Source organism: Gobio gobio, assembly GCF_949357685.1.
Source record: "Gobio gobio genome assembly, chromosome: 15".
Lineage (NCBI taxonomy): Eukaryota > Metazoa > Chordata > Actinopteri > Cypriniformes > Gobionidae > Gobio > Gobio gobio.
In genome coordinates this window covers 38,352,545-38,471,655 of record NC_137108.1, presented here as the reverse complement: position 1 = coordinate 38,471,655, position 119,111 = coordinate 38,352,545, and the positions used below count along the sequence as shown (strand labels likewise).

At 39.0% G+C, this 119,111-nt stretch overlaps 3 protein-coding genes across 8 annotated transcripts; 2 read left to right on the top strand and 1 right to left on the bottom strand.

The window, feature by feature from the left end:
- Positions 1–50,279: 50,279 nt before the first annotated feature.
- On the top strand, positions 50,280–71,508 carry thrap3a (thyroid hormone receptor associated protein 3a). Of its 4 annotated transcripts, none has more exons than XM_079836081.1 (11): positions 50,280–50,648; positions 57,375–57,524; positions 61,295–62,134; positions 63,555–64,253; positions 64,407–64,576; positions 65,361–65,472; positions 65,615–65,699; positions 66,445–66,632; positions 67,804–67,966; positions 68,048–68,182; positions 69,802–71,508. In XM_079836081.1, exons 2-11 carry the CDS (start codon positions 57,403–57,405, stop codon positions 70,015–70,017), a joined length of 2,730 nt encoding a protein of 909 aa, XP_079692207.1. In that variant the 5' UTR covers positions 50,280–50,648; positions 57,375–57,402; the 3' UTR covers positions 70,018–71,508. The 4 variants fall into 4 exon arrangements, with proteins under 4 accessions (XP_079692207.1, XP_079692206.1, XP_079692209.1 ...); XM_079836080.1 differs by having other exon boundaries at positions 68,045–68,182; XM_079836083.1 differs by lacking the exons at positions 50,280–50,648; positions 57,375–57,524 and adding an exon at positions 60,216–60,329.
- Positions 71,509–71,857: 349 nt separating this feature from the next.
- On the top strand, positions 71,858–98,034 carry sh3d21 (SH3 domain containing 21). 2 transcript variants are annotated; one of them, XM_079836084.1, is made up of 17 exons: positions 71,900–72,062; positions 73,047–73,204; positions 73,311–73,368; positions 76,116–76,228; positions 76,896–76,986; positions 83,508–83,569; positions 83,836–83,878; positions 84,232–84,326; positions 85,129–85,227; positions 85,668–85,719; positions 89,378–89,440; positions 90,119–90,242; positions 90,880–91,093; positions 93,033–93,101; positions 93,943–94,100; positions 94,189–94,252; positions 97,357–98,034. In XM_079836084.1, exons 1-17 carry the CDS (start codon positions 72,059–72,061, stop codon positions 97,384–97,386), a joined length of 1,497 nt encoding a protein of 498 aa, XP_079692210.1. In that variant the 5' UTR covers positions 71,900–72,058; the 3' UTR covers positions 97,387–98,034. The 2 variants fall into 2 exon arrangements, with proteins under 2 accessions (XP_079692211.1, XP_079692210.1); XM_079836085.1 differs by lacking the exon at positions 93,033–93,101 and having other exon boundaries at positions 71,858–72,062.
- Positions 97,824–113,998, bottom strand: eva1ba (eva-1 homolog Ba (C. elegans)). Of its 2 annotated transcripts, none has more exons than XM_079836086.1 (4): positions 113,555–113,998; positions 103,299–103,402; positions 100,488–100,580; positions 97,824–100,390 (listed from the first exon to the last, which is right to left on the bottom strand). In XM_079836086.1, the coding sequence occupies exons 3-4, from the start codon at positions 100,552–100,554 to the stop codon at positions 99,963–99,965; spliced, it is 495 nt and encodes a 164-aa protein (XP_079692212.1). In that variant the 5' UTR covers positions 100,555–100,580; positions 103,299–103,402; positions 113,555–113,998; the 3' UTR covers positions 97,824–99,962. The 2 variants fall into 2 exon arrangements, with proteins under 2 accessions (XP_079692212.1, XP_079692213.1); XM_079836087.1 differs by lacking the exon at positions 113,555–113,998 and adding an exon at positions 110,249–110,443 and having other exon boundaries at positions 98,916–100,390.
- Between the last annotated feature and the right edge of the window lie 5,113 nt (positions 113,999–119,111).

Below are 119,111 nucleotides of genomic sequence, written 5' to 3'. Positions count from 1 at the left end.
CACATCGATTCGCTTCAGAAGGCCTTTATTAACACTCCAGAGCCGCGTGGAGCACGATATTTGACGGACAGATGCATTTTTTAAGGACTTCAAAAACAGAGCAACTATTACTGCTATTATAATGCTTGGATTAGCCAGAACATTTTTAATTTAACTCAGATTTTATTCGTCTGCAAGAAGAATGTCATATACACCTCGGATGACTTGAGGGTGAGTAAATCATGGGCTAATTTTCATTTTTGGGTGAACTATCCCTTTAAGTATACTTAATAAAATTAACTTGAAGTATAAGTATTTTTTTGTAAGGGTAGTGTGCATGGCTACATCATAAATGCGTACGTCCCCACAGTAATGCCACATAAATACTATTAAAATTAATTGTGGGAAAAATACTTTATATAAAAATCTTTATAGGAACTGACTTTTTATGAATGCAAATATGGTGAATAACAACAGTCTTTGATCTCCCTGTGGTTTTAAATTACATACAGTTTACCATTGATTAATAAAAAATAGAAAAATGCATTCATCTCTGAAATATTTTTGTCTTGCATTATATAATGAAATCGGATGAGCTCAGTGCTGATTAATTTTCCACTAATACTTTTTGTGTGAATTGGAATGTGTGCAAAGGATTGTGGGTGATTGGAGGATGCAAAGGATACACCTGATGCATCCTTCAGAATAAGCTGAATGAAGAACCGAAAGGAAGGCATCGAATTGGGAATCACCCAGTCACCTGTTTCATTTCTGAAAGAATCAGTGTTTTAGAATGAATTGGATGATTCAATGACTCAATCACACTGACCTTCACTGGTTTCGGTCAGGAATGAACAAATTGCTTGAGAGAATGATTCAAATCACTCGCTCATAAAGATAGTCACTTGTTGTCACCACATATTGGCGTAACAATGTAACCTGCTTAAAGTTTCACTGAAAAATCCTCACCACACTGACAATCAGAGTGATTCAAACAGTGACGCTGAAAACACAACCGCCATTGGAATTTGGTATTTGTTGCCGTTTATTGGGAAAATCAGTGTTGAACTAGTCATAAACATATAATAAATGTTGCTGAAAGGCAAACTGGCCATCTGTACTGCCACTTTTCATGAAGTATAAGGGTTATCGAGCGGTCAAGCTCTGTGGTGAGCGAACATCCATCGCTCCACACTGTGAGTTTCTACACCATCAAAGGACTTCAAACAAACTGCTATCCCCAGCCCTACTCGCTCTCACACACACTCACTCTCAGCTGTCTTATCTCCCAGGCAACAAGTCCCCTTCCCACAGCTGTTATCGTACGATGGCATATTGACGCGAGGGCGCACGGTGGCTGGTGCTCAAAATAAGCCCATTGGAAATTGTTATTGGCGTTTGAGTGCTGGGTACTTTCCAAACAGGACTGTTTTGCAGTTCTCCCAGTGAGAGATGGGTCTTTCACTACAGCTTTGGACTTTGTGGTGTTCTCACTCTGATTCACATGATCTTTTGAGGTGTTTGGCAAAAGGGCCACAAAAGTAGGAGGTCAAACTCATGGGGGAGGTGAAGTTTGTGGTTACCGAGCAGCTGGATGTAAATGGGCAGCAGCTGGATAATCTGTACTCTTGTTTTCTCCATGCATAGAGGCGTTGGTTGGTGCCTTTGATCGACACCATCGTGGCTTGCCCCTAGGAACTAGATCTAGTCTGCCTTTGGGAGTCCACATTCTTATTTTCATGAGTCATTGGGCCCTTTTCATGAGTAAAAGACATATTGTATGACTCATACATTTTATTTATTGGTTTTTGCCTTTTATCAAAGAGCATAATAAAAAGCAGACACGAAAGTGGAGAAACTGTAAAAATACTTTTTTTTTTATTTTAAAATGTAATTTATCCAGCAGCCATAACTCCGGTCTTCAGTGTCACGTGATCCTTCAGATATAATTATCTTATGCTGTTACATAAACTGTTTAATATTTTCATTGTTCATATTCATCTACATGTAGGCTACCTACATGTTCTGGGTATAATGATTATTCGTAACTTATTAATCAAAGAAAGCAAGAGTTAGGACGTAGAAACTGTGGGATTGTACCATGTGGTTTTCCTGCTCTCACATCCTGAATGATTTGCATGCAGTGCTGTGATTTGAATGTAGACGATCCGTGTCTTCAAATACATCAAATACATGAGTGTCTTCAACTCTGGATTCAGTGTTAACTAGGATTAAGGAGCAATCAGGACAGAGGATCCAGTTTAGCTAGCTGGCTAGAGTTTCTTTTATCACAGCAGGAGAACAACAGCTGTGTCTCTTATTTTATTTTCTTGAGTTGGGAACATTTGCCACGGCACCTCAAGTATATTAAAGGCTATGGCGAGTGAAAGATTCATGGGCAGATGTAAACCATCTTGACTGGCAGTGGATTGTTGTTACTGGCTGGCCTGGGGGACCTTTGACTCGTGACTCAGTACAGATCAACTCCACCGATCTGCTTTATTTGAGACCAAATCTTTCTATGACCACTTGGTCTCTCCTGAACAGTCTCTCGTCATGCCGTGCACATTTACTATTTATATTAAACAGCAAGATTAAACAAACAACATTATGTAGGTATTTTTGGATAACAGGTATATCACTAGGATTCTGTAGACATCTTCTGATGACTCATTCTTAAAGGGTTAGTTCACCCAAAAATGAAAATTCTGTCATTAATTACTCACCCTCACGTCGTTCGACACCCGTAAGACCTCTGTTCATATTCGGAACACAAATGAAGATATTTTTGTTGAAAGCTGATGGCTGAGAAAGGCTTCAGATAGGCCTCCATTGGCATTCAGTACACTTATACTCCCAAGACGGATAAAAGGCACTCAAAACATCGTTACAAAGTCCATCTCACCACAGTGACTCTACAATAATCTTACGATGCGACGACAATAGTTTTTGTGGGAAAAAAAAATCAAAATAACACCTTTTTCCAACTTGTTACTGCCTTCCGTGTGTGCCTCCACGACGCATGCGCGAGAATATGACGCAGATCCGGCGTTCGGACAAATGACCCAGAAGTGATTTGTTTACAATCAGAGGAAGACGCGCGTATCTCAGCTGTTGGATTCTACATTGATCGTGCTTTAGGTCTCGGCGTAGTGCTCAAAATGGGGTTAGAGTGTGCATTTCATGGATTCCCGAACCCCGGCGCTACGTCATATTCTCGCGCATGCGTCGTGGAGGCACACGCGGAAGGCAATAACAAGCTGGATAAAGGTGTTATTTTGATTTTTTTTTGCGCACAAAAACTATTGTCGTCGCATCGTAAGATTATTGTAGAGTCACTGTGGTGAGATGGACTTTGTAACGACATTTTAAGTGCCTTTTATCGGTCTTGGGAGTATAAGTGTACTGAATGCCAATGGAGGCCTATCTGAAGCCTTTCTCAGCATCAGCTTTCAACAAAAATATCTTCATTTGTGTTCCGAATATGAACGGAGGTCTTACGGGTCTCGAACGACATAAGGGTGAGTAATTAATGACAGAATTTTCATTTTTGGGTGAACTAACCCTTTAAGGGAAATTTTATTGGACACATCTATATCCGGGTCAATAACAAAAATCCAAGTGCCAAGTTATTTGAAATGTGACAATTATTTATGATTTATTTTGATTCAAAATCATGTAAAAAAAAAAAAAAAAAAAAATATATATATATATATATATATATATATATATATATATATATATATATATATATATATATATAAACAAATATATATTCGCAGGTGGACAGAGGTCAGTATGGGCACCCTGACCTTGTTGAATTTACTTAAAAAAACAGCGTATTGAGTAATTTTTACAAATAACAATTTATTTATATGAACAAAAGAAATTCAAGCAAAGCTGACTAAATGTATTTGAGTAAATACAAAACATTTGAATTTGTCATTGTTACATACTATTTATATGTTCAGTTTACTTAATATTATGTTAAATTTATAAAAGTTTATTATTTTAGGTGAACACATTTATCGATTTAATTTACCTTATTAAATTAACTATTTTCTCTACAAGTGTAAGTGGAAAACTATTAAATAACAACAAGCTTATTTTTAGAAACAAAATGCAAAAATAACTAATCTGAAAAAACTTAACTTACTTAAGGGCAAAAATTCCATCCAATTATTGAGTGTACACGAGTGCCCACAGCCTAAACACAGGCACCACTCTTCTGCATAATGGTAACCACAAAATTACAGAAACTCTAACTCTGTCCAACATAACTGAACAATAAACACTAACATATACTAACAACATCTTTCCCTTTACTGAAAAGCACATACAATAACACTTTGATCCCTAAATTTACTCTCCTAATGCAGTCCCTTGCAAAGCATGCTGGGAACTACAGATCCACTGCCCAGTTTGTTCGTTTCACTGAACAATGTTAAGTTGACCGAACAAATACTTATTAAGTAAAGCTGACAATACTCATTTTTAGTAGAAACAACTCAGTAAATTTAAGTTCATTTAGTTACATGAGTTTTTTAAGTAATGTGAACAAGGATGATTTGAGTGCAAATAACAACAGTGAAAGTAATTTTTTTTTTTGAGTGTGATACACTGTGTATTCTGACACCTTTCTGTCAGAACCAGCACTAACATCTTGAGCAATTTGAGATACAGAAGCTGTCTGTTCGGCAATCCGTGCATATTTTACGAGGTGGCTAATTCGTAATTTGTACGACCTCTCTCGTACAATTTTTGCTAAATCGCACGTATTTGACCAGTTGCCAAATTCGTATGAATTTGTACGAAGGAATGACCTACCTCAAACCCTGCACCTAAACCTACCCGTCACTGGAGTTTAGACAAAACATACAAATTCGTACGAGTGAGGTTGTACAAATTCGTACGAATTAGCCACCTCGTAAAATACGTACTAATTGGTCTGTTTGATCGAACCACACGGGCCAGCCTTTGCTCCCCACGTACACCAATGAGCCTTGGCCACCAATGCCCCTGTCGCTGGTTCAGTGTTATTCACTTCACCTATGTGAAGTAATAATGTTATGCCTGATTGGTGTATATATATATATATATATATATATATATATATATATATATATATATATATATATATATATATATATATATATATATATATGTATATGATGAATATGATCCTCCTTTTGAATAGAACTAACCTTGCATTTAATTAAAATTAAATCCTTTTCTACTACATTTCTTTTTTCAAATATATTCAAGCCTATAAATGTGATATTTCTTTATTAAAATTTCCAAACCATTACAGCACCAAACCATTTGTAAATAGATTTTTCACAAAAAAAATGTAATAGCTTAATATATCCAGAATTAAACGAGTGCCACATCATTGTTTCCACTAAATAAAAAGCTCAAAAGAAAATCTGTCATCAAAGGAATGGGGCAATGCTTTTATGGGGCAAATCGGTCAAGGGTTAACAAATCTCTGTGTGAGTATATGTGCATGTGCAAGTGCTTATACGAGAGACACTTGAGAACAGGCACTTGAAAACTGGACAGTGCGTTAAAAGGTTGGGAGTGTTTGTGAGGATCACCTAACAAACCGTAGCCGCAGCAGGGCTAACTCACAGCAGGGTGTCTGAGGCCTGCTACAATTTCTGTGGCTATATCTTACTCGTCCCTTTGTTATATTTTGTTTTCCATGTAAACTAATAATTCAAGTCAATAAAACCATTAAACCAATAAATTTGAGCAGCTGTCTAACCAATCTGGTCCTGCATGCTGTGGCAAATTTCAGATTTCCTTACCATAGCTGTTCTAAATCTGTCCCAGATTCACTCTGTCATATAAAAGATGATTTAGACCCGTGTGGACGATGGATACGATGTTGATATTTATCACACATTTTGGACATATACAGCAATATCCTTTTCAGTTGCACAGGCTCTGCAGCTGTGGACATTAGGGCTTGAATATAGGTCTCTGTTGTCCTTCATATACCTTTCTTTCTTAGTCTTTCTTATGACACTGAAAGTCATGACCAATGCAAACACTAGAAAAACGTTTTGCATGACAAAAAGGAACAAAACCATACGTCCAATCAAGTGCTTTCCCCCAAGATGCACTCATGTAAACACTTTTGCTTTCCATTCTGAACTGCTCTCAATTTATGAGTGGTAATGGCTACAAATTTAATGATCCCCCGTAGTACAAATGTTGAATAATCTATCACATATACACTCACCTAAAGGATTATTAGGAACACCATACTAATACTGTGTTTGACCCCCTTTCGCCTTCAGAAGTGCCTTAATTCTACGTGGCATTGATTCAACAAGGTGCTGAAAGCATTCTTTAGAAATGTTGGCCCATATTGATAGGATAGCATCTTGCAGTTGATGGAGATTTGTGGGATGCACATCCAGGGCACGAAGCTCCTGTTCCACCACATCCCAAAGATGCTCTATTGGGTTGAGATCTGGTGACTGTGGGGGCCATTTTAGTACAGTGAACTCATTGTCATGTTCAAGAAACAAATTGGAAATGATTCAAGCTTTGTGACATGGTGCATTATCCTGCTGGAAGTAGCCATCAGAGGATGGGTACATGGTGGCCATAAAGGGATGGACATGGTCAGAAACAATGCTCAGGTAGGCTGTGGCATTTAAACGATGCCCAATTGGCACTAAGGGGCCTAAAGTGTGCCAAGAAAACATCCCCCACACCATTACACCACCACCAGCCTGCACAGTGGTAACAAGGCATGATGGATCAATGTTCTCATTCTGTTTACGCCAAATTCTGACTCTACCATCTGAATGTCTCAACAGAAATCGAGACTCATCAGACCAGGCAACATTTTTCCAGTCTTCAACTGTCCAATTTTGGTGAGCTGGTGCAAATTGTAGCCTCTTTTTCCTATTTGTAGTGGAGATGAGTGGTACCCGGTGGGGTCTTCTGCTGTTGTAGCCAGTGATGCCAGTAACGCGTTACTTAGTAACGCGTTACTCTAATTTGTCCACTTTTTCCAGTAACGAATAATCTAACGCGTTACTATTTCCAAACCAGTAATCAGATTAAAGTAATTTATCCAAGTCACTGTGAGTTACTTTTTTTTGTCATTTTCCTTAGTAAAAATATATATTTTTGCTTTCTTGTTTAGTCTCAGCAGGGTTTTTCCTGCATAAAGAATTACGAGGCGGCCGCTCCGTCAAATTTCGTGCCGCCTCCGTCTTTCGACAAAACTCAAGACAGGCAGTCACTTGTTCAGATTAGGCATGTCGTGATAATTAAATAATCATCAGAAATATATATTGTCACATTATCCTTCAGCAATCATTATTAGTATATTATTATTTGCTAGTAGCCTACAAAGTCATCTAAAGCCATAGCTGAATGTCTTTCCTCCGCTGCTCTGTCATTCTCCGTTCAGCATTCAAACTGCGCGTCGTTCGGTTCCAGTCAGCAGCAGCACGGTAAAGCTCACTCCATATGATATATTCCCGTTATAATACTTGATATGTTGATAAAATAATTTATCTTCCAGGAGTTTATCTTGCGGTTTCTGAAAGATGTTGTGCTCGCTACTCAGGTGACAACACAATGACTATTAATTAGCATCACACGCACAATAACCAGAATTAAAAACTGTGAAGAAACAAATAATCAGTGAATGTTTGGACCGATAGGCTACATAGTAGACTAGGATTTGTGGGCTCAACGCTCATCTTCTCTTTTATGCCGTGAACTCTTCAATGTGCACTCGCGCTGCACTGCACAATCTGATTCCATGTTGCTTTAAGCGCATCATTCTGCACCCGGGATGCGCATAAGAGCTTTGTTGCCGCTCTGTTTTGAAGCGTTTCATATATTTTCATAGTTTTGTGCACTTAAATATTATTAAAAAATATATTGTTCTCACGGATCGATCATATATTTGTTGTCCCTTTACAGAGCTGCACATTACGTTTACAATAAAATATAAATCTTGTAATTTTATATTATTTGTGTAGGCCCATATAATTATTTACATTCATATATAAATATAAATTAAAAATTAAATATAAATTGTTTTTCATAAATGTATTTAATAAAAACACAAAGTAATTTGTACCTTTTCATTAACATGTTTAGGGTTTTATGTTTAGTGTTTTATGTTTAGTGTAGTGTAACATGTTTTATGTTTAGTGTTTGCAAAAACGGTTGTCATTTTTATGTTGAGGCTGCAGAGGTGTTGTCGGCAACTGATGAATGTAACTAATAAAGTAACTTGTAATCTAACTTAGTTACTTTTAAAATCAAGTAATCTGTAAAGTAACTTAGTTACTTTTAAAATCAAGTAATCTGTAAAGTAACTAAGTTACTTTTTCAAAGTAACTGTGGCAACACTGGTTGTAGCCCATCCGCCTCAAGGTTGTGCGTGTTGTGGTTTCACAAATGCTTTGCTGCATACCTCAGTTGTAACGAGTGGTTATTTCAGGCAAAGTTGCTCTTCTATCAGCTTAAATCAGTCGGCCCATTCTCCTCTGACCTCTAGCATCAACAAGGCATTTTGGCCCACAGGACTGCCGCATACTGGATGTTTTCCCTTTTCACACCATTCTTTGTAAACCCTAGAAATGGTTGTGCGTGAAAATCCCAGTAACTGAGCAGATTGTGAAATACTCAGACCGGCCCGTCTGGCACCAACAACCATGCCACGCTCAAAATTGCTTAAATCACCTTTCTTTCCCATTCTGACATTCAGTTTGGAGTTCAGGAGATTGTCTTGACCAGGACCACACCCCTAAATGCATTGAAGCAACTGCCATGTGATTGGTTGATTAGATAATTGCAATAATGAGAAACTGAACAGGTGTTCCTAATAATCCCTTAGGTGAGTGTACATCCACTCAGATTTTATATAGGCTAGTATTTGACAGAGATTGCAGTAAATTATGCTTCTAATGTTTGGAATGCTATACTCTGAAACTTTACTACACTAGCTACTAACTAAATCAGGCTCACTACACTCAAGCTTAAGGGGGCAATGTATTTTTAAAAAAATATAAAACTATATATTTACTAATGATTTATTAATTTGATCAGAGATTTGGGTTTTAGAATTAATTAGTTTACATGAAGTCTCAATTGACCGTTCACAAAGACACAAAGACCCTTTAGTTACTGTTGCTAATGCTATGTCCAACAAGCCATGGCGCTCTCACGGCCACCCACACATTCTCACGTAGAGAAAATACAATCCTGAGCAAAGAGGACACTGACAACACCCCGACAGACAGGACAGAGCAAGTTACTTTTGATATGAAACAAAGTCTCAACTTTGAAATTGTCATTTTTTAAAGAAGTGTAAACAATAAATAATGTTTTGTGGCTCTTTAAAGGTGAACTATGTAAGATTTTTGCAGTAAAATATCCAAAAACCACTAGGCCAGTGTTATATATTTTGTTCAGTTGAGTACTTAGAATATCCCAAATGTTTCCAACTATTTGTAAATCGTGAGAAATTGCTATTTTAACCAAGGAACCGGGACGTGTGAGCTATGCGTTTGAAGGAGTCGCCTGTCGATTGCGTCATATCTGCGTTTCCCTCGGTTTCCGGTTTTATTTAGCAAAAACGCTGTACTCTCACTGCAGTGTGAACAAGTGTCATAGCTGCCGCCGAGCGAACATCATAACTTCCTTTTTAACACACTCAGATGTGTCTAATACGATAAACAGTTGCGTTACCTCATACTCACGACTGGAAAAGAGGAAGTCTATGGCGACTATGCCATAACAACAGTCCCGCTCTTCAATCGCTCCTGCGGCCTTGCTCAGCTCTACAACACTTGGTCCTGCTCTGTTTCATACTACAGTAATGTTAATAATCGCATCCATGAACATGATTTCTGCCCGAGTCCTATCCTGACCCTTTTCCACCGGCTGTGAGGTGAAGACCACATGTCCCAAGATTCTGCGCTCAAACGTGGCGTCATCAATCTACGCCTTTGTTTTGAACAGGTTAGAAATGATTGTAAATGAGCATACACCCTGTACGGTCCGCCATGCTTTGTTTACATCTAACTACCACACAAATCACGACTTCTAAAGTGGGAATTAGGACATTTCTGATTGCACGTGAAGGCAGCATAATGCTGCCTTCACGTGCTGTCGGAATTATCGTAAATACGATTTTCCTAGGTAAAAACTGCACATGAAGGCCCTCCACTTTTGAAATTTAAATGGTAGAGCGACTTCAGAAGTGGGAATTATCAAATTTCCGATAGCACGTGAAGGCAGAATAACTCATCTGACTGCTTTGTTGGACAAACCGGCAGATTCGGCAATATGATTGATCTGATCACCTGTCAATCAAACTCGCGGCGAAGGGTGAATTATAAGTTGGCAGCATCACACTTGAAAAGATAAATGCACAATTAAAGGCACAATATGCAATTTTCACCGCTAGAGGTTGATTATTCAAAATAAAGGCGTAGCTTGATGATGCCTTGATTTCGCGGAATAATGGGAGTTGTTGTCTAACCTCTACAGCCGTTGGAAAAGGTTCCGACGAGCAGAAATAATTTTCATGGATGAGCTAATATATTAAAGATTTATTAAAGGGGGGGTCTAATGTTATGTCATGCATTCTGACTTATTTAAACTGTTAAAGACTTGGATTCTCATGCTAAACATGGCCAACATTTTAAAAAGCAAGTTATGACAGAGTATTTCTGTGCCAAATACACTCCTTCAGGATTCGAACAAGTTTCGGAAAGTTTTTTTTAGAGTATGGCCCTTTATGATGTCATAAAGGGCATAATTCCTTGTATGGGCACTTCTTCCGGATGAGCGCATGCACACATCAAACAGAGCGAGAAAAGGCATATAATGTAAACAATACAAACGTATAGTGAATTGAAAGTTATCCAGGAATAATGCCATGATGTATTTGTGTGTGTGTGTGTGTGTGTGTGTGTGTGTGTGTGTGTGTGTGTGTGTGTGTGTGTGTCTGCTTGTGGCTCTTTAGCTGTGCCCACTGCACGCCTCCACAAGTTTGTCTGTTTTCGGAAAGAGAAAACTCTCTTCAGAGATATGAAGGATGCAATACTACTCTATAGGTACTCAAGATTAACATGAGATTGGCAGAAACTGTGTGTGTTATGTACCCTTTAACATTACTGTAGTATAAAGCAGGGTGGGGCTGAAAGCCGTTGGAGCGGAACGAGGCCGCTGGAGCGATTGCTTATAAGAGACAAGAGCGGCACACGGCTCGAGAGCAGTGAACTATTGTGCTGCAGATGACTGCTTCCGGTCATGCCTATGTGGGGTAACACAGCACTGTTTTATCATATTAGATACATTTGAGTGTGTTGAAAGTTATGTTATAATGCTACTCTGTGCGTTGGCTCAGCGGCTATTATAAGACACTTGTTGCACAGCTGCAGTAAGCTAGATCGATATTAGGCATGATAAAACATGCTCCTGGCAGTAAATCAAGAAAACCAGATTTAAACAATAAGACTAACTGTGTTGAGCTATATAATAATGATTAGTTTTCTGTCTATGAATGTATTTAAACAGTTGCTCACCCATCTAATAAAACACATAATATATTAATCCTGGTTAAAATAGCTTATTTCTCTGGATTTAAACATTCTTGGAAACATGTGTGATAATGTAAGTACACAAGTCAACAAAATATATAAAAATGTTCTAGTGGTTTTTGGATATTTTAATTTAAAAATATTACATAGTGTGCCTTTAATACAACAAAAAAACTAGAATAAGTTCTTATTGCTGAATTGAAATGAACAGCAGCATAGTCTGCTACAAAGGGCCTAAAATCCCTCACAGGTATTGGAATCAAATCTGTAAACCACCACACCAGTCTGGCTGGCTGCCATGCACATTTTAAGCTTCTGTGCCTTTTCTGGTTTCTTTTCTTCTTCTTCTGATGGTTGAATGACATACTCAGGTCTTGTAATTCTCGGAACAAATAGGTAATATAAATGCATCCTTTAAAGGCTTCTTTTCCACAGGTTAGGAGTGGAAAAGTATCTTACCTAAATTTCAGAGGCTTTACAGAGAGCCGTTTATCGTGGTCGGAGCTGAAGGCATGATGAATCAGCATTCAAAGAAAGCTTCTTGTAAGCTCTTTGTCATGGAAATATTGACCTGCCAGCAAAGTCAAACTTTATTAAAAGTTATAAGATGAAAAGGGTAAGATTTTATTCACAGCCATCCAAATTTTTATTCTGTGCTTGAAAAGGGGAAATAGCAGATGGCTTTGTGTATGTATTTCTGGATATTATATCTCTATCTTCTCCATAGCCCAGAGCACTGTTTTGTTCTTGCCTACTCATTGCACTGGCATGCCACATCTTATTAAAATAAACTTTCATCTGGACACCCACCATGGCAACAAGGTCTTTAGCACCGAGTCAGATTTCTTTCAAGGACTGCTAGGATGACCTAACCACATTAGCCTTCAGCACGATGAGAGAAACCTTCGTTTATAATTGAGATGCCAACTATTCCAGATCTACAACTTAACATCCGCAGTGTCCTTGGTTCTCATATCCCTTCCCAACATCTTCTTGCCTGTATTCATGGCAGCTTCTTGCCCCTGGCAGGGATTAGAGTTAGTATTATTACAGCTTTAGTCCAGGCTCCTTTATGAGAGACATATAAACATATAGTAGTGTTCAAATGCTTGTAATCGCTATGAAATATTTATGTTTTTTCATTAAATTGAAAATTTATATGGATATATTATCCTAAAATATAGCCACGCAATTTAAGACTAGATCCACATCAGTGCAATATAGGATTGTGATTCAGACAAACGCAAGTTGTTTGTGAATGTGAACGCTCTGCAATGTTGAAAGTGCACCATAAATAAAGTTATTGTCTCCCAAAAGAAAGAATCGACACTGAACTGTCTATACGAGTAGTTTATATTTCAAATTCCACTGCGTTACGGTTCTACGTCACTAGAAAAGTAATTTGCATAATGCCCATCTATGTTGTACATTTTGACCAGCCCTCAAACATCATTTTACTGACGACTGCTTCTCAAATCAAAAGTATGAGTAATTATGGAGGTACAGTGAGGAAAATAAGTATTTGAACACCCTGCCATTTTGCAAGTTCTCCCACTTGGAAATCATGGAGGGGTCTGAAATTGTCATCGTAGGTGCATGTCCACTGTGAGAGACATAATCTAAAAAAAAAAAAAATCCAGGAATCACAATGTATGATTTTTGAACTATTTATTTGTATGATACAGCTGCAAATAAGAATTTGAACACCTGTCTATCAGCTAGAATTCTGACCCTCAAAGACCTGTTAGTCTGCCTTTAAAATGTCCACCTCCACTCCATTTATTATCCTAAATTAGATGCACCTGTTTGAGGTCGTTAGCTGCATAAAGACACCTGTCCACCCCATACAATCAGTAAGAATCCAACTATAACATGGCCAAGACCAAAGAGCTGTCCAAAGACACTAGAGACAAAATTGTACACCTCCACAAGGCTGGAAAGGGTGTTCAAATACTTATTTTCCTTGCTGTATATATTTTCTACCGGGTGTTCCAAATATGTAGCTTTATGTTCCCATTCAGTCGGTCACGTTCGACGTACGTCGGACGTACCGACGAATTGGGATCACTTCTGGGAGCCCCTATCAGCTTCGAGCTATCTAGAACCGGCCAATGAACAATTGGCGTGCGAGATTTGCATCTCGCGCTCCGCCCCGCACTGCGGGTATAAACAGGAAGCGAGAGCGAATGCACGCTGTCATTCACTTCGGAGCCAAACGGCAGAACGAAGACCGCTCAATATTGAGTTCGCTGCTATCAGCAAGACAACAAAAAAGAGTTTGAAAGAACCGGAGAAGAGGAGAAACGCGTGTTGGAGAGACGGCACATTCCAGCGGGACCGCGGAAGACTCATCAGCTGCCTCTGTGCTACAGAGAAAACTGCTGTTTTCACAGCAACAAATTTCTGTTGGTCTGGTTTGGGCGTTTTCCTGTATTGAGTACAGGCACGGGCTGCACTACAATCCCGTGCGCTGTCGCGTTTCCCCCTGAGTGCTTCAGCACAGAGCGTTTCCTCACAATAGAGTACACGGGTGACGCTGCGTCTTTTTCAAGATGGCATTCCACCCGTGCGTTTCTGGATGCGGTCGTTCCCTGGCGCCTACTGACGGTCACAATCGCTGTCTCACGTGTTTGGGCAAACAGCACGCTGAGGCGGCGTTTGTGGATGACTCATGTTCCCACTGCGGGAACATGACCATCGCGGAACTAAGATCGGAGGGGGAGTTTCAGTCCTCGGAGGATGAAGGGTCAGCTGTACTGCCTCCCTCTGGGAGAGTGGCAACGGCTGCCCCGGACCCCGAGATGACTGCTATGCTTGCCCGGGCCGCCGAAAGGGTTGGGCTCGTGTGGAACCCTCCACCGTGTCCCGAACCCTCTAGGTTGAATGATTGGTTCCTCGGGGCGGCTCGCGCTGGTTCTCAGCGTCCCGCCCCGACACCTTTCTTCCCGGAGGTGCATGAGGAGCTCACAAGGTCGTGGACGGCACCTTTTTCTGCCAGAAACCGACCGAGTGACTCCTCCCCCCTCACTACCCTCGACGGCGGGCCAGCCAAGGGTTACGTGGGGATCCCACCAGTGGAGCGCGCCGTCGCGATGCAACTATGTCCGGCGACCGCCTCTAACTGGCGCGGTGACCCACGTCTCCCGTCCCGGGCCTGTAAGTTCTCTTCCGGTCTGACCGGGAAGGCTTACAAGGCCTGCGGACAGGCTGCGTCCGCCTTGCATGGCATGGCGCTGCTTCAGGTCCACCAGGCCCAGGCGCTCCTTGACATGCACGAGGGTAGGCCTGACCCAGAGCTCCTCCGGGCGACGAAAGTCACCGCCCGTTCCATTGGTCAGGCGATGTCCACACTTGTGGTCCAGGAGCGGCATCTCTGGCTTAACCTGGCTGATATGAGGGAGACCGATAAATATCGGTTCCTGGACTCCCCCATCTCGTCAGCTGGGTTATTCGGCGACGCGGTCGAGAGCTTTGCCCAGCAGTTCTTGGCCGCCCAGAAGCAGACGGAGGCGATCAAGCACATCCTGCCCCGGCGGCCCGCTGCTGCCCCTACACCGCCGGCGGCGGCAGCGCCTCCGGCTACTCGTCGCCGAGGACGTCCACCCGCCGCCGCCGCCGCCCCCGCCAAAGCCCCGCAGCAGCCTAACACCGGCCGTCGGCGTGGGGCCGGCCGTGGGAAGGACGTCCAGCCCGCTCAGGCCGCTGCCAAGCCAGGTGGCAAGCGCCGTCGCAAGCGACCCTGAGACGGGCCGCCCAGAGATGGAGGAAACTGCTCTGAGGGAGATGGCTGCAGCACCGGGGGAGAATCTTTTGTTTTTCTGTTCCGTGTTTTTCTGTTCCCCAAAACTTCAATAAAAGAGCAGTTTCCAATATCTCTGGGTGCCAAGAGAGCGCGCTTGGCGGTGGTCGACGCTCCCATGCCTCGTCACCCTCAAGTACCTCTCCCTTCGCCAGCAGGGGACGCCGGCTATCGGGACGCACACAAGCGGCCTCCCCACACTCGCACGTCCCCTCCGTGGATGCAGGTAAGTGTTGCACAGCACACTCAGATCCCGCTTCGGGCTGCTCCCATGCCGTCCGAGCCGGATCCCTGCGTTCCGCCTCGCTGCCCCGCTGCGGGTACGTCTGATTGGTTTGCAGCGATCGACCTGAAGGACGTGTACTTTCATGTCTCGATTCTCCCTCGACACCGGCCCTTTCTGCGCTTCGCGTTCGAGGGACGGGCATATCAGTACCGCGTCTTACCCTTCGGCCTGTCCCTGTCGCCCCGCATCTTTACGAAGGTTGCGGAGGCGGCCATTGTTCCCATGAGAGAGCATGGCGTTCGCATCCTCAACTACCTCGACGACTGGCTGATTCTTGCCCAGTCGCGAGAGCAGTTGTGCGAACACAGGGACAAGGTGCTCAGTCACCTCAGCCAGTTGGGACTTCGGGTCAACTGGGAGAAGAGCAAACTCTGGAGGATCTCTTTTCTCGGTATGGAGATAGACTCGGTCGCCATGACAGCGCGCCTCACCGAGGAGCGCGTCCAGTCAGTGTTGAACTGCTTGAATTCGTTCAAAGGCAGGACAGCGGTACCACTGAAACATTTTCAGAGGCTCCTGGGGCATATGGCATCCGCAGCCGCAGTAACGCCGCTCGGATTGCTTCATATGAGACCGCTTCAACGCTGGCTACACGATCGAGTCCCGAGATGGGCGTGGCACAGCGGTTCCCTCCGTGTCCAAGTGACTCCGAGATGCCGCCAAACCTTCGGCCCGTGGTCGGACCCTTTGTTTCTCCGGGCGGGAGTTCCCCTAGAGCAAGTGTCCAGGCACTCCGTTGTCTCCACGGATGCCTCATCCACGGGTTGGGGTGCCACGTACAACGGGCTTGCAGTTTCGGGTCTGTGGACGGGGCCTCAACTGCAATGGCATATCAATTGCCTCGAGTTGTTAGCAGTTCGTCTTGCACTCAGCCGCTTCAAAGTGCCGCTCAGAGGCAAGCACGTTCTGGTCCGGACGGACAACACTGCGGCCGTAGCGTACATCAACAAACAAGGTGGTCTACGCTCCCGTCGCATGTCGCAACTCGCCCGCCATCTCCTCTTATGGAGTCAGAAGCATCTGAGGTCGCTTCGTGCTGTTCACATTCCGGGCCTGCTCAATCGTGCGGCCGACGAGCTGTCACGTCAGCAGGTACTTCCGGGAGAATGGCGACTCCATCCCCAGGCGGTCCAGCTAATCTGGAGTCGTTTCGGGGCCGCACAGGTAGACCTGTTTGCCTCCCCAGAGATGACCCACTGTCAGTGGTTTTATTCCTTGACCCAGGGGAACCTCGGTCGGATGTCCTGGCCCACAGCTGGCCCCGGGAAGAACGCAAGTATGCGTTTCCCCCAGTGAGCCTTCTTGCGCAGACACTGTGCAAAGTCAGGGAGGACAAGGAGCAGGTCCTGTTGGTTGCTCCGTATTGGCCCAACCGGACCTGGTTCCCGGAACTAGTGCTCCTTGCGACAGCACCTCCCTGGCCCATTCCTCTGAGACAGGACCTCCTGACTCAGAGACGGGGCACCCTATGGCACCCGCGTCCAGACCTCTGGAAACTCCATGTCTGGTCCCTGGACGGGACGCGGAGGTTCTAGGTGACCTGCCACAAACGGTAGTTGACACCATCACTTCCGCTAGAGCCCCCTCTACGAGGCGCCTCTATGCGTTGAAGTGGAACCTGTTCGTCGATTGGTGCTCTTCTCGCCGAGAAGACCCCCGAAGATGTACGATCGCATCTGTGCTTACCTTTCTACAAGATGGGTTGAAGCGAAGGCTGTCTCCCTCCACCCTCAAAGTCTATGTTGCCGCTATCGCCGCTAATCATGAGCTAGTAGATGGAAAATCTCTAGGTAATCACGATCTGATCGTCAGGTTCCTTAGGGGAGCGAGGAGATTAAATCCGCCTCGTCCTCCCTCTATACCCTCTTGGGACTTAGCTCTGGTGCTTACTGCACTACAGAGAGAACCCTTTGAGCCTCTGCAGTCAGCTGAGTTGAAAATCCTGACGTTAAAGACTATACTCCTGATTGCGTTGGCCTCCATCAAGAGGGTAGGGGACCTGCAGGCATTTTCGGTCGACGAATCGTGCCTGGAATTCGGGCCCGGTAACTCTCATGTGATCATGAGACCCCGGCCTGGATACGTGCCCAAGGTTCCCACTACTCCCTTCCGGGACCAAGTGGTGAGCCTGCAAGCGCTGCCTTCGGAGGAGGCAGACCCAGCCCTAGCTTTTCTCTGTCCCGTCCGTGCTCTCCGGACTTACGTGGACAGAACGCAAAGCTTCAGGACCTCAGAGCAGCTCTTCGTCTGTTACGGAGGACAGCAGAAGGGAAAGGCTGTCTCCAAGCAGAGGATGGCCCACTGGATAGTAGATGCCATCGTCTTGGCTTATCAGTCCCAAGACGTGCCCTGCCCGCTCGGGTTAAGAGCCCACTCCACTAGGGGTGTTGCCTCTTCCTGGGCGCTGGCTCGTGGCGCCTCGCTGACAGATATTTGTAGAGCTGCGGGCTGGGCGACACCTAACACGTTCGCTAGATTCTATAGCCTCCGTGTAGAGCCGGTATCTTCCTGTGTGCTCACTTCCCATAGTCAGTAACACCGAAATGCCTGTTCTAGTGTCGGCTTGCTGCGCCATTCCCTCCCCTATGGTAGACGGATGCGTGCGCTTATTCTGCTCCAGTCGAGTTCCCCGGAACTGCGAACCCTGTTGAGTCCTCCGCAACCCGTGGCAGTCGGACGTGGCGGAGCGTTCAACGCCAGGTCTAACACTCGTATGCATTGGTGGAACTTGTGTTAGGCTGGGTTCCATATGTAGTGACCCCCACGGCGGTCCCATATGTGTATTCTTCCACGGTACGGCTCCCTACGGCGAGCCCGTGTCTTTCCCTCGGCAGAGTGTCCTCTGCCGTTCCAGGTACGTGTTGTTCCCCCTCCACTAATTGGCCGGGGCCACCCCTGGGACTTCCGTATGTTGTGCTGTCCACGGTCAGCCCATACGTGTATTCTCCACATGTTAACTCCCTCTGGGCATGATGTGGCTTCCGCAGCTGCCTTCACAGGCACGCTTTCCCAGCGTTATCCAATACAGTCAGCTGAATGGGTCTTGCGGAACAGCAGCTTTGACTCTCCCTGCGTGAATTCCCGCCCGCATCAGATCGGGGTCTGAAGGGCTCATCGCTGGGCGCTGGAAGTGGTAGTAACTATGGCGTTTTCCATAAGGGATCCCAATTCGTCGGTACGTCCGACGTACGTTGAACGTGACCGACTGAATGGGAACGTCTCGGTTACGTATGGTAACCCTCGTTCCCTGAAGGAGGGAACGGAGACGTACGTCCCGTCGCCACAGTTGCTGTACCATCACTGCAGTTTGAGCCACTACGTTTGGCTCCTCAGTGAAAAACAGCGTGCATTCGCTCTCGCTTCCTGTTTATACCCGCAGTGCGGGGCGGAGCGCGAGATGCAAATCTCGCACGCCAATTGTTCATTGGCCGGTTCTAGATAGCTCGAAGCTGATAGGGGCTCCCAGAAGTGATCCCAATTCGTCGGTACGTCCGACGTACGTCTCCGTTCCCTCCTTCAGGGAACGAGAATTACCATACGTAACCGAGACGTTTTCTATTGTGTACGTTTCCGGCTAACTCATGTTATTACTGTCTTACTGAAATAGTTCTGCTAAGCAGCTGTGTCTATTAATGTGTCTATTAATGCAGATTGTCTGTCGCTCTTACTACGTTGAGTAAAGATAAAAGATGGAGCAAGATTTGTTTTTACAAATGTTTATGTTACATCAGTCATTCATGTCAGTGCTCAGGTTAAACATATGCACTATTATTGATACAGTTCCTGCATGTGCACCACAATACATTAGAAATATACATAACGGTTTGTTGATCGACATACACTTGTTAATGCGGATGGTGAGGAATTACAGTTGCAACATCTCATAATGTACCTCAAAATGTGTAGCGTTTTACTAACAAACGTCCTGTTCAAGGACGACTTCGGAGGTGGAGGTTCGGATTGAATTCCAATGTGTCATCATCGGACTCGCCCACAGATTACTATGGTAAAATCGACATCATCGTTACTGTTTTTACAGTGTGGACAATCGCTGAGCTTTAGGAAGTTCTACCAGAAAGACTCGGGAGGCCAGATGAAGTACAATGAAGTAACAAATTTATTAACAGACCAGCAAATATTATATTTAGAGTTTCTTTGTCGTAGGCCCCATCCGTAGCTCCCGTCTTGGGGGTAACGGACTCTGCATTTCCTGCCTGGAGATGAAGGCAGGGGCGCAGCCGACCCCGTGGGAGGTATAGACAGGGACCATCCTGGTGGTGTCTGCATACATGGAAGTACTGTTGGTGTCAGCATCTATGAGCTCAGACATCTGTGAGTACCGATCTTTTATACTCTGAGAATTAGAACATGATTGGTTAGGTCTGGATGTAATGAGTGACATAACATTGAATCTTCCTGGCAGAACTTGCGCTAGAGCTTCATTTCAGTTATGGTAATGGGCGTTTAGCTTCCGAAAGACCTAGCACAATAGACTGCGCCGTCTGGCCAATTTAAAGCAGATTAGGCTCTTGGAAAAGAAGGGATTTAGAGAGATTGATTCATTTGACGAGTTGTTTGAGAATCATTGAAAAATGTGGTGATGTGCAATGGCTATTATGAGAAAATGAAACTTTGATGCATGTAAACCTGTTGTAGGAGACCTCCAAAACAAGCTTTGAAGATAGCATAATATGGGCACTTTAACACTGTAATATGAACCTACTCAAAAAAAACTATTTTATATACAGTAACTGGCACAGAATACAGTAAAAGTAATAGTTGACGTGTACATGATGCTGTGCAAAAGTTTATTTTTCTGTAATGTATACTTTATTCAATCCAGGAGTGAGCCTGTCACATATCCAGAATGATTCTGCCATCTCCGAGGAGGTCTGAAACTGGATCAGTCTGTTCAAATGAAGTGATGTAATATCAATTCTGGACATCAGATCAGAGGGTCACTGCTGCAAATATTTACACTCATTTTTGTTCATAGGACTCACCATCCACAAACAAAACTAAATTTGCCTACCATACCAAACCGTCTAAAATATATACAGTAGATGAACCACATGAATGCAATGCAAGACTGTGACTCTGCAGGCTAATTCAAACCATTGCATGTGTGCGCATTACTAAAATATGATCAGCTTCTAATATAATTTATGACCGAGAGTTCAGTGGGGACTTCTCTGCTGCCTATGTGGTTCCTTTACGTGCAAGTAATTTGGTTTATTGATTCTCATCCAACTTGACTTTGGCAACCATGCCATGTTTTCAAAAGGGTATTTTTCTTTGCTTTAAACTTCCGCAGTAGGTTCTTTTGCAGTTCACCAAAGGACAATTATATAGAAAAGATATGAACGGCTCGATTCAAAGGTTCGGATTAAGAAAGGAAAGGAAGAAAAGGGGTGTAATGTGTTATGGGGGAAATTACTTTTGACCAAACCCAGGGTCAAACCTTCATGCAGGGTTTAACAACGTTTTATGTGAAAGAGCCTTATGATTTGACAATGGTGTCACTTGTCTGCCCAGCTGCTTTGGAAAGATGGGAGCTTTGCGCTCCATATTTTAGGGACGGCCACCATCCTCTCTCCGCTTGCCCCACTGTAAGCGGGTGCCAAGAGTCAAATGGAAATTAGGTGAATGCATTTGAAATCAGAGCCGTCAAATATGTTGCATGTTTGTGTATGCCGTGTGCATGTGTTTGCTGGGGGTTGTCTAGTGTGAATGTTTGTGATTCGTGTATGTAAGACGAGATGTGCGGGAGACAGAATGGTAGCACTTCATTTGCTTAACTTTGGAAGGCAACAAATAGCGAGAAGCGCAAATATGGAACTGGTGAAACGGAGACTAAAGCAGAACAGTGCACCCATTCAAACCAATAATTTGCCCTGGCACCATTTTTAAAGGGTAGAAAATGAGATCATTGAGTTGTGTTTGAGCGAAGATGAACAAAATATAAATACATTTTTTTTTTACTTGGTCAGTTTTAATTACATTTGAGCTCAAACATTTTTTACTTTTAATCATCATAGAGATTTAGCCAATTGAATCGGAAGCCTTTCTGTTTTGCAGTTGTTGCTGTACGGAAATTAAAGAGCCATGCCATGTTTTTTCTACTTAAGGAACGGGGATTTGAAGAAACACCTTGTGCGCTGAACCCTGCGTTGTTCCATGCACCTTTGGCCTGGTGAAGCCAAAAGCAACGGTGTGGAAAATGCTGGGTTCTAGCCTATAAACTTTCGTTTTTGGTCCAGGACTAACAAAATGTACCAGAAAGTACCACAGTATTTATGCATATTGGAGAAAGTTGCCGTGCATATTGCCTGACCAGCCTACCAGCCAGGTCTAGTTTAGGAGACCTGTGAATTTGCCATTTAGACTCAGGGTTCTTTCACTTATAGTTTATTCTTGGGAGAGCCCTGACACTCCTGTATTTGTCTTGTCGTTGTGTGAGCGTACAGTCTCGAGTGTGCTTGAGCCGTGCGCTGTCATGTCTCCATGTCATCTCCATATCATGTCATGTTTGTTTTGTGTTGAGCACATGGCCTGTAATTTGTCTTTGCTGGCCATGTGCTTGTGTTTGTCATGTTTGGTGTGAGCAAATGGCTTGTCATTTGTTTCCTTGTGCTCTCCTGTCTATTGTCTAACCCCATCCATCTTGTTTCCTGATTATTGGTTCATTTGCCCCACCTGTCTTCTCTCGTTACCCTCTTTTGTTTGCTTACCTATTTATTCTCCTTGTGTCCTGTGCTGGTCGTCTAAGGCATTGGTTCCCAACCTGGGGTCTGCGCCCCACTTAGGGGGGCACCACAGTTTGCAGGGGGTGCGTGAGTGTTTATATGCTTTGAAGTCAAACATAAATACGAAAAACCTTTCCGTATAATTTATAGGAATGCTCCAACTGATCAGCCACTTATCCGAAAATGTTGACAATTACTTCCTTTGACTCTATACGGGGTCTCTCGGCTTGCCGATCACATAAACCGATCACATTTTAATGATGCAAAAGATGCAAGCTTGCTCACACCAGCTGTGAGTGCTGTGGCAAAAATGGTTAAAACTACTTTATTTAAAAAAAATCCAGAATTCTTCCCCTCTCTTCTCAACTCTTTCCCTCACTCGGTAGCACCTCAGAGTTTCTTATATATATGGAGGGGGAGCTTCATGGACAAAAGGTTGAGAACTACTGGTCCAAGGCAGCGGTTTTCAAACTGGGGTCCTCCAGAATGTTCTAAGGGGTCCCCAGAAATTTTCAGAGAATAAAAAAAAACAGCAAAGTCTACTGAACATTCTAACTGTTTAATTTCTAAATGTTTCTCCTTTATTGCTGTATTCATACTTTCCAGAATTGTATATGTTTTTCTTTCACGTGAGTTTTTTTCACTATAGTGCCCTCTATCTTGCTCACTGGGGTTGTAAGGCAGTAAGTATTCTTAAAGCAGTACGTAAGCTGCTTACGTACATTTATTGTGAAAGTTGCTTATCCGCTTGTTAAGTCGTGACGTACGGAACGTCGTTTCTGGGTCCAAGCCTCAACTCGTTTCACTTGAGAATGCCATCGACAGCCATTTATGAGCGCTATTTATTCATTTTAAACATCAAACATTTAAAAAAGTTAAACATTTTAAATACTTACAGTCTACACAACAGGCTCTGTGCTCACAGCGTCACAGACATTAATATTTTATCGATTTATAAAAGATGAATCACTGTCTGGCCATCTGGAATTTTGGTATGGAGATAAAGGTTATGATTATATATTTTTTGTAGTATTACACCACATTGTGTGTGTATATTAGCACCGTTTGTTGTTTTTCTTGTGGTATGAGATGGAGCACTTGGACCCGGAAGTGTTGACGTCAAACTTAACAACCGGATAGAAATAATTTTTAATTGAAAATGTCTTCTTCAGGTTTTATACATCCAACATTAAGTTTAGCCAATTTAAGTTAACAATATGTAACAATATGTCACAATATTATTAACAATATGTCACTCTTACTATTTATCTAACAGTTTAAATGTTTTTTTTATACATAAAAATATATAGATGTTTTAGGTAGGGGGGTCCCTCATAAAAGATTCATCATATTTGGGGGTCCTTGGCATCATAAAGTTTGAAAACCCCTGGTCTAAGGTAACCTTCATGTGTTTTGTCCCTGCCAAATCTTGCTGCCTGTCTTTTTTTCTACCACGGGGTAGTTTTTGTTTGTTTTGTTTTATTTGTATAATTAATTAAAGACCCTTAAACTTCTGCATCTGATTCCTCTCTCCTTTCATCACCCAAACCTTGACACCCATGTCCCTCGATCAAATTTTCTATTAACCAATCAGATTCTAGGATTAGGCTTCAGCAAGGCAAGTTTATTTATATAGCACATTTCACACACAATGGCCATCCAAAGTGCTTTACACAGAAATTGAATTAAAATATTTAAATTAAAATAAGAAAATAATATATATATATATATATTATTTTCTTATTTTAATTTAAATATTTTAATTCAATTTCTGTGTAAAGCACTTTGGATTGCCATTGTGTGTGAAATGTGCTATATAAATAAACTTATATATATATATATATATATATATATATATATATATATATATATATATATATATATATATATATATATATATATATATATATATGCACTCACCTAAGGGATTATTAGGAACACCTGTTCAATTTCTCATTAATGCAATTATCTAATCAACCAATCACATGGCAGTTGCTTCAATGCATTTAGGGGTGTGGCCCTGGTCAAGACAATCTCCTGAATTCCAAACTGAATGTCAGAATGGGAAATAAAGGTAATTTAAGCAATTTTGAGCGTAGCATGGTTGTTGGTGCCAGACGGGCCGGTCTGGCCGGTAATATCATTGCGCCACTGCACCCATGGTACGGCAGCAAAGTTCCTTGATTATTATGCAGGAATGAGGGTATAGTTCCTAGCCATATCGGCCAAGAAAATCACAACTTTTCATTTTCTGTCGGCCTTATTACACGTAACTACAGAAGAGTCAAGTTTTAAATAGGAAAAATATTGAAACTCTTTGGTCATTTTTGAGCAAGATGCTAACGGTCTAATCAGATTCAATGATCTATGCTAAGCTATGCTAAAAGTGCTACCATTATTTGGATCATTATTCTAAATTGAAGCTCATGGTAACCCACTAGTAATTCCTTAAGTGTTACTATCCAAAACCTTACAAAAACCTCAAAAGTTCAGTAATTACTACAGAGTTATTGTGTTTTTCACTTTAGAATACTGATCCAAATAATTAGTAATTCCTTTAGAAGGATGTAGTAACACTTGACCCATTACTAGTGGGTTACCATCACCTTTACTTTAGAAATAATTATACATTATGCATTTTTCAAGTTAATTATGAACGTATAATTCTTAGTAGTCCTTTGGGTGTTATCAAAAAAGTAGTAGTTATCGATTGGCTAATAGTGAAGTACCACATTCGCCTGAGCGCTATTACTTACCAATTCATTAATCAGAGTTTATTGTTAGTTAATAGTAGTTACTAGATTGTTAATATTGCATTACTCATGTGTTTCTGTGTAGTTATTCATTAACGACGGAATAGTATTCTGAATTGTTACCCAGATGCTGTGTTACTTGCCTTAAATATTGTTAATTTGTTAAACGGAAAATAATTGCATGTTAACTGCCTTAACGTTGACAGCACTGTGAAAAAATAAGCCAGTTTCACACTTTCAAGAACACTTTGTCAGTGGTAAAACATAATGAAACTACTATACAATAGCATTATATAAGAGTGTATTTACTGAATGTAACCCTAATAGCAGGATGGAATCTACTACATAGTCTGAATAACAAGGTGTTAATTAACATGATTTTTCTTTTGTCAGCAGCGTGACGATAATGGCACATAATCTGATAAAAACCGTATGAGTTTTTTTGAGTTTTTGCCTGTTCTAGTGAGAGGGAAACCATTATTTTTGGTTAAGTAACCAAATGTGAACAGGAATAAAATCCAGATGGGCTTCTTGGACTTTGTTTCCATAGTTGGGTTTTGGCTAGCAGTGACAGCAAAGGGAGTGTGCGAGAAAGGAGAACATTTGTAGTTAAATCTCTGCTGTTACGTGACTGATCTGTCTGAAGATGTGCCTGTGAAAGTTGTGAGCATAGCTTGCATATCATTCTGATTATTATAAGAGTGATTTACCTCTTCATTCAAGTCACTGCCACCCTAATCTGCGGTTTATTGTCTCATTACTTATCTTGCATAAAGTCTGTATGCAACACATGTGATACTATCTAGATGGGCTCTCCACATAAAACATTAAGCTCATGTAAAACTGCTTTTACTTGTACATTTCATTCTCTTAATGTAATGGTAGTAAACCCATGGGGTGTTGTATTACCCCCAGAGTGATATATTCTAGGATCCAAAAGGAAATACTTTCTACAATAAGGTTCATTGTCTTTTTATGTTTTCAGTGTGGTTCACTATACACTGATTACTTGCAGAGTGTACAGTATATTAGTAGATGATTACCATGCTCTTCTACAATACATGGTTCTGATTGGTCAGTTGTGACTTTCTGTGGTCAACAATGTTTGTGTAATGATGTCTAAACTGTATAATTTACAGCTGTCTTTGGCAACCAGTCTCCTACACTGTACTGGTTTCATGTCTCTCATATCACTCAATCTTAAATCAATATTTCATGTCTATTTATTTTGGGAAGTATTTTGATCAATATTGCTAAACTGTCATAAAAGACCCTTCCTAATCACCCAATTAATTTTGCAATAGTGAACAGCTGACTGCACCTTAATATTTATCACAGAGACGGTCATTTTATGTTTATGTCATGGTAAAATTCATGCGATATTACATGCACTGATATTATAATTCTAGCTGATAATGATAAGACAAAAATAATTTTCATGTTATGGCTGCTAATTGATAAATAGGCCATATTAAAATTCTATACTGTTACAAGATATTAAACTATTAATTCATTATTAAAATGTATGTCACAACATTAAAATGTACAGTATAAATATATTGATTTTGAGATTTGCTGTTTTATTAAATGATTAGTGTTTTACTTTGTTAATTATCTTTAAGTGGGTGTTACATTATGGGAAAGGTAATGTCGTACAGTAGCTATATATGATAATATTGAAAGATTGAAGTTTTTTAAACTGGACTTTAAATTTTGTTTGTGCTTCTCAGCCAAAGCTTATTTGTCCAAATTTTTATTTTATTTTTATGTCAGCTGTAAACTACAGCAATCCGAATAGTATGTCTCCCGCTTCACAGCATGTTTGCTCATATATTCCTGCAATTATCAAGTGTGAACTTTAAATATATCGCCAAGCATCAGTCACACAACAAGCACAAACCCAGTCCATACAGAGCAGCTGCACACCCACAGAGCAAATATTGTGCACATGTGAATTCACAGTTGATGAGATTCTGAGAACCAAGAACCTCTAGTTTCTCTAGAGACCAAGTGAGGTATCTATATATATTCACCTGTTGACACAAATTGTGCAGCGTAGCTTACAAGTTAGTGATAAAAGTTATCCAAGCATATGTGCAAAACACACTCTAACCACTAACTAACTAATAAATTATACAAGCTAATTAATAATTGCCAATGTAATCATTTTATGATCATTAATTATTCTTTATATCATTACTTATATTCTTGAACTGCGCCTTGTCTTCTAATTGTTTTTTAATGGCTGAGAGTCATTGTGGTGAGCCGAGCAGCCACTTGTTATTAATGCAAAGCATCTGGGTTTACTTATCCCAATGGTATAGCCTACCAATTAAAATGTGCCCTAGAAACATCAATATTTGACTGGAAAAGGCAACCCTTTGAATGTTTACATTCACATGCATGGAGAGCTTGTCCCAGTGGTATAACAACCATGGTGCAGCCAACCCTGAACACTAAATTGTTCCGAATTCTGCAATATTCTGTGTGAAATGTCTAGCTGAACAGGAGTAGCGCTGCGCTGTGGTTATTTTCAGTTGTATTTATGTTGGAGAAATACAGTTGTTTATATTTGCATGCGGGCCGTGAAAATGAAAGTTTTGTTTTACATGCACTACTGCTAGAAAAACTGTTTGAGTGCTCCGGATTTTGTGTGTAATAACTTAAAATGGTATGAATGTAGGAAGGCTTGAGGTTTGCTTGTGATGTGAGCATGTTATGATATTCTGCATGCAAAAGTAGAATATACTGTAATTATTACCATGCTTTATACTACAGGGCTGTTGAATGCTTGAATCTGATTGGTTGACGAACGTTCTCAGGCGTGCAATTATTTTTAGGGAAAAGCACGGCTAAAGTAGCCTGGCAAGCCAAACTCACATCAAGATGTTGGGTCTGGGAACTCACCATTGGCAGGGCTCAATACGAGGGGCGGGATCAACGGTTGTCTTTCAAATTCCCTCTGCACGCAATAGGATAGCGCTACAACCGACCAGAGCGCTATCAGTGGTGAGACAACAATCACAAACGGGTTGTGGCCGAGTCCCATGCGTTTTCCCACCAGCGGAGCTAGTTGATAGATTCAACTTTTGCCGTATCCGGTTGGCAAAACTCCGAACACATCTTCATTTTTTTAAGAATGACTTTAGTGTCGTTCTTTGTCTTCCAGAGTTGCGGCCAAAGCCGTTTCAAAAGACCACTGTTCGCCAGCAGCAGCAGCTTTTATGTGAAGCCCGCCCACCGACTCTATACACGATGTGATTGGCCTGACTAGAGTTTGTTTTTTTCATGCTCGCAAGCTAACGGAGAGTTGCTAGATGACCCTGCCTGCAAATTACATTTGATATCGCGTTACCAAATGATTTCAGTTAGTTACGTATTTCAAAGGTCCTTACAGCCTAAAACAGCAAAAGAACCAAAACCCACAACGACACTGACCAAGCAAATTAGTAAACAATGGGATACATTTTTTGCCATAAAATTAAGTTTTATTATATACGGAAAGCACACACTCTCTCTCTCCTACTCAAACGCAAATACACATGTTGTCAGCGCTGCTCTGATGATTTTATCAGTAAAATAGTTACTTAATAGCAAATTAAAAGCTACATGACATTTCTCACTAGCGAGGTAATAACGGCACTGTTCTTGAAGCAGATAAACTTACAGTTTCACCATTAGAGTCGCTGCTGCCAAACACTGTGAGATGCACAGACTCAGGCAATTCAGTTGGGAGTGAGAAAGTGTTGCAACCAGACACGCTTAATCTCTGACAAATGTCTGGAAATACAACATCTGAACCATGTCGTGACTGGGTGTAGTAAGCGTATAAGCAGAATAATTGACTCCGGTCCGTTAGCTATTAGAAAATAATGCACCCGCTTTGCGTCGTGACCACGATATATATATATATATATATATATTCTACATGTATTCTATTGATACTCTTTTTAGGGGTATATATTATATTTATTTTCAGACACCTTTGATTTCATTTGATTGCATTTGATTTCCATTAAAAAGTTGATGAGCAATCATAAAAAGGTTCTGCATGAGTTCAGAGAAACCTTGTAGCCATGGGCGTAGATTACGTGTGGGACGGTGGGGACGTGTCCCCCGCACTTTTACTGGGTCTCACAGTCACCGGTCCTAGTCGGCTCGCTCTGAGCGGGATTCGAACCGGAGTCTCCTGCGTGGGAGGTGGGCACGTTAACAAGGACGCTAAAGACAGCAATCATTAACATCAGTCGATAGCACGCCTCTTGAGGTCAGGGGAGAGGAGGTTTACTCGCACCGCTCTTGCTGGCCTACGTCTGTTACACGGGCAAGTGTATTTACGTAGAAGCCAATGTGAATAAATCTAGATTTACATTCAAAGACACAAAATAATCTATGCATGACCAGTCATTTTATTCGTATCCAAAAATGAGGCCATCTGAACACTATAACACTCTCGTGCAACACTCTATTCATACTCAAAGCTGGAGGGCGCTCTCTCACAGAAAGTCCAAAACGGATTCATGAAAACCTTTTTAAAGGGTTAGTTCACCCAAAAATGAAAATTAGACCATGATTTACTCACCCTCAAGTCATCCTAGGTGTATATGACATTCTTCTTTCAGACGAATACAATCAGAGTTATATTAAAAGTGCCCTGGATCTTCCAAGCTTTATAAAGGCAGTGACTTGTTGGGTAATTTTTGAAGTCCATAAAAGTGCGTCTATCCATCATATAACTGCTCCACACAGCTCCGGGGGGTTAATAAAGGCCTTCTGAAGCGAAGTGGCGCATTTGTGTAAGAAAAATATAAAACTTTATAGACTAAAATAACTAGCTTCCGGCGGTCAGCGGTACGCAAGTCGACTTGCACTATAAAACCCACTTAATGCACAAATGTTTGTAGTACATAAACCAGTCATAAAATTGGCATAAAATATAGGGGAAAATATTATAGATATTAGTGGTTATTGTTCAGCAGTGTATTTGATATCTTACCGAATTAAAAGCAAGAGATGAGAGAAATTAAATCTGTCAATTAGACAAAGGTCAGGGGAAAAAAACTGGTATTACACCTGACATTTCTGTCTGAAAAGATGTCTACGCCCCTGCTAGCTGATGCTTAATTTTACTAGCATTTAGTAGCACTAGACTAGCATTTCACTCTTTCCTTGCCCCAAATCTACTATATGACTATGATTAAGAGATGGCAAGGAAACACAAGACAGGCATGTGTCGGCAGACATTGAATGCCTTCTTGGAGCTTTCAGTCTAACCATCCCGACTTTGCCAAATTTGGTGCTGGTTCACAGTTTCCATACTTGCTCTATGGCGGCAGACTCAATGATTGGGTCTCTCTGGCTCTAAAGGCCCGTCACAGCAGAGTCTGTCTACACAGGAAGTAGACTGTGCCCAGTTCCTCCCACTACACTCCATCACAGGGAACGAGTGTCAAGAACAGCCTGTTCCTTTAACCTACTAATGCTGCACCACAACTATGTCAGTTGCCTAAAGCATCAGCTGAAATGTCAGAGTTGGACATCAGTGTCACAACCCAAAAGTGATGACGGCCACCCACCACAACCTCGTTTCTTTGCATAGTAATTAAAATGATCGTCTTTCTCTCATCCGGCCTTTTAAATGCATAATTGTTGTTCTACATAACAGAACTGTTGTTTTATTTTCCTGTTGTTCCCACAGTTTTCTCCATCTCTCCAGCTCCAGATGTTTTTTTTGCACCAAAAGCATGTTAGTCGAGGTTGGGTTAGAGAACCAATCATGAGTGAGTCATTGTGGGTTGCAAAATGCATACCATCCTGCTCCTGAACCTCTCCTGAACATAAGCTCTTCAAGATCTCGTACTCATAAAGAAGATAATGATTCCATTTGATGCCATGACTTTATTTCTCTTCTTTATAGCTCTGTATCTGCCAGCAGTTGTTTCGGGACATCTGCGTTCTCTTATTGTTTTTGACAATCTAAATCTTTGAAGCATTTGTTGATTTAATTAATGGTGCCTCCTGCAAGGAGGGCTTGACATTTGGACATTATCCAGTTGTTTTCATCTGAATCTTGTTAATGATCACGAAACAAAAGATATTTGTTTCATTTCAGAATTTTTAAACGTGTGTATTAAGTTAATCATTCTTAAACATGCCTTCAAACCTTAAACTCCCCCCCCCCTTTTGTTATACTTTTTGATTTATGATTTATTGTATAATAAAAACTTAAAGGATTAGTTAATCCAAAAATGAAAATTCATAATTTTTCCACCCTTGTGTTCTTCTAAACCCGTAAGACTTTCATTCATCTTCAGAACAAAAATTAAGATTTTTTTTCATAAAATCTGAGCCAGTTCTGTACTCTCCACACTGAAAAATAAAATAAAAATAAAAAGTAAGTAACCTGGTTGCCTTAAAATTTAGAGCTCATTGAAATAAAAAAATGAGTTAATACTATGAACATTTGAGAATCGACATAACCCTTTTTTCAAATATTATTAAAAGATTTTGTAAGCATATTGCGTAATTGTGAGTTTTATTTGTAATAATGCAGTGAAGTAGCCAAATTGTGCTATTTTCATGATTTATTACATTTTTGTTTTAATTTATGTGGTTCAGATACAATAATATTTTGAGTTTCTATTTATTAAACCAATTTCCTTCATTGTATTTGTTTCACATTTTTAATTTCAATGAACTAAAATTTTTAAGGCAACCAGGTTACTTTCTTTTTTAAGTTAAGCCAACAATATTTTTTTACAGTGCATTGGCAGCTACATGTTGGCGCTTCAAAAAGTTCATAAAGAGACAGTACAAATAAACCATATGAATTTAACATGTTCTGAAGAGACACGGGGCCCTATCTTGCACCCAGCGCAATTGACTTTGTACACCGACGCATGTGTTATTCCTATTTTGCACCCGCGCAAAGCGCGCTTTTCCCTCCACAGAAGCACGTCGCTAAACTAGTGAATGAACTTGCGCTCCCTGGGCGGTTCAGCGCAAAAAAGGAGGCGTGTTCCGGCGCAAACAATCCCTGGTGCTATTTTGCTGTTCCATTAAACAATTGCGCCACTGACCAGAAAAAACCTAGTCTAAAGTCAGTGGCGCGTTGCGCGTTGTTCATTATGCTATTTTAAGGGCGCATGCTTGACCATAATGTATAGCGTGCACAACGCGCATACACTTTGCTTATGTAATCTACACAGATGCAACAGTTATTTTTGCAAATCATAAATTGTTACACTAAAAAAATATTAACACATGAGATGACGGAAATCATTGTGGTGTGCCACGAAGATGTGAAAAAATAGGCATAAATCTAGCTTACAAATGATTCAGGCTAATTGTAATAATTAAGGATAAGACCTGTTTGCCCAATAGTGGCAAGACATATATGTATATAAGGACATCTGACAAATTGGTTTGTCCGTCAAGAACCAGGAAAAAAAATCGACTGAAAAACTGAAAAAACTGAAAGACTGAAAAAAAAAAAAGACTGTGAAATCACCTTTACCATAATGTACAACATTACAACTTCACTTCTCTGTCTTTCACTGCTCTTACAAGAACATCAGTCTCCTCGGCTGTGAACCGCTCCTGGCGTGCGCCTGGTAAATACGCCATAATAATAGCAATCCATAATGGAACTTGCGCACCTGCTTTTAAAGGGAATGTTGGATGACGCTCGGATTGGTTTATTCACGTTACGCCCAAACCACACCTATGAATAATGAAGCTACTTCAGACCAACCCATTTTAGATTTGCGCCGGGCGCAAGAGCCATTTATCCCGCCGGGAAAATAGCAACAGTGCCGAGACCCGCCCACAAAGTTACTTGCGCTTCGCGCTTTGACACTTGCGTTTCAGATCGTTAAAATAGGGCCCTTGGTCACTTTATATGATGAACAGATTAAATACATTTTTTATTCACATATAAAAATTGATCATGTGAACATAAACAGAAGCTCAATCGAACCTGCTTGACACGTGAAAACAAACCTCATTGGTTCTTGCGGAAGTTCAAACATGCTGTGTAACATACACGAATTAACCTCATTGGTTCTCACATGCCAAGCAAACATGTTTTTGTCACAAGATGAAGACGGATGATGACAAAGGTAAACGGGTTCAAATACGAAGTGATAATACAAATATACACAGGAACAGACAGAAGGTTCAACAGTGGGTGCGTGAAACATGGGCAAACATACACAACACGCAAACATCAACTGACAAAGACTGAAGACAGTGGAACTAAATACACAGAGATAACGAACTAAATGATGAGCAGCTGTGGTGGAGGATTCATGTCCATGGGAACTGAGGAGTGGCGGGAAACAAAGACAAAGATACACGACTGATGAAAACAAACTGAAAGTCCATGAAAGTGAAACTAAAGAGTCCAGAGAACCGTGACAGCTTGAGCTTCCATTTATCATAACTGACGTGTGCGTTGATGAATGTTTATATAATAAAAGCCAAAATTAAATCTGCATAAAGCGATCGTTACTCTTCAGAAAATGTGGACTAACCTACTCAATTCATATGGATTAATTTTATGTTCTCGCTATGAACTTTTTGAAGCGTCAAAGTGGCAGTTGCCTAGCTGTCAATGGAGGGACGGAAATCACTCAGATTTTATTAACTATATTTTTATTTGTGTTTAACATTCTACTTTTTGTCAAAATGCCTACACTTTTCTGTTATTTTGTGTAAAGTTTATGTATGGCAAAAATTTATTTTAATTAGAGACTATTTAAAATATCTAAAAATAAATAAAAAAAACCATACTTCGTTGGTGCAATGTTAAAGAAATAGTTCATATCATTTACTCGCCTCATGCCATTCCAAACCTGTATTTTTTTCCATCTGTGAAGGAAGAGATGAATACGCGATGAGAGGATAGTGATTGTGAAAAGCACATAAAATATCCATAAACGTGGCACTTTTATGGCACTACTTTCATGGTGACACTCCACCCATTTAAATCTGGCACACACGTGAGAACATCTTTAGCGTAAAACATGCTCTATGTCAGTGCGTTGACCAACCACTCTGTTGTCTGCTTACTTGTGTAAAGTATGTTTCTGGCCTTACCTTTTGAGTAACAGTGGGTTGATGAGTCCAACATTTAAGAGAGTCTTACTGTCAAATACAATAATAAAAATTAAATACTCCAAAAATATGACCAACTGTCGTATGGTCTGTGTGGCATCCAGAAAAGTGTTTTAAGGCTTGTTAAGGCTTGCTTTTGTAAAGCTGATGGTTGGATAATACCGTGGTTTGTGTTTTGTGCAGAATTGTTTTTATAATAGACTCTAGGCGTCAGAGTTTATAAGAGTCACAGCTAATCTTTGCAGTGCAGGGTTTGACACCCTCTTTAACACCCTCAGTAACCTGAGCTGTAAATGGTCCCTGCAGTGGGACTGAAAGTGAGTTTACAAAGCCAAGGTCTAGAGTTCATGACACATATAAATAGCGTTCTTTGATTGCTGATATCAAGTTATGGTAAAGGAGATGATATTTGGAACAGTGGGGTTTTAAACGCAAAGAAAATATAGCTACATTATGTAACTTTTGGCTCTCTAGCGGTTCAAAAACATACTCATAATCGACATAACCCTTTTTTCAAATATTATTAAAAGATTTTGTAAGCATATTGCGTAATTGTGGGTTTTATTTGTAATAATGCAGTGAAGTAGCCAAATTGTGCTATTTTCATGATTTATTACATTTTTGTTTTAATTTATGTGGTTCAGATACAATAATATTTTGAGTTTCTATTTATTAAACCAATTTCCTTCATTGTATTTGTTTCAAATTTATTTTTAATTTCAATGAACTAAAATTTTTAAGGCAACCAGGTTACTTTCTTTTTTAAGTTAAGCCAACAATATTTTTTTACAGTGCATTGGCAGCTACATGTTGGCGCTTCAAAAAGTTCATAAAGAGACAGTACAAATAAACCATATGAATTTAACATGTTCTGAAGAGACACGGTCACTTTATATGATGAACAGATTAAATACAACTTTTGGCTCTCTAGCGGTTCAAAAACAAAACAAAACTGCATGCATTTTGTGGAAGAACATTGTTTTGGTTGTGCTTCGGCTCTGCGGGACTGTGCGGATGAATATAACCCATCACAATATTCAAATCTCTCATTTCTTGGAATCTCCGAAAGTCAAGCCAATGTTGATTCTTGTTTTATTACAAGCTCTGTTATGCTCTCCTTTTTCCAGCAGCAGACTCTCCTCTGTTCAGTGCTTTTTTTTTTTTAAAGGTGATACTCCAGAGGTTCGAGATTTTGCATGCTCCATGTCAACAACCTATGCCACTCCCACACCATAGATGCGTCCAAGTAGAGAACAACTTTTCCCTATTTACAGATTTGAGACATGCAGAGGCGAGTGATGCACAGGGGCGCGTGGAGATGTTTTAGGTTGGAAGTGATGTGTTTCTTTTCACCATATTTGAATAAGAAACAATATCGAGTCTATAAAACACGTCAACAAAGCACAACAAGCGTATCGGTGAGAACACTCGTTTAAACTCTAAACAGCATAAACCCCGGAACATTTGACTGCACATCACATTTTTAACATTATTGATACTGCTTGCAATCGTAATGCAATGGACTGGTCTATGGGACATAAATTAATCCTTTAAATAAAAGGTGAACACACACACACACACACACACACACAAAAATCATTTTACAAAAAAACCCTGCCTACCTTACACATCACTGAATGTGGACAATTTTTTTCTGTGCACACTTGGACACATGGGCGTCAGAAGCATTGTATGTGGGTGGGACAAGACCCTCACGCTTTTTACGATCAATGATATTGGACCCACTCACTTTTATCGTCTCTAATTCAGCACATGTCTGTTTACCTACCCCTAACCGATAAACACTTATTATTAAACACGTTAGACGCTTTATTTTCACTTTTCTAATATATTCTTCATTTTTATTGAAAATAAATGCCTTTCCGATCTGATATGTGATGGGAAAAGGGAATAGAGTGAGTTCGGCAAAAGTCAGATTCGAACCTCGGGTCGATTTGCGTCAAAACTATGCCTTGCGTCTTATACCCCTACACTATTTCCACTCTCAATGATATGGTGATTTTCGTCATTTTGTCTTGCCCAACCAGACGTTTAGCAAACAAGGCGGTATATGTACTTAATGTAAATGCCATCTACTCCAGTAACATTTTTCTGAGAGAGGACCCACCCACATTTTTTTTGCTTCCGACACCCATGGTTCAACATATAAATAACGCTTTTTTAATAGCCCACTTAAAGTGTTTATTAAAAATAAATGACTAAATGCTAAAAATGAATACATGTAAATGCCCCTGGTGATGTACATTATGTCTGCAATTTCCCACGAAAACCATCCCACTTATAATAGGCTTAATACCACAGTAAATCAGGGTAAGACAAAAACACGTTTTGGAAGCAGGATTGATGATTTAGTGACTTATTTAGTTAATTTTGAAGATTAAATAGATTAAAAAGTTACTTTTTATAGAAGAATCGTCTATTTGCATCAGTAAGAGTCACCCAATATGGGTCTTATATCACCCTGAAGGGGTTTATTTTGCGATTATGACCAGCTAACTTGTACATTATCCCACTAATTACTGAGCTAATAAACAAATAAATGACCATGTAATAGAGATGAAAAGATTGTATTATGTGAGAAACATAATATGACAGGCATGAAACTAGTACAGCTGTGAAGGAAGTAGTTTTAAGGGTCACACACAAAATATTTGACTTCAGAATGCTACGATTGACCGATCATGTGAACCTAATCAGCGCCAACCACCCTGTGGAATCATCACGGCTATGCTGGAAAGTTAACTGTAAGTGAGACTGTTAACAAGCTGTAAAAATTGACTGACAGTGCTAGGAAAATGGCATATGGTAGGGATGGATTAGCACAGGCGCTAAATTTACCCTTTCGTGTTGAGGGGGTTGGGACTGAGAAGGACGTTTGTGAAGATCTGAAATTTGTCTGCTTGCTTTCAACGAGTTGTTTTGCCTCGCTTGTGAAGAACTCTGTTTACTGCAGTGGCTCGAGAGGTCTTCCTTGTAACTTTCTTTATTGAAATAACAGATCACAAAACTCCCAGCGTGCATTAAGGCCGTAGGGTACATCGGCAGCCAGGTGGATTAACCTGCGCCTGGGGAGTTGGAGGCAGTTTTCTGCCTCAGCTGCTGTCTCGTCTCAAAAGCACTCACCATCTCTCTCTGGGAGTGCTCTTCAGAGAGGGTGGCAGCTGGCTTGGCCATGTTTTTCAACATGCTGTGCCTGTGGGCACACATTTATGAGTCAAATACTCTCTCCGTCAAAAGGAATAACAATAGCATGGTGGAGTTAGCGTAGCGAACTTCTTCACTAATGCAAGATTAATGAGCATTCCTGGTGCTCTTCCCAGATAACGTTGAGATATTTGCGGTGTCATTTTTCTACTGTTTATTTTGCGAAGTGCCAGATCATCCTTATGTGGAATGAAGCACACGTGGAGAGACAAAGCGCTAAGAATTTTGTCAATTGAAGTCATACGCCACATCTTCAATCAATCAGCAGTACCTGACTTTAACCAGGATCAGCTGTTTTTATTGGATTATTTGCAGAGCATAATCATATTTTTTGAGAAAACACAGAACATCAGGACAAAATATGATGCATCAGCTGCTGTATTTGCAAAATGCACATGTGCACACTATTATCTAAAAGTGGTTTGGCAGTGAACTCTTAAATACTTTGAATTTGCAATGAAATTGACAACTTCCAAGACTGTCCAACTTTACTTGTTCCATTTGACTATTGACTTTATTTCTCCATTTGTCGTGCAAATTCACTACATTTATACATAGTTTTACATGATTTGGTATTTGTTTTCAGCCAACATTTCGTTTTGAAGGAATTGTATCTGTCTGCAGACTGACTCTTAATGACTGTTGGTCAGTGGGGTCAAATTTTCAAAGACCCTGTTTTAGCTCAAGGCTTCCCCTGAAATCCCTTAGATACTGATTCATCAAAAATCCACTTGCAAAGCCCCCTCCCCCGTAGAGTCTATTCTTGACGCAAATGTTGCTCTTTACCAGTAACTCCAACTGACCCACCTGTTATGTGCGTCTCTGCGAGGGCTCTTCTTTTATGAGTGGGACGCATTGCATTATATTAGGAGTCTATTTAGGTCTGCATTTTTGGCAGGGAGCTGCAACTAGAGGCTTAAGACCCATACTTATAGGCAGAGATAGAAGCCTGTCTAGGGAGAGCTCACTCTCTTTCGTTCAGCTTCGTTTAGGTTGACAAAACAAGGCTGTTTGCCTCGGTGAAAAGGTGCTGGCTGACACAAAGCCCTTTTTCTTTTCTAATGCTGCGGTCCTTAACAGAAAGCAGTAAAATGTAACAAGACTTGCAAGATACTTGCCAAAAAAGTATTTTTCTTTTTGGTTTTCAGGACATTTACACAACAGTACTAAAATGATTCATTTCCAGATGTAATGTCTGTGGCTTTTTGATGTCATCTTCATGTCTTTGGACTTTGGAAAACGTTTATTACACAGATGCTTTAAACAGTTGCCCTAATAACAATGTGAATATGTCTTCAATGCCAAGAGTGCTGAAAACTGTTTACTGTCTGGAATCTGAAACAGTTGAATACTCTGCTTCGGGCTGATATCCACTCCCTTCTTACCTTGACTTAATGACTCACAATCATTCCTGTTCACGTCAATGTTTGAATACAAAAAGCTTTACAAGTAAAGCTGGTGAGGAATGTCAACTGTCTAGTATAGATTCATGAATACTTTCCAGTTCCTGGACAAGCAGAGTTGAAATACAGGCTGCTTGGCAGTCATTCTCTCTAATAGAACAAACAGGTGAAGCTTCCAATCAGGTAAGAACAAGGTAAAGCAAACAGTGATCCAAATATTTGTTTTGGTCTTTCCCAAGACTCCAATATAAAGATGCTGTGCTGCAGTTACAGGTATTCAAATATGAACAAGCAAATGGAGAGCTGTACTTCAAATATGAACTACACCCAGGACATGGAGGAACCAACATATTACACATTCTGCTTTGAGTTTTATACAGCTGGAAGAATTCCAGATTTTCTGCAGAAACAATGAAACACATAGAAAAGTCCTGGGCACAGTCGTAGCTTTCCTATTTCTTAAATAGCAAAACCTTTGGATTTAAAGAATTACATGTCTAGTATGCAACATTTTGTTTTATTTTTTCCAGCCTCAATACCGAGCATGTATGTGAGGGGTGTTTGCTTATTTGCTTATTGGCTTTGAATATTAAAGGAACATTTCACACACAATGAAAATTCTGTCCTCATTTACTCACTCTCAAGTTGTTCCAAACCTGTATAAATGTCTTTGTTCCGCTGAACACAAAGGAAGATATTTTGAAGAAAGTTTGTAACCCATGCCGCTTTGGGGCACATTCTTAAAAATATCTTCCTTTGTGTTCAACAAAACAAATGTATACAGGTTTGGAACAACTTGAGGGTGAGTAAATAATGATAGAATTTTAATTTTTGGGTGAACTATCCCTTTAAATAAAGCAGTAAAATATAGTATTTGCAATTATATTCATTGATACAGACATGTTTGATGAAGGTTTGTTAGCAACAGTGTATTTCCAGGTGAAATATTGCTTGTCTTGGCACACTTTGCAGTCTTACACGACACGCTGAATTTCAGCAATGAGCTGTGAACTTTCACAAATCTTGATTTCAAAAACATATGGTTTCCAGCACAGACTGATGATGAGAAATGTCTAACACTCATCTAACAGTACTTGCATTCCAATTTTCATCAAAAAACAAATACAATTTTACCCTCTCTGATTATAAAGGATCAGATATAACTAACGTGTATCGGTTTGATCTGTCCCATCATCACGCTGGCCCGATGACTCTAATTACACCATGATAATAAAAAGTCACGCTCTCAGATTTCTTTCATCAGTGCTGACACAAACCAGTGTGGACTGACATGTTTCATACCCTGTGGAAGTGACTTGAACGGGGTAATAGATTTAAAAAAAACTGTAGCTGTGTCACCTCCTCTAATGTCTTGTGCAAATAGTTGTTCCACAGTCTTTATCTTTTTCGGAGTGTCTATTTACACCTAGTGCAAATAGCTTGCCTTGTTGGCAAGTGCTATTCATACTAGCTCCACCTAACAATGCCTGGTTGGGCCAAAAAAGATGTGACGTGTACAAAAAAATCAAAACAACATGTGTATTTCAATGTCTTCAGTGCAGTCAGTAGCGCTTAAGGCTTAAGAATCTAGGTTTGACGCGATCGACCCGGGTTCAAATTTGCCTCTTGCCGAGCTCGCTCTTCTCCCTTTTCCCATCACATATCACATTGGAAAGGCATTTACTTTCAATAAAAATTAAGAAAATGTTCTAAAAGTGGAAATAAAATGCCTAACGAAAATATTATATAATAATAAAAAACATGTATTGGGTAGGGTTAGGGATAGGTGTAGGGAATGCTTTTATTGTCCCATTACGGCAGCATCGATTTAATAATTTTAATAAATATAATCCTTTACACTCTATGTTATTACTGCATCCTGTTAATGTACAACAATACTGAGGTGCAAATGGTATGTATCTGTAATTACAATTTACACATATTGCAAAGAATAGCTACTTTATATCACTATTTTCACTTAGTGCAAATAGCCACTGGCTTTTTTTGTCCATTACAATTGTCATGGATAAGAAACAAGATTATGAAATGAGATTGAGCAATCTTTCAGCTTTCATACTAGCAAAAACTACAGTATAAATTGTATGCGTGGAAAATGTGGTTTGCATAAAAAGAGAGATAGTAAAAGTATAAAAGTGTTTAATGGAGTAGCTAATGCATGATTAAGAAATCACCTTCAGTTGTTTAATCAAAGAAAGACATCAGTTTATATAAATGCAATAGCCCAATTTGACAAATATGTACACTCATTAAATATTTACTATATTGTTTGATTTGTATTGGCGAGCAGCTGAAATATTTAAACTGTACCAGCTTATGAGTTATACAGTATTTATAATTATTGGTGATACAGTTTAGTTGAATTGGGTCATTGAAATAATCATGAGCTTAGTTATATATCATGCTTTAAATAATTATTCCAATACAAATGCTTCATAAAATTATAATTCTAAATGTGATGAGTAGCATTTCCCATGATGCTTTGCAGACCTCGATAACATTAAGGCCGTTCATATCAAATGCTTGTCCTTTTATGATCCCCTCGTGTTAATCCATATAGCCCATTTAAAATTCCAAAGCCGACACTTTGAAGTTGACCTCCTCGATCTTGGAGGTTTTGGAAGCTTGCATGCACAGGCCTGTTATCGAGTATCGTTTCTTTAGCAAACAGGTGCTACAAAGGCTGAACACAATAGGCAGCAGTTACTGGGCAAGAGAGAACACTTAATGGTTACCATGATTGTCATGTGCTTTGATATGTCATGTGTCACTGAGGACACACGGTAAATACAACAGAACAGATAGGATAAGTATAATAAGACAAGTAGAAAATATGCTTTGAGTGTTTATTATTGGTAGTTTTATTATATGGTTTCCTTATGGTCACCTTTGACATCAACCATAAACACCTTTTTTGGGACGTCTGCCTTTACATGCACATGCACTTGAATGACATCCCATTCTTAATCCATAGGGTTTAATATGGAGTTGGCCCACCCTTTGCAGTTATACCAGCTTCAACTCTTCTGGTTCTTCTAGAAGCACATTTGTGAGGTCAGGCACTGATGTTGGAGGAGAAGGCCTGGCTCGCAGTCTCCGCTCTAACTCATTCCAAAGGTGTTCTATCGGGTTGAGGTCAGGACTCCATGCCAGTTCCTCCACACCAAATTCACTCATCCATGTCTTTATGGACCTTGCTTTGTGCACTGGTGCGCAGTCATGTTGGAACAGGAAGGGGCCATCCCCAAACTGTTGGGAGCATAATATTGTCCAAAATGTCTTGATATGCTGAAACCACTGGAACTAAGGGGCCAAGCCCAACCTCTGAAAAACAACTCTCACACCATAATCCCCCCTCCACCAAACTTTACACTTGGCACAATGCAGTCAGGGTAGTACCGTTCTTCTGGCAATCGCCAAACCCAGACTCGTCCATCGGATTGCCAGACAGAGAAGCTTGATTTGTCACTCCAGAGAACAGATCTCACTGCATCTGACGCTTTGCATTGCACTTGGTGATGTAAGGCTTGGATGCAGCTGCTCGGCCATGGAAACCCATTCCATGAAGCTCTCAACACACTGTTCTTGAGCTAATCTGAAGGCCACAAGAAGTTTGGAGGTCTGTAGTTATTGACTATGTAGAAAGTTGGTGACTTCTGCGCACTGTGCGCCTCAGCATGCACCCCCGCTCTGGGATTTTACGTGGCACACTTTGTGGCTGAGTTGCTGTTGTTCCCAATTGCTTCCACTTGACCATGGAAGATTTAGTAGTGAGGACATTTTCATGAATGCACGGATGGCAACCTACCATGGTACCAAGCTTGAATTCACTGAGCTTCTGAGAGTGACCCATTCTTTCACAAATGTTTGTAGACAAATGTTTACATGCCTAGGTGCTTGATTTTATACACCTGTGGCCATGGAAATGATTGGAACACCTGAATTCAATGATTTGGAGGGGTGTCCCAATACTTTTAGCAATATAGTGTACATTTATGTGGACCATTACTTGATACTTTTCTGGTGCTTTGGCTTCTTTTTTAACCCTCTGGTGCTCTTCGTTTAGGGGTTGCATTGGTTGTCTTCCCGGTCATAAGTGACCAGACACCTACAAATTCAACTTCCTCCACCCCAGTAAAACCATTGCAATTTATTTTTCTTCAATAATATTTTTTCTTTTTAATTTTGTATTTTGAGATGATTTGATTTTTGTAATTATTATTATTATTTTTTTAATTATTGCAGTATTTCAGGTTAAAATAGAGACTAGGCCTTCAAAATAAATTTTTTGAAGGCAGATTAGCGCCCTCTTTTGGAATTATTTAAGAAATCATGCAACCATGGGTGTAATTACTAGAGGTCTCTATGGAGAATTCCCTAGTTCTGTTTTGAACACATTTAATGATTTTTTTTGATGGATTTGAATATATATTTAAAAAATCTCAAAGACTATTTATTATAAAGTTTTAGATTTTTTTTTTTTTTTGTTAGAAATATAGATTTTTTTCTGTGAATTTGTGTTTTTGCAGATTTCCCATTCATTTCCTATGGTGTCATTTTTGACCGAAGAGCACAAGTGGGAGTATTTTTTTTACGACCACTAAGCATGCTCGAATCATGCCCTCAATTTTTTCTCAAAGTTTCATATCATTCTGATGAAGCTGTGATTTTTTAAAATTCCAAATGTGGTTCATAGGTTCAGTTTTTCATAGGTGTGTGTGTGTGTGAGTGGATGTGTCAATATCACATTCTTGATGTTTTAGAGTGTCACCCCTAGCCTGGATGCCAGCCGAACTTAGCCCCGCCCACAACATTTTTACTCGGGCAGTTCGGTCTGGAATTGATCGGTAGAGAAGTAATTATGCCCGAACAGAAAGTGTTCGGACCAATGAAATTGTCAGGGCGGGCTTTAGACGATGATGGACAGATGATCAACAGTAACGTAATCATCCACGTCATCAAAAGCCGCTTGGGTTGAATTTGTTCTAATCCTAAACGGAGAACTTGTTCGTATGTGCGTTCACCTTTACTATTTCTCTCAGAAATGATGATTGTGTTGGTAAGTACTCTGTGTATCCTTAAATTATTTTTTTACAACACCGGCAAAGATCGTTTACACTAATCTTGTTCTTCTAACGTTAGGCTACTTATTCCAGCGTGCGTGCAGACAGGGTTGCCAAGTTTTTACAACAAAACCCGCCCACTTGCTAACGTTCCTCAAAACTAGCCAAAAACAAGCCCAATAGCTTTCCAGGGGGGGTTCTCCGGGGAAAAAAAAGGCATTTGGGGGGTAAAATATGTGTCATTTTGGCAGGGCTGGCAGCTAAAAATCGCATTCCTGGGTTTGTATATCACATAATTGGGGTCGCTTCAACCCGTGGACTTGGCAACACAGTGCAGTTGAGTTCTGTTGACATTTGACAACTAACGTTATGCGTCGCTCCGTTGCTCTGATTGGTTGTAGGTCTATCCAATTGAGGTCTTTCCTGGTTCGGTTGAAACACGCCCCATAATCACAGCCCAACGGAGCGGTCTCAGACTCATATTCTGACTAGAATTGAGTATGACGACGTCAGGCTATGTCACCCCTTTACTGCTGTGTACTTTTTTCAGCATTGTGGCCGATTTGTAGATTGTACACATACAAATTCTGTGAATTTTTGTGTTTTTGCAGATTTCCCATTAATTTCCTATGGGGGTCATTTTTGACCAAAGAGCACAAGTGGGAGTAATTTTTTACGACCACTTAGCATGCTCGAATCATGCCCTCATTTTTTTTGTGTGTTAACATACCTAATGCTAAAAAAGTCACCAAGTTTCATATTTTTCCCGATGAAGCGGTGATTTAGAAAAGTTCAAAATGTGGTTCATAGGCTCAGTTTTTCATAGGTGTGTGTGAGTGGATGTGTCAATATCACACTCTTGATGTTTTAGAGTGTCACCCCTTTACTGCTGTGCACTTTTTTTCAGCAATGTGGCCGATTTGTAGATTGTACACACAAATATTCAGTGAATTTTTGTGTTTTTGCCGATTTCCCATTAATTTCCTATGGCCGGACCCCAATTTTTTTGTGTGTTTATATACCTAATGCAAGAAAAGTCACCAAGTTTCATATCATTCCGATGAAGCAGTGATTTTTAACATTTCAAAACAAAAAAAATTCCGGTCAGAAATTACCGTAGAGCACCCAGAGGGTTAAGCTTGACCGTTTCACTCCTTGTTTTGCAAACAGCATGCAAAATAGTTGGAGGTTGCAGTTTAGCTGATCTACCAAACAGTGAACTATATAAAACAGTGTTCAAATTATATGATTTTCATTAAGCAACCCATGAAAGCCCATATTTTCCATGGGTAAAACAAAATTCGCCTCCAAGAAATCTCTCTTCACAGTTTCATCTGGTTGGACTAAAACCAGAGGAACAGAAGAGGCCTATAATCCCGTTCCAGAACTCCCTGTTGGCATTATATCGATTGCCATAATATTCTGTGGTACATAACTGCTTGACATCCACCATTTTAATGTGGTAATATTTCTCTCTACATCTCTATACTGTGCGAAATGCCTTTCCCCCATACGTTAAGCCCAGTTAACTTCTTGTAGTGTTGCATAATAGCAGCTTGGATCATGCCAGTTTTCCCTTTCCAAAACTCTCTTTAAAGAAGTCTTATCCAAAGAAAGACAAAAGACACCTCTGAGACAGAGAATAACAGTACATCTTGTCAGATGCATGAAAAACTGTTCCAGTTTGTCCCTAGCATGCATCTTTATTCTGCATTGATATCATGATTTGATATCATAATGTATCTCTCAAGCAATTTCTCAATGTAAATGTAGACACGCAAACATTTAATTATTCACCAAAACCACAAGCCAATCAACAGTTGATGTGCACTGAAACTGATACTTCCACAGACACAGACACATTTTGTGCATTTGTGACTGAAGACGCATAACAAAAAACAATGGGACCTTGTGTATTTCTGTGTTGGCTATCACACCAACCTGATGTAACAGTTAACAGATGGTCAGAAATGCTATAAAAGCCACAATCTTGAAAACACTGGCGAAGGAAGACTGTAACAAATCAAAATGTGCTGGGAAAACAAAGCTGGCGCAAAAGCTCTCTTCCTACCAAAATGCTTTGTCCATTGAGGTGTTGTAAAATATCTCCGCTGATTATTGTTAAGGACAGTATTGAATCACACAGATTTAATAGTTATCATATGTCTCAGACAGCTGAACTACATTCTGAGTGGAAAGAAGGAAGGGAAATCAATTGGTTTTGACCTCTGCTGAGTCACAGGCAAAACCGTTCAGGTTTTAATAATATATTAGGCTACTTAAACCAATAAGTTTGGTCCTTAGGCTCAAAGATTCAGTAAAAACAGTGAAACTGACAGCTCAAAGTCTCCATTTGCGCCGTCACCACAACTGTCAAAACCACATGGACCTTCATGAACTTAGTCAAACACTATCAGTTTGCATAATAAGAAGCATTTGCATAATGTGATAATGTACAGTCATCTGTTTATATATACAAAGTAGGTGTCAGTGAGAGAGTATTCTCCATCCCATCTTAAATAAAGAGAGCTAATGTGCTTCATATGTTCAGTTCACACACACACAGCACATTCCCTTAAAATGTGGGAGGCTAAAGAGGTTTGAAAATGAGGAGAAAACTGGGCTAAGCACAAGTCAAATTAATATTAAGATTTATAAGGTTCGAAAATGAGGAGAAAACTGGGCTAAGCACAAGTCAAATTAATATTAAGATTTATAAGACATTGGACACTGGTAAATTCAGCCTATTTAAAGAATTATGCATACTTTTTTTTTTTTTTTTACACTTTCAGCATATGTATTCAGTGAAGGCAATATTTATTAACATACCGTAGTCTATTTGAAAGCTACTGCACACACTGTTTAAACTTTGGTCAGGTTGTTGATGTATGTCAGCTGTATGGATGGGTTTGGCAGACTTTCACTTTCCATTTGAAAAAAGAGAATTTGCAAGAGCAAATTCGCTGCTTTTGTTAAGGCTGATAATGTTTTTCAAGTTTAAGTCTTGAATCAATTCCTACTGTATAATGATATTCATGTTTCATTTTTGGGTTCATCATGGTGAAACATAAAACAGATTTGGTCATTCTCCTCCAAACCACAGAATATTGAACACGTTGGTATAACGCTGCTGTCAAAAAATATCACAATTTGTGCATCCATTGCTTTGAGTAGTCCATTCAGTATATCACGAACAAACAAATAACATTCTTTTTTTGTACTTTTCTCTTTTGATTGAATGTGATCATCTGTTGAAAATTAAGGACCACACATGATTTGATTTGATTTACTCCTCCAAACACACATGGCTAAATATTTCCTTTGCAAAAGTAAACGTAGGAGTAGGAGGATTTGGCAAAACCCTTGGGCCTCACATGTTTATTTTTCTGAATTTACAGGTCTATAGTGTCAAGGTGAATGACACCAAGAAAGTTAATAATAAGAATAAATAATGCACATGCATTGTTTTTTTAGCTGTTCAGTCATGACATCAATTCATCATGACTTCTCTCCTATTTAGGTGGGAGGGAATGTATAAACGGTAAGTAATTGGATTAATATTATGCTATAACTTTAGGTCATATGTTTAGAAATGGCAGGTCAACACACAAGCCATGGCCGACATTGACATGAGGCGAGATTATCTATAGTCAAATAATCGCTGTACCGCTCTGTCATAAAACCAAAATATTTTCATTTTTTTGAAAAAGTTTTTGCATTGCGTTTCAAGCACCCTAGTAAAATGTGTGCAACACTATTTTACTGTAAATTGTATAGGCAACTGAATTGGTAAACATTTAAAGGTGCTTTATGTAAGTTTTTCACTTTCCTAAAGCATAAAAATACCATCATATGTTTGCAGATATTTAGGAAACATGCTAAATTCACGTACTTGTTTCTCAGAAAACCAATAGCCAGTTATTCTACTTTGAAATGTACGTTACGTGTCGGAATGTCTGTTTTTATTTTGGTCTGTGTGATCCCGCTCACTGCCAGTTTACCCAATAATATTTCCACACCACAGGTTGACAGTTGGCGGAAAATATAGCAGCAGCCATTGAAGCCAGCGAACTAACTCGGTCAGAGATTGCAGATTCTACCCGACCTAAAACGCCTCGGCATCCATCTAAAAATCTCTATGAATGAGAGCATATTAAAACGCGGATAAATCAACTCATCAACGTACAGTCTCTTCGGCTTTCATTGTCAATTGCGCTCGCTCCTGTTGTGTATCCTCATGCTGGCAACCTGCGGGGGGGGGGGGGGGGGGGGGACGATCTCCAATACTTTGAATTTGAACTGCAGTACCCATTTCGACCAATAGCTGTCAATCCTACATACCACACCATTAATTTAGGTAATTCAATTTAAACAAGCATTTTTTCTGTTGATTTTGAATTACACAGCATTTCTTCATTGTCTAAATTTCTACATTAAAATGATGACATTCTCTGTCAAATATCTGGGTTTTTTGTAACATCACACCATGCCTGTGGTTAACCAGTGTCGTGCAGTGGTGTTCTGAAATGAGGAGGCAAAGTCCTCACAGTTTTTGTTTTTGTCTTGGTTTTTATAAATCAAATGTAATTTCACGTCCCAGTTACAATTAATGTTGTCACATTTTCCTGGTTAAATAACTATTAAATCAAAAAAGAGAAATGTATTCATTAACTAATATTCTTTTATTAAAAAGTATAAATCTAATCAAGCATGTTTACATTTATACCAAAATAATAACTAAAGGCAGTGACAATTTAAACAATGTATTTTATTTGTGAACTGATGTTCAGCTGTTCTTTTTAATACTCAACGTATTTTCATCAATCTCGGTAAACACTGGGCACAGACATGAAGATGTTGATTATACCTTTAATTTCACCAAGCTGATTGCTCACTTAAAGGAACACTCCTCTTTTTTTTTTAAATAGGCTCATTTTCCAACTCCCCTATTTTAGTTTCGATATTTTTCCTATTTAAAACTTGACACTTCTGTAATTGTGTACTAAGACCGATGGAAAATGAAAAGTTGTGATTTTCAAGACCGATATGGCTAGGAACTATACTCTCATTCCTGCGTAATAATCAAGGAACTTTGCTAACGTACCATGGGGGTGCAGCGGCGCAATGATAATACGCAGCGCCTGAAAGTTCGCTTATTTTCAGGTGCTGCGTTATTTCATTTTCCGTCTGTCTTAGTACACAATGTAACTACAGAAGAGTCAAGTTTTAAATAGGAAAAATATAGAAATTCTTTGGGGATTTTTTTTGAGCGAGATGCTAACGGTCTAATCAGATTCAATGATCTATGCTAAGCTATGCTTAAAGTGCTACCGCCAGATCCAGAGATCGGCTGAATGGATTCGAAAATGGTAAAACACAACTGTTTTACTCTAGGGTAGTTCGAAAATGAGCCTATTTTCAAAAAAAGTGGAGTGTTCCTTTAAAAAAAAAAAACACACACAGTCATCATGATTTCAGGCCATTTAAAGTTTGATTTTGACGTAACATAAAGTGGTGATATCTAATTGGCTGAGTTGTTTACTTACTTTTAAATGAGTTATTATTTTCCCATTAATGTCACAATTTTGTTAATTCATCGATTCGCAAAACAAGAGGCAGGATTTATCGCACAAACCAATCATAACCAATCCATAACCAATCATATCCTCCTCTCACATGACTTCCCCCCCATTCATTATCAATTATCCATGCTTTAAGAGAAACCATGAGCAAATTAATAAGTCAACACCATTGCTGAGTATTTTCTCCTTTAAACTGCAGTGAACCACAGTCTCAAAAACGCTGTTTGAAATCGCTGGTGTTTCTGACTACCTTGTAACAAATCACGTCAACGTCCAGGTGGGCTTTATCATTAACTATTCTCTGAAGCAGTGGAGAGAGAGAGCCCGGTTATCCCCGTATATTTTTCTGTTGATATGAAAAATGGGGTACATTTAGCAATATAGCGAGTGAATTATGTATATGATGTATGTTACGATGTTGTGATGATGAACTATAGGCCTTGCTTTTCTCCACTGACGTTCTAAGTTGGTCAAAGGATTTCTAAGGATACTGATAGAGGCAGCTGTCTGTCTCTGAGATGACGAGGGGGAACAGGGGCTGAATCCGAAATCGCCTGTGTGTGTGTGTGTGTGTGTGTTTTAAATAATGCTAACAATAACAAAAAGATCTTACTGTGTACATAATCTCAAAAAGAGCGCCTGTTCCTTTAACTCATTTAGGGCGTGGCTAGCTGTCAGCTCTTATTTGATTGACAGGAGAATGCAGGAGCGAAATTTGACCCTGTAGTATCCACGCTGCTTCGCACACACACCCCCAGACTGTGACTGAGCACATAAAGCTGCTTTACATCATTTGACTTGAATAGTTCACCGCATTCACGTGTGACGGTAGCCTACAGTTTGGTTACGACTTAAAATGACACGTTTGTCATTTGGAATTAAAATATAATCATAACGTTTGTTTGTAACTTACGAGTAAGAACGTTTTGAATGCGGATACTTCACATGACGCGAACTGGATATTGCCGTCTTTGTTGTCAGGATAATTAAAAAAGTTACTTACTGTACGCATAACGATTTTTTCCCCTAAAACGGAAGGAGACCATTTCACTGACCTGCAACATTCTGGACTAAATCGAATTCTAGGTAAGTGTTTTTAAAGAATATATAACTATAACTTGAATAGAATAGAAACTTGGGCGACAAAATTGACCCTGGTATTTGCTTTAACATGTTTGAGACAGTGTCTGTCATATTGTTTAATTAATGTTTTATGACTGGTTGATGATGCCAAGCTACCACAGTTTTATTGTTGTAAAAATGACTAGTGAAATGTAAAAGATTATCATGGTAATTTTTTTTAAATAATAGTTTTGTATCCTATTGAAATATAGGCTAAAGCTTGTATTGTTTATTAATAAACAGAAAAACCAAGCATGATATAAGAATTTAAAGAATTACTTATAATAAAAACAAAAGTTCCACACAGTATGTTCTAAATATTTACAGAATACAAATTGAAACCATCAGTTTACAATCAGCTTTGTCAGTATTTCATCTCTGGTGTTAATGGTTGTGATCCATTTGCCTTCTTTTTTTCCTTGTGCATGACTTTAATTATTGAACTGTTCTTTTTGTACCATACATGCTAATTGTTTTGAGTGTTTGACAGTTTATGTGTAAGATCCATCATTTGGCAAAGTTTAAAAGGGGAAATGGGTTTGTTTTAAATGAATGATGATTGACGTGTGACAAATAATTTTGTCTGTCAGATTTTATATTTTCGTGCCATACCATGTGTTACACATTTCTTTGACTAATCTCAAATCTATTCAGCCACAACTTGTGTTTGGGTTTGTACATTGTGTAAGACTATCCAGTTACAATTGGCTGCATGAAGCTTTCTCTTGGAACAATAACAGGCCAACCTTTTGCCTTTTCAGTAGCTCACTATATTTCATTTGGGAAGTTTGGTCAGGTTTGTCAAACATACTACAGGAAGATCTGTGTTATCATTAGACCTAGTTCTAGATATTTCACATCATTCTCATTAGACTAAAATAGAGAAGACCTTCAACTGATGAGTTCCCTCGTGAAATCAACAGATGCAGCGATGACAGCAAGATGAGACACAAGTCATCACAAAATGAGAGAGTATTAAAGGCTCAGCATTAATGAAAAACTAAAAAAAAATTCTTCTATATACATATACACATCACATACTCTCATAGCTTTGAATTATATGAAAAGTTTAGCAGAATGTTCACACTGCTCTTTTCTGTAGTATTTTTCACAACCAAAAGTCATTCCCGACACAAAGTTATCGTTTGACTTTACAGAGCACTCAAATTGTATTAACTAACTACTGTTATGATACTTTTATGGTGCTTTTAAAATTTTTGGAGCTTCTAGGTTGCTTTCTTTGAATGGAAAACAATATGATTTTCATTTTTGGAAAAAGTATAGAGCCTCTCAAGTCCGTATGATGTCATGCAACAGACCCGTATTTCATTTATTAATAGAGTTGCTGAAGAGATTGATTCGAAACTCCACAATCAATCAGACGTTTACCTCAGAAGCTGTAGGCTCCAAAAGTCATGCATCTGTAAACTTCAAAAGAGGTTTTCCACATATGTGGAGTCTCTGGAAGAATGTGGCATTTGCTGTGGCTATTGATAAGTGTCTCTTTTGCCTCATTGGCTAATGCAGATAACAAATGGGATTTTGGTGCTGCTGTTGTCGCATCTGTGGTCTCACTGATAGAGCGGCTGATTGAGTGTTGCGGTCGTGTCGGGTTGCAACATTGTTTAAATAAACATTTCCCCCTTAATCGAACAGGTGAGAAGTTCCAGATGCAGCTGTCACTGATGTGTGCGCATGTATTGTAATGACAGCACAAGGGTATGACCACCAGAGATGTTTGACACAAACATTTTTAGCTATCAAAGCCTTTTGATTAGGCCGGACCACACTCGACTCCCAGATAGCCAACTAGACTCGTAGATATATTGATCCTCTCAGGAAAATTGAGGATCAGCTAAATGAGGATTACAAACAGCTGCTCTATTATACTATGCTTTAAAGTGAATCCCTCGAACTTTCTTAACCCCTGCGAAGATGCCTTCATTATCATAAATGTGTCATGATCAGACTCCTCCAGCCTTATGAGTCAATTAGATAGACCCCATTTGCAGAAGGGTAGTATGTTTACAGATGAAAGTGTCAGATGACGTTATTTTCTTGTGATCTCTATTTTAAGCATCTGAAACTAACTTTGCTAATCTCTAAAGACAGGTGCTGAGAATGAGAAACTGTTGCTGTTGGGTTGTTCAGCACCAAATGTATTAGTTGGCGTGCTACATACCTTTCAAAAGTTTTGGTTCATGTTTTTAAAAGAAGTCTCTTATGCTCACTAAGGCTGAATTTATTTGACCAAAAATACAGTAAAAGCAGTAATATTGTGAAAAATTATTAAAATTTTAAAGAACTGTTTTACATTTCAAAATGTAATGTATTCTTATATATCTGTGACCATTACTCCCCCTGTTTTCCCCCTACCATTCAAAAGTATGGAGTAAAATAAAAAATACATTAATTTAAATTGATTAAAAAATGCAGTATAAAGACCTTTATAATATTTGTATTTCAAATAAATGTTGTTCTTTAGAACTTTCTATTTATCAAAGAATCCTAAAAAAAATTATCACATTTTCACAAAAACATTAAGCAGCAAAACCTGTTTACAACATTGATAATAATAAGAAACATTATTAATAATTGATAAAAAATTAGCACCATATCAGCATATTAGAATGATTTCTGATGACTGAAGTAATGACGCTGAAAATTCAACTTTGCTATCACAGGAATAAATTACATTTGAAAATGTATTTTTAATAGAAAACCGTTATTTTAAAATGTAATAATATTCCACAAGATAACTGTTTTACTGTATTTTTGATCAAATAAATGCAGCCTTTGGTGAATATAAGAGACTTTCAAAAACATAAAAAAAACATATTTATCAGTAGTCAACCTTTTTGACTAGAATGTAGTAATTTCGACATTAATTTAATGGTTAAACTTTGGAGTATGTTCCCATAGTTCTTCAATATACAGCAGAAATAAAGTAGCCTAATTTAGAAACTTTGCACAGTAAGCCAGATATCTGGATGTCTGGAGGCTGCAGGAAATTATGGACTGCTGGCCAAAACCAACAAGCAGTCAAAAGGAATACAAAAAGGAGGCTTTAGGTTAATTTCTGTGTTTGCAGCAGCACACATCTACTCAGACTAGCATGCTATACACAAAGATACCACACTGAATTGTAGCTTAAGCATTCAGACTGCAATTTCCTGTGTGCAAAGCTACTTCTGATGAGGCTCAAAAAGGAAACGCTCAGACAACTTTCCGGGAGTGCCGGGCTGAACTAGGTTAACAGGAAAAATACCAGTAAGTCTTGAGGCTTTTTTATTTGCTAGCAGTGCAGAGAAGGTCTAGGATGTCATGCAACACCAAAAATGGCCATTCACACAAAGAACGATAACTATAAAGTTACAAAAAAATCACTCTAACTCTAAGAGAATTGTGCAATCCACGCCGCGACTTTAACAACAAAAAGAAAACAACATTGTTGGAATCACTTTCATAGTGAATTTTTTCCAGCTGATGAACAATAAAAACAATCGAAAGCCAATCAGAGTCCAGCTGGCTTTAAAGAGCTTGAGCAGTTAAAGCGGCAGATGATGCAAGTTCATCCTTCACTTAGAGTAAACAGAATGTTATCGTCCTTTGCCGTGGATGCTAATATACACAGATCAGGCATAACATTACCATTGACCACTGACAGGTGAAGTGAATAACACTGATTATCTCTTCATCATGGCACCTGTTAGTGGGTGGGATATATTAGGCAGCAAGTGAACAGTTTGTCCTCAAAGTTGACGTGTTAGAAGCAGGAAAAATGAGAAAGCGTAAGGAATTGAGCGAGTTTGACAAGGGCCAAATTGTGATGGCTAGACGACGGGGTCAGAGCATCTCCAAAACTGCAGCTCTTGTGGGGTGTTCCCGGTGTGCAGTGGTCAGTTTCTATCAAAAGCGGTCCAAGGAAAGAACAGTGGTGAACAGGCGACAGGGTCATGGGCGGCCAAGGCTCATTGATGCACGTGGGGAGCGAAGCTGGCCCATGTGGTCCGATCAAACACACGAGCTGTAGCTCAAATTTCTGAAGAAGTTAATGCTGGTTGTGATAGAAAGGTGTCATATATACATATATACACACACACACACACAGTGCATTGAAGTTTTTTGCATATGGGGCTGCATAGCCGCAGACCAGTCAGGGTGCCCAACAGTGGTAATGAGCATCAGAACTGGACCATGGAGCTTCGCTCACATGACACAGTGAAAGAATAGTTTATGGTGTCATAGTTATGAGAGCAAAGTTGGCAAATAAATTGAATCTATGTTTAGTTACTTTAATTAATAGTATTACCATATAACATGCTTACAGTTCCTTCTTTTATTGTTGTTGTTGTTCCAACACAGATCTGTTGTAATGTGCATCCATGATTAGGGTCGTGACAGGTATGATGACAAGCAGTCAAGGTCCAGCTTATAATATGGATATTTGCAGCCACCGCAGTCAACTCAAAAGCTCTCGCTTTATCTCTGGTGCAAGTCTATTTTGAGCCACAGTGTTGTCTCTCTTTGATCACCAGTGTTCCCTATGGTAAAAACCCAGGTGTGAGTCCAGCTAACCAGTTGGGGGCAATCGTGGAGGGTAAAGACGACGGACAATAGACAGAATCACCTTTCAACACCTCTTTAAATACATTGGGGGTAACATTAAAGAGCCAGTAAATCACTCTCGCCTTCATGCTAATGTGGCATCACTTTACATCTGTCCTGCCAAACCTGTCGTGTTTCCTCACATTTGTCCATGTCAGTAGACTCAACACATATGGTGTGTATTTAAATTTCTTGGGTTTGAAGAACGTCAGATTAATTCAAACTGAAGTGTATATTTTTTAATTGTTGAAATGCTTTCTCCTATCTCATTAGATTGATTAGTCATTGTTTTCCCAATTCCTTTTGATACAGAAATTAAACACTGCAGCTTTAAAGATTACATAAACTGTTTTAGCACTCTAACATACTTGATTCCTATTGGTCAATTGCGATATTCAGCACTCTGATACTTCCTAATAGAGTGCAACAGTGCCCGTCCCCTTTTTCCGAAGCTTTGGTTCTGGAAGTGTTTTTCCATATGGATTTTTAAAAAGCCTTTGTTTAGAAGTAATAAGCCATGAATCAAACCTGCAACGTGATGAATCACAACATTACAAACATTGATTTGAAGCAAAAAAGTATTTGAAAAGCATAAAAGACAAAGGTACAAGACTTCAAGTCGGCATAAAACGGAAGTTGTTATATAATAATGTTGTATCTTATTGCTATCTATACCCTAAGTTTATTCAAGTGTGCTATTAGTATACTTATTTTAAACTAAAAATAAGAAAGTCTACTTAAATATACTTAAAAGTGCACTTAAGTATACTGTAGGCCAACTTGACTTACAATATATATTTGGACTATTCATGAACTCAATATTTTGATTGAGAAGATATACTTAAATGTATAATTAGATATTCTAAGTATACTTGGCTTGTAGTTTTGTTTAATCTTTTGATTGAGAAGCCCATTAAATACTAGTTTTACATAGCCTTTACAGTCTTATAAATGTACATTGTTTGAAAATATTGATTTATAAAGAAAACAGATATGTTCCTAATACTGAGTATCTGAATTTTTGTGTTTTTTGTGTAGGCTAGTCCACTGGCAGTGCACATATGTGCACGACGCAAATGTAAAACAACACAATGAGCTTCCAGAATAGCCTTCCTGCAGTTTAAAACTACTAGTAGTTTACTAAGAGAGTATACTTCAATGTGTACTTTCATAAACTAAAAAAAATTACTACAAGTATTAAAATGGTAAACTACAAGTTCACTTGTAGTACAGATGCAGTACAAATGAGAAACGTAGTTGTGAACTAGTTGCGCACTTAAAGATTAGTACTGTTACACTTATAGCACACTTAAATGTATACTTTTACATACTAAAATGTGGGCCAATTTGAAAGCAGTATTGAAATGCACTTTCAAGTTTACTACTACTACATTGATATTAGTATACTTACTCCATTCAGTATACTTAAAAATATAATACTTCATAAAATTAACTTGACGTATACTTTCTTTTTCTATTATTCTTTTGCACGTTGTAATGACTTATTTTTCTGGGTGGAAACTTGAAGATGATATATAGGTAAGATAATTGTTTTATCACGTATTTATTTATTTATTTATTTGATGGGTAGCTGTGCAATTGGCAGGATAATGTACAGTTTTAGCCAGTGTTATCACAAAATAAACCGACCGTAAATTATTGTTCACAATAATGACTGACTACTGTTGGTTTTTTACTCATGAACTTTAAGAACAGCCTGGTAGAATGACATTTTCTCCTTATTTCTCAATCAATTCCTGCTGTCCTTTAAACAAACCTTTACTGTTTTAACCTGACAAACTGTGATTTAGAGATATGGAAACTTTAATGGTGCCCAGCCAAAGCCTTCTTAATGTCCTGGAGAGAAACCTCTCAGTGTAGATGGATGAGTGGTGATTTACATACAATTTGTTAAGTTCAGCCCTTGTAACACTATATATAAACACTACTAGCTATTTTGCTGAAAGAATAATTGATTTAATAAAATACAAAACCCCTTTATACAAGTAGTTTTTAGTACTTAATGATTAGTAAATACTTTTTAGTAATTTGCTTGTCTGAATGCTTCTTGTTTTGTTACAGGCACATATGAGAGAGACCACGAACGACAATGTCTAAGACACAGAAATCAGAGTCCAGGTCGCACTCTCGATCGGCCTCCAGATCAAGATCCCCTTCTTATTCCCGCTCCCGCTCCAGCTCCAGATCTAGATCAAGAAAGCGCAGATATGAGTAAGTGTCCATTATGATAATTAAAAAGCATCTACTGGCTTTGCTCATCATTATGACATGCAAAATGTACTGTAAATGAAAAATGAGAGAGTCACACTTTACTGCGCAGTACAAAGCTGGTATGTGCAGATGTGGGATGAAGGGGAGTTGGTTTCGATTTTTGATTTCAGTTTTGAATCCGATTTTGTACTTTCAAGTTTCAGTCATCACTTTCAGTGACGTGTTGTGTATTTAAATACATAACAGAATGAATAGGAAAGTAGGGACATTTTGTAATATAATTTCTAAGAGGAAAAACTAATGAAATTATCACTTTGCTGTAATCATTTCCCTTTTACTGACTATTGAGTCATTCACGCTGATTTATTTAGCCTATTTTTCGGTCTTACAATCAGGACCAGATGGAATCAGTACACAATACTACGTAAATGAATGCAAATGTGTGTTCATATTCCATCTGGGTCTGCCTTTAATCTTGTGCTTGATAAACAATGGACTTTAACTACTCATTCTGACCATACTACAATGCACAAATTTAAACACAATAAGGCTTACGGTGTTTTGACAGATGTGCTTATGGACGGAGTTGGTTGGAAACTGTTAACTTCTCACTTTGCACGTAAACACACGATGGAACTTCAATTTAAACACACACCATGTGACTCACGCTCAGTTTCCCATCCATGACTCATTTTAAATTAAAATCAATATTTCAGTGCCAGTGTCAGCCATCTAGCCGCAGTTGCCAGGCCAAAGTTATGGAAGGTACACCTCTGTACATAAATAAAAGTACCCTAAAGCCTTTGGCTTCCTCTCTTGTTGAAAAGGGGCTGCTCAGTCACTGTGATTTTACTCTCCATGTATTCGTCAGCATTGCGTAAAATCTGATATTTGGGAAGGGCTGCGGCTTTGGAAAGGCTCACCACACTTTCTTATTTCTCATGCTAAAATTGTACTGCCCTGCACATTCTGTTAGGACTGCTGGTTTTGTGCTTACAGCACAGAGGTAGCCAAATGTAAGCTGTCCCTGCCAAACTGCTGCACTGTTTTAGACAAAAATGGATACATACTTGTGGTACTCTGGTTTTAATTTTTTTAAGGATACATCTTTTTTTTTTTCCCATAAGCATGGATCCTTTTTCCTGTGTGGTTGACAGTGTACTTTGAGCCGAGTCGGAGTGAAGTACTTTGTTGATTTTTCATGCAAATGGGCAAAATCTGATGTACGTTATTTGCAAGGGAAATCTTGTGAGCCTGACCTTTCATTGCTGACCAGTTTCAGAGCAGGGATGCAGCAGCTGGAAAAATCTTGACGCACGTATATCATGCAGCACGGTTCTGAATGAAGTCAAACTGTCCAAATAAAACTCATGGGTATCTGGTCTTGAGTGTCAGGATGTGAAATTATATTCATAAATAAAAAAATGGGGGAAAAAAGAAAGAAAGAAAATTGTCAATTACTCACCCTCATGCTGTTCTAAAGGACTAAAGGTTTCAAGCTTTAAAATGAGTGTAAAAGTCATCAATATGAATTTTCCACTAAGTCATATAATAGCTTTGTGTGACAAACAAACAGAGATTTCAGTGAGAATCTTGTGAGTTGGCCGCTGTGACCGGATAATTGAGTCAGTGAGTAGACATGAGAAATGAATCAGTCTGATTCATAAATGAATCATTCAGACCAGTTTTGAGAACTCACTGAAAAGATCTTACTCTAAATTTTGAGTCAGTCACAAATCGGTTATCTGCTCTTCTCTCATGAACCTCAAGGAGAGCTATAGGAGATAATAATAATTACTTAGATGTATGACTTCAGAAGTTTTGCCATTCAATGCATACGATTCATAGTCTACTTTTATGCTGCATTTGTAGCATTTTTGAAGTCTCTGCCTTGCCTACAATGAATAAAGCAAAAGTTTATTATAAAAGTTTAAAAAAGTTTAAAGTTTATTTATATAGCACATTTCATACACAGTGGCAATTCAAAGTGCTTTAAAGAGAAATAGAATTCAAATATTCATAAGAGAATTAAAAAAATTATAATAATAATAATAATATAAATAATATATATATATAAAAAAAAAAATATACACACACACACACACTGCCTGTTTCTCTAACTTCGGGATGCCCCTGTCTGAATTTGGAAGAGACCGATAAGGTTTGCGGTGCCACTTGATCGCCCCAGATATACGTCCAGTGCGACGTGCCCCTGTAGAGGTGGTGCCTACACCATAGCCCTCAATGAGCCCTCCCCTGTATTGGGCACGCTTCGCTTGTACCCGCGGTACCAGTCTATGGTACGGCCCGGGCGACTTCTTATACCCCTTTATGTCTTTTAAAAACTGTTATCGACCTGCTTACGATTTCAGCCAAAACATAACCCGTGGTTATGTTAACAACATAAGTAAAAAGTGCAACCAGTTAAATTCAAACGTCTGCTTTTGTGTTTCCCAGAAGAAAGAAAATGATATGGGTTTGAAACAGCATGAGTGACTAAATAATTACAGAATTTTCATTTTAACTTTAAAGTTAAGTGGATAAATAGCTTTTCAATTGTAATTGTTACCTTCAGTTAGAGTCGACTGTCTGTGCAAAGCTAATGTGTTGTAACTGGCAGGATGAGAACCTCCTCTTTGCTTCATAGAAAGAGAGTAGAAATCTTTCCCATATGACCCATGTGACTGAGTCTTTCCATCCGCGCTCACTAGAGGAGATGCAAAGTCCCTTTTGCTCACTGTGAGAGTATCATGTTGCTCTGTGCACTACCTTTTTACTCTGTATTCCAATGAAAAAACGCAACAGGTGAGTAGAAAACCAGCCGAAGCTGTAGATTGGTGTGTCTGTCATTATGTTTGGAGTTGTTTGCTGGATTTTGGTTTGGAGTTGGTTGCAGTTTGCTTTACTTGGATAATCATTTGCGAGGCTTTGTTTCACTTTCCAAATGATGAAAAAATTCCACTGTACTAGAATAGCAGGTTTTAATATAATGCTTCACAAAATTGCATGACTTCTATGATTGTTTAGTCCAATACAGTCGATGTGTGCATAACACGTTTCAGTGTTTTCCAATGAGATTATATTCAAAATTCTATAGAACAGAGTGCAATGCATAGTTTAATGTACTTGCATGTGCAAATGTTTTAGTTGATTATCAGTGTTTGTGATATGTTAAGACATGCTAAAAGGGACTGGCTTAAAGAGACCAGAACTACTTAGATCTGTTTATAAAAAGAACAACAGGGCCACCGTATGGCTACAGTTGACCTTGCAGCAAGAGCTTTTAATTGTTATACTTCTTCAGCACAGCAGTGTTTGCTACCTTAAAGAATTCTTTGACATACTGTTACACAAATTATTGATCTTAAGTAGTTTAATATTAAGTTTTAATATTAAGGCTTTATTGATTGTCATTGTAGCTTTAGCTTTTGTGTGAGGAAGTATTTTGTGTCAGTCTGAATTATGTCTTAATAGCATCAAACATATTCATTTTCAAGTGTCTCATAACCAAATCTCTTGGCATCATAACCAAATTACATTTGAATGGCATTTGATTTGAGAGCCGCAGTGGTGGTGAAGATAAATCTTTGGTTTATTGCTCCTCACGCAGAGATGTAAGGCTCCAGAAGAAATTGTATGGACTACTTTTTTAGTTTTTTGAGTTTCAAAGCCCATGATCACTATGACCTCTAGTTGTATGGTGTATGCATGTCATTTTCTATATCCCAAGGAGTTTTGTTGGCTCAATCTTTCCTCTTGTTGTCTTCAAGCTCTAGGTCTCGCTCTCGATCAAGATCCCATTCCCCGCCCCACAACCGCGAACGGAACCACACACGGGAGTACCAGAACCAACGAGAGTTTCGAGGCAACTACAGAGGCTTCCGGAGGCCATATTATTTCCGAGGCAGAGGTCAGGGCTTTTTCCGTGGTCGCTTTCAGCGTGGTGGAAGGGGTGGATATAACAACTACCGTCACAAAAACTGGCAAAACTTCCGGCAGTACCCTCAGCAGCAACAGAAGCAGTACCACCCCAACAGCCCCAAGAGGGGCCGTTCACGCTCTCCCAAGAAGCAGTTGAGCAGCCCGCAAACCCGCAGCCATTCCCGCCGTTCTGACAGGTCATCCTCGGGGAGATCGCCACAGTCACACCATTCTTCCTCGTCCAACTCTGGGTCTGCCAAACGCACTTGCAAAGATGTAAGAGAGGACGTCTCAGTGCCCGAAGAAACTCGAGGTGGAGATGGGGCTCTGGCAGAGCAGGTGGGAGGCTGTTCTTCGGCTGAAGGGAATGCTGATGGTGACAGCACTTTGGAAAACTCTCAGGTTTTGACGAACAATGACACTAGTCCTAAAAGGACAAATCCACAGGTTTGCTCCTCTGTCACTAATGACGAACCGATTGACTCTGCAAACAACGAGACAAGTCCTGCTCATAAGAGTTCAAATACTCAGAATAAAGGTGCCACCGGCTGGCAGAAAGTTGCAACTGCACCTTCAAACAACAGCCCCATAAAGAAAAGACTTAGCCCAATTTTCAATGGTTTTGGGCTCTTTACAAATATTGACCAACAGACAGATGATAGAATTGCTATCTCCGCTGCATTTTTGAAGTAAGTCGGCTATCTTTTAGAAGAAAATATATATGTTGTTCATTTATCCATTTTTACACTACTGGTCAAAAGTTTGGAATAATTTTTTTAAAATGTTTTTGAGTCTCTTATGCTCACCAAGGATCCATTTATTTGATCAAAAATACAATAAAACATTACTTTTGTGAAATATTATTACAATTTAAAATAACTGTTTTCTATTTAAATATATTTTAAAATGTAATTTATTCTTGTAAAGCTGAAGTGTCATCAAAATCACAATAATATGCTGATTTGGTGCTCAAGAAAACATTGTTGCTGCGTAATATTTTTGTGGAAACCATGATACACTATCATTCAACAATTTTGGGTAAGTAAGATAAAAATATTCATACTTTTATTCAGCAAGGACACATTCAATTAATCAAAAGTGACAGTAAAGACATTCATAATGTCTTTTTATGAAAGATTTATATTTCACATGCATCTCAGTTTCCACAAAAATATTAAGCAGCAATAACTGTTAACAAAATTGATAATAATAAGAAACATTATGAATAATTGATCAAATTGAGCACCAAATCATCATATTAGAATAATTTCTGATGGATCATGTGACTGGAATAAAAAGACTGGAATAATGGCTGCTGAAAATTCAGCTTTGCCATCACATGAATAAATTACATTTTAAAATATAATAAGAAAATACTTATTTTAAATTCGTATAATATTTCACAATATATGTTTTCTATTGCATTTTTGATCAAATAAATGCAGCCTTGACTTTTCAAAATCATGAATAAATCTAAATCATTGCAAACTTTTGACCGGTAGTTTATATTATTTTACTTGTTTGTCCTAGGGCTGGGTATTGTTCTCAAGCCTTTCAAGCTATGTTGATGACAGATGTTCATACATTTGATGGACTATATGCATTTGAATATTGCTTTCTATTTTCTTTTTTACCTTTATTTTAGTCAGTTATAAGAGTGGAAGTAACACAATAAATCCTGTGTGCGTGCCAGACAAAAAGTAAGATTGCACATTTGGTTTGCAATCTTCCCTTCAAATGAATCAAAAGAGCTGTTGAAGAAAGAGCCAACACATGAAGAGCTAGATATGCCTTGTTTACAAATATCAGCTCGCAGTCTGTAATTTAGATGTGCTAAAAGGTCTAAAAGGTTTATATTTGCACTTTGCAAATGGAAGAAGTGAAATATTCCCAGCTGCAGTGCACACACACACTTGTTTACCTGTTTCAGACTGGAAGCCATTCATTTGTTTTACGGTAAAACGATCCAAATCCATTACAGTTTATGCATAGTTCTGTCAATTCGACATGAAGCAGCAGTCCTTGGTCATGTCAAAATGACAACAGATGCATCTGAGCCAATTATTGAAAGTAATAATGAACTATAAATCTCTTTTTCTCGTTGACCAGATTCCTGGAGGAGCAAAATGTTAAAAAAGAGGCCTCTGCTTGGGAGAACAAAACACACAAAGGGAAAAGTAACGGAGACTTAGTATGTGATAAAGAAAATGGAGGAACCTTTGAAAAGGGCATTGAGTTGTCTCGCACTGTAGATCATGACAACGCAGGAGAGAAGGAGAAATGCAAACCTGCAAAGAGTGGTGATGGTAACAAGTTATCCATAAGCACCCCTAAAATGGGTCCACGAAACGGCCCAACATTTCTGTGCGAGGATGGTGAGGACGATGATGAAGAAGAAAGGGAGATCTCTGATATGGTGAGGGATGTGGAAAACAATCCCTCCAAAAGCAAAAGCAAAAGCAAAGTCACGCTGTCTGCTCGTGAAATGTTCGAGAAGCGTATCAGGAAGATGCAGGACATGGCATGGGATGATGAGCTGGAAGCTCTCCTGCTCTCCCATAAACAGGAAAGAGCAGCGAATATCCTATCTGCTCTCTCTAAGAGTGGCATGCTCAAGGATCCCTCTCCTGAAAAGCTCTCGAATGTGAAACGAAAAGAGAAAGCCACACTGCTTCCTAGGAGGAGTTCTGAGAGCCGTGAGCAAGAGATGTTTGTGGTTATGAACGAGGAATCCCCACCAAGAGCTTCCATGAAAAGAGGAAGTGAATTCAATGTAAGGGTGGATTCTCTCAGTGATGACCTTGCAAGGTAAATGATTGTCGTTTCCCTCCAAGATCTCAGAAATGACCTTTTGCTTCTACTTGCATCTTCACAAAACATTGCATCGCTGTGCATATGACTGACCATCACATATTAAATACATTTCATTTGATCTTTTGTCACCATTGTTCTATTTGACAGAGCATCTGTTTTGACCTCTGAAAGAAGGAATCTTCTGGATTTTGTGCATCTTGATAAAAAGGATTGGGAGTTTCAATCTGTCCTTCAGCATCTTCAAGCTCAGCAGTCACCCAGAAGCCCATCTGAGCTGTTTGCCCAACACATAGTTTCAATTGTCCATCACATTAAAGGTGACTGAAATCTCTCTATCTTGTATAGCTAAGGTTGTGAGAGGGTTGTAGTATTTGTATTGTTCCATCACCCCTCTGTAAAAATGATAGGACCATTATTTAATATTGAATGTTATTTATATTTATTTATTTATTTAATCTAGTCATTCATAAGAGGACAAATGTGTTAAACTAATAACACATTTGTCCGCAATCACAACAGAAACATTTTTACTTTGCGTTTTTGAAAGGACGACAACTTGTCAAATCGGATCCGTAAAAACGACTAAAAACGCTGTATTATGCTGCAAGGCCAGTGGTTGGCAATGTCACTTTGTAAAGAAACACGTGTTTGCGCACATATGCATTCTTTTACGTATGTAAATAATGCATCTCCGCTGGTTGCAGTAGAGGTACAGTAAATCTAGTTTTTGCTGTAGTAGTGGTAATAAACTCAGTATCTTGAGCTGCACCAACACAGTCCTGTGGTCCATAATTGTTGTTTTGGTAGAAAGAGTAATACGTATGCACATGATGTCACCTTTTTCACAAATTCACGTTTTTGTAGTTTACATGGAGATGATGATGGTATCATTTTCAAAAGTTCGCTTTTTCAGGCCCCCAAAACGCCATTGTTGTGTAAATGACCAAAACGGATAAAAAGTTTCTGTTTTTAGTTGAAAACAGTGTCATGTAAATGCTCCTTTAAATCTTTTGGTTTTTTTTGTATTTGTGTAGTATATGATAAAGATTTAATTACTTTTTTCACTTGCTAAAAATTAGTTGTTTGTTTTCCTGCCCACAGCTCAATATTTCCCTTCTTCTGGACTGACCCTACATGACCGCTTTGCCATGTACCAGAGAAGAGCTGCTGAGAAAGAACTCATTAAGCAGAGAAAGAGTCCAGAGATACACAGGTATAAAAATTCAGGGACTTCCCATGCTGGTTTCTCATGCACGTATGAGCAATTTATTTGTTTTGACAATTTCTAAGACTTTAAGAAAGGAGGATCAACATATATCAAAATATTCCTCTCTTCACCTCTCTTTTTTTCACAGGAGAATTGATGTTTCTCCCAGTGCTTTTAAGAGGCACTCTCTTCTGTTTGATGAGATGAAAAGCACCATGGAAAACAGCTTCAAGGTGACCAAAAATTTTGAAATATGACGTATTTTGGAAAAGAATGCTGTGCGAGTGATGGGGCCAGAGCATTCTTAGGCTTCCTTCTCTCTCTAAAAACTCTTGTTTCTGATGAGAGAGGCATAAAGTCCAAAAAGTGAGATGCAAAAAGAGGTGCATTCAGGTTGTTGTGTTGTAAATGCCCCCTCAACGTTTGATGGTAACCTTTTACAAGCCTTCCTAAGGCAGTTGAGGCAAGAAATCAGAGGTCAGAAATGGAAGTGGCCAGTTGTTCCCATGTCAAATCCATTCAAAGGACTCTAAACAGAAGGCATAGTAAGTATTCCTCTTCAAAGCCTGCAAAGAAAAGTGAGGTGTTTAGGCCAAGTAAAAACAACATACTTTCATGAGCACCAATGAAAGTATTTCTGCTGTGGTCCTATAATGTTGCCTTTAGTACTATGTTGTTACGTTTATTTTAATATGTTTCTGGATTTCGGTGAGCAAGTGAGAGGAAATCAAAACGTTATTTCCCATTTCTGAGAAATACTGCTTAATGAGCGTGTTGAAAGACTGTAAGAAGCCAAAATGCTACATAAAATGATATTAGAGAAGGCCTCTCCCTCTCATCCATTTGCATGATTGTTTCAAGTCTGCTGTTGCCGTGTTTTTCGTTTTGGTCCCGCCCCATACAATGCTGCATGAAAGCTAATAGATCACGCCGCTAACCCACATCTGGCCACAACATCTCTCTTTCTCCTCACGGCAGGTTGATGGTAAAAAATCTAAAGGTGAATCAGTGGACCTTCGGCTGGATATTGAGCGCAGAAAGAAATACTTGAGTGGAGAGAGAGAGCACAGAGAGGAAGAGTATGGAGGAAGAGTATCGGGGGAATCTCCCGAATCAAGAAAGGAAACATCCACAGAGAAAGCCTCAAAGAACCACAAAAAAACAAAGTAAGCTGCATGGGAAAAGATGCTCCATAGATATGTCATCGTGAATACAGACGTTCACTTATAGAAAACAGCTTTAAATAATTATTTTACCCAACTAATAAACCAGCAATAGCCATCATTTCACTGTGTCGATATAGTCCGGCTATGAGTAACCCAAGTCTAGCTAAAATAACCTTGAATTTGGTTACATGTCGTTTTTGCCTAAATAACTTGCGAGATGTATGATATTTCATCATGTAAGCAAAGTCAACAGTGATTACAAGGTGTTTGGTTTCATTTCTTTGACGTTAATTTTCTAGATGGCTAGACGTCTATTAAATATTCACTGCCAGCCCAAATGTTCCCTTGTTTTAGCCTAGACGTCAGGGCTGTGTGTGGACGGCTATTAGATGTCTTTTAAATGCAAAATTGCTTGCTAGGAAGCTAACAGATATATTTTTGTTTGGGCTTATTGTAACCCCTCAAGTGAAAAAGTTCCTTGGTGATAATAACTTCCCTAAATATAGTTGAAAACTGCAGTTTTGATCAACCATTATACAATTTGTGATATCAGAATTAACTTGCTTCAACATTCAATATATTGAGCCTCTCAGGAGGCCTGCAATAATTGAAAAAAAAAAAATGTCCTGAAGATGCGTTCACACTGTCAGCAGTCTGCCGCAACAAGAAGTCATTTTCAATGAGAGTTGGTGATGTGAGGCGACATGAGTGACAGAAAGCATTGGGCAGAGCGAATGTTGAGCTATTGACCTTGCATATTGAACATGCAATACGATGCATCAAATGCCAATGGGAGCAGAGCTCAAATGATTGACCCCCTGACACAGTTGTGTACTATATTCAAGTAGGAACTCCTACTGTGCCCAATAAAACAGCAACTTGGTCACCTTCAGCTATTACATCATTGTCAGTGTGAACGCATCTTTTGGTCTTTCTGGTCAGTTGGATATTTTGAATATGTTGAAAAAAGGCTGAGTTAGAAAATGTCCTGATTTGCTTCGACTTCAGGTACAGGTAAAGATTTTTGGTAAGTGGACAACCAAATAACCTGATAAAGTCACGTTGAACGTGTTCAAAAAACATGTTAAAGGATATCGCTGATCCAGTCGATTTTTGAGACCTCTTTACATTGATCAACAATGTCTGATTTGAATGTTATTTCATTCCTAAGGAAAAGCAAGAAGAAACGAGAGCGTTCTCAGTCAACTTCCTCATCTTCCTCGGTTTACCATGAAGAAGAGACTGAGATAAAGCCAGAAGGTTTATCCAGAGTCCAGCTGGGGTTTAGAGAGTATGGAGAGCCCGTGGAGAGAGGAAGAGCACGAGGAGGCTTTGTAAGTTGGGTGGTTTTGAAAAATGAAGATATTTGTTTAATGCTTGAATAGTTATGGTTACCATTTGCTGTTTTTTAGCAGCTTAGCATACGTGGTAGAAGTTGGAACCGAGGAAATTTCCATGGAAACAGCAACGGTGATTCACAGACGAACATGTCAGCAAAGAATGAAGACTGGGATCAAGAATACACTCCCAAGAGCAAGAAATACTTCCTAGTATGTTGTGATCGTTATAAACACCTATTCTGAAGCACCTTTCTAATGCAGTTTCTCGACAACAACCAAAACATTTTTTTAAAAAAAGATTAAAATGCCCCTGTTATGCTATTATAAAGGCTCTAATTTTGTTTTGGATGTCTCAACAAAAGGTTTACATGCGTCAAAGGTCAAAAAACATTAAATTTTCTCATAATAACCATTGCACATCATCAAATTTTTCAATTATTCTCAAACGACTCGACGGATGAATCAGTCTCTTTAAATCCCTCCTTTCCATGATCTACTCTGCTCTGATCGGCCAGACGGCCCAGTCTGTAATATATTTGAAAAACCATAATAGGGGCACTTTAATATAATATGAACAACAAGAACAACAAAGATAGACTTATGCTCCATCCATGCATCACATCTGTTACATTCATGGTCTGTACATGTTATATTATCAGTGCCGGCCCAAGCCCTTATGGGGCCCTAAAAGCAGAATTTTATTTGGGGGCCCCTCTGTGCCACCAATACGATTGACTATTGTCAATTCTTGATAATTCGCACACCCAGTATAAATTTTATTAGTTGTAGCTGTGTTGCTTACATCATATCTGCCTGTCAAGTTTTTACCCTTATACGGTTTTTAATTGTAACAGTAGCAAACCCACAAGAGTGATCAGGTGTTAATATTCAAAGTCTTACAGTAAGTCTTACAGTACTACAGTTCACACTGGGATATGTACTTTTTTTAAGTAGTCTCTTATGCTGAATATGCTCACTTTTCCCCAGGATTCTTTGATGAATAGAAGGTTCAAAAGAACAGCATTTTTCTCTGAAATAGAAAGCTTTCAAAAAAATCCTAAAAACATTGTTCAACACTGATAATCATAGATATTTGTTGAGCATCAAATCATCATATTAGAATGATTTGTGAAGGATCATATGACACTGAAGACTGGAGTAAGGATGATAAATTCAGCTTTGATCACAGGAATAAATTACACTTTACTATATATTCACAGCTGTTTTACATTATCCTATTATTTCACAATATTTCTGTTTTTACTGTATTTTTTATCAAATAAATACAGCCTTGGCGAGAAGAGGCTTATTTTAAAAACAAGAAATGTTGATTTCTTTCAAACATTAAACAGAGCTTTTATTTTGGCGGAAATAAAATTGTATTTTTTGTATTCCATTCGACTGTGTAGAAAGAACCTTTTTATTTTCTAAATAAAAACTTCCAAAATGTAGGCTACACAACTTATAATTTCTAGGGAGAAACTGGAAGCTATGCTGTCTACTCTGTCCAAAACATGCAGCATGCCAGACAATATATTAGGGCCCAAGGGGGCCCTAAGCAGCCGCTTAGTTTGCTTATGCCTTGGGCCGTCTCTGTATATTATGACAATGTAAAATAAAGCATAATTAACATAACAGGCGATTATGCTTAAACTGAGTAATCATTCCAAACCTTTTAATTATAATAATCAGTTAGGTTGGAGACAAATTAGATGTTTTCATTACATACCAAGTCTCCATCAAGGAAATCAGTCCCACTTACAACTATATACTGTATGTTATATAATTGAAGTCCATATTTTTTGTAAGCCTTTCTTCTGTCTTTGCAGCACAGTGAAAGAGATGGTCAAGGTGAGAGAAAGCAGATGAACACACGGGGGTTTGGTCGCGGTAACGTTGTTCGTGCAAAGGGACGTTTCATCCTCCGGAGGGCCACAAATGCCAACAACACCAATAATACGAGCCCTAAATGGGCCCATGATAAATTCCAGGCCACAGATGATGAGGGCGAACAGCAAGGAGGTGATGTAGAACAGGACCAGTGAGCACTTTGACTGGACCTTTGAGAACAAGGAGATCCATCGTCAAGCTTCAAACCCTGGGATAAGACTTGCCGGCCTTCACACTGTCAAGAATGGATATAATATCTGCATCCAAATCTTTTTGATAGGGAAGAGGCTTCTTTATTGTATTGTTTTATTTCCTATTTTCATGAGGATGGCTGTGTCAGCTTGGTGAATTTTTTTGTTTTTCAAATGAGCACACCTTCATAGAAAAACATATATTTTGAAGTTTAAACAAATTTTTTATAGGAACATGTTCAATCATGACAGACAATATTAAAAGCACCTGCTCCAACTTCACATTTATTTTCTATCCTTAAATCTCTGGAAGAATTGGTGCTCAAGCGCCATTGCGAATCCTGTCTCCTTTTTTGCACAAGACTTTTGAAACATGCGAACATAAAATACGCAGAATATAATATTTAAGTTTTGATGTAGCGATAGAACGATATATAGGCTAGGCCAATTGAGTGGCTGATACTTGGACATTTTACCATATCTTTTTATCTCCCCACTGTTTCGGTTTCAAATTCTACTGACAACTTTGTATATGAATAGTAAGAACTTTTGTTTGCGTGTGTGTGTGTGTGTGTGAATTATGATTAAATGTTACAAATGCAGTACAACTCATATCGTCCAATGTACGTATATATCGGTCATCGGATACTCTACTTTTTAGATGTTTATATCGGGCATACAAATGTATTCCGCTTTGGCTGACCACTAGTTCAAATGTTAGGTGCCTAAGATGTGCCATAGTGCCTAAAGTGTAGCTTGCCACTATAGAGCTATAGCTGGTTATGTTCTCTGTTTTTACCTTAAGAAAGGACATTATCATTGTTGAAGAAAAAATAGATGTACATATTGACATTTTGTGGGCTTTAATGAAACTCTTTCAGACCCTTGTGTGTCTACCAATAGAAACGAAGATCATGATTTAATGACTTATATGAATGACCCAGTCTCGCTATGGGACCAAACTACAGCAGGTAGACATTAATGTCCCAGTGAATGACACGTGGGGGTATAACAGATTTACATTCATCCAACTGCTAGTCAAAGTTGTCAACTTTAAAACTGGACAAACATCCTACAGAAAAAAGTAGTTGCAATGTACTTACAAATGTTTGGAAGACTGTTAACAAACTTTTGCAAGGTTTTGACAATGTGTGTGTGCATATTTTATTATGGGTTTTCTAATGCGTGTCTTGTCTTCAAATTGTATGCCTTTTTTCTATTGGCTAAGCACATTCTTTAGATGGAGTAATCAATTTGACACTTAGATATTTTAATAAAATGGGGGATTTTTTTTTTTTTAAGAGTTAAAGTAAAATAATATAGGGGGGATGTGAATAATTTACATTCATATTCAACATTGGATTTAAGTTGTCTGGGTTCTGATTTGCACTGTGTCTGATATATACATTTGACTTGCATTTATATACTCAGAAAGAATAAAAAAAATGCAACAAATTTGCACTGAGTGTTTTTGTGTCAAGAAGAAACTAAGTGAACTACACCTATTTGAATGGTCTCTTAAGAAATGCTTTATTATTTCCGTGTAAACTGGCCTAACAGGCTCTAAATAAAAGCGCTAGTCTCGGTACACTCATATATCTGCTATCTGTTCAATAACAGTGCAATAAAAAAAACACTTTTATTACAAAGATTACACTCCTATAAAATCATAGTTATATTTAAACATCAGGTTTTCCCTTAAATTCCTTCCAAGTGAGTACACCTACTATCAGTAATTTTTGTCACATGACACCAGGAGGCTCATACCGACACAAACCTGTCTCACCTGTTACACGCACTCTCTATCTCTCTCAGGGTATAACGTGTCTTGACTAGGTGGGAATTCTTTTTCAACAATGCTAATGTTTGACTAGAAAGAAGGCGGTCCAAGAAAGCCTTTGCTGTTTTTGGATTGTGTAATTCACAGGGATTTCATGACACTTTGAGAACGAAACAGAATCTACATTGTCTGACTTGGTGCTCTGAGCACAGCTTTAAAGGAGAGATGGGTGAGTTTTTAAGCCTTGTTTCTACATAATGTCTTGTTATGGTTTGTTACACTAAGTTGTAGTGTTTGTGATATTTGGGTACGGTAGGTAGCTAACATTCATGGGAAATGTAATAGAATTTGTATACGTTTGCAGTAAGTTACAAATAAGTGACAGGTGGTTTAATGAGCTGCTTTTTGTAGTATATTTAATATTTTACTAAAATGTATGTGTGTATGTATGTACAGAATGAGTGTATTTATTTATTCACTGATTTACTCTGCATGCATTTTCATGTTACCCTATATTATTATTTAAGGAAAATATATATATTACAGACATTAAGTCTTCATCGACCCTCCATATTTGGTAAATAAACTTGAGATGGCAGTTTATGCCATCAAATTTGCAGACACGAATCTCATTTTAAGGCTGTTTTATGAGTTTATCCCGATCATAAACTACTTGTCATTGAGACTTGACCTTTAGATTGACCAATCATACAATCAAAAGGTTTCTTACTGGAATTCAAGTGTATACAATACCGTTGTGAATCATGCACAGTGCTCTTTGTACGGATATACATTCTTGAGTTCAAGTAACTCAGGTTCAACTCGCATACCTGTAGGCCTGTTGAAACACATTGCTCATGGTTGTCCAGCTCCAGTGTTGCACTTGAGAGGCACATAAATCCTATCTCTTCTATCTCTTTAGCATGTTTTTTCATGCCTTTCACATAATTTGACACATTTATCTTTAGGGTAAGTATTTCATTAAAGATGAGGCTTAGACTGACAAAGTGCAACTAAGTAACAATCTTACCTGGCCTGGATGAAATCTGCAGATTGTTTTGCATTGATTTTAAGGGAAATTCTGTGGAATAAATAGAAATGTGTTAAAACGTGTTTCCTACTTATGGGTAGTTGAAAAGCTAAGCCAAAACATTGTATAAACACTCCAATTTACTAACCCCTAATGGCTTCACCTTTCTTTTGTCTATTCTAGAGGTGCTTGTGCTTCTAGACTTTGAGGCGACGATGCCAGATGAGTTAACGGTGTGTGTAGGGGACGTGGTAAAGAATGTCTCAAAGGCCAAAGAAGAAGGATGGCTGGAGGGAGAAGTGAGAGGAAAGAGAGGCATGTTCCCTGGCAACTTCGTCAAGGTCTGGATCTGTTAGAGTACTCTCTCAATGGTCATGTTTAAGCCTTGCCATGGCTCGCCTAGTTCCTATAATGGTCATTTTCAAAATAGCTCTTCTCTCCCCACAGGAAGTGCCGGTTTACTTAATAGGGGATAGCAACAGAGAGCCAAGAAGCATGAGGAAACGTAAGTCTCAATTATAAGTTAAATAACAAAAAAGGATAAACATAAAAAAAAAAATACCATGGTGGTTTTTCATTCATTCATACATTTTTTAAAAGCACAATATGTAATTTTCACCGCTAGTGGTCGCTTATCAGAAATCATATTCACTTGGGCAGAAATTATATTAATGGATGAGCTAATGTATTAAAGATGTATTAATGTCACTGTAGTATGAAGCAGGGTGGGGCTGGAAGCTATTTGAGCGGAACGAGGCCGCTGGAGCGATTGCTAATGAGAGACAAATGCGACACACGCTCGAGAGCAGTGGAGCTTTTAATATGCCGCAGACGACCGCTTCCCCTTATTCCCGTTTTATCATATTAGATACGTATATTTGAGTGCGTTGAAAGTTATGTTATAATGCTACTCTGTGCGTTCGCTCAGCGGCTACAATGAGACACTTGTTTCACACTGCAGTAAGCTAGATCAATATTAGGCATGGTAAAATACGGTAAAAGAAAACGAGATTTAACAATAAGACTAAGTGTGTTGAGCTATATTATTAGTTTTCTGTCGATGAATATATCCAAACAGTTGCTCACCTGTCTAATAAAACACATAATATATTAAAGCCTCTTTGGAAATCGAAAAATCTTACATATAGTGCCTTTAAGTGAACAAATCAAACATTTAGAAGTCTATGTGTGACTGTCTTGACTTCAAAGTCCGACTTTAGCCGGGGTGTCCATTCGATGTTGTGGACACACCTGGGGGTAATTATATACATTATATGTTTTGTTTCTTGGAAACATGACAGATTTGACAAAAGCTTGAACTGACAGTAGAGTAGCTTGAGATAGGACACAGATGTAAATTTAACACACAAACAATATCTGTAAAACTTTTAACAACCTTGTTTTTAAAGGGTGAAATGTAAATATGATTAGTGAGTTGGAATTCTGTTCCTATTTAAATTAACGAGTAACGTTACTCTATTTAGATCACCACAAGTAAAACCACACATGGCACTTCACTGGTAAAAAGTAAAAATACTGTTTCTACTGTATATCTGGAATGGCTTTAGTAAAAAAATAGTCTGTAATTTGGCCTTAATTACTCATTTAATACATGTCTAGATTAAAAAATATATATATAAAATGAGATATTAACCTACATCGACAAAATACCACGGTTACAGTTAGTGTTACTACAGTAAATCCATGATAGTGAATTGTTGATTGAAAAGTATTCTACCTGGATCGGCTCAATGTTTCTTCTGATTTGCACGTTAGTGTTGTTGATTAAGCCAGCGCTGTTTCAGCTGGCTTTAAACTAAATTAAATCACCGAGAGATTTGCAGCTTGTACCGGAGACCTCTATGCCGAACTCGAACACTTCTCACTGACTGTCAGCAAGTAAACAAATTTGTGAGCTCGTGAATCGCGCGCTGTGCAGTGCGCACAAGTAGCTCTGTTTCGATCCGCTTTTGGCCCGTAAAATCTAGTACTGCCACCTTGTGTTGACATTGTGAAACTGCTTGATTTGTAAATTATGCGTGGCGGCGGCCCACATTCATATAATATATTTTAATAGACAGGCTGCGGGCCGTTTGAAATTTATCTCACGGACCGGACTTTGGACACCCCTGGACAATATAATGAGATTTGAGTGCGAGCTGTGCAGAAGCTGGATCGAATGATAGTTACTAAAAATGATTCAGTCAAGAACAGCGAGTGAATCTTTTGTTGTTTGATTAACAATTTTTGGCTATAGAAAAACGTTATTATAGAAAAGTATTCTTGTGCTTGAATGTTTTTTTTATATATATATTTAAAATGCGCACACAGGAACTGATAAGCGGAATCGAAATGCGCGTTTCTTATTGAATCACCGGTTCTTGGAAATTTTAGGGACCGGTTCTAAAAATGGAACAAGTTCTCTATACCCATCTCTATAAACAAGATGGGGGGTAATTATTATGAACATTGCTGATGTCCAAATATAATTAAATTGACATATTACAAATTGTGTATGATTGTTTGTATATCTTATATAGTTTGATAAAAGTTGTGCAAATATTGAGACATAAGCATAGGACATAAGTAGTATTTTTGAACGAATCGGTTATGTCAATGATTCAATGATGATGTGTGTTCGGCTGGTCAGACGAAAGGTGCAAGACATAAAAGTATCGCGAGAGCGATTAGAGAGCAGACGGATCTGTATGATTTCGAATCCCTCTCGCGATATTTTGATGTCATTCATCGATCGGTCTGCTTTTTCATTCACAAGATGGCCACGAGACACACTCGTGTACTTGTTACCAGCTGAAGAGGTGAGCAAATCTGAACGAAACTTTTTTAATGAACTTCGATAAATCAAAGTCCCCAACAAGAAGACGTTCCGTCGTAAATATCCAGATCTGTGATAGATGAGTGTTTCAGTGGCAGATTCAAAAACTGTTACATTAGAATCACAAGCGTAAGTGTCTGAAGTTCTCCAAAGCATCTCAACTTGGCAGACTAAAATTAGTAGGCTAATGAAAGGTTTGTGCCTCCACATCCGGTCTCAAATTATACCCAGAAAAATCCATAGGCTAGGACTGCCCTATATCCGCCATAAAACAGTGCTTGTCATAAAAGTACTTGTAAAAGTGAAAGCTAGAAATGCTTTTTGCAGTCTAGTCTAGCTCGGTTCAGTTCAGTTTGTTCTCACATTTTAACGTGCTGACATGTTCCATATGTTTTCTACTTATTTTAATGCTCCAGCGAAGAAACCAAAGGTGCAGACAAGGAAATGCGAGGTGGCTTTTCCCTATAACCCCACGCATGAGGACGAGCTGGAGCTGGTTCTCGGGGAGACCATCGAGATTATCAGAGAGGTATACCCCACATATCTATAAACGCAAAACTTTCATGATACTAAGTAGATGTTACGTATATGGTCACGTATAGCATGTTTTACTACATACTTGCAGAAGTGTAGTCTCATCATCCTTGTTAACTTGAATATTTAATCAAAATAATAATGATAAACAATTTAGTCACCCTCAGGTCTTTCCAAAATTATATTATTTTTCTTTGGGTATAATGTTCACTGCTCCTATCCAAATTATTTAATTATTGATTTCAAATTATGATGTATATGTTACCTCACTTTATTTGTATGTAGACAGTCAGCTGTCATTATAGTAAAATAATAGGCTAAACCCTAACAAGGTGATCAGAGCACCTACATAAAAATATATTGCATCACCATTTTTTTGTGTTTTTTTTTGTGATAAATTATAATAATGGCTGTCTGACAGTATATTATTTTGCTTTTTACACACGACTGCTTTACAAATAAATGTAAAAATTGTAAATATATGTGAAAAAAATGAAATATTGATTTGAGTTGAGACATTACTGTTCAAATGTCTGGGATCAGAAAAGTTTGTTTTAATGTGTGTATATATAATGGTTGGAAATGTTTTGGCTTCAAAATCAGATTTTATATTTGAATCACTGTGTTTTTTTAGTTAATCTGCATTCTTTTTTGTCTTGTAGATCGAAGATGGGTGGTGGATGGGAAAGAAAAATAACCATATAGGAGCCTTTCCATCAAATTTTGTGAAGGAAATTTTTGTCCCTTCAAAAGGTGAGTTTGTACACTAAAACTAGAGCTGTAAGGATTTAAATTTTTTACATAATGATCATAATCTTAAATCTATAATTTAGAGATAATGTAATTTTTGGGATAAAGACACAGCAAACTGTTACTTGGCCATCCTATTTTTGTGATGAATCAATATTTGGATCTTGCAATATAGGAAATATCAGGTTTTTTTATTGTTTTTTGTTTTGTTATTTTGGTTAGCCCAAGGTTTGACTGATGTCTCTTATTGTTTTATTCTTGCTGCCCAGCATTACAATGGCTTCTTAACTTTTACTGGTACAGCTCTGGTCCTCATGTTGACAAAAGGAAATTAGATTTCATTACGAGTCCAGTTTATCAGTAGCCTAGAACAATGACTAAATGCGGAAAATCTCTTATACCTGCAGGAAGCACCTCTTAATTGTCACCATCCCATGTGGGGCTTTTGCCATTATATATTTAAAACAATAATATCTTAGTAATAGATATTAAACCTAAAGTAATATTGACAAACTATATATCATTTGAAAGCTTACAAACTATAGTATGACAGAGGAGCCGTAATTTATTAATTAGCAAAAATATTTTCATACTCATAAGGCATGTAGAGCAATGACCATGAAAAATCATGAAATATTGGTAGAAACCTCAATGTTTTTAGTTCAAAAGTTAATATCCATTCAATTTTTTGAAGTGAAAACGTTTCGGTTACTAACGTAACCTCGGTTCCCTAAGAAGAGGGAACGAGTATTGCGTTTTGCTAAAACGCAAGGGGGAATTCCTTTCCTCGAGATATTGAAGCAAATTTTTATCCAAAAATACCTTTTATACGCAGTGCAGCTGCACAACTCTCAGCAGGAAGCAGCTGCGTGCTGATTGGCTGTGCTGCTGCAACTGCAGCAACCTATAGCGAGACCGTGGGGCAACAGAATTTGCATAGCCAAGGGTATATAAGACCCACTCTCGCAAGGTTAGTCAGGTTAATCGACTGAAGCGACTCCTGAGCAAGCACGGCAAGCAAAACGCAATACTCGTTCCCTCTTCTTAGGGAACCGAGGTTACGTTAGTAACCGAAGCGTTCCCTTACGAGAGTACTCTCGTATTGCGCTTTGCTAAAACGCAAGGGGGACCAATGCAAAACGCTGTGCTTGCTTAATGGCTCTAAAGCCGACGACACCAAACCCAGGCCAACCTAGGTGGGCCCGTAATATGATATCAATAATTCAGAATGAGCCAGACCTGAGTCGGGCCCTAATGAGAATAAACACGATATACGTGCAATAATAAGAATAGACCAGACATAGTCGGGTCAGGAATAATGAGTGGCCAGATAATTCGAGCCGTATAAGGAATATGCTTATGACTTATACAATATTCAACCCAGGCCAGACTCATCGAGCCTTAAGGGGTTAAATCTGTTTACACAGCAAGAAGCCCAGCTTGTAAAGCCGGAACATCTAAATTATAGAATCTGATAAAAGTGGACGGGGAGGCCCAGCCTGCCGCCGCACAGATATCATTCAGAGAAATGCCAGTAGACCAAGCCCACGAAGTGGCCATGCCTCTAGTAGAATGGGCTTTAATGCCTAAGGGGCAGCTGAGATCTTTAGACTCATAGGCCAGTGAGATAGCATCCACTATCCAACGTGACAAGGTCTGCTTTGTAACCGCGCACCCTCGGGTGCGGCCGCCAAAGCATACAAAGAGCTGTTCAGTTTGCCTGTAAGCAGCGGAACGCTCTATGTATATTCTCAGCGCTCTGACAGGACAGAGCAAATTAGCATCTATTTCATCTAACTGTGATGAAAGTGTCGAAAGTGAAATGACCTGTGCTCTGAACGGAGTTGAAAGCACTTTAGGTACGTAACCATGTCTTGGTTTGAGGACGACTTTGGAGTCGTTTGGCCCAAATTCCAGACACGAGGCGCTCACAGAGAGCGCATGCAGATCACCCGCTCGCTTAACTGATGCGATCGCTAGCAGAAAAGCGGTCTTTAGTGACAGAAGCTTTAAGCTCACTGAATGCAGAGGCTCAAATGCAGAGCTCTTCATGGCATCCAGGACCGTGGACAGGTCCCATATAGGGACTGAAGGGGGGCGAGGTGGGTGAAGCCTTCTAGCCCCTTTAAGGAAGCGAACGATGAGATCGTTCTTTCCTAGTGACAGTCCGTTCACTTGAATGTGATACGCTGCTATAGCAGCCAAATAAACTTTGAGCGTGGAGGGGGAGCGACCCGCGTCCAGAAGCTCTTGTAAAAATGTAAGCACCTCTGACACTGCACAATCATGTGGGGTCAGACTTCGTGCTTTACACCAGTCTGAAAAGACTGACCATTTGCCTGAATAGAGCCGCCTAGTCGTGGGGGCTCTAGCTTCAGTAATAGTATTCTTTACGCTTTCAGAAAGGTTCTCATGTACCCGTTGATGGGCCAAACATGAAGCGCCCATAGATCGGGACGGGGATGCCAGATCTGCCGTTCCGCCTGCATGAGGAGGTCTCTCCTCAGCGGGATCGGCCACGGAGCTGCATCTGACATCTGACTCAGCAGTGAGAACCAAGGTTGATTTCTCCAAAGCGGGGCTATTAAAAGCACAGCGCAATTGCTCTCCCTGATCCTCTCTATGACCTGAGGTAACATTGAGATTGGGGGAAAAGCATAAAGAGGAAGGTTGGGCCATTCGTGGGCCAACGCATCTTCGTGCTTGGAGAAATATATTCGGCATTGAGCATTGTCTTGTGAGGCGAAAAGATCCACTTTTGCCTCTCCAAACTTGCCCCAAATTGTCTGAATTATATTTGGGTGAAGAGACCACTCTGCAGGGGACACTCTGCCCCTGGACAGCATGTCCGGACCCAAATTCAGAATGCCTGGCACGTGAGTCGCTCTCAGCGAGCTCAGATTGTGCTCTGCCCATATTAGGGCTTCCTCCGCCATTGAGTGCAGATCGATAGATCTCAGACTGCCTTGGCGATTTATATAGGCTACCACCGACCTGCTGTCCGTTCGGATCAGGACATGGTGGTGTTTTATGTACGGAAGGAAAGCTCTTAGCGATATCGTGACCGCTTTCATCTCTAGACAGTTTATATGAAGGCTCTTCTCCGAGTCTGACCAGAGACCGGAGATAGGCCTGCCCTCGTGAAGGGCTCCCCAACCTAGGTTGGATGCATCTGTCGAGATAACTTTCCACTTCGTAACAGTGCCCACACTCACGCCCGTCTTGTACCAGACGGGATTTTTCCAAGGAGCCAGAGCTAACACACAGCTGTGGTCTACCTTGATTCGTAATCGGCCCGAAAGCCATGCATGAGCTGGAACGCGGCGATTCAGCCAGCGCTGTAGGGGGCGCATGTGCAACAGACCCAGTCTGAGAACTGGCACCGCCGAGGCCATGAGACCCAACATCCTCTGAAAGTGTTTGAGAGGAATGCGTGCACCGGACCTGAGGGAAACCGCTCGGTTCCGAACAGAGTGCATCTGCAGTGAGTCCAAAACTGTTCCCAGAAACGAAACTTTCTGTGTGGGAGACAATAAACTCTTTGCCACGTTGATTCTGAGTCCCAAGCATTGTAAATGGTTGAGAAGCCAAGATCTGTGGTTTAATAACTTTATCTCTGACTGGCCTCGGCCTTCGAAGCCAGGGGCTGAATTAATCTGTGGGGCGAGTCGCTGAGTGACAGGGACTCGGTGGCCCGATAACCTTGCGCTAAGTTGGCGCTTATGAGGGAAATGTTTCCCTGAGTGCAGGGGGCCGGGGAACATAGAGTATTGGTGCTTGTGTACAGGCGAGCGCGTTTGAGTGCGGGCTCGTTGACTGTGAGAATAATGTTTCCAGCCACCTGAGTGCAGGGGGCTGGGGAACATGGGGGAGTGCTTGAGTGTAAGGATACATGCTTTAATGCTGGCACACTGCCTACAGAGAAAAAGCTCTTTTTGTGACTCATATGGGTCGCCGTGAAAACAGCGTTTGTGTACAGGCGAGCGCGCTTGCTTGCGGGCTCGTTGGCTGTGAATGTGGCGTTCCCAGCTAGCCGTCCGCGTCGAAGTGGCGTGCTCCGAGGCGGCATCCGACCACCCGCTTCCGGATGCAGCAAGGGAAAGGCTGTCATCCTCTTCCTCCTCCGGTCCGCCGAAGGAAATAGCAGCAGCCGCCATGCGAGGGGAGCTGTGCTGTTCCTCGACGAACAACACGGGCGATGGCGAGGCACGCGGGGACATGCCCAGCGTGTGCTCGTCAGAGCGCTCTGGTGGCCTCTGGTCGCGACGTTTTTTCTTCCGTGGCTCGAGAGGCTGGGAGCAAGGGACGGGATCCAAGCCGAAACTGGCGAGCCGAGCCCGAAGGGTCTGCAGTGTCAGCTCATCGCACTCCGGGCAGCCGCCCTGGTTGAGTGCAGCCTGCGTGTGGTCTCGTCCGAGACATGACACGCAGATGATGTGCCGATCCTCGTCCGCGATAAAACCTCTGCACGAGGCGCAGGAACGAGACATTTGAAACGTCTCGGCTCTTTTTGAATGTGTAAAACACAGTAAGGTATGAAAAGGATATAGTGCCGGATGGCGCAGCTGGAAGGCAGGCTGAAGGCGGAGAATCCGACGTCCTCAGGCTGCAGTGTTCCGCTGGGTGCGTGTCGACGGCAGGCTTCGATCCAGAGCTCAACGATTGCAAGTCGCTGAAGAAGAATTAATCTGACTAACCTTGCGAGAGTGGGTCTTATATACCCTTGTGGCGGGAATTTGGAAGGACCTGATTGGTCCGTCCCGCCCCACGGTCTCGCTATAGGTTGCTGCAGTTGCAGCAGCACAGCCAATCAGCACGCAGCTGCTTCCTGCTGAGAGTTGTGCAGCTGCACTGCGTATAAAAGGTATTTTTGGATAAAAATTTGCTTCAATATCTCGAGGAAAGGAATTCCCCCTTGCGTTTTAGCAAAACGCAATACGAGAGTACTCTCGTAAGGGAACTGAGTTTTAAATAAAGAAAAAACAGATTCTCCATTTGTGATGCGGCAACACACGCCTGTGTTATTTTCACGTCTTGTATGTGTTTGTTAGTGGTTGAATTTTAATAAAATGCTGCCAGACTGCCCATACTACTTCTGAACAGGATGTCTACTTCATAAATTGTATGAAAATGATGGAAATGTATGAAAATGATGGCCCCTCATATGGTCCGTAATGGAGCCTGGATGTCATCTTGTGGAAATGTTTGATTCTGTGGCCAAACAAAATCTTACTGAAAGCTCATTTTTTGAGATGTCAACCTAAAATTTGGAACGCAACTTGTTCCGATTCTTGGCTTTAATTTTCTTGCAGTTTTAGAGTAAAACATGTTTTGTAAAATATATATTTGATTTAAAATATAAAATTTACATTTATATTACATTTTTCATTTTCATAAACTTAAACTTCTATAACTTTTTTTCTGTTTAACTTTCATAATTTATTTCTGCTAAGTGTCTTCTTTAAAACAAGATCAAACTTCACATCTATGCAGAAAATGACAGTGGAGTAATCTACAAAGCCTTTGATTCTAAACATTGTAGTGTCCTGAAATGGGACTATGTATAAAATGTGTAGTAATCTCCATGGTGAAACCAAATTGTATTAAAATACTATTTAATAAAATCTAATAAAGTAAAAAAAAAAAGTGGAGGGCACTGTATGGTCCAGTTCACACAGAACAATGTTTTTCCATTCCACTGCACCACTTTTCCATTGTTGCTCTATGTAAACGTGCGCTAGATGGACGTGTTTGACCCTTGCGTTTGCATCTTTTGCAGCGTCTCACACATGGCTTTCTAAAAACATGGAAGTTCAACTTAAAAAAACACGTCTTGTGACCTTGTTTTTTGCCCATTTCTACTGCCTGCGGTTCTGTGTGAACAGTCCCTATGTTTAGTGATGGTGAAATTTAAGCTTTGCGAAGTTCTGAGGCTTTCCCCTCAACTCTATCGTACTCAAAGCTTTTCAACACGGTGCACATGGTCAAAAGTTGAAAAAGCTGCCTTTGCGTCCCAGCCATTTTGGACAGTTTCATATAATTTGTGCTATGAAAACCGTATAAAGCAAATAAAATCTATATAAATAAGTCTTTCACATGTCCTTGTACTTACACAATGTATGAATAAATTTGTGAAAAAAAATAGGCAAGTCTCATGTAGGCATCTGAGCAAAATAAAAGATCATTATAGAATGAACTGTGCCTGTGAACTGGGAATTAATAGAAAACTACACATTTAAATATTGAATCATAATTTCGTATTAAGATTTATTCTTATCAAAAAAAGCGAATTACACTTGAAACGGCGCAAGAAGTTTGCGTTATTTGAATCAGAATACGAAGCAATCATGTGGTTGTGTGTGAAAATGAATCTTCGGACATCACAGATCACGTGGTTATGGCAAAATGAATCAAGCTCCATGCATCCCTGTGAGATGTTTCGAAGCTTCGAAGCCTCGGTGTCAAACGTCACATTACTCCCTTTGTTTGCTACTGTGTTTCTGATCCCTCGTAATGTTCTGCAGATGGCAAGATAACTGAAGCCAAAGCCAGGCCGAAACTCTCTGAAGCAGTCTTCAATAAAGAGGTGATTATATTATATTATATTATATTATATTAATTATATTATATTATATTATATTATATTATATTATATTATATTATATTATATTATATTATATTATATTATATTATATTATATTATATTATATTATATATTATATTATATTATATTATATTATATTATATATTATATTATATTATATATTATATTATATTATATTATATTATATTATATTAATTATATTATATTATATTATTTTATATTAATTATATTATACTTTTTTCTTACAGGGAAAAGGACAACAAAGACCAAGTTTACGGAGAAAAACAAGCGGTGAGATGTCTAAAAACATGCCAAATAATTTTAATTAAAATGCTGTTTAGCTGGTTCTTGAGGTTGCACTCTTCAACTTGAAGGGAACTGAACACTATTCCTTTAATAGACAGTGACAAAGGAAACACATAGTCTTAAGACAATGCTAATGTTGTTATCAGTGAACGAAATGGTCTATTCTTCAAGGACTTCCTTGTGGGTTTCATACCAGAAGAGCTGTGCTTTGAACATGTGCTTTCAGATTCACCCACCAAACCTGCCAGAGCATATTCGTTAAGGAAAACGTGCTAATAAGTTGAATCACAATGGCAGTAAATTTGAGGTCACTGAATACATGTTTAATTCCTCCACAGTAAAAGAATGTTGTCAGGCGATGTTCGACTACACCGCTGTTGCCGAAGACGAGTTGAACCTGAAGAAGGGAGACGTCATAACAATTATCAACAAGGTGTGTCATTGGTGACCAACAGACTACTTTCTATTTATACGGCACGCAGTATATTTTCTAAAGAAAAACAATGTTAACTCACCAGATTTGTAAAGGATAATGTACAGTCAGCTGAAATTCCACAAAATAATTAACCCTAACAAGGTGATCAGTATGCACAAATACACACAGTAACACAAAATGCATAATTGTATCTTGTATCATTCTGAAGGGGTGTATTTTGACTGCATATGATCACATGGCTGTACAATATTTCACTTATTACATGACTATTTATTGAAAAAAGTCTCTTATGCTTACCAAGGCTACATTTATTAGATCAAAAATACAATACAAATTGTAATGTAATTGTAATGTAATTTATTTATGTGATGGCAAAGCTGAATTTTCATCAGCCATTATTCCAGTCTTCAGTGCCACATGATCATTCAGAAATCATTCTAATATCCCGATTTGATGCTGCTCAATATTTTTGTGGAAAATGGGATACATATTTTCCAGGGTTATTTGATGAATAGAAGGTTCAGAACAATAGAAATCTACATTATAAATGTCTGTACTGTCACTTTTGATTAATTTAATGCATTCTTGCTCAATAAACAAATATTAATTTATTTGAAAACGAAATCTTGTTGAACCCAAACTTTTCTAGGTAGTTTAATATGAAACAAAATGAGAATGGAGTGATTATCATATGTGTATTAATAACAGACAACGTATTCATTTGTTTGTTTATACCCATATACAAGTTAGAGTGAGTCAGCTTTGTGTTTTTCTTTTCTTTTTCCCTTTTTCCCCGAAGGCCACTGAGGATGATGGCTGGTGGGAGGGGGAACTTAACGGACACAGGGGCTTTTTTCCTGATAACTTCGTCATGGTGATCCCTGCGGATACTCTTCATGTGAGTGTGGACTGAGAAATGTTCTCATGATTGGCCTATTTGTGTGTTGTTAGAGAATGGGAGTCTCCCTTTTGTCAACACTGCTCTGGGCTTTTACTAATGCGTTGGCTCAGAAAACTGATTGAAGGCCAAGGACGTTCATTCTAGTTTACAAATAGTTTAACTTGTTTTAAGGTGGAACAGACTGGAGGTTATAAACCTGTTTTTAATACCTTGATCCTGTCCGTGATTATACAAGACAGCTAACTGGTTTGTAAATGACTGTATTTTCTTCCTGTAACTTTGGACTTATTAAAAGAGATTGACTCAGAGGTTTCCATTAGAGGAGAGGAACACTAAAAACGGTGACTTGATTCTTCCTACATGAAAAGAGCGTGAGCTTTATCCTGCTCAAAAGGACTAATTCATATTCGGTTAACAATTTCTTGTTTCTGACCCAGACTGGGAATGCAGGCCAGACACCGGTGAGACGTGGCTCTCAGAAACCCGCAGGTAAGACATCAGCACATTAGCCATAGCGGCAGGGCTGGTTCGACAAGATTCTTCAGATTATATCGAACGTGCGGTAGCTAGAAATGTTGCTGGAAATAGCTGCATTAAAAGATTATAGGGGGCGTGCGTGTGAGCTGGTTTGATTAGATGGAAAACATAGTGGCACATGTCAGGCCGTCTTTGAAGCACTCGTTACTGTCATATTTTTAAATGGTTGAATCGAAAGGTTGTTGGTTTGTTTCCTGCATGGGGAGACTTTATGTGAAAATATATGTATTATAGTATCAATAAATCAACATGCAAAAGCCCATTCAAAGTTATACACTATAAAAGAGTATAGGCTTTTGTGTCTTTAATAACAACTCCGATGTCTTCATCAAATAAGTATATATTTCATCAAAGGACAAAAATACTACATATATATACACAATTCCAATTGAGTTGTGATTTTAATGAAGGATAAGTCATCATTGTCTCACCCGCAGTGGTCACATACTTCCCTTATTTGAAATAAGACACAATCTTAGACGTCACCAAGAATATTATTAACTAGAGGAAGTTCAAGTTTTTTACTTTTATTACTATTATAATTTTTGTACATCATGCAAGACTTTTATGTTTTATGACTGTGCTATAAACTTGTTTTATGACACTGCTATACAGTGCTTGACAGCCCTTATTATTATGCTATTTGACTCTATTTTATTCAGCTTGACTTTTCTGAGGAATTAAGTTAGTTTATGTTTGGTAGCTCCCAAAAAGATGAAAACTACAAACTGTAAAATGCAGTTTCTGCACCTGTTATCGACAACTCATTTCTAGGACAGGAAGTAGTTGCTTATCTCATGTTTTGTTTTGCACTCAAGCGCGAACACACTCTGCCGTTTTCCCTCTGGATGATCATATGTGTTTTGCTGTGGAATTCTCTCTGTCACAGTGTTAAAGTGGTGTTAAAAGCCTGGAAATGTAGTTCAGAAATCTCTGTTTTGTGCTGAAGTTTTAAATCTGACTTCATACATATAACACATTACCACAAACCGCTCTAAGAAACACTGATGCAGCTGTGTGGGGCTGTGACAGGAAGTTGTTGTGTAGGCCATATAGAGTCATGTGAGCAGACTCTAGAGGAAGGCAAGAGCAGAGCACCCATCTGCTCTCTATATATACGCCTTAATTTTCCATTTGAACATAGGGTTGTTGAAAAACTGACAAAACTGACAGGGTATGTAAAGACTATATTTATTCGTTATTCTTATTTTATTCTTTATTTGTAGTATCACTTGTCAATTAGAAAAGTCATAGAATGTTTTTTTTAAAGATTTGGTTTCAAAAGAAAAGATCTTGTCATATGATCGCAGGGCTCCAGACTAACTTTTTTCACTAGGAGCACAGTGGCCCCCAACTGAAAATTTTAGGGGCACAACCAGAAATTTTAGTGGCGCACACCGTAAATCAACATGCTAATCAAATCTACTAATTTCCACTGTATTACTAATAGGGATGGGTATCGTTAAGGTTTTAATGGTATTACTACTCTTACCCATACTGCTTATCGATCCGGTACTTTAACAGTATTCTTACCGGTTCTTTTTATTATACTTTTTTTTTTTTATAAAAAAAACAAAAAACAAAACATAATTTAGAACATAATTAACATGGCTTTATAATCTGAAAAGTAAAATATATATAGCAAAAGAAACCGCAAAGTTTGGGCACTAACATCAATATTACAGTAAAGAACAAACCTACAAAGAAATCTTATAAAGTAATGAAATGTAAAATAACACTGCATAGTTTTCACTGTATAAATTGATAGATTAATGCTTATAAAAGCTAAAGTTATTAATTCAAGAGATGTGAATATTTTCTATTTGTCTTTTGTTCGATTCGAATCAATGGCTCAATCGTCAGGTTTATTAGACGCTGCCCCTTTAAGACCGATCGAATGTAGAACTAATAATATCATATTCTCCTATTTCTCCAAACTATTTACGCCCATTTAAGATATAAACTGTTAAAAATAACTTCTCTCCAATCCGGTCAATTTGACACCGGCTATTTGTTGTTTATTTGATGGTTTAGACCATAGACCGTAAAAAAATAGACGCGCACACGAAGCCTACAATATTAAGTGCAAGCCGCTCCATTTCGCAGCACACACACATAAGCCGCCTTGAAGTTGGAAACAGCATCTCTTGCGCGGATTATTGTGCATTTAATAGCTCTTTATTATCAAACACATCCCGCAGTTTAGCAACAGTAGAGACTGCAGTTTACAACAATCACTGATTCTGACGATTAGGTTTAGGGAGAAATGACAGCTCAGCTGTGAAAGGAAGGATGAGCTCGACGGAACACGGCTATAGGAATAGTTTTACCTCATATATCTTCTTTTTATAATTCTTGGAAGCCAAAATCGAAAATAAAATTAGATTAATATCACAGCACATCCCTAAAGTTTAAGCAGACTAAACTTCTGTGTAGTTCTCTTGGCCATCGTCACTCATTAAAGCTGACTGTGGTGTTGTGTTCGCTGTAGCTCCACGTGAGAGCTCGCTCGCTTTCTCTCTCTCTCTCTCTCTCTCTCTCTCTCTCTCTCTCTCTCTCTCTCTCTCTCTCTCTCTTCTGGATTGCGAATGGCAAAAATGCATCACGGACTAATTATTTAATATTATCTCATATAGAAACGGCTGGCAAAGATAGAATTTGCCAGACATAACGTCTATCAATTATAATTAGTAAGTGTATTTTCTTAATTTCTCCAGTACCGACAGCAGGCAAATTTACTGGGGCGCACACGTGCGACTGGACGTAAAATTCAGTCGCACACTCTCAAATTTTAGTCGCAAAATGCGACCATTTAGTCGCACTCTGGAGCCCTGGATCGATGGGATGTGAAACAATGTTCTGTATGAGAGTGGATGTTTATTCAAAATAATTGCATGTGATATTTATGGCTCCGGCAAGATCCATGCATGCATGCATTTGATTTTGACTTATATTAAACTTTAATATCTTGTTTGATGACTGCAAGACTAATTCTGAATGAGGACCGAGATACCGTTTAATTACTTTTGATTCGGGTTTATTCAGGGAACCCATGAGAATTTTTTGTGTAGCCACAGGAAACAGCAGGCCATCTCCGTTGCTCATTTGTCAGGGAAAGTTACAAGTTCCCATGCCACTGAGACCTCCAGCATGTGTCCTGTTTAGTTGTGAGAATGCTTCAAAGTGATGTTTATTTTGTGCTGTTATTTTAAAAGTGTGTAAAGAGAATGGTAGCCAAAATTGCTTCAAGGGTTCTGGCTGGCCTTCTCTGGCACTCTTTAGACAGGCGATAGCAGTCAAGATGTCCTCTCGTGTGGGGTTTGTTATTAAAAAGGCTTTATTAAAATAGGACTGTTTTATTAAAAAACACAACCAACACATTGCAACAGAGCCTTCATCTGGGTGACCATTTTTAAACTAACATCCCTATAAATCCTTTTTAATAATATACACCCCACGCAAGTCCCTTGGGCTTTTCTGTTTATGGGAGGGAGTGTCAACATTCAGTTTTCATTAACATTTAGAAGAAGAAGCAACAGTGACAGTTACATATGTTTGTTGCATTGATGGAAAAAAAACCGACTAATTATTGTATCTTTTTATATCTCAGGGAATCAGATGCCAGTGATGGACCAGAACAGCTCTGATACGAAACCAAAGACAGAGACTAAAAGTAATCATTCTGAACACACCTATAAATAGCCTTTAAAAGTACAACATCTGGTCATCTAAGGGTGTGTTCACACTTCACAGGTTTGGTTTGATTAAAACGAACTCTGGTGCAATTGATTTGTTAGTTGCAGTTCATTTGAATAACTGTGAATGCTGCCATCCGAATCATGATGCGCACCAAACAAGCAAACAGAGACCCCTGAAAGACCCCTCAAACTTTGGTGCGGTTTGAATGAAATATGAATGCAACACGAACCAAAAACAGGACGTTATATGTCTCAAGATGCGACCCTAAAAGGACAGAATGCTCAAGCATACCTGGTTCTTCTCGTCATAGTTACGATGTTGCCCTTTACAGTTTGGAGGTATCTGAACCGCGTCTTCTCGCAGTAGATTTGTGCGCAACAGAAGAATTAATGTCGCTGTTTTGACTCCATTGTGACGCCATAAAAGTGTGAACACTAAGTGAACCAGGACTAAATGTATCATTTTCATTCTTGGTCTGGTCTAAAAGAACTGGGAGAACCTAACTACAAATGTGATTGTGAACACACCTTAAAACTATTTATTTATTTTGTGAAATTAATGTCTAACATTTATTACTTCAATAAATATTTGAACTCATTTATAAGCACTGCTATCTAAGAAAAAATTCTCCCAATCTTGTCTTTGCACACAGGTGAGAAACCAGACACTAAAGACTTTCGAAGTGACCCACCTGGCAAAATCAAGTTGCCTGGTCTACACAAACCACCTGTTCCTCCACCACCCACCAAAGACAAGCCCATAAAACTAGTACCAAAGTAAGTGATGCCTCAGCAAATCATGTTAGAGCATATAAACTTGTGATGCTTTTCATGAGACTCTCATTACAAGTAACACCAAATATATAGGAAATCTAAAGCACAAATGTTTTTCACTAAATAAAACCCCCTTCCATTGGTCAGTTATTTTCCTGAGGGACTGAATTCCCCCTCACTAGATAATCATTTAGCATTATGTGTTATTCTAAAGGGCCTGTGAATGTTCAGTCTTGTAAAGAGCGATGGAAATTTTATGAGTTGCTGAGGGACTAAACAAACTCAAACTGCCTGTTTCCTGTTTTTCTGAGTGAGCATATAAAAAACTGAAACTGCCATGTGCAGAGCTTACAGAAAGCTGACAGAATTGCATGCACAAACTAAGACATTGCAGTCAATTAACAGATAATCTAATATTTTCTAAAACAAATCAAAGTAATGTGTTGTTTAAAAAAACGCTTGCAAAATTTTGACACAGACACAATTTTATAGCCAAAAGTTTATTTTAATTTTAGTGCAGAGAAAATGAGTGTTTTCTGCTTGCTTTGTACCTGTGTATGTTAAGTACTGTAACGTTTCTGAAATGTATTTTAATATATTGTATGTGTAATATGCATAATGCATATTTTCCCGCTCTTAGAAATGTTGAAGAGCCACAACCTGTCTCACCGAAACAACAGCCCCCTGCCTCGCCAGTACAGAAAGAGTTTAAAGACAATAAGGATGTTAAAGATAAGACCCCTGACCAGTTTGACGGTGTGGACGTGTCCTCAGAGAAACTGAGCCATCCCACGGCCAGCAGAGCTAAACCTCCACAGAGAAGACCACCAACAGCCCTTGCCCCTGTCGTACAAGTGAGCTTAACACAAACGCACAGATGTGACACTCATAAACGCTTCAGGATTTGAGTTGATTGGCTTTTAGGTTAAAGTCCCCCTGTAGGTTTAATTCAGTCATGTATATTTGAACCAGAAACTTACTCAGAAGAAGAAGTGGAAGAGTAAATTATACAGGCTCGTCGACAAGTCGATATATCTGAATGGCAATGCGTCTTATGTATTGCTCTCTACGTCGGACGCATAACGGTAATTGATATGATTAGCCATTGGCTTGACCATGTTATCAAACAGCTAATTGTGTGTTGCTAATGTTACACAAACCATGTTCCCATTTGCCATCTTTTCGACACACCAAACCAACGGGAAAGAACTAGCGCTGCATTGGGGCAAAAAAGCTGCACTTGAACACACAGAGAGAACTACAGCCGACTGTCAACTAGCATGCGTGTTCTACACCTGCATGTTAATGTCAAAACTGTCTATTTCTGCAGATATGGATTTGTCTTTATTAGTCATTCAAAAAGGTAAACCGTTCAGGCTGCAGATACAAAAACCAGCGTGTTCTTACATTTTGAATATCAATCCTGCTGATCACTTTCTTTATTCCATTCCGCGCATGTTAATATTCAAATATTTTCCTAGGAACACTGAGGTAAGATGAGATAAAATTAGAACAGAATTCTGTCTATACCATTTTGACAACTTTGCTTGCTGTTTTGCTATTATTCTTGTGCACTGACTCATTCACTAAACTGAACAGCCAATCAGAGTTCTCTCTCTCTCTCTCTCTCAACAATGGCCCGATGCCGATTCTACATACTGAAAAAACACCAAAAAAACCTGATAGCGTCCCACTAGAGCCAATGGTGCAGAACACAATGAAAAAACTAAGGCCTGGGACACAGAAGACGATTTTCTGTGGGACTGTGAAACTGTGGGATACCACAGACATAAGGGCAGTTTCAACCGAATTTTAGCATTAATCCTCCGAATGCACACACTAGAAGATTCGTCCGGACCGACAGACCACACACCTGTTGATTATAGTAACATTTTCACAGTGAGACGAGATCTCACAGAGACTCGCGAGACCAAACGTGACTTGAGAAGGAAAACAAATGGAGGAAGTGGAAGGAATTTCTCCCAATGTCAGTTTTGTTAACAAAGGAGAAAAAGAATATGGCTGATCTTCTTTCTCAATACTCCACTTTCGTGGCATGTTTGTTGCTGCCAAGTTTCAGCTATAGAAGCACGCAACATCCGGCTGATGAAGCTTGCTTGCTCTCATTGGCTATCGCAGGCATCACTTCAGAGGCAACCCGATCAAGAGTTGTAAATATCAAACATGTTTGATATTTACGATTTGGGATTGTGCGGGAGCAGTAAAATAATCAAACAAAACGTTTTTTGCATCGAATCGGTCCACGTCCCCCGATCGCTTGGGGGTGCAAATCAGGCTCAAAATCAGGCTTAAAATCTTTGTGTGTGGCCAGCCTTGTTGGCTTGGTGTGTCCAGGGCTAAAGTAGAAAATACTCAGCAATGGGGTTGACTTGATGACGATTTTGCACATGGTTTCTCTTAAAGCTTATTAAAAACACCACAAACAACATTAAAAACTTGATTTTCACCACAGGGGGACTTTAAGAGATTACTTGCAACAACAGACTGCTTTCAATTTAATGAATCAAACCTAAAAATGTTTAATTTAATTAAATTTAATTAAATCAAAGCTTAAGACCACACTCAAGCCAAAGTATGTCTGGGGAGGTGCATGGAGAATGATGATAAAAATGAGGAAAATCAAAAAGGGCTGTCAATCAATTAAAATTAGGGATGTCTATCAATTAAAATAATTTACCATGATTATTTAATAACGTATGATTATTTTAAATAAGCTAAATTATTCAGTTTAATGTCTTAAAATAATCTAAATAACATCTGTTTTTCATAAAGGTTCCAGATGAAACTGACCACAATGAAACTTCAGAAGAGAAAGATGGATTACCACAAAATATTCCAGAGGTTTGGATAACTCTTTATAGTAACTTTCATTAATAATATTATTACATTGTATAATGCTTCACAGATCAGAATACCTCATGTACCTCATATATGAAAGTGCAAATAGTATTATCATAAATATTCATATTTGAATGTACATGAACTATTGATCTGTCAAGCATTATATAATGTTTTAAGGGCCTATTAATGAAGGTTGTTCTAAAGTGTTACCAAAGGTTGTAAAATTAATGATATTACATTACGGAATTATTCTTTAAAATATCTCCTTAAACATCTGATATATACCACCGCTCAAACTTTTGGTAAGATGTTTTTGAAAGAAGTCACTTATGCTCACCAAGAGTGCATTTATTTGATCAAAAATACAGTACAACAGTAATATTGTGAAATATTATTACAATTTAAAATGTAGTTTATTCTTGTTATGGCAAAGCTTTATTTTCAGCATCACTCCAGTGTTCAGTGTCACATGTTCCTTCAGAAATCATTCCGATAATGCTTTTTTGGTACTTAAGAATTTCATATTATTTTCAATGTTAAGAATATTTGTGCTGCTTTTTTTGTGTGTGTGTGTGTGTGTGTGTGTGTGTGTGTGTGTGGAAACAGTAGATTCTTTGATTGAATGGAAAAGTTTAAAATAATTAAATTTGAGCATTTATTGGACGGAGAGGGGCACTTTTGATCAAATTAATGCCTCTGCTGAATAAAAGTATCTATTTCTTTCAACAACAAAAAAGTATTGACCCCAAACTTTTGAACTGTAGTGTACAACCATTTGTTATCCTCATGTCCTAGGATTTATATCCCTCTCAGTTGCTCAGCTGCTGGTATTTTTTCACAGGTTACAGAGCCTCAGTCAGCTTCTCCCGCCAAGACAGACCAGGCAACTAAGAGCTCTTCACCGCCCAAGACACAGGAGGAGACTGCATCACTGGCCTCTGTGCTGACAGAACTCAAAGATCTCCGCATGTCACTGGATCTCCTCAAAGCACAGCATGAGTGAGTATAAACCTCTGACTACCACATCTGAATGATCATATCACACATTTCTTTTATTGCAATATTCATCTTTGCCTTTCTTGACCAGGAGAGACATAAAGGAGCTTAAAGATGAACTGAAGGACGAGACGGAAAAACGGATGAGATTACAGGTGAGTGATGAGATTTGAGTCTATTCTGTGAAGATAGTAAAGTCTCATATCTAAAATGGACTTGTAAAAGAGAAAAAAATCATTCAGTTATATCAATGAGCATGTTTACATGCACACCAGTACACTGATAACAAAAAAATATAATCTTACCGAAACCAATGACCCTACAACGTAGGGTCTACAAGACTTTATCAATATATCCGTTTTTTTATCGGTAGTGACGTCAAACCGTAATAATTTGTGTATTTACTCCTTTAATGCAAAACACTCGCTCTGTCTGGATGCATTTAATCCACACTAAGGACTCGTTCCTGTTGGCTATCACACATGCGCACTTCAATAAGCCGACAGAAAGCAGGTTAAAATGCGTTTACAGCATAAGGGGCAAAAAGCGAGCTGTGATGATCGGTTTATGCTTAAGCCGTTTATTAACTTACTCCAATAAAGGAAGTCGGGTCAACACGTTTACATGATCACGTGCATTGTCAGGTTATTGAGGGTAATCGGGTTAAGAATGTATGTAAACGCACTCAAAATAACACTTAAATAAATCCAGTTAAATAAATACCGTATTGCAAATGAAATCTAGCTGCCAATGGCATATAAAGGCTAAGTTGTTTAAACCTAAAATCAGAAGAGCACTAACTACTAGGGGTGTAACGGTACATCTATTCATCCCAAACTGTCACGGTTCAGTGCATACAGTCAGATGACGGTATATTGATTTCGATTTCAGTATCAATTCATAGCCTGCTGTACATATAAGGAAATAAGGATATGTACGTTATTAACATTTTAAAATTTCACATTTAAAGAAATCTAGTGTTTGATCATATATAAATATTTATTAAAATGCAAAACTGCAATACTTTTTTGAGCAACTAGATTAGATACATGTTTATTGATTAAAGAGCCATAAAGGCACCAGTGGGTCATGGCATTACAAATGGAAATTATTATTTTTCGAGTCACAAAATGACTTTAATTTGCCTCTTTGAATAAGAATTCTCTAATTTAATCTTAATTACTATACTAATTGTAATATAAATAATACAAATATTGGAAGAAAAATTGGTCATTAATGGACCATAATTATTGCACAAATAGTATTTGGTACCAAAATATCTCAAAATATTCAATAAATATTATTGAACTAAAATATAGAACATTTTATTAAATTGAAAAATAGTTAAGGTGTATGGTCACATTTGACCATCAATGAGTATGAGTGTGAGCAATTAGTAAGGAATACCTGAGGGCTAAATACAATAAAAAACATTAACATTAATGTTAACATTGTTGCATCTCCATCACTCTCCATTATAAAACGATCCTGTATGGTTGACCTAATAATCAATGCACACTATGCTGTACTGTTTACCAAAACTTGCTGCAAACACCTGTAAAGTGGAGCTGTTGTGTAGCAAGCCATTCAAATGAATTGACACAGCGCTAGAAGTATTGAGAGCTCCGTGAAGCACGTGACCGCGCGCCGCCGGGAGATGAGAGAGCATGTCGCAACTCCGTTTTTCAACACTCTGGCTTTAACTGTTATGCCAAAACGCTATTTATTGTTTAAATTTCGCATTAAAACTTAAAAAAAAATGTAAAAGCTTAGACTTTGTTTAATATCAAAAGCAGGTTTGGCCATTTGGCTTGAGATTAAGTTGGGCAGCGTGAGAGCGTGAGACTGAGCCTGAAAGCGCGAGTATCACGCCAAATGCGTGAGAGTTGGCAACCCTGGCAATCTATGTGCAATTTTTCTAAAAGCACTTCACCAGAATACCCGCCCTGCAGCTAAATTCATTGGTTAAGCTTACAGCGATGATTCGTAGGTTTAGGGATCAGTGTTTGGTGTAGGACATCAGCACTGTGATTGACATGACCAATAAAATCTTAAGAATCGGCTGCTGGGCAGAGTTTCCATTGAACTGATTTGGGACCATGCAGCAACCCAAAACAAGAGTTCAGATGGCACGCAAGACCTTGCTAGTAGCCTATATGCTGCTGAGTTTCGACACATTTTTGTGACGCGCTCCACTAACTTCACGGAAAGGAAAACGGGACAACAGAAAGCGGCATCCTGTTTGTTTTCTTTATTTTACAAAAGCACAATGTTTGTGAGTGTAGTGTACACGCATGAAAAAAGACTCTTGGCAGTTTCGATTGATATCTTATGACCATAATTTATGCCATAAATGAGTATTTTAAGTCGTTTCCGCTGTTATAATGAGACAAAATCTTTGGCCTTGTGCTGATTTGTGTCAAGTCCCCCTACAGTCCAGTGATGAAATATGCGTGTCCTGGAAATGGGAAGCCTCAGGTGCCGCTTCACCCACTGTCTCCTTGTGGAAAGGTGAAGAAGGCTCAGATGTAGATGGCACTTTTTCTCCTTCTTGCTCATCTTTCCGTGATTTTTTGAAAAAGTGTAATATTGAACTTTGTGCATCCGCCATTGTCACCGCATGTTAATGAACTCGTGCGCAAATAAAAGTAATCTCTGCATAAGGTTTATTTTTCATTATTCTATTTTGTTCCTTTATAACACAACAGATGCTTTTCAGTTTTGTTGCTGATTGTGACCAAATACGTTTAGTTTTTTTTATCAGCCCTACAAAAAAAATATGACCTATGCAAGAAACCTAGCATTGGGGATTGTTTGCTTTTTTTGTGTTGCACCCAACTCGTATCGAAACGTGGCCCCAAAACCAAGGTACATACTGAACCGTCACTTCTGTTTACACCTACACTTCCACATTCAGAGCAAGACATAAGGCCACATTGTGTGTTCAGTACCGCCTTCATCCCCAAGAGAGCAGCAGTGAGTTAAAAATGCAACCTGTTCAACCTGATAGAACCTCCAAACATCTGCATCACATAACTGTTGTCATAAAGGATACCCATGTTATCCATAAACAACCTTTGAAATAGCCAAATATATACCTGGCAGTTAAAAAAAAAATTCAAAATTGGCTTTATCTCTTCTACCCTGATTCAGATGTTTTGCCATGTTTACATTGTGGAATTTAATATAGTCTCACCTTAATGCTAGTCTTCCCTTAATGCTAAGTACAACTTGTTAAACAATATTTTAATATTTATAGGATCAAGTGGAGGCTCTGAGGAAAAAATAGTGTCCATTGAACACCAGAAGTATTTCACAATCCCAAGTGATCCTTTTCTGGGACATGGACATAAAGGCTACAGAAAGACAATTATGGAGTGTGCAGACCGATATGGAAATCCAGCACTTGCGACTTGTTGAATAATTCCTAATTAAGTGGACCAAAAGGCTGAGCTCCATTCAGAGAGCAGAACTCCAAAAAGACGTTTGGTTTTTTAAATACTGCTTGTCAGCTCACTTGGTTGTGGGAGTCCTCTCCACTCGTTTCTTAAGACATACATGTGTATTTTGAAATGTGTAAATATCAAATAATGAATATCTTTTTTTTTTCATGGATATTCAGGGTTACTATGCCATATTTAAATGTATTAACACACTTTCTATTAATAATATATTTCTGTTTTGTGGTATTCTGTAGAAAATAAATCAATAAATACTTCCACTGATGATGGTCCAAACCTGATTTACCCAGAGACTTTAATTATAAACATGAGTTGATGTCTTTTTTGAATGCAACTACATAAACGTTTTATCTGTGTTATGACTATGAAACAAGATGGCTTTATTTTGTGATTCGAAGATATCAAATACAGAACTAGTATCTAAGTGCAAGCAACCTTTAACATAAAGTAATCAAATAAAAGCATTTTTTTCCCATAACCCCAGTGGTCTGATTAAATGACACAATGTTATTTTCGACCAATTATAACCCTGTGAATGCTATTTAAAAGTTCCTTTGTGAATGGCATGAATTCCATTTTTAGATTAGCATAAGACTGAGACGGATCTGGAAACCATGTGGAATTCATTAGCTCTTCATAGTCTGACTAGTCATTTGGAATGGACTATTTTTAATGACATGGAGAGTAATTCAAAATAGAAATACTGTATGTTTGTAAGGTTTTCAGGTTCAGTGATGACATATACCATCAATCAGGATGTACTCGCATTCTTTCCTTTTTTGGGCTTGTCCTAAATGTTATATGGATTCTATACATATTAGGCGTCATATTATAAGTTTAAATATCTTCATAACATTTTTATATCAGAATGTACTTCATAAATGTAAACAATGTTTCATTTCCGATGTAAAGCTCAATAATTAAATCAAAATTAACTGGAACTGAAAATGAAACAATTATACAATATCATTCACTTGATGAAAAGCGAAAGACAAGGTGCCCACAAAACATTGATTTTGCTCTATTTAGCACTGTTGCATTTTTTTTTTTACCATATTCTTTTTATGACAAAAGTGCTAATCGTAGATGACTGATGGTAATGCCAAAACAGTCCTGAAATTGATTGTAAAATGCATAGGAAGATCTGAATAATCAGGTGTGCAATTATGTCATTTGATATTTGTCATCCATATATACTCATATAGACGTATATGAGAGTTTTATCATAAAAGACGGATTGGAAAATCAACCCATCTGCTGATTGCTATAACCCTGATACTTGAGATCCTGAGAGCATGACCAATGTTGAGCATGTTTTTGGGCTATATTTAGGAATGCACAAAGTTGACATAATTTTTTTATTTATTTATTGATATTGGTCAGTATTGAGTGTTTCATTCGTTTATGCTCATTTGCCTCTTTTTTTACTTTTACATTTTACCATTATTCATTAACGCTCAACTTAAAAACATAGAAGGTACACTATGTAACTTTCGGCCCTATTAAAAAACAAAACTGCAGGCATTTTGCGGAAGAACATTGCTTTGGTTGTGCTTCGGCTCTGCGTGATTGTGCGGATGAATATGGTTATCCTGCACAATACATGCGTCAAAGTAGCCAGAGAAACGTTTCTCTATTTATGGATATGAGGAGACACGCACGGGCGAGTGATGTATATATGCAATTTCCAGCGAAAACCATCCCGACTAAAAATATGAACACATAATAGGATTACCATAAGGCAAAAACATTTGGAAGAAGGATTGATTATGTATGTGCTTATTTAAATGTGGTTAATTTTGAAAAAAAAAAGTTAGATAATGTACCTTTAACAATGTAATATTGCGCAAATATCAAAGTACATATCCTTTTTTCATATTGTACACTACACTTTGTAGCATTTAAGATGACTGATTTGACTTTGTGTTTTATATTTAATCTATTTATATTATTTCATGAAAATAATAATTGTCTTGTCGATGTTGAATTTTAATATCTGTGCATCCCTATTTATATTGCCATGTGACTTTTTGAGTTAAGGCTTGATGGGGGATTTCTTTTTTTAATTACAAAAATAACTGATGGAAACAAGCAATAAATGGAATAGTGCAAAAGTGCATTTGCTTTCTGTGAGCTTCTAATTATCACCTACAATTCACAAATACTTACAGACATCAAAGTCGGAATGACTTTTCAAGAAGCACCATGACTTGGGGACTGACAGCAGCTTGCCCAGTCCAAATGCTGCATACAAAACAGCTGTACCCATGGTCTGTAGGATTACAATAACATCAGTCCAACGTATAAAAAAAAACATGGAAACACCGTCCATTAACAGTCTTTCAAAGTACTGCACTAAAGCAGTGAAATGGCTTGAGTTTATGTCCAGGAGTCTCTGGGAGCGTTAGTAGTAGTGCACTCTTCCAATAGTGCCCGTCCCTGTTCCCAAGATATCCGGCTGTCCGTTTCTCCAGATTTCCCTGATGATCCTCTCCCTTTCCTCCAATCGCTGTGCCCGCTCCAGCTCCTCGGCTGAGGTGAACACGTTCCTGCTCAGAGTCCCATCCGGCGTGATGAGGTGGTTGCTCATGGGGATCTCTGTGGCACTGTGCCGGACGGAGGACTCCAGGCCTCCTGCATCTTCCTCCTCCTCATCACTTTCCTCGTCTTCCTCCTCCTCACTGTAGTCTTTTAGCTGTTTTTTCTCCGGCGTGGAGGGCGCCGCAGTGGTACGAGGCTTGCAGGAAATCCGGATGACCAGGAGGCAGAGAGTGAGCACCAGGCCGAAACAGACGCCGATGACGAAGTAAAGGCCGAAACTCTCTGGATTTGCTGGATAGAGCGGGAAACAAGTCGGGTTTAGTAATTGGAGTATCTCCATATCGATTTGCTGCTCTTTAAAAATATTAAACAAGGGAAAAGCACTGACCTTTAATGTGAGCATAAGCAGCAATAGTGTTGCTCAAGAAATCCATCTCCTTCCTTTTCACATTCATCCTGGCTTTGTCCTGTGTTTCCAAACCTACCGGATAAAAACAAAGGTGAAAAAATTATATTGTTAAATGTGAGCAGTGCTTGCTAGGGCATTGCTAATATATTCTGGGTGTTTTCTGACTGTCCCAAGTCAAAACACTACAAAGAATAAATTTTTTAATCAGTAATGTTTTTAGGTTTTTTTAATTGACATTTTTGTGGTGTATTTTCTAGATTATTTTTTTTTAAATCAGATTTTTCAGAGGTAAAATTAGCTGTAAATATTCATATCATAAAATTGCAGTAAGTTTAAAAAAAAAAAATATTGATTCTCAAAAACTCAAAAAGAATTTCAGACCAAACAAAAACTAGGCCAAAGGTCAAGCAAGCCTCTTTGGATAAAATGCTGAGTTTAACTATTCAGATACTTTCACTTTTGGGACAATTACATAGCTACTACAATTCTTCATCACGGCACCTGTTAGTGGGTGGGATATATTAGGCAGCAAGTGAACATTTGTCCTCAATGTTGATGTGTTAGAAGCAGGAAAAATGGGCAAGCGTAAGGATTTGAGCGAGTTTGACAAGGGCCAAATTGTGATGGCTAGACGACTGGGTCAGAGCATCTCCAAAACTGCAGCTCTCGTGGGGTGTTCCCGGAGTGCAGTGGTCATTATCTATCAAAAGTGGTTCAAGGAAGGAAGAGTGGTGAACCGGCGACAGGGTCATGGGCGGCCAAGGCTCATTGATGCACGTGGGGAGTGAAGGCTGGCCCATGTGGTCCGATCAAACAGACAAGCTACTGTAGCTCAAATTGCTCAAGTTGTTAATGCTGGTTCTGATAGAAAGGTGTCATATATATATATACACATACACAGTGCATTGCAGTTTGTTGGGTATGGGGCTGCATAGCCGCAGACCAGTCAGGGTGCCCATGCTGACCCCTATTCACCGCCAAAAGTGGCAACAGTGAGCATCAGAACTGGACCACGGAACAATGGAAGAAGGTGGCCTTTTAAATCACGTGGATTGCCGGGTGCGTGTGCGTCATTTACCTGGGGAACACATGGCACCCGGATGCACTATGGGAAGAAGGCAACCTGACAGAGGCAGTGTGATGCTTTGGGCAATGTTCTGCTGGGAAACCTTGGGTCCTGCCATCCATGTGGATGTTACTTTGACACGTACCACCTACCTAAGCATTGTTGCAGACCATGTACCACCTACCTAAGCATTGTTGCACGCCCTGCCACAAAGCAAAAATGGTTCAGGAATGGTTTGAGGAGCAGAACAACGAGTTTGAGGTGTTGACTTGGCCTCCAAATTCCCCAGATCTCAATCCAATCAAGCATCTGTTGGGATGTGTTGGACAAACAAGTCCGATCCATGAAGGCCCCACCTCGCAACTTACAGGACTTAAAGGATCTGCTGCTAACATCTGGGTGCCAGATAGCACAGCACACCTAGTGGAGGTCTAGTGAAGTCCATGCCTCGACGGGTCAGGGCTGTTTTGGCAGCAAAAGGGGGACCAACACAATATTATCAGGTCGTAATGATATGCCTTATCGGTGTATATATTCAGTAAAAATATCCATTCTATTCAGTAAACATGTCTAAACATCTTTAAAGTCTACAGTCCATCCATGTAAGCCCTTTAAGTGAGGTTGAAAGGTCAGTATTGCCAGCAGCTAATGGGGCCCATTTCCTTCTCCATTTAATGGATTGTAGCCAACAGTCAGACTGTTTTGTATCTGAATAAAGGGCATGATACAATTCTCTTTCCTAATGACGTCCATCCAAATGCATCTGCAGCTTTTTCCTTTCCTGTAGTGTATTTCCTCTCTGACTGTTTTCCCTTCTAACTGTGAACTCCCAAGGAAGACTCATATTTCCAAGGCTCAACAAATACTGCCACACCCTCACGTACAGTATGAGGGCAAGAGTTTAAGGAGGTTATATTTACAACCCCAAATAAATATATCCTCCCTATGACAGTTCTGCGCCTGGTTCCCATCTCAATCCACACTGATAGCAGGCGCCACAGAAAACGCAAAGACCTGGGGTCATGTGCGCCTGCCGGATCTTACCACACTTCCTGTGGAATCCCCACCCCACCCCACCCACCGCACTTCTTTTTTTAATCCCATCCACTACAGTCATACAGAACTTCCTGCTGACTTTGGCTTTTCTCACTCACCATTGTTCTCTGTCTGTGACATCATTGTATGATTGAGATTCAAATGCACTTGTATAACTAAGAAATTACTCATTATCATAACAGTTTGGTCTTAAGAAGATTAACTTTTCAAAATCAATAAAGCATGCCATATAACTTTTTGTGATGAACAAACCAAATTTGAAGTGTTTTCACTGAAAATGTTGATATCTTTGAAACACCCTTTTTGTTTCACAAAAGTAAGAAATACAGGAATTTACAATCATTTTCAGAATTTAACTGAGTGAACTATACTTTAAAGATTCTTTAGTATCAATTCTAAAACATTAACTAAAATGTGATTATTGCAGGATTAACAATTTTATACTAAAAATATATATATTTCTTTACTAAACGAAGCAAACACTCTAAAAATGCTGGGTTAAAAATGGACTAACCCAGCGATTGGGTTATTCTAAGCAAACATTTAACCCAACCGCTGGGTTAGTCCATTTTCAACCCAACTTGGGTTGTTTTTAACCCAGCATTTTTTAGAGTGAAGCAAAACCGATAGAACTAGCCTAAAAATAAATGCACTAAGATTTCTTATACCATATAAAGCAGTCAGTTCTTCCTCATGGTGCACTGTTGTTTCAGATGGATCAAGCTTCTCACTCTGGTTCTGCCTGTGTCCTCTGAAGATCTTGGGTCTTCGTCTATACAATGACAAAAGAAAACACACACACACACACACACACACACAGAGAGATGTCAAACCATATCACATCAAAAATCATTGGCGGCATTTGCAGTGCAAACAAATGACAGGCGAAAGATTGCGCTGTGCACACAGGAAGTCAGCTTGAGATCGAACAGCCTAAAACAGATTAACATTTCACCAATGAAAATGCAATAAATCATATCTGAGATGGGTATCCACATGATGGATGAGTCATTAGTGAATTGAGTGAATAAATCACAGTGTGAACTGCCTGAACAGAAGCATCATGAATAAATGTTTCGATATTAACATCTGTGTTTATTTTTGACAGCTTTCTTCATACACTACAAAGTATTTAGTTTGTGCTACTTATAAAGCTATGATTCTAGACATAGGGCTCAAATTTCATAGGTAGAGAGTGTGAACAATTTTGCAAAGCTGGTGGTTTCTTTCAGAGGGAAAGTTTGAGTTGGTTTAGTAAAGCCCCTTAGTTTGCAGTGCCGATTTGGATCTTGCTGACTCTTGAAAACTCTTAACATGTAGAATTAAGATAAAAAACAAACAAAAAAGTACTATACATCTAGATGGAGTTAGCAGAAGGCATGTGTACAGATTAGGTACTGTATATACAACTGTATACATTTAAATAAAAGGAACATAAGTATTCTATTGCCCGAGTGGCATAAACACCATAAGGATAATGATGTAGAAATATAGAAATGTTACCCTTCGCTTACAGCCGTGTCTAAGTGGAATCTAATGGCAGCTTGAGACATGTTTAAAGACTATCTAAACACCCATTAACCTGCCGTGTTGTTTTGTTTGTGTTTTGTTTTTCCCCTGAGGAGGAAATTATTTGCAGGCCTCTTGCCCTGCAATCCTGTCACTCCAACACCAGCGGTTTTCTTTCTCTGACCTCTTGTTCTCCTCCAAAGCAGATGTTGCATTTAAACTTGACAAAGCAAAGGGGGAGATACCAATGCATGTTATGTTCTGATATCTGGGGCTCAGGGAACATTATTAGTTGGAGCTAACTAGGAACATGTTTGAAGTGAAAATGTGCAGGTGTTCTTTTAGGAGCTCTTTCTACCTGATCTGACCCTTAAAAATAACTCTATTGGTGCAGCCTTATGTAGTCAGGTTCTTTGAGTTGGATAAAACCTGTTATTTATATTTAGGGCTGAACGATTAATTGCATTTGCGATAATATCGCGATATGATAAAACACGATTTCCTAACTGCAAAGGCTGCGATTACAGTCTTGTCACGTGACACGCGAGAGTAAAGTCTGCTGAAGAAGCAACTTGGCACGTTACACATATATGCCTGGCCTAAAAGGGAAAAAAACTGTTTGTGTTTGATCTATCTAATATTGTGTTGTTCATACTATACTATAGGCTACAATAGAGGTGGGAGAAAATATTCTCTCTCCAATGATTCTGGATCGATTCTGAGCTTAGATTTTAACTGCAGGTGCGCGGTGGCGCTGTGTGTTTTAGAAACAGCCGTATTCTGATTGCTTCCATTATCTTTCTCTTTCACACACACACACACACACAAACGGTCTGGTGCGCTATCCTTCTGGGGACTCACCATAGGCGTAATGGTTTTTATACCGTACAAACCGTATTTTCTATCCCCTTACACTGCCCCTGCCCCTAAACCTAACCCTCACAGGAGACATTCTGCATTTTTACATTTTCATAAAAACTCATTCTGAATGATTTATAAGCTTTTGTGCCCGTGGGGACCTCGTGACACGAGTCCCCATGAGTCTGTCTACAGTCAGGTTGAAGTCCCCACCAGGCTAGAAAAACATGTACACACACACACACACACACACACACACACACACACACACACACACACACACACACACACACACGAACCATAAAATAATATTTCATAACGTCCGGAACGTCGTAATGACATTCGCAGGCTTCTTTGCACAGGATATTCGCTGTGAGAAACTTTGCTTGATGTCACGCTTGCAGTGTGTGTTCTCGGCTCGCCCGCCGGTATTTTCCTTACAAATGCTCAACGAAGGCTTCATTCATGTCGTTAGGAATGCAGTGTGCTTGTATATTAAAAAATAAGTAACTCACTGACAGAAGGCTTTCCATTTCAAATGCTCACGCGGCGCTTTGTGAAGAGTGCTCGCGAGCACGCGTCTGTGTGAGTCTCAAAATGCTTTTATGACGCAAAGTTATAGTAAACACCGTCAGTAATGTCTTAATGAATTAGACAGACAGGGCAAAAATATTTTATATTTCAAAAGAGATCTGTGCATTAGTGTGAACGCAGGTCTCCCGCTGTCTATGATGATGTCATGATTAATAATCAAACAACAGTAAAGCTGAGAGAGAGAAAAATCACTCACAGTTCAGACACTCTTAAATACTGAAAGCACTCTTTGTTCATTGCTTGTAATATGTTTTCTTGTTCCTCTTTATGATTTACTAGCTTATGTTTTGCAGCTATATTAGTTTAGGCCTATGTCCTAGTTATTTTAAAAAGCTTATAATTACATATATCATAATACTTTTTTAAAAAAGTTTTTAATAAATTAATAAGCTTAATTAATTAGGAAAAAGTTCAAGAATTCTTTTGGAATCGGATCGTGACTCCCAGAATCGGAATCGGATCGTGAGGTACCAATTAAAGATTTCCACCATTACTATACAATGATGTATTGTTGAATAATACAGAAGATAAAGAGTTACAAAAAATAATCGCATATTAAATCGCAATCGCAATATTGGTTAAAAAAATCGCAATTAGATTTTTTCCCAAAATCGTTCAGCCCTATTTATATTGTACCATAATATATTAAAGAGATCATTTTCGAAAATGTTCATCATTTATTCACACTGTCATCGCAAGCCCATATGACTTCCTTTCTTCTGTGGAACATAAAAGATGTATTTAAAGTTGTCATGACATGAAAAATCTAATTTGCCTTGAGAGGTATTTGTACCTGCAAGTTTCATAGTTGTTTCATAAAACATCCGCCTCATTATAAACAAAGCATCTATTTAATCAAGCTCCAAAAAAAACGGCTCATTTTGATATTGTGGGATCTGTGACATCACTAACACACTGACAGATAAATGAATATTAAAATATGAGTGGAGAAAGAAAAACAAACAACAAAAGTTGGGGGCACCTTGATGCACCGTGACTTAATTTAATTGAGTTTAACTCATTTTGGGCCAATTTTTTTTTTGTTTTTTTAATTATTTTTTTTGGTTGATCTAACTTAATTTTATTGAGACTCGGTTTGGGCCAAAATTGAGTTGGTCCAACTCAGTTTTACCAAATGCAGTTTAAACGAAATTGATAAAATGGTGGTGATGGGGTGAGCGGTGAGCAGTTGCAGTTGCAATTCGCAATCTCACCGCTATATGCCACTAAAATTTACACAGTGCACCTTTAATCCCTAAATTTACTCTCCTAATGCAGTCCCTTTGCAAAGCATGCTGGGAACTACAGATCCACTGCCCAGTTAGTTGTGAACAAAAATGTAGTTTTAACACAAATTAATGAAGTAAACAATAGTTTTAAATATATTAGGTTGATTGAACACAATTAAGCTGTAATCAAATGTTTAAAAAAAATTGTTACTTTAGCTTTTTGAGTGCATGCGCCGAAGGACACGTGTCCGAACGCAAAGCTGAAAATTTGTATACATATTGTGTATATATTGTGTATATATTGTGCAAAAAACTTTATTAACATAATAAATGAACCTCGAGGAACATTCAAATAATAACTACAATCCATGTCATGATCCCTTTACTTCTAATTCATATAAAATATGGTGTCTACCCTGACTAGAGTCCATTGCTCAGGCTTAAACTTGCTGTATAGATTGGAAAAGCACACAGATCATACACAGTATCATTTTTAGAGAGAAAAAATGCTGTAGAATTCCAGATAAAGCAACCATGCATTAATATGATTTAGAAACAATTTTTAGCACTACACTTAATAGTTGATTTAATAAAGAAAGTGCAAACGAATGCCAATACAAACTTTGTGCCCATATCTCAAATCCTGGGAAAAGGCCAGAAATTCTAATTTTAAACTAGATGTTGTTTGTTTAAAGAAATGGGAAAGACGGAGGGAATCCAGACACTGTCATATCTGGTGATAACTCTCGTCTTTTCCACAATAAGAAGACCACAATAGCATTTCCTTCCCCTGGATCAGTCTCCATCCGACCTAAACAACATCCCCTGATTTGTTCCTCTGTTTTTCACATTAAGTTGTCTGTCCGAATAAAGAGTGTAAGTGGATGATTTGTGGGGGGCAAAGTGACAGGACAAAGACCTGTGGAGCGATTCCTCTTTCTGCTAATCGTTGAACAGAAGCTATAGACTTGACCATGAGGGGGAAAAAAACATCAGTCATAAACAACCTGACTGAGCGACTGCTTGATTGTAAAGCACTCAAAAATATCATCACAAAGCATGAACGGAATTTACTCCATGACATTAAAGGCTATAATTGAATCCTCCAATATCAAAAGAAAAACATAGCTTGAGCAGCCAGTGCAGCCTTTTCGTTCATATGACACACCGCCAGCCAAAACAAACAGATGGATATTTTTGATACTTAGAAATGTTCTTTCAGCCACTGGAATTTCCTGGCATAGTGGTTGAACTACTTGTGGTCTTCTTGGCAACGGGCTTGGTGACTGATACAGAACTTTGAATCTAAATTTAATTGGGTTTCTTTGTCTTGCTAAACTATGGACAGCCTAGAGGAGGCAGTCTCAATATACAAAACACTCTTAAATGACTATTTTATGCTGTCAGCCTCAGTAGAAAACATCTTTATCTTGACTGGAGTTGCTTCGAGGACTGTCTGTGCTTCTATAATGAAAAGTTCACTACAAAAGGGAGAAAGAAAATGTGTTCCTATTATCTCATAAACAACTATGTTAGAAAAAGGAATGAGGGGTGGGGGAGGGGGGGTCTAATGTGTCCCTGAAAGGACATTTGAAACATTGCTCTTTTTTTTGCGTTTGGCAGAACGTTACAACCCCAACGTCCTCATAATCTTGCATTTTTGTGCTGACTATTCAATCTCTCAGTCAGCATGTACCCCTCGGGTCTCATTTCTCCCATCAGCCAGATTCACCTGAACACCAACACTGTCCAGAATTGTCTCAACAAATCAAAGGTAGCAGCTCAATGTAAGTTCCAAAACCTCTGAGGAGAGGGTAACCGGTCCAACCAATAAACTTGGACACATTTCTACCGGCTGTGTGGCCTGTTAAACTGCTCAGGAGGGTGGCGTGGTAAAAGCATTCCCTATGTGAAATAGCTTGAGCTCCTTTACAGGCCTGGATCTCACCATCAAACAGTCCAAAACAGTGTGGAGTGTCTTTCTTTCTTGTTTCTCTTGAAGAGAGAATCTAGCGGATTAAACTGTGAAACTCATTTGGACTGTTTCCTGCCAGTAGCTCTTACCGAGGGGGATATTTAATTTGGAGCCAAGTCATACATGTGGTTGCCATCAGATTCTTGACCCCTGCATCAAATGTGGAGTTGACCCTAAAGATGCATGCCAGCCGAGAAAGAGGAGACTAAATGAACACCACACAAGCTCCTATGCTGAATTTCCTCAAGTGCACAAATCTCTCTGCACAAACCTCACTGTATAATGGTCATTTTTCCTCATTAAAAAGTTTTACCAATCTAAACTAATTAAATAGTTCTTCTGATAAATATATCACTCCAGTCATATCAATAGCCAAGTATAATACATACACTACTGTTCAAAAATGTATGATCAAAAAGATCTTTTAAAATAAATTAATAATTATTCAACAAAGGATGCAAAACTAACAGCATTATAATAATGCTGTTCTTTTGAACTTTCTATTAATCAAAGAATCCCGAAAAAAAGTGATCATGGTTTCCACAAAAATATTATTTCTTAAGCATCAATTCAGCATATACATTTTATTTTTCATAGGAGACCAGTCATGTTCATCGGACATGTTCTGAGATCACATGACCAGCCCAATACTACTATGAAAAAGTCTGAGGTTCTCTCTTCACTTCTCAAATATTATAGAGCGTTTTAAATGTATAACAGTTTTTAAACGCGTTAACCCGAAAAGTAAAATAAGGCTAATGAATTTAGCGTAATGCTAATAAGATGCATTTTTATGACATGCATCTTTTGGCCAGTGCCAATACAACACTTACAAAACTGTATACATAATACTTAAAAGTACATTCCTCATTACTAGTACTATAGTACTGTACTGTATACACAGTATATGACTTGTCAGAATCTTCAATAATGCTGCTAAAAGTTAAAAGTCCCTTTGTCAGATTATTTCATGTTTGGTTTTTAGTACCATTCAATGATCTTAATATAAGAGAGGGAGTATTTGCCAGCCCATGGTGTCAGTGGGGGTTTTGTGGCTGAGGGCTGCGCTCTTGGGTGTTAATATGGACCAGATGTGTGTGTGTCAATGGAGCCAAAGATCCTCAATAGTTTTCGATGCAAATGCAGAGTAGAAAAACACTTTTCATGTACCCTAATCTTCGGCCTCCATCCACCATTAGGGTCAACCGGGTCAAAACACTCAACATGGGAATGTACCGTGTGAGAACACAACACAATCTCTACCCATTCCTTAAATTCTAAAATAAAAGCAATTAAGACTTGCTTTCGTTTTAAAACCCTAAGGAGACCTATTTTGAAAATGAGAGTGGGAGTTATTTCGATTTAATTAATCCCGTGCATCTGCAGCCTTGTTTCTGCTTGCTTGGGTTCAGTGTGAAAGCACAGAGAGTGTGTGGGTGATGGGCCGACTAACCCTCAGGTGATCCCAGTTCCAAAGCTCCACAAATAGAGCAATGATCTCATCTGCAGATCGATCTGAGCCTGGAGGCCTTTGCAGATCCCTAGAAACATGCTGGATCCATTACGCAGGCCCTCTGATTACTGTACGACACAAAACATGTGGTCCATCTTTCCCATGGGTGGGTGGGCATTGTTAACCCCATCCTGCCTATAGAGATTTAGCACAAGTATTCAGGTTAGGATTGATGTGTACTAAATGCTTTGATAAATGCCAATTAGAAGAGCATACACCCATGTTCAGTCTGATTTCAGTGGCTTTACTAACTCCCTTTAGCTGTATTATTGCTACATAAAATGAGATTGTGTGTTTGTAAATCAAGCCAATGGCATTCACTGTACGAATGCATTCCACTTAAATGAGATTTTGTGCTATATTATCTGGGGTTTGCTGTATTATTTGGATTTGGGGATTTATTCCCTCAATCAAAATCCACAAGCTCATAAAAACAGAGATGGGGGAGAGAAAGAATGTTTGGGAGGTGTTTAAAAGCACAGACTGACATAGTCATTAAACATTTCAATCCCTCAGAGCAAAAGGAGTTTCAGTGTAAATATTCCTATGAATCAATCAAACTCAGATAAGGCATAGTAGAGCCCAAATCCTTCCATATTCTCTGTCTTTAGGGCAGAGCTGACTCGTTTGAGGGCTAAAGGTGTAGTAATTGCTTTATATATGAAAATTATGTCCATTTTAGAGCTTCAGAGGAGGTCAATTCAGATTACAAAAATGCATGTGGATGCCATTGACAATTGTGGCCAATGACATTGACATAAAATAACAACACAATCACTCAGTGCCATTTGATTTAAGAGTGGAAGGAAAGGTAATCAGTGAATTTAATAATAATAATAAATGTTATAGTGATGTGATGTGATAGATTTTGGTCTGTTCCTTTCATAAAGCTTAAAGGGATAGTCAACATGAAAACTATGTCATAATTTATTCACCCTCAAGTTGTTCCAAACCTGTACAAACCTGTACTATATTCTGCTGTACACAAAGGAAGAATGTTTGTAACAACATGTTTGTTCTTACAAATATCTTCCTTTCTGTACAGCAGAACAAAGACATTTATACAGGTTTGGAACAACTTGAGGGTGAGTGAATGAAGACAGAATTTTCATTTTTGGGTCAAATATCCGTTCAGGTCTTAAAGGGTTAGTTCACCCAAAAATGAAAATTAGCCCATTATTTACTCACCCTCAAGTCATCCTAGGTGTATATGACATTCTTCTTTCAGACGAATAAAATCTGAGTTATATTTAAAAAGTCCTGGCTTTTCCAAGCTTTATAATGGCAGTGAATTGTTGCTTCGTTTTTGAAGTCCATAAAAGTGCATCTATCCATCATATAACTGCTCCACACTGCTCAGGGGGGTTAATAAAGGCCTTCTGAAGCAAAGCGATGTGTTTGTCTAAGAAAAATATCAATATTTAAAACTTTATAAAGTAAATAGCTTCCACCAGATCGCCTTCTGTGTATAAGTGTAGTGCTTCTCGTAGTTCAAAATACTTACGCTACGTCTGACGACATTGCACACCAGTTAAGTTTTTTTCCGATCTAGCGGAAGCTAAATATTTTACTTTATAAAGTTTTAAATATGGATATTTTTCTTATACAAATGCTTTGCTTCAGAAGGCCTTTATTAACCCCCCGGAGCCGTGTGGAGCAGTTATATGATAGATAGATGCACTTTTATGGACTTTTATGGAAGTCACTGCCATTATAAAGCTTGGAAGAGCCAGGACATTTTTAATATAACTCTGATTTTATTCGTCTGAAAAAAGGAATGTCATATACACCTTGGATGACTTCAGGGTGAGTAAATCATGGGCTAATAATCATTTTTGGGTGAACTAACCCTTTAAGAAGACTATAATTTATCATATCATATGATAATGTCAAAAGCCATAGAAATCACTTTAATGACACTTTTATTATACTTTCTATGATTATTCAGAATTAGCGCTATATTTTGTGTATATGTGTGTTAGTCCATCTTTCCATCTCAGAAATGTGGATACAACAGGACAAGGCAGTCAGAGCAGAGGTTGACCTCTGACCTCCCTCCAAATCTACAGACCGTTAACTCAAGAAGATAAGGTGGCTCACTGAACAACGATAGAGAGAGTTTGCGGAGGAGAGCAGATGCTCAGAGCAGGGTTGAACGGATTTGAACACAAGTCATCCATCTCTAAACAAAAAGCAGCTGCGAGTTTTGCACATCTCTCTATCGGGATATAAATCAAACTTACATTGCACGCCAAAACAAACAAAGACTTTAACAATCAGCTGTTCAAAAGTGCGAGCCTTTGAATAGACGTTCGTGTCAAAGGTATATTTAAATGGTTTATTTTATAACTAGAAAGGTGTGGCATGCAAACACAGGGGCTTTTAACTACTCACTTGGCTCTTGTACAGGAAACCCCTTTTTGTTTGAAGAAACACATCAGTCATGCATGAATCCCTCACCTCAACTGCCTGGTCACATTACATTATTATTGACCTTCCCGCAGATAAGCACACAATGAGCCTGGGTGTTTATTTTTATAATGATAAAACATTAACCAATTTACAGCTGCAGCTCTTGCCCTAACGCAACTCAATTAAGAATGCTTCTGTCCAGGACTTGAACTCTCATGAAGGGACACACACACACACACACACTTAATGAGTGCAAAATGATCTAAAATAACTTCCATCTGCACAGATGACATCTCTGATTGGAAGATTTAAAAATCATAACTTTACAGGACATGATTCATGAGCATATGAGCATATGAGTCAACAAATTCATACAGATGTGACGTGTGCCAGAGTTCTATCAACAACACTCAGCATCACATTCATAATAAATAAATATCCAAAGAAACAAACAAATCAATTATATGAAGATGTGGTTATATAATAGTTGTATAATAGTATCTTAGTGTTGTTTTTCAGTGATAAAGTCTAAAATGATATATAAATAAACATTATAATATGTAATAGAAGGGAGGTTTATGCTTAAAACAAGAACAATAATGATACAAAATTAAAATTTATTTGATGTTTTCTAAAATTAAAAAAAGTGTTAGACTAGTTTGCTTCTCAAGTAAACTTGTTTTAAGGATTTAGATATTTTTGCTGAAAAACAAAACAACAATTTTTTTCTTTTTTTGTTGTTGCATTGAATATCATTAGAGAACATCTCTCAGTGCAACAGGTTTACTAAAGTTGTACCAAGTAACATCACTAAATAAAAAGTCAGAAACTCACCACATAAAAATCTCAAAGTTGTTCTCCTACAGCATCACACGCTTCATCAGACTTCTTGGGAAGTTTAGTCCAGAGCTGATGGTATCAATACGTTGCACAGCCCAAACTGAGAAGAGTCTTCACAGTCCCGTCCAATGACCACTCAGTAGTACATATGTTTGCCTCGGGTTGAGTTTGCATTACAAGCTGCCGTGTTCACTCCCTTTCAGCCGTTCGCTACGAGCAGCAGGAAAAGCTGTCACACAGTCCTCACACGCAGAAGAGAGAAAGACATGGAAAGAGAGGGAGAGGGAGAGGGAGAAAAAGGGAAAAAAAAGAGGTCCAGCCTTAAATGGGCAGGGTTTGGGGAAGAGAAAAAGGAGGGAGAAAGGGTCTTTCCCCTGTTGTTAAGGAAACAGCCACGAAAAGCCAACTCTAGACCAATTAACTAAGATTTTCCACACTGAATAAAACATGACAGACAGAAGAATGAAAGAGCCTTTGAGAGGGGAGTGTTTGCGTCAGTGTTGGGGGAAATACTTCGAAATTGTAGCTTGCCAAGCTACAAGCTAATCATAATTGAAAGCAGTTCATAGTACAGAACTACACTGAATCTGCTGTTTTCAAAAAGTGTCACTGTCACTTAAAACACACAACACCGAAATCTAAACTTAGTGTGTTACTTTATGTTTTACTAATTGGTTTCAAATACTTGGAACTTAGATTGCTGTGGTATGTAGCAAAACACAAAAGTGAGTAAAAGCCCATCTAGGCTAATGAGCATGACCTTCAAACTAACAAATAGCTATGTGTGATACATGCACTACCATTCAATGAGAGTTTGGGGTCAGTAATTGTTTTTAAAGGAATGAATAGTTTAGAAAAGACGCATTAGAATGATTAGAATGATTTCTGAGGGATCATGACAATGAAGACTGGAGTAATAATGCGGAAAGTTCAGCTTTGCCATCACAGCAATAAACAGCATTTTAAAATGTCCATGAATGAGAATTCACCAAGTACAAGTTCCGGGACCTTGGAATAACATTCCAATCAACCAATTAGATTTTGGGGACAAGTTTACAGTTTATGTTAAGTTTAGGCTTTTAACCAGGGTTAGGTGCTTCTACATCATTTATTCACCTATTTTTCCCTCTGGTTTTAGGGATAAGTTATGGTTAGAGTTAGGTTTAGGGATAGGTACTATGTTTTCAGACAGAAATGCACTTCAAGGATCAACTAAATTTACTTGGCACAATCACGGTGACCGTTGTGGTACTCAAATCTGGACAAAACTGGACTTGGACTCAAATCCGAGTCCAAGAGATGGTCCTCACTGCAGAACACGAGATCCAGGGGCGGGGTTGGATCCAGATCCAACTCCTCCCACTTTATATACTTTGCTATATTACTGCAACAATGGAGCCATGAAGTTCACATACTTTTGAAAATCCAGCGTTTAGTTGATCCTGGTAATCGCTCGTCACAGTTGTATACACGATGGCGTTCTTCTTCCACGATGGCATTCTTCCAATCAAATGACGACTTCAAAAATCCTGAAGTGTTTCCAGTTAAGTATGCCGTGTGCATCAGTAGTTCAGCCAATGGTCCATGGGTGTGACGTCTGAGGCTGAGACTACACCCCAAACCTAAACCTTTCCCAACTCTACCCCCTGGATCTTGTGTTCTGCAGTGAGGAGCTACTGGAGTCCAAGATAATATTTTTAAGAGCATTTGGACTCGGCCTGGACAGAAAATATGGTCTTGAATTTGGTCTTTAGTCGGTCCGAGTCAGGTCTTGTCCGGATTTGATGACTACAACACAGTCTACAAGCACCGCTCCCATTTTCTTCAGAAAATCTACTTGTTATTGTTATCTGTCAGACACACACACATTTGTATATCTGTTGATGTAATAGAGAACATGAATGATGTTTGTCCAATTCAATTACTTTCACCTCTCCCTTTAATTAAAGAGAAGATCCAGTGGTTTTTACCAGAGCTTTCCATCCCCTATGACATTCCTGCCTGGATCTCCACACAGCTGGCAGATCTCCACCTGTCCCACGGGCTGATTTACACTCCAGAGCAGCGGCTCTTCAAAGCCAGTAGGGAGCATGGGGGAGCAAAATGGGAGATAGGCCAGTGGGAGGCAAAGGCTGTCTAGGTTGGACCTGTTCTACATAAACCCAGCGCTCCCTTTTAACACAGGGGAGTAAATTACAAGAACATCCAAGGCCTAGCAAACAAGTAGGGCGATGTGCACTTATCAATGGCATATTTGTCAAAAGCAGACCATTAGGTCTGAAGCACAAAAGTGTTCATGTGAGAAAGTTGGTGTAATGGGTGGTGGAGAGAGTAGGATATACAGGCAAGATCGAGCTTGTCTGCTGAGACCATAACTGAGGTGAAATGAGGTGATAAAGCTCACCAGGTGTGTTAGATGATGAATGTGCATGAAAACAAAGTCATGCTTTAGCTAGCCCCTCTTGAGATGTAGATCTATCTATCTAGATACTACCGTTCAAAAGTTCAGGGTCGGTAAGATTTTTAAAATGTTTTTGAAATCATTTTTTGGAAAGATTCTTATGCTCATCAAGGCTGCATTTATTTGAAATAGAAATATTTTGTAACATTGTAAACGTCTTACTGCCACTTTTGATTGTGTCCTGGCTGACCCCAAAATTTTGAATGGTATACTTTCAAATTCAAATACAGAGTAAAATAGCTGAAAGCATGCAAATGCAACCAATTGAACCCAATATAACTGACTAATGCTGTGAGCTGTGGGAGTGCCCTTTACACCAGCGATCTTTGCCACTGTACTGTCTCCTTTTACAGTAGGTCTTTAATTGAGAGCAATTTCCTGTAGAGAAGTCACTAGTTTTCCAGCCAACCGCTAATCTGATAATTGACTGCGATAATTGCAGCTGCAAAGAATAAGTGTGCTATTTCAAATGCTGCAACAGGAGCAAGATAGTGAATTGCCTAATTCTATTGCATAAAAAAATACCATGCTGAGACGAACGCCAAGTATTCCTGGATAGGGTTCAACACGGCTCTGTTGAATCAAGAAAAAGATGAGAAATACAATGAGACAAGACACGAGATTGGGTTCACGAGAATGAGACAAGGCAAGATTTTTGCACAGTATCCTCAATGACAACATTCATAACTGGAAAAATAGACTGCAGGTGCATTTTGAAACGTTTTAACTAATCATCTTGTAATGATTGGAATTTCAGTTCTATTTTCTGAGTATAATTATCAAATGCATTGAATGACAGCAATACTCAAGCACTGTAAAAGGTTTTGCCACAAACTCAACTGACTGGCTTCTCCCCTGTATGATTTCACATATTTATGAGTCTCTTCAGACCTTACTGTACATTAATTTTGAGCTTCCAGGACTTCTGACTGAGGCTGTGTGTGACCTCCTAATTGAACTCCTTTCCACAAATTGAACAGAAATAACAACAGTATAATTTTGTCTTATTAAGTGCAAACAATAAATGCAATCATAATCAAAGTACTCTCTCAATATTCAAAGTGCAAACAGAGACAAGAGCTGAGAGGTGGTTACAACTACACAGCCCAGCCTAAGATAGATTTGATATTGGGAGACAGGTTTTATCTGTGCACATCAGGGAGCTCACGTTTATTTTCACTTTCGATTTGTGATCCCCCATACTCTCGGTTTAGGGAGCGCCAGTGCTGAACGTTCTACAAGATAACAAGACATTTATCAGACACTTAGGCTCTGTTAAGCAACTCTCCTCTGTCTGGCAATCCGATGGACGAGTCTGGGTTTGGCGGTTGCCTGGAGAACGGTACTTGCCTGACTGCATTGTGCCAAGTGTAAAGTTTGGTGGAGGGGGGATTATGGTGTGGGGTTGTTCTTCAGGGGCTGGGCTTGGCCCCTTAGTTCCAGTGAAAGGAACTCTTAATGCTTCAGCATACCAAGATATTTTGGAAAATGTCATGCTCCCAACTTTGTGGGAACAGTTTGGGGATGCCTTCCTGTTCCAACATGACTGCGCACCAGTGCACAAAGCAAGGTCCATAAAGACATGGATGAGCGAGTTTGGTATGGAGGAACTTGACTGGACTGCACAGAGTCCTGACTTCAACCCAATAGAACACCTTTGGGATGATTTAGAGCGGAGACTGCGAGCCAAGCCTTCTCATCCAACATCAGTGCCTGACCTCACAGATGTTCTTCTAGAAGAATGGTCAAGAACTCCCATAAACACACTCCGAAACCTTGTGGCAATCCTTTCCAGAAGAGTTGAAGCTGTCATAGCTGCAAAGGTTGGCCAACTCTATTTTAAACCCTACGGATTAAGAATGGGATGTCATTAAAGTTCATGTGCATGTAAAGGCAGACGTCTCAAAACTTTTGGCAACATATAGTGTAAAAAAGAGAATATTTCTAAGACCAATTTCAATTTCTTTCATTTTCAGCTAAACAAAATTGTGACTGACCTAGACAGCCAGTGATCGTGCATTGTGTTTCATTCGGAAAAGAGCAGCATGTTTGAATGTCACTAAAGACTTTCAAAATAAGAATTGGGACAAAATAATGTTTTGATGCACAAACATGTGCTGGAGAATTCCTGGAGCCTCTTAACTTTAGATTGACCTCATTAATGCCCAAGGACTGATCAAATTTCCCTGCAGGTAAAGCCTCCACCCTTTTATATAACAAGCAAATACGTAAGATTTTCCCAAAACTGTCCCTGTGAGAAATCGTCATACCCATTCATAGCAGAAGTGATCAAACTCATTGCCCACAACAAATATGAGATGAAAGAGTTGATGTTGCTACAGCGAGACTGAAACTATGGAGACTGTTTAACGCTCTATGCTGACCTTCTCTGTTTTCTGATGTTTTTGATAAGTGCAAAGAGCACAGAGGGTTCTGGCACGCCCGTTGGCTCAGTCCTGTCGGTGAACACAAGCAGAATGAGGTCTGTTTGGTATTAGATGGGAGGGTTAAGACAGGAAATGGCTCGGGGGAGACTGACGTGGTCCCTCTGTGGTCGGCACCAGTCCCGGAACCCCAAGCCTGGACCAGTACAAGGTCTCAGTGTTCTTCTCCATGCTAAAAGAGGGTGAAGAAGTGTGAACAAGGTTTAAACCATTGAGTGAGTGGGACTAAAAAGCTGGGAGGGGTGAAGGCTGGGCGGAAGACATGAACAGTTCAACACCCCAGCAGCAAAGCATCGTTGAGTCCTCGGGCCAAGTCCCACAGCTTCTGAAAGATCTAAGGTGCTTTCACAACCCTCCTTGAGTTCCTTCTTTTCTGACTGTGGAGATATATGAAGTATGAAGGACTTGCATTATGGGTATAAGAAACAGTACTTTTTTACTGTAGAAAACCACCATGATGCCAGGGTGTTGTTATGCAGGTACTAGGATGGTATGGGATGATATTCTGGTTAAAAAAAATAAATAATTTTAAATGAATTATTACAAAATAGACCCCACATAGTCCTGGTTCACTTCCATAAAACAAGATCAAAGACAAAACAAAAAACTAAATTATTGCTTACTAAACTGCAAGTTTAAGATGGGG

Coding starts and splice junctions, on each gene's coding strand:
- thrap3a (XM_079836080.1), top strand. CDS start 57,403: ATGTCTAAGACACAGAAATCAGAGTCCAGGTCGCACTCTCGATCGGCC. Junction 62,135..63,554: donor ATCTCCGCTGCATTTTTGAA/GTAAGTCGGCTA, acceptor CTCGTTGACCAG/ATTCCTGGAGGAGCAAAATG. Junction 64,254..64,406: donor CTCAGTGATGACCTTGCAAG/GTAAATGATTGT, acceptor TCTATTTGACAG/AGCATCTGTTTTGACCTCTG.
- sh3d21 (XM_079836084.1), top strand. Junction 83,570..83,835: donor AAGCAGTCTTCAATAAAGAG/GTGATTATATTA, acceptor TTTTTCTTACAG/GGAAAAGGACAACAAAGACC. Junction 94,101..94,188: donor CTCCTCAAAGCACAGCATGA/GTGAGTATAAAC, acceptor TTTCTTGACCAG/GAGAGACATAAAGGAGCTTA.
- eva1ba (XM_079836086.1), bottom strand. CDS start 100,554: ATGAATGTGAAAAGGAAGGAGATGGATTTCTTGAGCAACACTATTGCT. Junction 100,391..100,487: donor TGCTTATGCTCACATTAAAG/GTCAGTGCTTTT, acceptor CGCTCTATCCAG/CAAATCCAGAGAGTTTCGGC.